Genomic DNA, 129,978 nt, shown 5'->3' on the forward strand with positions numbered 1-129,978 from the left:
TTTATATAAAGTACAAGAATAATGGATTGGTGGGTCTTTATTGTTATTTTAATTTTTGACCTTTACTGCATAATCAAAAAGTAAATTGCCCAAGTTGGATAATAATAATAATAATATTAATAATATTAATATAACATCTATATGAAAGGAACCCCTCGTCAACTATTCACATTATCTTAAGCAGAAAGGGTCTAAAGAAAACAAGTAAAGGGTAAAATACATTATAGGTCGTTAAATTATTCTTAAATGATTGTTTTGGTCACTAAACGTTGAAAGATTACAAAATGATTATTAAATTTGGTCATTTTGATATTATAATCAATATAAAAATTGATAAATTTAATTAATATTTTATAAAAAGTGATAAATTTAATAATAATTTAATTTTTTTAAAAAAAATTTAACAATTAAAATGAACATTAGAACATAATTCAATGACACTATACTATATTTCATCTTAAAATAAAATTTTATTTTGAGTGTAAAATCATCTGACTTTACACGTGATCTAAAATAGTAACATTTCTATCAAGTATTTTCTTAATCCATTTTTTTTGTTGTTTAATTTCAAGGTTTCGTCTTAATTAATTCAGATCGATTCGCGTCCTACACCTGATTTTTATCGAACATTTTAATGAATAATTTTAAATTAAATAAATGTATGAAAATAATTTTCTTTTCTTTTTTAGTGCACTATGATTATAGTCTTGTACATTGGTGACATGTGGTCCGTCCTTCTTTGGACCCTTTCCATCTTTAATTATTTCTTTCCCTTTCATCATATTGAATATTACATACATACATACATACATACATGCATGCATGCATGCATACATACATGCATACATACATACATACATACATACATACATACATACATACATACATACATACATACATACATACATATGTCTATATATATATATATACATACATATGTCTATATATATATATATATATATATATATAGAGAGAGAGAGAGAAATGAATCTAACTCCTTAATGGATCGTACATCAATTATTTGAGTGGCACTCCTTTTCTTTTTCTTTATCTACATACATATGTCTATATATATATATACATACATATGTATATATATATATATATATATATATATATATATATATATATATATATATATATATATATATATATATATATATATATATATTATATATATAGACATATATATATATATATATATATATATATATATATATATATATATATATATATATATATAGAGAGAGAGAGAATGAATCTAACTCCTTAATGGATCGTACATCAATTATTTGAGTGGCAATCCTTTTCTTTTTCTTTATCTTTTTTTCATCTTTGTCTTGTGAGGAAACTTTAGGGAAAAGAACGATAAACTTTCAAGTGATGGAAAAATTTTCTTACTTTTTGAGAGAGTTATTTTGTTGAGTTACTAGATTATTAAAATTTATAAAGTGATCATCCAGTTATTTGTATGTTTCAAATTTGTCTCTTTTCGATTAAAAAAATAAAATCATATGAGTTTGACGTTAACCTACTAATTGTGGTATAATAAAATTTGATCAAAAAATTGTTTGGATTGTATAATCAGTTAATATTTTGAGATCAAATTTTATCATATCACAATTAAGAGGTTAAGGTTCAACTCAGATGATCGTCAATTTTTAATAAAAAAAGAGCGAGTTTGAAAATATAAATACTTGAGTGATCATTTTATATCTTTTAATAGTTTGGTGTCTTAACAAAGTATTGTCTTATAGTCAAGAGATCATTTTTGCAACTTTTAATAATCCAATGACTCAACAAAGCATCACCTATAGTTGATGAATCATTTATGTACTTTACCCATTTTTAATAATTTTCATATACTTACAAATTTTTAATTTTCATATATTTTATTACTATTTTTGGATGAAAAATCAAAATGAGAGCACAAATCAAGCGATCTCAATAATTAAGAGATTTATTATTCTCCCTAGAGTTTTCGGATTCGAACACCGACATAAATATGTGCAAGTTTTATTCCTTTTTAATGTAAATATTAAGAAATAAAAGGGCTTACTTTGAAAATATATAAATGTATATCAGTCACTTTTATTATATGTATTTTAATTTAGTATTAGTTGAGGAAAAAATAATGATCCGTGATAAATAATATTATAATGATCTTTTAATTGTTCGAGTTCACATTAAGTATTATAACGAAAACATATGGATTTTCTTTGTTTTGATTCTAAAATAACTTAAATGAAGTTAGTTGGCTTTCTCCACCAATACCCAACAAGAAAACATATGGATGCAACTGTTACATATATATTTGAATTTCTTATTTAAGTATTTTTTTTAAACTTTTTATGATATAATTGTAGGTGTAATACCCTAATCCGATACGACACAAAGTCGATCAATTAGAATGTCACACGGAACCACCGGAGTGACTAACCCAATAATTTTCTTTAAAAACATTTTAGATCATAAATTTAAAAGTCATTTAAAAATAAAGTAAATTAACATAAATAATTAAAGTTTACATCGGGGCTCCCAAAACAAGTATATCAAGATAATACAACTGAGTATTTAAAATAAAGTTACGACTCAAGTACAAGAAGGTCTTGAATAATACATACTCTCTGAGAAATAAGACTCAAGACGTACTTCGCTGCTCGGACTATCTAAAACGTCTACTGCACGATAGGCTCCTCAAATGCTCCTCCTAAATACCTATGCACGGAAACAAATTTCGAATGCTGAACTCATTATCCCAATGTCACACTAACAACTAAACCATACTAAAAGTGTTCATTAAATGCTCAAATTATCGAGTGCAATAAGGAAAGTGACTATACTCGTATACTTCACGCAACTCTCGGGTATACATCATGGTATGGCCGGAGGGTTACACATCTCGAGACACACAACCTTCTAGTTTACCTAGGGTTAGGTCCAAAATCTCTACATCATACACTACACTCGACTAACCCACCTCTCGCGAGTGTTTGAGCCTCGCCTTAGTTAGTCTCAAAGTGTCTCACGCACTTGCTTAAGGATAACCAGACATTTTATACCTCGAAACTATCATCATCTACTAGAGTGACTCAAGAGTCCTGATCATTTCCCGAGCATCAACCAAGGCTAGTTTTATGTCGTCCTAATTGATATTGTTTCTAGTTGTAATTGCATATTCTCAATGGTTCTCACTTGTAGTTTTATTCGATGGTGTATTAGTGTTCTTGGGTCCCTCAATATTACTTTTGAATCCCTAAGACTTCTTGCCCAAAAATGTACAATGATATCGATACTCGCCCTTGGGTATAGATACTATAGAGTTATATCAAGCTGAGAAGGGTTGGCAGTATCGATATTGTTGGACAAATATCAATACTCCTGAGCTAAGGTATCGATATTCTACCCTTGGTACTGATACTACCATAAGTACTGATACCAAAATGGCCTACTGGAATTGGTTAAGTGCACTCGGTATCGATATTATCCTATTAGTATCGAAACCCGACCATCAGTATCGATACTTATCGATACCCTTTGGAGAAGTATCGATACTTTCCTTCCCAAACCTTTTGGTTTCTTAAACTAGCTGACGAACAATATCGATACTATTCTTCCGGTATCAATACTTGAACCTAGAAATGACCTATTTGGGCATGAAAATGATTCTTTGAACTACTCCAAGTGCTCTACTGAGGTTCCTAAGTGTTCTTAAAGTCTTATATATGAAATAAGGGATCATAATAAATCTTTAACATACTAAAAACACCAATTACTTGAATCTACCATGAATGTTCATTTATGCTTCATAAACTCAAGACTCTTTAGGTAGACACATTCTAATGACTCACAAATGGTATGAAAGAGTTGTGAATATGTTACCTTAGTTTCCTAGTTGTTGGAAACTCCATCAAATCAACTAAGGGCCGAAATATCATTTCCTTTAGCCTTGGAGCTTTCTCCCACCTCTTTCACTAATCAAAGACAAGGTAAATGAGTTACTAACTCATCTAGGAGCTTGAATGGAAGTTAAGGATTCTTCATAACCCTTAAATACACTAAAAACGAGCTGAAAATGTTTAGTTTATTAAACCTCCACTAAAACCCACATTTAGTTTCTATGGCCAAACCTTGATCTTAATAGTTTGAATGAAAGCTTAGAAGATGGAGATTTCATTTCTTACCCTGGAATTTATGAACCAGGCTTGTAAAACTAAAAGTTTCAACCTTTTTCTAGCTTTTGGAGATGAAGGAAAGGATGAAGAAGAAAAAAGAGAGAATGATGAAAAAGAGAAGAATCAGGCGTGAGATCTTCTCCCAATCAAGAGATTTTAGTTTTTTTAAACGTTGGTCTGATTGATCTTTTAGTCCGTTCCCTTTTCTCTCAATATTAAAAATACCCCTTTTATTTTAATATCAATTGGGCCTCAAACCAAGTCCAAACCATGCTCAAATCGATCTAATACTCTTACAAGATACATGGGATCATCCAAACTATCTTAGGTTAACTCAAAACTTCTAGCCCGAGATTTAAGGTATTACAATGTGTTTATGAAATTTATAATTTCACACTTCCTAAGTCATTAATATATTTCTAAAAGTTTTCATTGGATATAAAATCATATGTCCATTTGTCTCTCCATGTATGTATACTTTCAATGAACGTTAAAAAATTTCACGAATAGAATTGAATAAATGACGTGTGGTATTAAAAGTTAGGGTTCATAATTTAAAATTTATGGATTAAATTTTATGATCTATAATCAGTGTTTAGGGTTTTAAAATCTCGGACATGCGACAATATTTAAATACTATTTATGAAATTAAAATATTTTATTAACGACATATCAAATACTAACACATATACGTATCAGTTTATATTTGTGTGTATATATATTAATACTGGAGTTAATTAATATGTTTATATGTATGTAATGTTTATGTTGTATGATTTTTGGTTACGAACATGATCTAATTTCTCGTATATTTGCTTAATTCCTGAATTATATTATAATTATAATTACTTGTCAAATGCTCTCTCTCTCTAGATCTATCTTTTGATGAAGAATTGATGCGGGGATCCGAGACATATGATGTTGAGCTGTCAGATTGCACTTTGATGGCGCTGAGATACCATGAATTGGCAGATCAGCGCAAATGCGGGAATTGATTGTGACATGTTCCTCATTGGGGTCGTTTTGAGTATGTTTTAGTCTTTTGGCCATAACTTTGGCTACAGGTGTCAGAATCGCGCATAAGACCCCAATCCGGAAAGCTCTTTTCGACACGCACGCTCTCCACATCGAGCTATGCTCCATGTGGCCATTTTTTCAACATCAAATTCTGCCGTTTTCCCCTCCGAATCACTAGATTTAGATATTTTTTACTATTTATGATAATATTTTGATTGTCAATTAGGAAGTCAATTTAAATCCGATTTAGGCCGGATTTTTTGGAGATTGCTTATTTTATTTTGAATTTCAATTTAGAGTGATTTTCGGGATTTTGCTATTTTTGGCAAAATTCGAATAAAGACGATTTTTGGCTATAACAGTCCGGTTTGTGGATTGATTTTAGGGATGGTTTTGATTTTATAATATTTTATTAAATACTAGAGACTTTTTTCTCTGGTTTTTTTGGGCGAATTTTCTCATGTGAATCATCTGTTGGAGCGCTTGCAGGATAATCATTATTCTGTCCGGCGTCAAGAATTAATTGTTTTTATGTGAGGAAGAAGAAGCACTTGCCACCTTAGGAACATAAACAGGGAATTCATCAATCTCATCAATCCATGGACTCTTCTCCTTGCTGGATTAATGGTCCTCAAAGCTTTCCAAACAGCGCTGTTGCATTTAAACCCTGACCCGAATGCGATCTGCCATGTCCGGTCGCCTTTTCGGATCCTCCCTTTCGCTTCCGAGTAAGCCAGCTCATACCACAGGGAACTACTCGACGTGTTACCGAACCTATAAGTGTCATCCTCGACGGCTCCATGTGCCAATCGGTGAGCTCGAGGTTTTTCTCGAGCTCATCTAGCACGGCTCTCCCTCCGGCGTGGATGCAGAAGTGCTGGAAAGCTAATTGAAATCCGGGATGTATGTCCTGATCTTCATTTTGAAGACTTTCCTAGCAACTAGAGTGACGAAAAACAATAATTGTTCGGACATGGAAGGACCAATGGTCCCAAGGTGGTGATGTTGGTCTTTAGGGCTTCGCCAGCAACCGCCATGAGGTCTTTCGAGAGCGAAACGCCGATCCTTTTGGTGTCGTCCTCGCGTTGGAAGACGCAGTTGTAGCACTTGTCGTCAGCTCCTTTATGTGTGCGTACGGTGTGGATGAGTTGATATTTCGAGCGACGACGATCGGACAACTTGTTCGAGAGAAGGATCGCGGCGCCACCCATACGGAACAAACAGTTCGAGACCAGCATAGATCGATCGTTACCGAAGTACCAGTTCAGAGTAATGTTCTCCATGCTCACTACTAAGGCATATGAGTTAGGGTGGACCTGTAACAAAAACAACATAACATATAAGCCACCAGTACTTTATTAGCATTAATTCGAGTTCCAATTTAATTATTCAAATCGATATAGTTAGTGTCATAACCATTTTTTTTGTAAAACAAATTAAATATTATTTTAAAAAACGATTATGACTTTTATTTTGAAAAATTGAGTATTTTGGATTAATTTGGATTAAATTGAATAGAGTCGCCATCGACCTTTGGGTTAGGTAGGTCGAATACCTAAAAAAGTCTTTTTAAAAGAAATTTAAGAAAAATCATTTTTTAAGACTAAAATGGTCTACATTTACCAGAAATCAAATTTAACAGGTTCGGGAGTCGGTTACGTGTGGGGAAGGGTAAGCACCCCCACAACGCCCAAAAATGGTACTGTGTCGCTTACATGTTGTCGTAAAATAGTGGAAATTACAAATCGAATATAAAGTTAAAATATGATCTATTTATCGAACGTTGATTAATTTGCTTCGAATCAATTAATTAGAGAAAATTCTTTAATTCGAAAAGAAATCTCGAAATTAGCAATCCTCCATCGAGAAAGCTAACTCGACTATTTCTTATCAATAAAAGAATATTCCCTCGTTAATAAATATATGAATCGACTAAAAATGAAAATCGACTATTTGCACTCGCATTCAATGAAATAAATTGATAAAAAAAGGATCGAATATACATCGTAGAATGAAAATTAATAATTTACATGAAATGAAATAAATTATTATTTAGAGACATTCATTGCAATGTTCGATTTAAAATGAAATGGATTAACAAAATAAAATCAAATTAATTTCAAGTTCACATTTGTTCGAATGTCATATCGGATTGTACCACTTCGATCAAGCGATACTTTCCATGCACGTTCTACAAATTTGTGTTCTCAAAATTATTTGAATTAGTTATGAAATGTTTAACCAAATACGAGAGATACATAAAGTGCTGACACAAAATAAATTAATATGAATATAAATCATGGAAGAAAAGCAAATATATGTATATATAAGGCACAAAGGTGGGCTCCACACGAAATACACATAAATACACTTAACAACACTTATATACATAAAAAATAAATAAATCCCGAATATCATTCAATTTGCAAATTAGAAATTTAATAGGAAAAATAAAGTAAATAAATCACCTTGCACATACAATTTATATACATATGGAAAACATAAATAAATAAATAAATAATCGATGTAAACATGATCTATGCGCTAATATAAATATATTTACACCAAGCAAGCATACACATTATAATTTAATATTAAGGCCTAAATGAACAAACATCAAACCTGGCAAATCAAAGTATGAAAAAGTAAAACTAACGGCAAGGAATAAAATAACACATCACAAATTAATAAGTGAAATCAAACATTTAACTAAAAACAATTAACAGTGTAAAATGACTAAAATATAAGAATGATGAAAGTTAAAGTTCGAAGTAAAATACCCAACATTTCAATTAAGGACTGAAATATAAGAAAATAAAATACTATGATACTAGCAGGAACTTACCCAAAGATAAAATAACAAAAAAAGACTTAAATGAAATAAACACAAACATGAAGGCCGAATCATAAATAAACCAAATGTAAAACAGTGACCATAATAATAACTTTACAAATACCATGACTAGATTCAAATGTCAACAAAAATACACAACACAAGCTACCAGTGACTAAAATGATTGATTTACAAATATTGCTGTCAAATTCGAACATAAAAAAAACAACACATGATCAGTGACTAAAATGTAAGATACATAAATATCATATCCAAATTCGAACGTTCACAAGAAATAAGCAACACACAAAAACCCGTGACTAAATTGAAATGATTATAAATATTGAGACCAAAGTCACATATAACCAGAATAGCATAACAAGTAATAGCAGGACTAAAATGTAAGGAAGGAAAAATAAAGGCTCGAAATCAAATAATATATAACTTCATTATATGGCTTAATAATTATATTACAAAGCGCGGGGGACTAAACGTGTAGTTACCCCACAAGATAAAAACACGCTGAAGGTCCCTTGCTGAAACGGCGCCGTTTTGATTGAATAATATGAGCCCAAGATCGGGCTTGCTTACCCATTCATCCCCATTTCTCATCTCTTATCCAAATAGAGAGGAGAGAGAGATTCAAAAATCTCTTAAACTCCTCTCATCGGAGAGAGGGACCCGGCTGAGCTTGCGGTAGCAAGCAGCGACGCACGGCTGCTGGCGCGGCGGCCGGAGGGACCAGGTGATCCCAAAAGCATCCCCTCACCTCCTTTACCAGAAACCTAAACCATTTCCTCTCAAAACCACCTAGCAACCCTAGATCCAAGATTATACCTCTCGAAAGCTTTGAACTCCGGCGACCACTTGGCTTTCCGGCACTCCTCCGATGAAGGTATTATCCTCTCCTACTCCTCTTTTTTCTTTCTTTTTTTTTTGTTGTGGTTCGAATCCCCCCTCCTTTTTTCTTCGGTTTTTTTTTATTGATGCATGTGTTGATATCTTCTAACTGATGGATGGTTGAGTTCGTAGGGAATGATATCCCTATACTCATGCTGTCATCTCTTGGATTTGAATAGATTTGCTTGGATTTTTCCAATTTTTAATTGATTTCTCTGCTATCTCACTGTTGAGGGTCACTGTGGATGACGGATGAACTGGAGAGATTGGCGGTGGCTCGAGAACTCACCAGCGGCGGCTCACTCGGCTCGGGAGTGACCGGTGAAGACCACGCAAGGCTGGGGAAGCTAAATAGCCAGAGGCGGCTGGCTGGCTTGCTGATGAGTTAGGTCGGCGGCTGTCATTAGGGGATTAGGGTTAAAACCCTAATTTGTTTTAGGGTTTGAAACCCTAATCTGTTTTAGGGTTTGAAACCCTAATCTGATGGGTTGGTGAGATAGGGTGAAACCCTAGCAATGTTGGGTCCTGTTTGGGCCGGTTGTAATGGGCTTTGGCTTGCCAAAATATTGTAATATGTAATTAATATAATAATAATAATAATAATATAATAATAATATAATAAATTAAAATTAAATTAGATAGGAAAGACCCGGACAAAAACGGGTGTCCACAGCTGCCCCTCTTTGCACATTCTTGTGTTAACCAGAATAGGGCAAAGACGACAAGACATCACGTTTTTGTCTGGTTCTCTCCCTTTTAAACTTAGAAATTGGATAATGTTGGTTGTTGGGGACGACACTGCTCATACATGATGAAGAGTTCTGGTCGTCTAAAAGTGACAAGGTTCCTACATGATGAGGACTATGGTCGGGGAATGACACGGCTCATACGTGATGAAGAGTTCTGGCCATCTAAAGGTGAAACACGGTTCCTACGTGATGAGGACGGCTGGTTATCTATGGTTGACACGGCTCCTACGTGATAAGGAGATCTGGTCTGGGAATGACACGGCTCATACGTGATGAAGAGTTCTGGCCATCTTAAGGTGATAACACGGTTCCTACGTGATGAGGACGGCTGGTTATCTATGGTTGACACGGCTCCTACGTGATAAGGAGATGGTCTGGGGATGACACGGTTCCTACATGATGAGGACGGCTGGCCATCTTTAGAAGCTATGGTTTCAAGAGAAACCAACTCAAAGATGTGCTTCAATAGAAACAAACTCAAAGATTGAATTTTGATAAAAATTGTCTCAAGGGAGACAAAATTCGTTTCAAGAGAAACGATCTCAAAGATATTTGCTTTGTTTCAAGTGAAATAAACTCAAAGATAAGTTTTTCCAAAGCAACTGTCTCAAAAGAGACAAGATTCGTTTCAAAGGAAACAACCCAAAGATGGCATTTAAAGGGAATTGTCTCAAGCGAGACAAAATTTGTTTTTAAGGGAAACGTTCTCAAGATCGGTATTTCATGGGAAATTGTCTCAAATGAGACGAAATTCATTTCAAGGTAAATCTCAAAGATGTTTATTTTGTTTCAAGGGAAACAGATTCAAATATGGTAAATTTGTTTCCAAAGAAACAAACTCCAAGATTTTTCTCAAATAAACTGTCTCGAGAGAAACAAAATTTGTTTCCAAAGAAAGAGATTCAATGATTTTTTTTTAAACATTGTCATAAGAGACAAAACTTTGTTTTTCAGAAAATTGTATCTTAGTGAGACAAAATTTGTTTCCAAAGAAACAGACTCAGATTTTTCTTCAAAAGAAACTGTTTTAAGGGATAAAACCTTGTTTCCAGAGAAACAAACTCAAAGATGATCTTATTTAAGAGAAAATGTTTCAAGAGACAAAATTCGTTTGAAGGGAAACGACTCAAAGATGTCATTGAAAGGAAACTGTTCATGCGAGACAAAATTGGTTTTAATAGAAACAATCTCAAAGGTGGGTATTTTCAAAAGAAGTTGTCTCGAGAGACAAAATTTTGTTTCAAAGGAACAAACTCAAAGATTTTTTTCAAAAGAAATTGTCTTTAAGAGATAAAATTTTGTTTCAAAAGAAACTAACTCAAAGATGGATCTCATCTTAAGTGAGACCAAATTTGTTTCAAATGAAACACTCTCAAAAGTTAGTTTTTCATTAGAAACCGTCTCAAGAGAGACAACATTTGTTTTTAAAGAAATTGACTCAAAGATGATTTTGTTAAGAGAAACAAACTCAAAGATTTTCAAAATGAACATATTCAAAGATTTACTTCAAAGAAACGGTCTCAAGAGATACAAAATTCATTTTAAGAGAAACAGATTCAAAGATTTTTGTTTCAAAGAAATTATCTTAAGAGAGACAAAAATTTGTTTCAAAAGAAACAAACTCAAAGATTTTTGTTTCAAAAGAAACTATCTTAAGAGAGAAAAAATTTTGTTTCCAAAGAAACAAACTCAAAGATTTTTTTCAAAAGAAACAATCTCAAAGATTTTTTTCACAAAATTGTCTCAAGAGAGACAAAACTTTGTTTCAGACTCAAAGATTTTTCACGAAATTGTCTCAAGAGAGACAAAACTTTGTTTCAAAAAAATAGACTCAAAGATTTTTCAAAAGAAACGACTCAAATATTTATTCAAAAGGAACAAACTCCAAGATTTTTATTCAAAAGGAACAAACTCAAAGATTTTTACAAGAGAAACTGTCTCAAGAGACAAAACTTTGTTTTAAAATAAATAGACTCAAAGATTTTTCAAAAGAAACACTCAAAGATATTTATTCAAAAGGAACAAACTCCAAGATTTTTATTCAAAAGGAACAAACTCAAAGATTTTTTCAAGAGAAACTGTCTCAAGAGACAAAAATCGTTTTAAAAGATTCAAATATTGTCGATTTTGTTTATATGGAAATAATCTCAAGGGTGTTTTCAAAAGTGTTTATTTTGTTTCAAATGAAACAATTTCAGGATTTGTTAAAAGGGAAAACTGTCTCGTGCGAGACCAATCAGCTTTGAAAATCTCAAGTGATATTAATTTGCTTTAAGTACAACAACCTTGAAATTTGTATTATGAGAGAAAATGATGTCTCAAGCGAGATGAAATTTGCTTAAGATATAGTCTCAAATGAGACAAAATTTGTTTTTAGAGAAATTGTCTCAAGCGAGACAAAGTTTGTTTTTGAGAAAACGATCTCAAGTGAGATCAACTTTGTTTAATGTGAAACAAATTCGAAATTTGGATCTCAAAGGGAAAAGGTCTCAAGCGAGACAAAATTTGTTTTGAAAGAAACAACAATCTAAGGTGAGATTAATTTTGTTTTAAGTGAATCAAATTCAAAATTTGTATCAAAGGAAAAATGTCTCAAGCGAGACGCAATTTGTTTTAAAATTCTCAAAATTTGTGGAAAATGTCTCAAGCGAGACGTAATTTGTTTTAAAGAGAATGTTGTCTCAAGCGAGACAAAATAAAATTTGTTTTTAAGAAAACTATCTCAAGTGAGACGACACTTATTTTTTTAAAGAAAATAATCTCAATAGCTCAAAGTTATCTATTGATTCCTGCATGTGAGGAAACATCTTCAGAAGATCTGATTGTTGACTTCAGGAAGCCAAATATGTGGATTGCATTGTTCTTTCAGGTTGAAAACACCTGGTTATTTCCGAGCTCTAATTTCCTGAAAAGATCAGAATGATGCAATTTGACTAACTATCTTGGAAGTTATGATAGATGTCAAGATGAAATTTATTGATCTTCTTTTATTGAATTTGTCCTCAAGTGAGGAGAAAAAGTCTTTAATACACATGATGATAAATGTTTGATGCAAATTTTATGTATCATGGATGTATGTATGTATGTATGTATGTGTGTGTATGTATGTATATACTTTTCTCGATCTAGAAGGAGAATGATCGCGAGAGCAGTCTATCATTGATTCAACTTGTCCGTATTTCCACCATGGTGTACTCTTGCAAACCTTGACCTGAGACCATTTGTTTGTCCCATCAAATTTGTCCAAAAATTAACTTTCTCTTGCCCCAGCTTCGATTCTGAGCTTCGGTGAGATATTTGTTGAATCTAAGATATGCCTCCAGAGATTATCTTGTTTGAAAATTTTTCTTCCTCTTTTATTTTCAAAAGTATGAAAATATCAATTAAATAATTTTGAAAAATGTTTAATCAAAAGATATGAAAATATTGCCCCTTTTAAGGTTTCACAATTGACAAATCATAAAACAAGAGTTCATTGGATATCAAAGAATTAATTACTCTTTTAATCCTTCAATAAATTATAGCTATTTGACAAGTGTCAAGATCAATGCTATCTTTGAGAGATGGTTAAGTAAGGAAGGATAAAAAAATCTCAAGTGGTTATTTTTGGTCAACAGTATAGTGTTCTCATTTATTTGATGTTCTCTGATCTGATGGAGTAGCTTCTGTACTCAGCTATTGGAAGTGTGCTCTGACTCCCAACTCTCATGTTCTCATTCATGTTGTGTGATGCCTCATCAAGGGATTTGAGCAATCGTCTCCTATGTAATAACCTTCATATTCGAGCCGCCCTTTCAGGTTTTCAACTCGAATCCTCCTTTGGTTTCAAGACGTTACTCAGAATTTTACGTCTTTAACCCCCCTTTGTTATTTTTCTCTATCATGCATTAAAGATTTTAGAAAACTTTTTTTTTGAAAATAAAAGATTAATCCTGACGGGCGGGATGAAATATGAAGATAGTCTCTTCCGCTTAGAAATCCATGTATGATTAGAAGGGACTTGTAAGGCACGTAATGTAGGTCATGGTTCAGGGTTATGAAAGAAAGGGATAAAAGGCCCAAACATGTGTTTTAAGGGTATTTGAACCAAGGATCAATTAACTCTGATGCCTTCGATCCTGTTTTGCTCAATTTGAATCTACTCGCATGCTCTTCTCTTGATGTTTTATGATCTTCGAGTCAAGTGATTCTAGAGTGATTGTTTTTGATTAATCTCACGGTTTGAAGCTTAATGCGCCATTTAAGTCAGGAGACTCTTTGTCTGTGTTCTTTGTCCTCTTTTGTTCTTTGCTTTTTCTTTGATTTTTGCTTTGATTTTTTTCTTTGGTTTGATCTTTGCACTCTACGTCTGGTTCACCTTTCGGTATCTCATTTGGATCAATTTTCTTCACTCAGATTTCCTTCACATTGTTCCCCAGTGTGGAGGGTGATCCTTGGTTAGGGTTAAATCAAAAGAAAATATCATTCAGGCTCAAGGGGACACAAGGGATATATTTTCTCCTTTGTGAAGGGATAAAGAAAGAAAGCGTTCATCATCTCATAGACAGAAGTCCTTGCAGAAGAGGTATCCCAGGGGGATAAATTTCAGGATTAATTTTTATTTAAATGAAAACAGTAATTAATGCATGATAGAATTATTTTGAATGAATTCCATTTTTTCTCTTCGCTTCTTGCTCTCAACATGTCTTCATTGCTCATGCTCGTCTTCATAAAATTGATGCGAGATGCCCCATACTGTGTCTTCTTTGTATGAAGGTTTATGTTCAAGTGAGCATCTCGTACTCAATGTCTGTAGGTTTTATTGGTAGAAAATGTTGGTTTTACGTCTAAGAAGACGATGGTGACTTTATTGGCTCAAAGAAAGGTATGGGTATGATTTTGTGTCTCAAAAATAAATGCAGTGTTTCAAGGTGGAAAGAATGTTTCAAGGCCTTAAAGAGAGGGAATGTTCAAGGTCGAAAAGAATATCTCAAGGTATCAAAGAGATAGAATGTCAAAAATTGGTTATTTGGTAGTGACCAGGAATTATCTCGGGTAAAAATCGAGATTTTATTTTGGGTTTTAGACGGGATAAGATAGGTCCAATCTTGGCATATGTCAAAGATCTATAATTCTTGAAGAATTAAGAGAATATGTAATTCATTTGATATTCAAAGAACTCAAGATTAAAATTTGTTCCATTATTCAACCTTAAAAGGTAGTATAAATTCAAGTATTAAGATTAAAAATATTTATGCAAATATAAAAGAGATAACAAACGAGTTCAAACAAACAATCTCTCAGTTCAAGTGTTAGAAGCAATGCCCCAATTTTCTTCAATTGTAGATGCCCTCAAGTTCTGGACCTTGATCTTCAGTGTCTTACAATTCTCAGCGGAATGACTGAAGTTTCCTATATTGTAGTCGTACCCGAGATCAACATCATGGACCTCCAGGAACGGGGACTCTTTTCTCGAACCATCCTGGAAGACTCAATCGAACAAGCTTCTATCGTGTTGATTTCAGCTTCTTGTTTATATTCTCAATATGGTCACGTGATCAGGATCACTTCCACAGACTTCTCCACAAATTGATCTCATGTTTTTATGAATGATGCATATGAAAATGCTTAAAAATAAAATATATATGCAAAATAAAAAGATGCAAATGCAGATGGAAAAATGTTGACCCCAACGATGAATATCATAGAATAGTCTTCACCAGAAATAAAAGTTTTCGCATTACAAGACAATCCAATTTACAAACATGTCTTCGCTTAGATGGTGAGCCTGGAATGGATCACTGCTTCCTTTCGGATCTTCGTCCTCAATAATGATGCCCTCTAGCGCTCTGTAATCTGACTCCGTTAATGCCTCTGTGGTAGTGAGGTCGGTGTGTCGCTCTTTGATAACTAGCGATGAAATGATTGTAGATAAGACTCCACTGCTAGATTACTCCTTGAATCAGTGGATCATCATCTCAGTATTGAATGATGCACGATCTTCGAGAAAATCTCATTCTTGTACTCTGGACTTCTTTTTAGCCCTCGATGCATGTCTGTGTATGCGATCGCTTGATTGAAAACTTTTATCTCTTCTTGCGAAGATTTTCTCATGGATATCCCCTTGCGGATCAATATTTTCGCATTATATTATGTCGATGCAATGCAATGCAAAGAAGGATGAAAAACGACACAAACAAAATAAATAAGTTAGTGTGCAAAAACAAAGAGAAAAACGAGTTAGTACATGTAAATAATTTATACGGATAAAATATTAGTCAGAGATGATATACCACCTACCCCGTCATGATATCTACCCAAACATGCTTTCAATTAAATAACAATCCTACCCGGACATGCTATCTACCCAAAAATGATTTAATTTCAAGAAAATAATCCTAACCGCATGGTATCTAGTTCGCATGCTTTTATTCTAAAAGAATAAATATTCTACAAACTTAAAACAAAAGGTAAGGGTTTAGAAATATTCCTCCTTTCTGTACACCTATTTTAGGTACCTGCTGACGGACAGAGATTCGATATAGCTATACCTAGGGTGACCATTTTACGGTTCACTATATGCATGGTTTCGGTTCTAACAGGAAAGGGACTCGAATTGTCCTTGATGTCGGTGCCCCCTTGGGCTACCAAACCCTCAATCCTCACCCATTACAGGTTTCAAACGGATCGAGTTCAATTCGAGGGGATTCACTGCCTTATACCCATACGAGGAATAAATTCCTACGAAGGTATAAGGTATGTATCCCATGGGTTGTTTGCTAAAACTCATACGAAGAATAAATTCTTACGAGAGTAAAGCAATCACCCTAACTAATTTGGATCGAAGCTCATGTCTAGAGCTCGTGTTATGCTAATGAAAGTGATGTGTGTGAGGAGAAACAAACAAACCTTTGACTCAAAAACAGGGAAAATAAAAAATAACACCCAACGAGAACTAAGAAATATCTGAAAAAATGAAAACAATTAAAATGTTAGTATATAAAAATAATAAATAAAAATTCAATAAATAGATCATAGTTTTACTAAAGATTCGAACTTATAATTTCCACCATAACGACCATATATAAGCGACCGACAGCCTGACTCTCTAGTTCCTTCCCCAGCGGAGTCGCCAAGCTGTCATAACCATTTTTTTGTAAAACAATTAAATATTATTTAAAAAACGATTATGACTTTTATTTGAAAAATTGAGTATTTTGGATTAATTTGGATTAAATTGAATAGAGTCGCCATCGACCTTTGGGTTAGGTAGGTCGAATACCTAAAAAAGTCTTTTTAAAAGAAATTTAAGAAAAATCATTTTTTAAGACTAAAATGGTCTACATTTACCAGAAATCAAATTTAACAGGTTCGGGAGTCGGTTACGTGTGGGGAAGGGTAAGCACCCCACAACGCCCAAAAATGGTACTGTGTCGCTTACATGTTGTCGTAAAATAGTGGAAATTACAAATCGAATATAAAGTTAAAATATGATCTATTTATCGAACGTTGATTAATTTGCTTCGAATCAATTAATTAGAGAAAATTCTTTAATTCGAAAAGAAATCTCGAAATTAGCAATCCTCCATCGAGAAAGCTAACTCGACTATTTCTTATCAATAAAAGAATATTCCCTCGTTAATAAATATATGAATCGACTAAAAATGAAAATCGACTATTTGCACTCGCATTCAATGAAATAAATTGATAAAAAAGGATCGAATATACATCGTAGAATGAAAATTAATAATTTACATGAAATGAAATAAATTATTATTTAGAGACATTCATTGCAATGTTCGATTTAAAATGAAATGGATTAACAAAATAAAATCAATTAATTTCAAGTTCAATTTGTTCGAATGTCATATCGGATTGTACCACTTCGATCAAGCGATACTTTCCATGCACGTTCTACAAATTTGTGTTCTCAAAATTATTTGAATTAGTTATGAAATGTTTAACCAAATACGAGAGATACATAAAGTGCTGACACAAAATAAATTAATATGAATATAAATCATGGAAGAAAAGCAAATATATGTATATATAAGGCACAAAGGTGGGCTCCACACGAAATACACATAAATACACTTAACAACACTTATATACATAAAAAATAAATAAATCCCGAATATCATTCAATTTGCAAATTAGAAATTAATAGGAAAAATAAAGTAAATAAATCACCTTGCACATACAATTTATATACATATGGAAAACATAAATAAATAAATAAATAATCGATGTAAACATGATCTATGCGCTAATATAAATATATTTACACCAAGCAAGCATACACATTATAATTTAATATTAAGGCCTAAATGAACAAACATCGAACCTGGCAAATCAAAGTATGAAAAAGTAAAACTAACGGCAAGGAATAAAATAAACACATCACAAATTAATAAGTGAAATCAAACATTTAACTAAAAACAATTAACAGTGTAAAATGACTAAAATATAAGAATGATGAAAGTTAAAGTTCGAAGTAAAATACCCAACATTTCAATTAAGGACTGAAATATAAGAAAATAAAATACTATGATACTAGCAGGAACTTACCCAAAGATAAAATAACAAAAAAAGACTTAAATGAAAAAACACAAACATGAAGGCCGAATCATAAATAAACCAAATGTAAACAGTGACCATAATAATAACTTTACAAATACCATGACTAGATTCAAATGTCAACAAAAATACACAACACAAGCTACCAGTGACTAAAATGATTGATTTACAAATATTGCTGTCAAATTCGAACATAAAAAAAACAACACATGATCAGTGACTAAAATGTAAGATACATAAATATCATATCCAAATTCGAACGTTCACAAGAAATAAGCAACACACAAAAACCCGTGACTAAATTGAAATGATTATAAATATTGAGACCAAAGTCACATATAACCAGAATAGCATAACAAGTAATAGCAGGACTAAAATGTAAGGAAGGAAAAATAAAGGCTCGAAATCAAATAATATATAACTTCATTATATGGCTTAATAATTATATTACAAAGCGCGGGGGACTAAACGTGTAGTTACCCCACAAGATAAAAAACACGCTGAAGGTCCCTTGCTGAAACGGCGCCGTTTTGATTGAATAATATGAGCCCAAGATCGGGCTTGCTTACACATTCATCCCCATTTCTCATCTCTTATCCAAATAGAGAGGAGAGAGAGATTCAAAAATCTCTTAAACTCCTCTCATCGGAGAGAGGGACCGGCTGAGCTTGCGGTAGCAAGCAGCGACGCACGGCTGCTGGCGCGGCGGCCGGAGGGACCAGGTGATCCCAAAAGCCCCTCACCCTCCTTTACCAGAAACCTAAACCATTTTCCTCTCAAAACCACCTAGCAACCCTAGATCCAAGATTATACCTCTCGAAAGCTTTGAACTCCGGCGACCACTTGGCTTTCCGGCACTCCTCCGATGAAGGTATTATCCTCTCCTACTCCTCTTTTTTTTTTTTTTTTTTTTTGTTGTGGTTCGAATCCCCCCTCCTTTTTTCTTCGGTTTTTTTATTGATGCATGTGTTGATATCTTCTAACTGATGGATGGTTGAGTTCGTAGGGAATGATATCCCTATACTCATGCTGTCATCTCTTGGATTTGAATAGATTTGCTTGGATTTTTCCAATTTTTAATTGATTTCTCTGCTATCTCACTGTTGAGGGTCACTGTGGATGACGGATGAACTGGAGAGATTGGCGGTGGCTCGAGAACTCACCAGCGGCGGCTCACTCGGCTCGGGAGTGACCGGTGAAGACCACGCAAGGCTGGGGAAGCTAAATAGCCAGAGGCGGCTGGCTGGCTTGCTGATGAGTTAGGTCGGCGGCTGTCATTAGGGGATTAGGGTTAAAACCCTAATTTGTTTTAGGGTTTGAAACCCTAATCTGTTTTAGGGTTTGAAACCCTAATCTGATGGGTTGGTGAGATAGGGTGAAACCCTAGCAATGTTGGGTCCTGTTTGGGCCGGTTGTAATGGGCTTTGGCTTGCCAAAATATTGTAATATGTAATTAATATAATAATAATAATAAATAATAATAATAATAATAATAATAAAATTAAAATTAAATTAGATAGGAAAGACCCGGACAAAAACGGGTGTCCACAGTTAGTATCGAAACCTTTTCGTATTTGATCCAATTATCGGTCTAAAGCACATGTTATGATACATTAAATTTTGTGCATGAACATGTTTCATTTTTCGAGTTTTCGCTTTAGAATAGATCGATAATATAATCGAGACTCATGTGATTATGGATTTATTTAAAACGAAATTCATCGTGTACCTGTAGGAGTTGTTTAGCAAGGTCAATAGAAATGAGTCCAGCACTGCAACCCATTCCACCAAGATTATAGCTCAAAATGTTGCCTCTAAGCTTGTATCTATTGACAACTATGGCGGAAAGAGACGGCGTCGGATTAAACAAGCTGCAATTCACCACGAGGATACCGATATCCTTGGCCTTAACACCAGTTTTCTCCAGCAGTTCATCAATGGCACCGAACATCACGGCCTCGGCTTCTTTCCTCGCCTCCGCCATGCACGGGTTCGGCGGCACGCGAATCACCGCCTCCGGCAAGTACGTCTTCTGTCCTAAACCGGACCGCTCGAGTATCTTCTTTTGAAAAGCCAAGTTCTCGCCGGTGAAACTGCCGGCAAAAGCAGATCTCTCCATGAAGATTTCCCTGGTGCAAATACGCTCGGGTTCGGGCTCGTAACAAGCGAAATCCACCAAGAAAACTTTCCTGGGACAGCTGGTGAAGTAAAGCGTGGCTAAGAAAATTAAAAGTCCCAAACAAAGGGTTACCGAGGCAAGATTGAACTTGAGCTGCTGCCATAGTTGAACGAAATCGAGCAACTTGAGCGTCGAGAGATGAGCCGAAGCGATGCATAATATAGGCACCAGCATTAAATACATGGCGTTGGAGATTAAATAATGGTAGCCGAGCTTCACGTATTTTAATCTCACTGAAAGAAGAAAATTTGGGAGATTATCTTCTTTCATTTGATGAATCTGTAGTTTGAACATTAACTGGCTCAGGATTCGAGCCTTTTCTACTCTCTTCTGCCATCTTTTTTTTGGCAACGAGACAAAGTTCAAGCAAAACCCAGATCGAAAAGTTTATCCGAATCAAGAAAAATGAAAACTTTGATCTGTTTTCGACTTGGGATTTTCCGAGAAAATGAAGGAAAGCGTGGGAAAAAAGATTAATGAGTAGTAGTTTGTGGGAAGAGGTTTAGGGGAGAATTTAAAGATCTTAGAGGGAGAGAACTACCCCCAACCGTGTTTTCTTTAGGGAATTAAGAAACCATATTTTTGCATTCATATAAAATATAATTAATTTTGGGAAAATTATATTTGTTGGTGAACTTCTTTAATTCATCATATTAAAAAATAGGGTAAAGTATGAGTTTAGCACCTAAATTAATTTTCAATTTTTTCAAAATCATACATAAAGTTTAGTTTTTATTTCATTTTAGTACCTCTGTAACGTCTTAATCCACTACAATCCGAAGACCGAAGGATTAGTACTCCCATTGAAGTGGTTAACCCAAAATTTTTAGTTTTAAAACAATTATTAAGCCCAACTTTAAACATTCATCATAAACATAAAATGAAATAATAGTGTTTAAGTTTACAAATCAGGAGCCCCAAAATACATCCAAACTGATTTAAAGAAATATTTCAAAATACAAGTACGACTCGAATACAAAAGGTCCATATATAGTACATGCCCTCTACAATATACTCAAGATGCACTCAAAGATGTTGCCGGTCTAGAAAGTGGACTGTGTAATAAGCTCCACGAAAAGCTCCTCCTAAGAACTTGTGCATGAAAATAAATTTTGAACGTGAACTCACAAGCTCAGTGCCACACTAATAACCAAACTATATTACTTGCGTTCATTTACATGAACATGTTAGTAAACGCAAATCATAGTATAAGAAGATGCTAAGCTGAGCATACATACAAAGGTAGGCAACATGGTACAATCGGAGGGTTTTGCTACATCTCATAGACACATACCCCTCTAACCTACCTAGGGCTAGATCCGTTTAGCCTAAAAGGTCGGTTAACCGTTATAATGGTTATGATATTTTTCTAACCATAACCTATTACTTAGGGCATCTACGCTAGGGTTGTTCATGGATAGTTAAACATACCGCTTAGCCTAAACGGTCGGTTAATTGTTATAACGGCTATGAGATTTTTCTAACCGTAACCTAACCATTAAGAAACGGTTAACCGCTAACGGTTAACGATTATTAACGTTTCTGTTACAGGTTAACCTACGGTTAACCTATTACAATTATTTGTCAATTTTTTTCATAATTCATACTACATATTTAACTTAAGACATAATTACACCGATATAAGTGAATAAAAAAAGTATAACACTTAACACATATTTACATCGGTGTAATTATGTACATCTCCAAATATCTTAGTACCTAACAATAAACATATAATTATATTGGTGTAAGAATATTTCTATATTTTCAAAGAAATAAAAAAAATCATAAATATATATATATATATATATATATATTAAATTATTTGTATACAAATTTTATTAAATATATATAAATTATAAATAATAGAAAACTATATTAAGTTATTTATGTAAAAAATATAATAAATTATAAATATAATTATAAATGTAATTTCTTAACAGTTAACCATTTATCAAAACTTGTAACCGTAACATTAACCGTTAACCATCATTTTAGCGGTTCGATTAACTGAAACCTTTTAATATTAACAGTTCGGTTAATTAACCTATTAAATGTAACAGTTACAGTTAACTATTCTGGGTTTTTTGAACACCCCTAATCTACACCTGGTCATCATTTAAGTGCCTTGCGCACTAATTGGAACATGTCCATACATTCTAACATACAAACGATCATCTTATAACTAGAGTGACTCGAGTGTCCTGGTTGTTTCCTAAGCATCATATAAGGCTAGTTTTATGAGTTCCTAATTGAATTACATTTCTAGAAGTAATTATAGTCTTAATATTGTTCTCACTTGGAGTCTTATTTATGGAGTTTGAATGACATTGAATTCCCGAACTATCATACTTGAGATGAGAATGATTTTTTACCCTACTCAAGACGAGGGTATCAGTACTGGCCTTACAGTATCGATACTGATCTCTAGGGTATCCATACCAATTTATGGGTTTTGATACCAAAAATAGCTTCAATTTTTGAAAAAAATTAGTTGAGTACTGATACCCTTATTTAAGGTATCAGTACCCTCACCATAGTATTGATACTCCATTGAATATCAAAATAGGCTATTGGAATCCTAAATCTAAAACGGTATCAATACTACCCTATGAGTATCGAAACACGACTTGTAATATCAATACTCTGTAGATGAGTATCAATACTTACCCTTCCAAAATTCCTTTATATCAAGCTAGTTGATGAACAATATGGGTACTGAAAGAACAGTACCGATACTCGAACCCAAAAATGTCATGTTTTGGGCACGAGAATGCAACCTAACATTACTCATTTGTCCCCTTAAGGACATTAGTTGATGTTTAAATCTTAGGTAAGTATATAAAGGTTATGAGGAGTTATTTTTCATGCTTAAAAACACTTTCAACTAGAATCTACCATGAACATGATCAACATTTCATAAACTTGTGCTTAGAGGTGGGTATACGGGCTACCCGCCCGTTTAGCCTGCGGGTTTTAACGGTGCGGGCTTAAACGGAGCGGGCTAAAAAGCCCGCATTCATAAACGGTTTTGAATTTTAAGGCCCGCGGCCTGTCCATTTAACCCGAGGGCTAAACGGGCTTACCCGCGGCCCGTTTAATAAAAATAATTTTAAATGCTTTAAATGCAATAAAAAATAATGTTTTAACTTACTACACCTTTAAAAATGATCGAGCAACTTGAAAAGGAAGGTAGCACCGTCAAAATAATAAATAATATTTAATTTTTATTTTAAATAGCCAGAAATGATTATAAAATAATATTTTTTTAAATTTTTTAATCATTAATATATATATATATATATATATATATAATGATATAATTACTTAAACTCAAATTAAAAAACAATATTCACTTATATCACCAAATTGAAAAACAAATAAAACAATAATCACATTACACTTTTATAAAACACGATTATTCAAGGATATAATATGAAGACACAGAAGTGTCTGAATTCTGAAAGCAGAAATTCAAACATAAAAATTCAACAAAGTCAAACATTATACAAATCTAACAAGAAAGTTGTCAAGTTGTCATAATAATTGTATTTTATGGATACTTTAGAGAAAGACTAAAACATAATATGAAAATATAAATAAAATACTTACAGTATAGAGTAAATTTGAAAGATACAGTTATACTAAAATTGATAAAATATAAGTCATTAATTTGTTAAAATATATTTATTTTGTAAAAGTCTTTAAAAGTTGAAAAGTATGTTTTCAATTTTTTCTTTTACTTTTCTTTCTTATTTTTAATCCAAATATTACGTGTCATGTGATATATTATTAGAATATCACGTGACTTTTTATAATTAAAGAATAAAATGGATAACATACTTCATGAAAAAAATAAAGGTCAAAATTAAATAAAAAAAAATCTTTAAATACCAAAATGATAATGATGTATATTTAAATGAAAAAAATATTAAATAGCGGTAAAATTATGACAAACGCCCTAATAAATTTAAGAACTACAATAGTTATAAGTAACATCATATTATAGGTAATTTATTTCTTTTTCTATAAAATTCTTTAAGTTTATTTATCTAAAATTTTATGAATTTTAAATTAAGCGGGCTTTAACGGGTTTCGCGGGTAGCCCGCGGTTATACCCATTAAACCCGCAGGTTTAACGGTCCGGGCTAAAAAGCCCGCGATTTAAACGATCTTTAATTTTTGAGGCCCGAAGCCCGCACAGGTCGCGAGTTAAACGGGTAGCCCGCGGGCCTTAGCCCATATACCCAGCTCTACTTGTGCTAGCTAAGAAAATACACTTAATGACCCACAAATGGTATAGGGAGGTTATAAATGTGTTACCTTGGTTCTCTGTTGTGGAAAAACGTTTCCAAATCAACCAAAGGCTAACTTCTATTTTCCTTTGGTTTCGGATCCTTCTCCAACTTCTCTCACTAATATAACATGAAAAATGAGTTACTAACTTATTTATGAGACTAAAATGAAGCTATGAACACTTTCTTAAACTCAAATCCACTAAAAACGAGTTAGAAATCCCTAGTTTCTTAAATCCCATTAAACTCCCATTTATGGCTATTGTTACCAAGCTTTGAGATTGAGGGCTTAAACGAAAGCTTGAGGTGAGGAGATCATTATTCTTGCCTTGGAAATTTCATACTAAACTTGAAAGGCTATCAAGTTTTCATCTTTGTACTTACTTGGAGAAGAAAAGTTACGAAATGGAGAGGAAGAAGGTAGGGGACAAGGGATGATAAAAATAAGGAAAAAAGGGGGAGTGGGTAAGCATAATACATCATCCATTTAAAACCAAATCAGCTTGAATCATAAGAGGTGTAATTGCCCTTTTAATCCTTCCAGCTTATCCCAATTAATAAAATACCCCATTTTTTCTATTAATTGGGCCTAACCCAAGCCCCAAACCAACTTAAATTGGTCCAAGCTTTCTATAAGTCTAGTAAGCTTGCCTAAATAAATCTTGGGTTGGCCTGAAATTATTAACCTGAGATTTGGGGCGTTATAACTCTCTCCTCCTAATAAGAAATTTTGTGCTCGAAATTTACCTGGATAGAAAAGATGCGGATACTGAAGTTGCATATCTTTCTTGGTTTCCCAAGTTGATTCATCAACTCTGTGGTTTCTCCATAAAACTTTTACTAAGGGAAAAAGAGGGAGTGGGTAAGCATAATACACCATCCCATTTAAAACCAAATAAGCCTTTGAATCATAAGAGGGTGTGATTGCCCTTTTAATCCTTCCAACTTATCCCAATTAATAAAATGCCCCATTTTTACAACTAATTGGCCTAACCCAAGCCCCAAAACCAACTTAAATTGGTCCAAGCTTTCTATAAGTCTACTGGGATTGCCTAAATAAATCTTAGGTTGGCCAAAAACTATTAACTCGAGATTTGGGGTGTTACAACCCGCTGTTAAAAACTTTAGTTTTTGTTTTATTTTAGAACCCCTTCAAAAGTTAACGTAAAGTTTTTAAAAAATTGATAGTTTAGGTAATAAAACGAACCAAAACTGATAGTTTAGATAGTAAACATGTTAATAAGATTAGGGGTTCGAACCATGGTATTGTGAAAGTAGCAAACTGGGTTGGAAGGATCGCTCCCATAATGGACCTCTACAGTACTCGACTCGAGTTAATAAATCAATAAATTAAACATTAGTGATTATAAAAAAATAATTTTAATGAAAATTTTTAAAATTATGTATTCTAATTCAAGTTTAATTCAGGAGTTATACTAGGTTTATTTGCTATGTATAAGTTGTGGATTTAGTTTATTTTTTGAATAGTGTGGATTAAAGTTTTGTACTTTAATTTTGATCAATTCTAGTTTTTATATATTTTTTTAAAATTTTCAATCTTAATCCTAACTAAATTATCATAGACTTAAAATGATCAAATAAGATAATATAAATCAATTCTACAGCTTACGCAATGTACAACGATTAATGGAAATTTATCAAATTTCCATTAATAGTTGTATATAAAATAAAAAAACTAGGTAACTTATGTGTCATTATTCTATTAATTAAATAAAATTAACTAAAAATGTTATTTAATTATTGGCGTGAAAATTTAAAAAATATTAAATATCACATCGTACTATGCAATATCATCGTGAAGTTTTTAACAACAGAGTATCAAATTGAAACTTAAAACTAAACATTAAATATGAATGTAATAAATTGGGTTGAAATGATTACGCTCGCCTCTACAATATCCGGTTCCAATTAACCAGTCAATAGATCATATACCTATATATATATATAGTTAGGGTTTTAATTTGAGAGTTGAAACCCTCATTATTGATATTAAATCAAATAGGGATAGTAATCTATACGCTAAGTTAGAGTGACACTCTATACATTTACATATGTCATGCCACATTAATTTGTAACCAAATCAATGAAGGTAAACTCATTGCATGTAACTCTACTATTATCAAATTTATAAATGATTCATTATATTTTAAGAACTCACAATCGAGTCATTCGATTAATCGGATTTAATTAACTAAAAAGGCGTAATATAGGGGTGTCATAAAATTTGACCCATATTTTATCTTTTTTTATTAATCCGGGATAAGTACAAGGCAATATATGTTTAAAGATAAACTCTCAACCTTTCGACATTGAACGCTGTCGCCTCTAACATCTATAGTGCTCGAACTCAGATCTTTAAGGAACAACAACAATTCATTTACCACGGAGGCCACTTGTTTCGTGACCCATATTTCACTGACTGTGTTCATCCTAAGATTCTATTTGTACCCATTCATTTTGTTTTTGTTAATATACGTATTTACACCCTTCGAAATATTTATGGACACTTTTTTTAGTGGAAACGGAAGTCAACAGACTACAGTTTTACACGATCATAGGGGAGCCGTGACAGTCTCGAAATACAACGACCTGAATGGAAGGTGGCAAAGGATCAACAGTATGAAGAACAAAAGTGGTATCTGAAGTCATCTTAGCTAAGAGATCAGCAGCTACATTTGCTTCGCGAGGGATATGCGAGAATCAACGAACCAAGCTTGAGAACAGACTCGAACAATAGCACGTATCGTAGCAAAGGGACTGACTGCAGATGGTGGAGCAAGGAGCTGAATGGCATCACTGCTGTGAGTTTAAACCGAAACTTTTCAAAACCCAAGGACCATGCAAGATTTAAACCTTCATGGATTGCTTTGGACACTCTATATCTACTTGCTTTAAAAGAAAAACTTATTTTAATTTATTATATATATATATATATATATATATATATATAGAGAGAGAGAGAGAGAGAGAGAGAGAGAGACCTAATTTCTGGTCATAATTTTCGTTCACCCTAATGGAACAAAGATTATGATATTTTTATAATGGGTGTTGGCGGTAAAGGTGCCGTGGGGGGTAAAGACTTTTGGGTCACTTAAATTGAGGAAGAAATGGTTTGCAAGAAATAACTCTAAACACGAAATCAACTAATGGCAAACCTTGGTGGCATTGCCATGTCCATACACGACTTGTCTTGTTTGGGATCAATGGGTTGCCCTATAGGAATCATGGGAATAAATATTGATTTTCTCTTCATGTTTTAGGGTCCAAATCACAATATTTTGATGCTTTGGATTAATTTGCAAGAAAGAAATATGTTTGTCGTAAAATATTACTTCATCATTGTAGGGGGTTCACTAAATTTGTTTGACCTGATAATGATACGAGTTAAATTTGTACAAATAATTTAAAAATCTTAAGTTTACTTATCAAACATTTAATTTAAATTATAAATGGAAGGGTGATATGATAATTTTATGTACTGATATGGAATTGACACGAAATTCATGTGTCATTCACGTCATTTTTTTCTTTTATCTTTTCCTCTGAATATGAATGTTGTATAGTTTCGTTCTTTTGTCATAACAACGCTGCAATTATCATTCTTCAGTGTTTTATCTGACCACATAAGATATCGACAAACTCATATCATTATCTCTAACTACTTTATAAGTTTAGATTTACATAAATCACTCATAAAACTCAACCCTAAACTCGAAACTCCAAATCACTCTAATTTATAGTCTCCAACATCCGATCAGCATAGAATCAACTGGATAACATTTGGATAAAAGTGGATAACATGGGGAAGATGATGAATGAAAAAGATAAAGAAAAGAGAGAGAGAAAAGAAAAGCGAATAATATGTGGCTTACACATCAACGAAAAATAGTCCATATTAAGAAAGATCTATGTCAACACACCTTATGTAATTTAATGACATAGTGACTAAAATGGGAATAATGTCAAAGTTAAGTGATCAAATTGAGTTTTTTTTTAAAATTTAATGATCAAAACAAGAATGAGATTAAAATTGATTGATGAAATTTGTACTTTACCCCTAAAAAAAGACTGTTCCCTTGTGTCATGAACTAAAGGTTGCATCACAAAGCATATATGTATCTATGTACACCAAGAACATTAATTAGATTCAAGAGAATCACTGAGTTTTTTGTTCAGTGATCATAAATTTTCATCCAAATAGTCCCGGAATAATAGATGTCGACGATTTCGAATATCGTTCAAGAAGTGATAAGACTTTCGCAACTTTTCTCCCTAGATGGCCGCCGTCGTGAACATTCCCCCCAGTTAGACCAACGAGAAGGTATCTAGCTTTCGTTCCGTAGTTTTCCACCATTTCTTTCGACCCAAAAACCTTCTCCAGGAGACCGAGTGCCGCTTCCTTTAGCGAATCCGTTCCCCATGTCAAGATATCTAACACGGGCTCTATCGCTTTAGCCTCGTGCAAGACGACGGCTCCTCTCTGGAGACAGCCATCCTGAACCAATGTGGAAAGTGTCTGGATTGCTTCATAAGCAGTTGCCTCGACTTTGTCATGCAAGAGGCTTACTATGTAAGGCAGCGAGTTTGCTTCCAAAAGACAAAACGAAGTGGTTACCGTGCAAATACCACCGTGTGCAGGGCATACGGGAAGACGAGATGTCCGAAAACACCAGCAGCTGGTTCTTTCGGACACGACGGTGAGCTTAGGACTGCTCATCGATAGATAGCCAATGAGAGCTGCTGCTCTTGCCTTTGCTATTACTGAACCAGCTTTGAGGAAGTTTACGAGCAACGGGTAAGCTCCATGTTTGACCACCATCCGTTGTGACTCGACATTTGCAGGATCTGTAAACCTAAAGAGAGCACTTAAAGCCTGTTCTCTAGCTTCCATCCTCCCGGATCTCAAAAGATTTATAATTGCCGGAAGTCCATCCAACTCGATCAATTTTGTAGTTAGTGATACTTCAGATTTCGGAAGGTTGGCTAGTAGACCGGCAGCAGCCATTTTGACATCAATGTTACAGTCATTTTCGAGGAAGCCCACGAGACCCTCCAACCGTTTCGGCTTAAGAAGGTAATCTACAACTCCTTGCGACTCTTGTTGAGAAAACAAGAAGAGAAGGCTTACAGCAATTTCTCTTACTTCAGAGTCCGGATCATCGAGAAGAGGAAGGACTAAAGATACGCCATTGGCAGTAAGAACAGCTGCCTTAACCAATCGAGCTTCGGACCTGCATATTCCTAACAGCGCATGCAATGCAGGCTTTCGGAAATTGTTCGATGAATTGGTACTCTGTTGCAAAGCCAACAATTGAGTGATGATTGGCTCCAATTCAAGTTGGGCCCCGTCTTCGTCAACAAAATATTTGACTCCGTCGCCTTCAGAAGAAAGTTTCTCAACAATTTCGGAGCATTTGACTATAAGAATTGTACACACGTGAAGAGAACATTAGCTTCAGAAAAATAGGAACTCCACCTCCAGCAGCAATAAGCTCTTTATTAGCACGACAACCGGATAGTTTAACAAGAACTGATAACGACAACTCCTTCAGTTCAATATTGCCGGATGCCACCATCGAAAGCAACGGAGGTATAATGCCTTCCTCACCAAGGACTTTTAAGTTTGAATCATACAAATCCATGATAACCAATGCTCTCAATAGTGACATCCTTGAAGACTCCGGCCCTGAAATACAATCAGAGGTATCAACATACACTGCAGTCATAAAATTATTCCGAATAGAATCATTCAATAAAAAGACAAGCTGTTCAAAAAAGTATACGTAAAAGGGTTTCCCAACCTTGAACGATTCAATCAATCAGTGGTTTATAATACCACCCTGACTTGGCAGCTCGAGGAATGTTCTCCTCATCAACATCAAAAAGTTTATTTAATATTTTTTCGGCATAGTCTGCCGACTCCCTGACCGGACCCTTTAGAAGGGTAACAAGAAAAAGAATTGCACTGCTTTGCAGAGAGAGTTGGCGGCAAAAACAAACATTCCATTTGGATCTGTCTTGCAATAACTCATATAGCAGTTCAACTGCAGCCATTGAGATGGTCGGATCACGGCCTAAACATGGAACAATGTAATCGAAACCCTGCTGCTCGATCACTTTTTCCTATAATTTTTTGTTTAAAAGAACATAGTCAGTTGAAAGGATTCAACTCTTTCCTTTACATAGTAATCTAAAGATTATCAACAGAGAAAATCATGAATCTAATTTACTAAAAAGCAAGCCGATGAGTTCTAATCAGAATGGTTATTTGTAGATAAACCGGCATACAGTGAATCAAATCTAATTCAGGGTAGGTTTGGAAACCAGAAACATTTCTAGTCAGCTAATCCCTCCAATGGACATCCAATAGCACATTCCATCAAAATTTCAGGTGTGCAAACTGTAAATATGTTGGTATCTGCAATTGTATGCGAGTATGCAAGTTTGTCTGCGGGTGTTAATGAATCTATTTGTATGCATTTAGACGATTACAGAAAATGAGTGAAAAGTACATGGTGTCAGTATTCTTACCTTATTTCTTGCATGCCCTTCCACCATATCTTTCAATGTGATTAAAATCTTCTTCTTGACTTCTCGGTTGCGAGAGCTACCGAGGATAGAAATTATACTGTCAGTGAGCCCTCCTATGGATATCCAATCCTTGTTTATAGAATTTTCTCTGATAAGTTCTTGCATTTGGTTCAGGGCCACCACTACTTTTAAATCAACACCTGATGACAACTTTGCCTGAGAAGCTCTGATTTTAAGGCAATAGTTCAGTTCTCTCCACTCATCTATTGATTGTCTGAGTGGAAGGTTAGATCTCAAAGAAGTATCTTCGAGAACATCTCCGGTTTCGGGATCAGTTTTCATCCCACAGTCAAACCGAGCTTCAATAGCAGCTCTCTCACATGTAGTACCGGTGCAAAGGCTTACAGGATCATCCATTACTTCCCCACTTATACGACAAATGAAAGGCTTAAGTGGAGGGATGTATTCTTTCTGCGTATCATATCGTTCTATAACCTGAGCCCTTTGAAAGTAATGCTTCTTCATTTCTTCATAATCTCTAGCTGCATCCGCTTGAGAAAGTAGCTCGATAACTTGTTCCAAGAAGAAAACTTCGGCCCTTTCTTTCCTATTGCCAGCTTCTTCTATTTCCCTTCTGAAGCTTGCTAGCTCCTTGCTAATTTCAGAAGGCTCCACTGGTACCCCAACTGCCCTTGCTATCTCTTCCAGCATATCATTCGCGAAACATTGGTCACGTTTCTGATCCCTAAGACCCTGGTTTAACCTGTCAACGATTTGGAGTTGAGAATGTGAAGTCTCAAACTCTACTTTTTGCATCTCACTCTGTAGTCTATTGACTTGATCGGATATACCAGAAAGAATTTCGGTATTCGCTATAGAGAATGCAGCCAAAGACCGTCCGATATCCCTTGTGACTTCTTGCACCTCATTAACAATGTGCCGGCACTTGACGAGCAAGTAGAAACGGCCCCTATTTTTGTATTTCTCGACCAAGTTATTTGCCTTCTTGACATCTGCATCCAAAGCCTCCAGAGCTAGTCTTGCTGCTTGAGAATCATTTAACTGTCGAAGCTGCAATTCCTTCAACACAGGCTCTATGTCAAAGAGATGCTTCGAGAGGACTTTGAAACTCTCCTTCTCGATCACAATATCCTTCGCAGCCTGAGCTGTTTTAATCACCTGGTTTGTCACCACAGCCAAGATGGTCCCGATCGGTATAAGTTCCATTGCCATTGCAATCAATTCTCTTCTCTAAATCTTTAATAATGTTCGGTAAGACCGATTACCGCTCCCAAATAGAAATCGATTATTCGACTTTATAAAGCATCATTTGCCTTTGAGTAACCTATCAGCAAGCAATACATAACACAATCAACACAACAACATACCGAATTTACAGAAGAAAGGGAAGATGCCACTTCCTTGAACAATGATAAAACAAAGAAAACATGAAACCTGAAGTTCGTTTCCCAGCAATGTCCTACTATGATTAGCCAAATAATTCGAGCTGTTGTGTCTGGTGTTCATCGGTTATCGATGACTAAGAAATATTCTAAACATATACTCCCTAGTAATCGAGTTTAGCTCGGTCAGTTCATGCAATTATTCGAATCCTAGCATATCAATCTTCTCTATCTCCAAGAACAACTAAATTCCAACCACTAAAATCACAGAATACTGCAATTTAACACGGAAAAGGGCCCTGATTTTAGGTTAAATTGACACCCATGAAAGCAAAAGGAATTCAAACAAAAGCTTAAGTTGCCAAAAAGAAAGAAAGGAAGATAACCTTACCTTACATTTCACAATTTCCTTCATTTTCTTTCCATATCAGCTTGAACAAAGAAACTAAAAGCATAAAAAATGGAACACAAGAGCAGGAAGTTAAAGGTCCATATCTCTGAAGAAAGACTATTTGAAAATCACCAGAGAAACCCAAAGAGCCGAGAAGAAGCTTTAATTGTGACAGAATTAGTATCAGCTAAGAACAAGACGGGAATGTGAAATGAAACCAAAAACCTTTTTTTTACTGTTGATTGAAGAGAAGACGACTTGGATATCAAGCCAAGCTCTTTTACTATTATTATTAGTTGAGTGTGGACCATGTAGTTTCCTTTCAATTTCATTTTCTCTAATGACAAAGCGTGTTAACGGTGGAAAAATGGGAATTTTCCCGGAAATTTCAGCTCGACAAGAAAAGGTCAAATTGTTCAAAATCAAAAACTAATAAATGTTCCTCTTTCCTTTTCTATGACTAAGTCACAAATTAGACTCTCTTATTAAAATGCACGTGTGTTAAACCACAAAATTAAAAATAACCGATAAATCACTAATGAGAGTTAAACGACGTGAGAAAATTATTCGCGAACGTAAATCGCATATCTAAAATCAATCAGAATGACCAAAGCAGAAAAGATTATTATGATAACAAATAAACGTCATCTTAATCAGTCGTAGTGATGTCAAATTCAACCCTAATAAAAAGAATAAACGAAAAAATGTCAAACAATCGAAAATATACCAAAAGGTAAAGAAAAATATGTCATAAATCAAAATTATTAAAAATTCAAAAAGAAAAAAGAAAAGAAAAATCATACATGTAATATAAGAAAATAAATGTGATATAAGAAAACAAAATAAAAATATTAATTGATTGATTACATGCATAATAAAATATTGAAAATAATTTATATTTGTGATGATAATGATATTCATATTCGGTATTTTCTTAAAGAGGTCTAACAAGGTTAAGGTGGTGTTTGTTTTTACTGTGTAAGGTCTGCAAAGCTCTTATGTTTGCGCCGCAGACCACGCGCAGACATTGGGCTGCGCAGACATTGGGCTTCGCAGACCGTTTGTTTTTTAGAAGACAGAAGCTCTTCTAACGTCTGCGCGAGGTCTTCTTGGTTCAGACATGATTTTATATATTCAAAAGTCTTTAAACCTCTTCAAATAAATTAAAATTATTTAAATCTATTTTAAAATTTATTTTAAAATATAGATTGATTTATTTTAAAATATGGATTGATTTATTTTAAAATATGGATTGATTTATTTTTTATTTATTTTAAAATATGGAAATTTTTATTTTAAAATATGGATTGATTTATTTTAAAATATGGAAAAATTTATTTTAAAATATAGATTGATTTATTTTAAAATATGGATTGATTTATTTTAAAATATGGATTGGTTTATTTTAAAATATGAAAAATTATATTTTAAAATATGGATTGATTTATTTTAAAATATTGATTGATTTATTTTAAAAAATTTATTATTGTAGTTATATGGATTATTTAAATTTCATTATTATAAAACTAAAATTATTTAAATTTCAGTATTACAAAACTCTTTTAAGTTTAAAAAATCAGTTTATTTATATTTCAATTTATTTTAGCAGTCTACCGACGTTAAAAAACAAACAGTCTTCTTCTTGCAGACTGTAGACTTTTGGTCCACATCTTCTGCTGCAAATGCCTGCAGATGTAATTCGCAGACTGCAGATTTTTTACCTCTGTAAAAACAAATACTACCTAATTGTCATCTAACCATGTCCCTTCATTGTTCTTCATGACAATTAACAGTGACAAAATATGTGATTTAATCACTATTATTGTAATTATAATAATTAATTATTCTACCTATAAAATCACCTAACTCTTTTCTTTTCGGACAAAATGATTTTATTTAAGACTTTGTTCTTAAAATAAGACAACGCAAATCTTTTATAATCCTACTGATAAATTTAGGGGTGAGTATTCGACTGACTCGAGTTGAGTCGAGTCAAAAAAATTTAAGTTATTAGAGTTGACGAGTCATTTTTTGCAACTCAAACTTAACTTGAAATATTTTCGAGTCGAGTTTAAGAAATTCGAATCGAGTTATTCGAATTTCTATATTAATTTTATTATAATTATTTATAGTATTATGACAAGGATTTATTCTAATTTTTGTTGACTTTCTCTAACCATATAAGATTGATGAGAGTTTAATAATATATATTTTTATTATTATTTACCTCTCATTTATCGCTTAGATATTATTGATTTATCTTTATTTTGAGTTTATTTTGGACATGAACTTCATTTGATTAATTAGTCTAAAAACTAGTAGATTTCGACGGTCTATTCAACATCTTATAAAAGACAAGCAGAACTTCCTTGAATATTTAATTTAGAATTTACCTGAGACAAGGTTATCTAGAAGATGAAGAAGAATTCAACCAGAAGACTTAGATATTTATCTGTTGTGATAAACCTTTTTAATTTAGGATTTTTAGTTTGATTATTCTATTATTATTTTATTAGTTATTTTATTAGAACTATTATTAGGGTTTTTAGTTTGATTATTTTAGGAATGAGTTATTTTATTTACTTAGAACTCTCGAGTTATAAATACCTCTTAGGTTCAACAATTAAAATTCATATTTGAATTTATTTTCTTTAGTTATTTATTGAAGTTTATTTCTTCATCTCCATATTTTTTATTTTCTTTCATTATTTTCTTTTCACAATGCTAAGCATGATCCAATCCATGCTTGACTAAACTTCTACTTAGCCAAAGTTTTTTGCGAAACTAAATTTCATTCATGAGAATTGAATCTTGATCTTCATACATTTAGATCGTTTTCTTGATTCTTTGGAAACTGAGAGTGACAATCCGTCATTCTCTTAAAAGTTATTACATATTCAACTCAAAATGTGCACGTTGATTTGAAGAATGTTTTGCTTAAAGTTTGGAAGTCGGACCGGTTGGTCGTAATTCGGCTTCCTCTGAACAAACTTAGTGATGGTCCGTTAAGGGGAATCAAGATCGAGATTGATTCACTAGAATTTAAAGTTATTTCGGGTCTAACGCCGATAGACGTGGCTAGATCAACAAAGATCGAATTTTGGTGATAGACTTGGAAATTTCGATTAATCGGAGAGAAGAGTTAGCTGCAAGGGTTGAGCCTTGTCGACTATAACCGACATATATCACGAAGGGAAAATTTTATTCCGATGTTCGATCGAAATTGAGGCTAAGCAAAACCTGAGGCTATATCATCTTTATTGAATTCTTCTACTTTATTTATTTTCTCATTATTATTTTTTATTCAATATTTATTTATTTATTTATTTAATTCATTTATTTTCATTAATTTTAAATCCCCTTTTTATTTTCTTGCAGTTGATTCAATCCGAGGAACAACATTATCAAACTTTCTTAGTCCATGTGGATCGACCATATTTCTCTATTTTATTTATTTATTTAATATGGATTGATTTATTTTAAAATATTGATTGATTTATTTTAAAAAATTTATTATTGTAGTTATATGGATTATTTAAATTTCATTATTATAAAACTAAAATTATTTAAATTTCAGTATTACAAAACTCTTTTAAGTTTAAAAAATCAGTTTATTTATATTTTAATTTATTTTAGCAGTCTACAAACGTTAAAAAACAAACAGTCTTCTTCTTGCAGACTGCAGACTTTTGGTCCACATCTTCTGCTGCAAATGCCTGCAGATGTGATCCGCAGACTGCAGACTTTTTACCTCTGCAAAAACAAACACTACCTAATTGTCATCTAACCATGTCCCTTCATTGTTCTTCATGACAATTAACAGTGACAAAATATGTGATTTAATCACTATTATTGTAATTATAATAATTAATTATTCTACCTATAAAATCACCTAACTCTTTTCTTTTCGGACAAAATGATTTTATTTAAGACTTTGTTCTTAAAATAAGACAACGCAAATCTTTTATAATCCTACTGATAAATTTAGGGGTGAGTATTCGACTTACTCGAGTCGAGTCGAGTCAAAAAATTTTAAGTTATTAGAGTTGACGAGTCATTTTTTACAACTAAAACTTAACTTGAAATATTTTCGAGTCGAGTTTAAGAAATTCGAATCGAGTTATTCGAATTTCTATATTAATTTTATTATAATTATTTATAGTATTATGACAAGGATTTATTCTAATTTTTTGACTTTCTCTAACCATATAAGATTGATGAGAGTTTAATATATATATTTTATTATTATTTACCTCTCATTTATCGCTTATATTATTGATTTATCTTTATTTTGAGTTTATTTTGGACATGAACTTCATTTGATTAATTAGTCTAAAAACTAGTAGATTTCGACGGTCTATTCAACATCTTATAAAAGACAAGCAGAACTTCCTTGAATATTTAATTTAGAATTTACCTGGGACAATGTTATCTAGAAGATGAAGAAGAATTCAACCAGAAGACTTAGATATTTTATCTATTGTGATAAACCTTTTTAATTTAGGATTTAGTTGATTATTATTATTATTTTATTAGTTATTTATTAGAACTCTTATTAGATTTTAGTTTGATTATTTTAGGAATGAGTTATTCTATTTGCTTAGAACTCTCGAGTTATAAATATCTCTTAGGTCCAACAGTTAAAATTCATATTTGAATTTAATTTCTTTGGTTATTTATTGAAGTTTTATTTTTCTTTCATATCCATCTTTCTTTATTTTCTTTCATTATTTTCTTTTCACAATGCTAAGCATGATTCAATCCATGCTTGACTAAACTTCTACTTAGCCAAAGTTTTTTTGCAAAACTAAATTCCATTCATAAGAATTGAATCTTGATCTTCATACATTCAAATCGTTTTCTTGATTCTTTGGAAACTGGGAGTGACAATCGGTCATTCTCTTAAAAGTTATTACATATTCAACTCAAAATGTGCACGTTGATTTGAAGAATATTTTGCTTAAAGTTTGGAAGTCGGACCGGTTGGTCGTAATTCGGCTTCCTCTGAACAAACTTAGTGATGGTTCGTTAAGGGGAATCAAGATCGATATTGATTCACTGTGAGACGCTATAAGTCGAGTCAAACTTTTCCAGAATTTAAAGTTATTTCGGGTCTAACGCCGATAGACGTGGCTAGACTAACAAAGATTGAATTTTGGTGATATACTTGGAAATTTCGATTAATCGGAGAGAAGAGTTAGCTGCAAGGGTTGTGCCTTGTCAACTGTAACCGACATACATCACGAAGGGAAAATTTTATTCCGATGTTCGATCGAAATTGATGCTAAGCAAAACCTGAGGCTATATCATCTTTATTGGATTCTTCTACTTTATTTATTTTCTCATTATTATTTTTTATTCAATATTTATTTATTTATTTATTTCATTTATTTTCATTAATTTTAAATTCCCTTTTTATTTTCTGACAGTTGATTCAATCCGAGGAATAGCATTATCAAACTTTCTTAGTCCATGTGGATCGACCATATTTCTCTATTTTATTTATTTATTTATTTGAGAATTAGGATTTTTTTTATTTGGCAAATTTGTCGCTTGTCAAAGATATAGATATTTTATATCTTTTCACATTAAAATGTTTTAATATATCAACATAATTTAAAATTATGAAATATATTCATAATATTATATTTTAAAGAAAGTATTTTGAGGGTAAAATATTGATGAGAGTATGAAGGAGTCAAGAAATTGTTGGGAAGAAAGAATTTGCAAACAATTGTAGTTAAAAGACCAACTTGAGCATAATGCAAAGTTAAGGGACTAAACAAAAGAGATATTACAATTTTAGTAAAAAATTAAGAATTGAAGTTAGATAGGTATTCTATTGTGGTAAATGAGCATGTAGTTCAAATTTAGAAGAAAAAAAACAGACTCAAAATAAGGACGAATTGAAGAAATGAGAAAAATACAAAAAATTAAGGGATTAAATTAAAAAATAGAAAATGTGTTAACGAAAAGAGTAATTGAAAACACATATGTATTATATATATGATGTTTTAGGAGCATACAGTTCAAAGTTGGTAAAAACACACTTAAAATAAATAATGAATTGAAGAAATAAGGAAATTATAAAAAAAAATGATGGATTAAATTGAAAAAATAAAAAAATTTGTTATCAAAAAGAGAAATTGAAAGTACATATGAATTCTATGATGGTTCTGGAACATGCAGTTCAAATTTGATAAAAATTGATTTAAAATAAAGGATGAATTAAATGAATAATGACATCAGGGACTAAATCGTAAAGTTGTCAAAAAATACTTGGTCAATTTTTTTGATTTTTCGAGTAGCTCAAATTTTCAAAATTTCAACTCGGCTATAACTAAAAAACCGAATTGATAATTCGAGTCGACTCGAACAACTCGAAATAAAAAAAAAGTGATTTTTCGAGTCGAATCGAGTTTTGTTCACCTGTACTGATAATCGATTAATAAAATATTTAATTTGTAATTAATATATAGTGTATATATTTTGTTAAAACAAATGAGAATTCTCAAGCTCTTTAACACAAATTTTCACGCACGAACAAACTAAAAGGAATATATTCCTTCATATTATGAAGTGAGGTTTTTTAAATGATTATTTTTACAAACTTCCACAGTCATAGCTAAAATAGTATTATACCCAAATTGTAATAATTTCCAATTCTTAATTCTATAAATCATTGTATTCTTAATTAGAAAGCTTTGAATCTTATGTAATATAATTATATTTTACACTTTTATAATATATTTATATTTTATTCTTTTGTTTTCTTTGACTTTTTTTTAGGAATGGAAATTGTCACAATCGGCCATTAGGGGGAAATACCGACTAGTTGTAACGTTAGGGTTTTTGAAATGATTTTGAAATGACTTTAATGAAATATTGGGAGTCGTCACCAATCATTTTAAGGTACAATTGAGATACCATAAAAATCGGATAATTTAATAAATAATCACACCCCAATTAAATGCTAGGATTTATTAATTATATATCGAATTAAAGTCGTAACAAAGGAAAAGTTGAAGACCGAATTCTAAAATGATCCTTATCAATTTTTAAAAACAATTTACTACTTTTAAGATTATTATACGAGTAACAATAGTTTATCGATTATAGAGGTGACAAATAAGTATGCCTACATTGACGAGAATGAGAGGCTAAAATTGATTGTAGATATATTTGGTAAATATCGATGTTTAGGTAAGCAGAATCAATAGTGACGATGAAAATGGGTGGATTGCACGTCTTTTATTGCTAAATATTTTTTTTTCTTCCTGTGTGTAAAATGTGCAATTTTTTAGTATTTATGATGATTGTTCAATATAATTGAATATTTATATTATAATATTTTATTGAGTTTTCAGTCGGGAATGATAATTAAATTATTTTCCGTTAATATTTGTAAGGATGGGTATAAATTTTATGTAGGAGTAACGAACTTATAAATTTTAAGGAGAAAGAAGCTTATAAAAAATTTAGGGGAGCGAAAACAGGTTTTTAATAAAAAAAATAAAAATCTAAAATATAAAGATTTGAAATTTTTAGAGGGGACAACCTATTCCGCTTGGGTCCTCCATACTCTTAATCTGTTGATAACAAACACTCAATCACCTTTGCTACAGTTATTAATGCTCAAGCTCATAACTTTTAGAAATAACAACGATTTTTTTAATCATTATTACATGATACATATCATTCGTACTGAATGATGATACATCACCATTTTAGACATGTCACGTGTCAAATTAGTACTTATATGCACATAACATATATCAATCATTACTTTGTATATATATGTAACTGACATGTTAGTGAGAAACATTAATTATTAGTCAACTATCGATATCCCTCAAATCAAGAGTCATTTTACTTAAAAATTAAACGTTAAGACTAAAGTATTTAAAAAAAAAGTATTAACTAAAATAATATTCAAATAAAAATTAAAATGAATTATGTTATTAGGTAGAAATATTATTTATATTAGTGATTGAATTCATATCTAATATTTTCTTTATAGAGATCCAACGAGGCTAATTCCCATCTAACTATACACCACTTCATTGGCCCACGTGGGTGTAATGCCATCGTTGACAATATAGACTAATTGTCATCTATGTGTATGTCACTCCGTTCGTCCACGTGGGTATAATGCCGTCATTGACAATTTAGAGTGAAAACGGTATTGGTCATACGATTCATTAATTTTCGTAACAAATATGAATAATAAAGTAAACAAATAATAAATTTAATTCAACTCGTAAATTTTAAATAATATAAATTTAATTTTCAAGAGCGATGTCTCACTGTCACTCGTATACAGTAACAGATTTATAAAATTTTTTAGGGTGGAGAAACACATTAATTATTGAATTTTTTTATATGAGATAAGCACAAATAAAATTTTAAAGTGACATCTAGTAAAATAAACAACTAATATAAAAAATTTTGAATTTCAAGGTAAACACATACTCACCCTAAATATGCTTTGCATACGTCGCCGTCGATCTATCTCTGCTTCTTGAGGAGGAGAAACATACATCTTGGTATAGTGACGATCCAACATCAAATGAGATATATTGAAGAGAAAGAGGTTGATATGCAAATCTTATTTTAGAAAGTTTTTTTGTGTGCATATTCTGACAAAAAGACACTAACTAAATTTAATTATCAAAATATAACGAATCGATAATATAAGTGATTAAATATTTTTGTAAAGATATAATTGATTAAAATAGGAGAAAAACTAAACAAAAGTGACATGTATTGTAATTTACCCTATTAGCAATAAACCCACCTACTGTTTTATTTTTCAAAACTTGTTTTATTAAGTTATTTTCATGGTTGAAAGATAGCCATTGACGAGAAGTCTGATTAATTAATATCATCTAACGTCAACGGTTAGTGATGTATGGTTTTTAATGATTAGTTTTTTTTAATTAATTACTGATATCAAATCTATTAACCGATTAATCTAAATTGAATACTGTAGGATTCGAACCTCTGACATTTTTTAAAGAATCTAATGTCTCATCTTACTATACCAACTGGTTGTTGGTGTTTTTAATGATTTAGTTAATCATGTGGCTAACTATAGTATTGTACTAAAATGTTTTAGGTAAACCAACATTGTACATATAGGTGCATATAACTATTCTCTTGTTTTCATTTCTTAATTTTTTTCATGTATTTCTTTTAACCCTGTCGGTTCGAGGGTTTCGTTTTGACTAATCTAGATTGATTCGTGTCGCATATCTGATTTTGATGGGTGAGTCTCTTGAAGAATTTTTTTTACATGCATAAGAACTCAAACTCGATACTTGTTTAAGCGATATCAAGATACTTACCACATGAACCAACCCGTTAATATTTTTTTCATGTCTTTCATCATGTTTAACGTCGGAAACCTGAATTGGTATATTGATACCTGAAATTTAACTTTCATAGCCCTCAATGAGACCTGAATTTTTTGGGGTGATGTTTGAGTTCTATAATTCGTAAATTATATGTATTAAAGTATTTTGACCTAAATTACGTTTAATTTGTGCTTTATAATGATTAATTATAATATTTGGTATCTTAATTATTAATAGTATGATATATTTCGTCTTGATAATTTAATTTAAATAGACATTGTCGCTCAAGGTTAATACAGGTCGGAACTAGGATTAAATTATGGGAGGAGCCAAGTTGTTTATATTTGAAGCTAACAGGGTTCTAAAAGGTAATTAAATCATAAAAATAGAGGATTGAGGCTTAATTTCATGAATTTCAAAACTATTATGTCCTAAAAACTAATTAGACCAAAAAAGAAATGACTTAATTTTATTAAACTTTAAAACTGATAAGGTCTTAACAAATAGTTAAACCATAAAATTCGGAAGAGGCCGAGACTTAATTTCGATGGTTTCAAAATTTTTAAGAGCTTAAAATACAATTAAAATATAAAACGTTAGAGTGGGCCATATCCCCCTTCCGCCCCCGATTAATACGACATTTTCATGAATGAAAAAATTGAGTTGTTCGAGTTCGATAAGGTTGGGTCGGATCATTTTATCTGAACTCGATGTTCCAATCCAATTTTATAAGTTTATTTTGTTTAATTTAAATTTGAATCGAATCAAATTAGATTTTATGAATGATAAGGTTGAGTCGTTCAAATTCGATGATTATAACCTATCACATATATTCTAAAAAAAATAAAGTAATATAATTCGATGATTATGTAAATGAAAACGATTTGCTATTGCTGTGAGCTGGGGATGCTGGCGTAAGCCATCATGCGTGTTAAATATTTTACCACATTAATATTAAAAAATAATTAATCAATATTAAGTAATTAGAAATACAAATCTTAAACAACAATTAGTTAATCCAATAGGACGAGACACTAAATTTCTTAAGCAAATGAAATAAACTGTATTAAGAGGATCGACATTACCTCTGTAATACCCTAACTAAATTAATCGATTGATACATCAGATATCGGGCTTTATACCATAAATATAAGAGAAAATAATCTCAGTGACCGAAAATGCCTTATAATATACGATTTTGACCAACTTTTTTTCGATTTGCCAAAATGACCAATAAAATCGCAATGCGATCTCTAAATCGCAACGCGATCTCCAGTATCGCAAATCAGTTTCCAGATTCGCAACACGATTTTTACTATCGCATTGCGAATATGTAAATCGCAACGCGATTCTGACTATCGCAATGCGATAATACAAAATCGCAACGCGATCTCCATTATCGCAATGCGATAGTCGAAGTTCGCGTTGCGATTTTCCAAATTCGTTGCGATAGTCGAAGTTCACGTTGCGATTTTCCTATTGCATTTGTTTCTTCTCTAAAAAGATAGTATCCGCGCGGACGTGTCGAAGACACGTATTACCACGACCACGACCACGATAGTATCCGCGTTGCAATTTACATATTCGCGTTGCGATTTTGTATTATCATGTTGCGATTTTGTATTATCGCATTACGATAGTCAGAATCGCGTTGCGATTTACATATTCGCATTCGATTTACATATTCGCGTTACGATTACATATTCGCATTGCGATTTTGAAAAAATCGCAATGTGATAGTCAAAATCGTGTTGCGAATCTGGAAACTGATTTGCAATACTGGAGATCGCGTTGTGATTTAGAGATCATACTGCGATTTTGTTGATCATTTTGACAAATCAAAAAAAAAGTCGATATTATAAGACATTTTCGGTCACTACGATTATTTTCTCCAAATATAAATCTTATCATTTAGGAAAAACAATCAATATCAAATCTTTGCATCAAATAAAACAAAACTTCAGTTTTCAATTAAATCAATCAGATTATATGGCAATTTCAAAGCCGTTCAATTTATATGTCCAATTGCCTTGTCCCTCGCACACCCCAACGGACCAACCTTTAGCACATAAGTAGATAAAAAAAAACTAATTATTAAGCTATTAGTTTTTTATTTGTATCTAAAATTTCATTATTTAAATTAAACTTAATATTTTTTTTCATTTTAATACATGCATTACAAAAATAAACACCACCTCATTTTTTATTAATAAATTATATCATTCATACTTAACTATATTTTTACTTTAACGGACCAACCTTCTAGCACATAAGTAGATAAAAAAAAAACTAATTATTTAAGCTATTAGTTTTTTTATTTTAGTATCTAAAATTTAAAATTTCTAATTTGATTACTCAACTTTCAAATTACTCTTATTTTAATCACTCTAATTTATTTTATTAATATTTTTATTATATGACCTTTTAATTATTTTATTAATATATAATTAAAATAAAAAATTAAATTAGAAAGAGTGATTAAATTTACCAATAAAAAGGTGTCGCATACAATAATTCCATTAAATTTTAATGACAAGGTCTGGAAACGAAATAAAAAACAAGCGTTAGATATGATTTTGAAATAAATGAAAATTTAGGTATTAAAACAAAATAAACTAACAATTTAGATAATAAATGTAATTTACCCATAAAAAAGTGAAAATGACAGCCGATGTTTCTGATTCGAACTTGTAAGAACAAAAACATAAATGCTGGGAAAAGAGTTGATTCAAACACGCCTCGTCACTTTTGACTGCGCCTCTCCCCTCTTGGAAGGCTGGAAATGAGACGAGATATATCGTGAGTTATTCGAGATTTATTCGATCAAAATTTGATAAATACTTAGATCGAATGAACTCGATTCGAACTCGATCTTAACTCGAATTCTTAACGAGCTGAAACGAGTTACTTAATACTCGACTCGAAAAGCTCGTGAGTAGCTCGAAAATATATATATTAAGATTTTATTTTTTTAAAAATAAATTATTAATAATATTAACATTTATGTGTTGCTTTTTTTAAAAAAATACAATAAGGCTTTCATGTATTTAAGGCTCAGGTTTGAGTTTGAAGATTCAATATTGTTAAGTTTAAGATTTTTTTTTTCATTTCGAGCTGTTCACGAGCTTCAGTTCAGGATTTCGAGTTCGAGTCGAGCTTAAAAATTTTAAGCTCGCGAGTTTTCGAGTCGAGTCGAGCTCCATTTCAGAGTTTTCGAGTCGAGTCGAGCTCAACAATACTCGAGCTCGACTCGGCTCGTTTACACCCCTACTTGGAAGCAATGAAAATCAAACTCTATCTTATCCTTATCAACTCTGAATTATAACTTTAAATTAGATCCTAATTTTCTGTTGATATTGTTGTTGAGATTGTGATGAATGCTTGCCGATTCACTTAGGTGGTGTTTGTTTTCACTGTTTAAGATCTTCAAGCTCTTATGTCTGCGTCACGCAGACCACACGCAGACATTGGACTTCACAGACCGTTTGTTTTTAGAAGACAGAAACTCTTCTAATGTCTGCGCGTGGTCTGCGCGGCGCACGAGGCTTTATGTTTTTGACGTCTTCTAACCTCTTCAAAGAATCATTTTTGCTATTAATTTTTTAAAAAATTATAAAATGTCATTAAATTTAATGAATTATTACAAAATAGTCACTATAATGTTGTAATAAATTATAAAAGTTCGATAATATAATAATAATTTTATAGTATTTAGATAAATTTATTAATAATTTTATAATCTTTTAATAAATTTAATAAGTATTTTAAATTTTTAAATTTTATTGACGAAAATGATCATTTGTATATAAACTCAACGATATTTAATCTACTTTATTGAAAAAAATATATTAAACTTAGTAAAAAATATTATACAATTAAATTTAGTAAACTTTTTTTATTTAAAAACTTAGAAAATCACGGAGACATACAATTATTAGCATTAAAAGATAAAATAAATCTTTTAATAAAAAATATTCACACTATTGAAAAATATGATTCTTATCATTTAATTCTGGTAAAGTACAAAAATACCTTTATACATAATAAATAAATAAATAACAAATAATATTTTTTTAAATAGAAAAATACTATTGATATTATATGGAATATATATTATATATTTTTTGATGTTACTAGAATCGAATTGTACCACTCGAATAATTAAGATTTAAATGATATTATAAAATCGAGTATTAATATATTTGTGAATAGATAATAATTGAGAATTAAAATCAAATTGATTTCATTATCGATTGATTTAATAATAATTTTTAAAATGATATATAATATTAAAACCAAAATCTAATAATCCGTAAATGTAATAATTTATAATAATAAAATTCGTATAATATTATTAATATATTTTTCAAATAAAGTATATAGATATCGTTGAGTTATATACAAATGATCATTTTCGTCAATAAAATTTTAAAAATTATAAAATACTTATTAAATTTATTAAAAGATCAGTTTATTTATATTTCAGTTTATTTTAGCAGTCTGTAAACGTTAAAAAATAAACAGTCTTATTCTTGCAGACTTCAGACTTTTAGTCTACCTCTTCTACTGCAGATGCCTGCAGATATGATCCACATACTGTAGACATTTTACCTCTACAAAAACAAACACCACCTTAATCGATTTAAAGATGGAATTATTACCTGTGAAGTACCTGTTTTTAGTTGGTGTTGAAGTACTGTGTCTACATAAGAAGATAAATCAGAGAAGAAAAAGGTCACAGTGTCACACCCCTTCTCTCAGGGTTAGTTGAGAAATTTTATAATAAATTTTGAGTTGTGCTAAATATAAGGATATGTAATATTTGATTCTTATAGATCATATGCGTCTGTCAAAAATTATATCCACATTTCTCGAAAGATATTAGATATTTTTGATAACCTTATTTTGGAGGCAATTCTCTTTATATCTTTTAAAAAGTTGATATTTAACTTTAATTAAAAATACTTTAGTTACTTGGATAAAAAAATGAATACTTTAAGTATCTATTTTAATAAAAAAATACTTTACGTACTTAAATGAAAAATGATATATTTTAAGTACTTATTTGTTATATAAACCTTTTATTTTAAATTCTTAATAAGTGAAATAGATTTAACTAAATGAAACTTATAACTAATTAATTTAGAATAAAAATAAAAGAGAAATCCAGACGAATTATGCAACAAATAAAGGGTAGTTGAGGAAAACCGAAATAAGAAAAAAGAGGAAGTCCCACATCGCTATTATATATAAGCCAACAAACCCCGCTCCCTTTGGACTCAAACTCTCTCTTTATTCGCATCACCACAAGTAACTATGCCGTCGGGGGCTCCTCCGACCCTGCGACCGCCACCATCACCAATGTCACAACAAGATCCGCCACCGACCCTTCCATCGCCACCACTGATAAGAATTACCCGAACCAAAACACCGACCGGAGGCATACTCTTGGGGAAGTATCAATTGGGTCGTTTGTTGGGTCATGGAAGCTTTGCAAAGGTTCACGAGGCAACATCCATCGACGACAGCAACAACGTTGTGGCTATCAAGATTATAGACAAGACGAAAACGGTGGAAGCCGCCCTGGAACCGAGGATCATCAGTGAAGTTTTAGCTATGCGCCGCCTACACACCACCCCAACATCCTTAAAATCCACGAAGTTATGGCCACAAAGACAAAGATCTACCTTGTGATGGAGTTCGCCTCCGGTGGTGAACTTTTCACCAAAGTTTTACGCCGTGGAAAGTTAACTGAAACCACCGCCCGTAGGTACTTTATCCAACTCGTCTCCGCCCTCCATTTCTGCCACCAAAACGGTGTCGCTCATCGTGACGTGAAGCCGCAAAACCTTTTGTTGGATCAAAACGGAAACCTAAAAGTTTCAGACTTGGTCTCTCTGCGCTCCCCGAGCAGCTAAACAACGGGCTTTTACATACAGCTTGTGGAACCGGCTTTTACGGCTCCGGAGGTTGTTCGGAGGAAAGGGTACGACGGTTCCAAGGCCGATGCTTGGTCTTGTGGGGTGATTTTATTCGTCTTGTTGGCCGGTAAATTACCCTTTGATGACACTAACTTGTGGTATGTATAAAAAAGATATATCGTAGGAATTTCAGTTTCCACCATGGATATCAAAGCAAGTAAAAGCTATCATATGGCAGCTTCTCGATCCGAATCCCGACACGAGAATGAGCTTGGTGAAGTTAATGGAAACATCATGGCTCAAGAGGAGTTTAAGTGCGTATACATCTTTGAACAAGGAAGGCGACAGCTTGTTGCACGGTAGGAAGTTGAAGCATGAGATGGTTTGTAATGGGGTTAATGCTTTTGACATAATATCTCTGTCATCAGGGTTGGATTTGTCTGGTCTTTTTGAAGGTGGGAATAGGAAAGAAGAGGTATACAATCAATGGAGTTCGAAGGGGTGATGGAGAGGGTAAAGGAGGTTGGGGAGAGATTGGGGTATAGGGTTGAGAAAGGGAAAAGAGGTGTCATCGGGTTGGGGAAAGGGAAGGTGGTGCTGACGGTGGAGGTGGTGGAAATCGCGGAGTTGTTTGTTTTGGTGGAGGTGAAGGTGGTGGAAGGTACGGTGGAGTTCGAGGAAGGGCGGTGGTTGGATTTAGAAGCCGGCCTTGGAAACATTTTTGTTTCTTGGGATAATCATGTTGTGGGGTGATTGTAATGTATGGAACTTCTTTGTTTCTTTCCCTTTTAATTTTTTGGTCAATTACTCAGTATTGTTAATGTAAATAGAAACTGAGTTTGCTCTACCATCTTCAACCTAATATGCAAAACACAACAGCTAAATAAAATTTGCCATGGACTTTGAATTTAGCTCAGCCTACCTGCTATACATATGCGAGACCTTTGATCCAAGTTATCTACGAGTTCATCTCTAGGCCCTACACTGATTCAGCCTGTGAACTCGAACCGAAAATTTTGGTTATGAAGAGACGATCTAAGCATAATCATCATGATTGCCATCTTCATCCTCATCCTCATACATTTCGACCACCGAGGAGAGGGTGGCCAACCATATTTGCAAACTGATCTGAACATCCTTCTTCCGTGTGACTTGCAGTCTGTTAACAGCGCGTTTTGGAACTCCACATTTCACGAGAACAGATCCCAGTGATTTGAATGTACTGTCATCGGGTTGAACACATGAACTTACCATTTCTCTAAAAATGCTAACTGCCTCCCTGAATCTTCCATCCATGGCGTACAATCCGAGCACATTATTGTAACTCAACACATCGGTTAGAAGTCCCAGTTCTCTCATCCGTCTTGTGATATTAGTGGCTTCCTCGAACCTCCCATTCCTTTTATACATACATAGCATCATAGCGTTGTAAATTCATTGGCATCTCCGCGTTGCTTTAAGTTGTCGAAAATCGCTTCGGCTTGAGTAACCATAGAGCACTCGCTGTACAGATCGATCATACAATTTGAAGAATACAAGTCCGGTCGGAAGCCTGATGACTGAAGTAGTCCGTAAACTTCATGTGCATTTTTCAGATAACCAACTTTTGTATAAAGCTTAATCAATGAGTTATATATAACAGCATTTCCAGGAAATCCAGCATTCTTCGTTTCATTTACATACCTGGCAGCTTCTTTAACACTTCCAACATCAGCAAAAGCATTTATCAATACACCATGGATGACAACATCCGGCTCTACCTTCGACTGAATCATCTCGTTGTATAGTCCTTCAGCCATTCCCAATTCTCCTAATTTCACAAAGCCTGAGATCACAGCACATTATGGAATGCAATCACTCACAAGTCCGGCTTCCTGCATCTTCTTCAGGTAGCATTTCGCTACGTGTGGTAAATCTGCGCTAGCTAAAATCTGTATAAGAGAACTATAACCGCATTTATCCGGAACTACACCGTGACACTGCATGCTATCAAATAGCCAACATGCTTTATCATAGCTCTTCGCTATCCCGTCAGCTTTGATCATTACATTAAACTCAAGGACAGTAAGACTTTTCCTTTCTTGGCAACAGAGAAAATATTTTCAGCTTCGGAAATGTTCCCTCTCCCCAAAGGCATCAATGTTGGCAGAGTAGCCCTCTGAACTCATATTCCCTGCAAGGTGGAACCTCCTGAACCATAACCACGATTTCTCCAGCATCCCAGCTTCTATGTACATTCTGGTCAGAGCAGATTGTGTATATTGATCGATTTCGAGATGTCTTTCATCCATATCGTGTATGAGGTCTTCCGCTTCACTAACCATTTGCCTTATCGAGTATGCATACAAGAGGGTGTGGTAACTCACAGGATCCGGTTCAAGGCAGGCCTCCTTCATCTTTGCAAAGTAGTCTGCTGCCATCTTTATATCATCGTACTTAGTATGAAGGGATATGAGAATATTATAAGTCCTCGGTCGGGAAGGCACTTTAACTCCTCCATCTTCTTCATCAGTGAAGCTACTTCATTCAACCGTCCATGGTTACCGCAAATGTGAATCATGGTATTAAAAGTAACAGTAGTCGGAACAATCCCTTCTCAAAGCATGAGTTCAAATGTGTCTGAAGCCTCTCGAACCTGCCCTGCCTTACCATATGTATCTATCAAAGTATTATAGGTATATGAGCTCAAATGCGAATCACTTCCCACAGCACCGGATGTTTCACTTCCATCATGCCTCAAAGATCCATTCAATGACCATTTCTTGAAAAATTCCTCGGCTTTTCGAAACTCGCCGGCTTTCTTATACAACTGCACGATGATCCCCATAGTTACCTCATCGGGCTCCACCCCTTGCTTGTTCAGCTTGCCAAGCCAACAAAGAGCTTGTTGCTTCATCCCACCTTTACCATAAACATCAATCAGAGTACCATAAGTAGAATTAATCGGCTCAATCCCTCTAAAGCTCATCTCATTCCATAGCCTCTCAACATATCCCCATTTATGAGCTTTACCGAGAATTCTAAACATAATGTTATAATGAATTACATTCAACTCATAACATTGTTTCCTCTTGAACCACTCAAAAATCTCTAAAGCCCTTTCCCAACTTGATTGCTCCTTCAAAATTATACTCCTTTCTTTATTACTTAACTTGTCAGCCCATGGCTTTAATGCCTCGTCCAAATCCTTAACACTATCCAAAGCTCCCAAAATCGCTGGAATACAACCTCCGTAAGAAGTCCATTTCATCGAACAGATGGCGTGCATTTTATCCACCGGAAGTTTCCCATTAACAACATCAAATTTAACTCTTTTATCCACAAATTTGAAACTTCCCCTCGTTGTATCTCTCCTTTCTCTGTCTGGGTTTTCCTCCAAAGACTGGTTGCTTGACTCGGGTTGATTATCAAGTCCCTGTTTTCGAACTCCATTGAATTTCTTGGTCCCTGCTCCATTGGGAGCCTCGAGAAGTCATTGCTGCTTGCTTTTGGTGATGGATTGTAGCTTTTCTAAAGGAGAAACTGATACTGAAACTGAAACCAAAGCTCCATTGATGTTGGGTGGTGAGATTTTCGTGGAGCATAAAACGTTGAGGCAACTGGTATCTAACTGGAGCTTTACAAACAATTTTCTGTTCGTCTTTTATGATAAAACGGAGAATTCGAGAAAATTTAAGTGAAGAATCGATAATTTAAGTACCAGAAACTAAGTAACATGTTCGTCTGGGGAATGGGTTTTGGATTTGGAGACGACAATTGCGGCAGTCTCTTCGGCTATGAACCATTTGAATGGGCTTACGTCTGTTTTATATTTTTTCCTCTGTTTTTTTTAGATAAGCTACACGTTTAGTAACTAATTATTATTTTATTTTAGTCACTTAACTATTTTTTATTTTAAAATCATATATAATATTACGTTTTAGTTTCATTTTAATCTCTCCCTTAAAAAGTTAAAAAAATTGACGACCTGACATTTTTAGAAAACTTTCAATGATAATATGCCATTACCCTATGATGACAAGCACCATCATTAATTTATGGATAAACTATGCATTTAGTATCTAAACTATCAATTTTGATCCATTTTAGTACTTAAAATTTCATTTTTTAAAATTATACCTAACATTTAGTTTTCATTTCATTTTAGTACCCCGCGTTAAAAACTTAATGCGTTTAGTACCTAAACTATCAGTTTTGGTCCGTTTGAGTACCTAAACTTTCAATTTTTCAAAACTTAATGTTAAATTTTGAATGGAGTACTAAAATGAAACAAAAACTAAAGTTTTTAACCGCCATGGTACTAAAATGAAATAAAAACAAAACTTTAGGTGTGGTTTTAAAAAGATTGAAAGTCCAGGTACTAAAATGGACCAAAATTGATAGTTTAGGTACTAAATACATAATTTACCCTTATGTTTTTTAATGGTGGGTGACCAAAATGTAACATTAGTTATGATTCTGGACAAAAAATAGTTGGGTGACCAAAATGAAACAAAAGTGATAATTGGGGACTAAATGTATAGTTTACCCTTTCTTTAAATGTGAAAAACATACTTTATATATATTAAAGTTTTTAAATTCACCAAAAGGTTATGCTTAATTCATAAATTATCTCTCTAAGTATAAACATTTTTCTACTTTGGACCCTAAACAATTTTCTCCCATTTTGGTCCTAAATGTATGCTTTGTTATATTTTTGGTCTTTGAGCCCTAGACATAAAAGATGTTTAATGTTTTTAGATACATTACAAATTAGACCAAGAACAACATGTCACTTGATAAAAGACAAGAACAAAACAAATTTCATTTTCTAATTATTGTATTTCACTGTGTTCTAAAATAAACCTTTCAGAAATTATAAGATTAAGATTTAAGTTTGAAATATACACGTTTCGATCACTAAATTTAGCCGCCAAATCAATTTGAAATTTTGATTACGACTTACTTAAATGTATTTGGTCGTTCAAATTAGTCGAAACATGTCTCAGAATCCTTCGATTGTTAGAAATTTTCCGACCAGATCCTACCACCACGAAAGAAGAAGGTTGTCGTGCGGCATGAATTAATTGACCCTTTTTTTAACGTTTGTTACTTTCATAGGTCAACATATATAATAGAATCATACTTTGGGGGGCAATGTGGAGAAAAAATCATAGTTGGAGGGCCAAAATGGACAGAAAATAATTAGGTGCAAAATGGGAAAGCATACATAGTTGGAAAGCTAAACTATGAATTAACCCAAAAAGATGAATAATTTTAAATGAAATTGATAATAAAAATGTATTGTTGTTGAGAGTGGGATTTGAACCCACGCCCTTTCGGACCAGAACCTTAATCTGGCGCCTTAGACCAACTCGGCCATCTCAACTTTTGATCTATGATTAAAAAATATGTTATATATTGTTTAAATATCATATTTCTAGCCATACTTGTACCATTGAACAAAATTAGGCGAAAAGTTTTACTATAATTTTAAAATTTATATTAAAATTTATTATTTTTACTGTCACTTCTTAAATTAATTTACCTAAATACTCTTAATTATATTTGTTATAATATTTTCTTTAACTTTGTATTGAGCTTAAGAGTGAGAGACGACGTTGAGAAGAGAAAGATAAAAGAGGGAATTGAGGAGAAGCTGCTAAAATTGAAAAGGATGCTACTGCTAAGGTACTACTCATTTCCAGATTTCTCAGACTATCATATCTAAGTTAATATGTTAACGTCCAACTCAGACGACCGTTAAAATTTTAACGAAAAAAAATAAATTTAGAGAATAATGAATAATCGAGTGACCATTCTATAATTTTTAATAGTTAAAGGACTCAACAAAGCAACTCCCAATAATCAAGGGATCACTTTTTAACTTATAATAGCGTGACTCTATAAAATATTATTCTATAATCACGAGACCATTTCTGTACTTAAACCATAAAAGTAAAAGCTAATGGAGGACTCACTTTTCTTATTTAAATGGTATCTTAAAACACAATTTCTCAACTTGACCTTCATTAATTATTAAAAAAAATATTCTTTTATTAATAAAATGTGTCACGTGTATTTATATGAGTATTTTTTAAAGAATTCAATTATAATATTTTAACATATTTATAAATGATTGAAGATAAAATTTATCATCGTGCATTGTAGTTTATCGTCATTGTTTGGTTCGTTCGTGTTTGTATTTGTGCTCATACATATATGTCTTTGACACATAACGCGTATTATTTTATTTTAAATAAAATCCTTATAATTTTTTATAAATTATTTTCATTTCTTTCATTCTAATTATGGATGATACCAAATTTATAAATTTAAGAAATAACCATAAACTCATTTAAACAAAATAACAATAAATAATATTTTAAAAATTATTTTAATACTCGTTTTACACTATCTTTGAAATCCAAAGTCAAATTCTAAAATAAAAAAATCATTTTAAAGCACTCCACTAATTTTAATAATAAAAGAATATTGTTTTAATATTTTAAGAAAGGGTTCACATTAACCCTTAACTGGAATTATGAACAGTTTAAATAGCAAAACCAAATAATGCAAAAGTATGGAGACTACATCCTAAATTTTATGATAATAGATGTATCAAAATTATAATTTAACCTTTACAAAACACTATCCACAAAACCAGTGTCCCAAAAGAACATAAAATAGCTTCAAAGCAACAAAAAAATGTCTACTGTACAGCAACAAAATTTCAATAATTTTAAGCCATAACATCGTATCTTATTGCTGCAACATAGCCCCCTTGATCTTCACTCCGATAAGTTTCCGATCCAGTATATGTATCCGACACAAATATATTCGATTTTACTAATAAAATCTTTTTTTTCAATATGTTTGAGATCATACCTTTGTCTAGGTACCATTGGTCTACATTGCCGGATGACTAAGTTTGAGAAGGTGCAGTTTCACCGGTTTCATCGGCAACCGGCGGTGGAGTAGCGGATGGAACGGCCACAGCCGGTTTTATTGCAGTCGGCATGTACCTCATAAACACCCTATCTTTATTTTTCTTCCACCATTCTCCTGCCTGTTGTTCAATGAACTTCCTTTTGCTGCAAGAAATGTTGGGGGTCACTATGAGGCAGTGTGATTATTTGTTGCTTTTCATGTATATCGAAACGGGACTCGAGTTCGAGTAACATAGTTCTTGTTCACTTGACACAACAGATTTAGTCAAATACCTGAATCTTACTCGTTTGAAGATCTTTACACCATTACCGTGATAACTGTAAGTGATATAGACTCCGGGTTCGAATTGCTCGGTGATTTCTTTTCCACCAACACTAACTGCTGAAGCCTCTGGTGATCTCGATGCATCGATTTTACCTTCCATAGGAGAAGACTCTGAGCTAGCAGGCAGAGAAGAAGCTTCAGACGTTTCAAGTCGGTTCACGAGGGCCTCGGCTCGAGTTTGCATAGCTTTAAAGGTTTCGCTTTCAGAAACTTCAGGGGGCAACTTCTCTTTTATTGCCACCAACTGTTGAACCATTTTGAATTGTATAATCAGTGATTTATATAACCAAATGGAAAAATTAAATGTTAAGTGAACTAAATTGTACCTGATCTGTGATGAATTTCACAAGTGCCTCGGCTTCTTTAGACTTGGATGATTCTTTTGCAGCATATGAAGTGGATTGTTGAGTAAATTTTTGTAGTTTCAGAATCTCCCCGTCTTGTGAATCGGATCTCTGCTTCATACTTTTGATCTGAAATCGATCGAAAATATCGAAAAAGGAGTTATTTTTCATGATCGGCTGAAAATGAACATAATGGAATAGCAAAAGGGTATATCATAAGTACTTGGTCTTGCAATTTAGACACTTCTTGGTTCAGAAGTTCATTTGATTTCCTGAGGCTTTCGATGACATTCTTTGAAAAGGGAGTCGTGGAAGGGCACGGAGGGGTCGATCTACTCGAATACGGAGAAGAAGATCTCGAGTTGATGGGGGAAAGATTTGGTGGTGAAGGTGGAGGAGAAGGTTTGAAAACGCTCTGAATAGCAGTGAGTGAACTTGGAAACGCAATATCTTTAAGCAGTAAAAGTGATGGAACTTGTGATGCTCGGACGAGAGACGTAGAGTGGAATTTGACCCCGGGTTTTCCTGACCTGATCTCGCAGTACTTGACCGGTTCCGTTTTGGGATATAGCAAGAGCCTAGAAGGCCTTACGTCGATCCTACATGATCTTTCCCTACCATCTATGGAGGAGCGGGGGCCGACCAATTTTCGACTCACACTTGAAGTATTTCCAGCTTCTGCAGCTTTAAGTTTTGCATAGCAAGAATCGCAAACACGGTGCGGTTTTCCCGGTGTCGGAGCCAATGCTGCTTTTAATGCTTTCTTGGAACTACAAGCATGGCAATGCACCATCCCACAGTTTATAGCAATTGTGTCTCTTTCTAGTAAAGCCAAATGCTTGCCGGCAGCCGGAGCAAACCGACTGGTCAATACCGGAGATCCATTTATGGATGCATATACTGGAAGTGAAATTCGAGCCACATGATATATTCTTGACATGCTTATCCCTCAATGCTTCAACCAATGTTGGGGTTTTTCTATCTTCTATGTCACCATGTCCCAGTCTTCCATTGGCACCTCTTCCCCAAGTGAATACTTCGCTTCTCGATGTCAAGACGGCGACATGATACGCCCCACAAGAAATTTCTTCAACAAATTCACCTACCAGTTTTTCTTGCACCAGACATGGTAGCTTTCCATCAGATTTTGGGTTGCCTAGTTGACCATATGCGGTACCACCCATGGTAAAGACGTGACCTGATGTAGTAAGTGCGACAGTAATGGTATGCCCGCAAGCTAGCTGTTGGAAATTGTAATCGATTAGCGATGAGACGCATGTCGGAAGTAGATAAGTTTCCTTACTTCCATGGCCTAGCCGGTGTTTGTCGCCATCACCCCAAGTGAACAACTTTCTTGATGATATGTTAGCACCGGTCTGGCCCGTGACCTCTACAATGGCCGCCGTATGCCATACGCCACAAGCAACTTTAACAGTCTTTAGTCCACACAGCATTTCAACTTGCTTCGGATATGTAACGCTCTCTCGATCTCCATGTCCCAAAACACCGAATTTTCCATCACCAAATGTAAATAACTTCCCGTCAGAAGTTGCAAGAGCTGAATGCCATGCGCCGCATGCAATCGATAAGACTTGTAGACCGTCTATCATACCCAAAACTCTTTTCGGAATCCAGTGGCTCACGTCGGTTCCATGACCGAGGATTCCGGCATTATGAGTACCATCACCCCAGGTGAATAAATCACCACAGGCGGATACTGCACATGTATGACTCTCTCCAGATGCAACAAATTCCACATTAGTTAACGCCAGGAATTCGACTAACTGGGGACGGCTCAAGTCTTTTTCGGTTCCATGACCGAGCCTCCCACCATGTTCCTCACCCAAAGTGAAAACTTCACCTTGCTTTGTTAAAAGAGCCACGTGCCTTGCCCCGCAAGCTATCTGAAGAACATCAAGCACTACATTCGATTCCAAGGCTTCGGGGTTAGCACATCGATTTTACAGGGACGGAGCTTGCGGACCCATCCGGCATATGTCCATCGGACCAAACTGCTCCCCATACATAAAGATCACCTAATGATTCTATATCATCCGGACCTGCAGATCCACTGCTCGCACAGCTAGGTGCGCTTGAAACACTAAGTCGGACACCGTCTCCACCATTAGATCTCAGCTGCATATTTGCCCGTTCTGCCCCCGCATCTGAGCCTCTGTGATCGATAGAAGCCTTGCTGGAAGAAATACTACTGGTGGAATCTAGAGCTGGGTAGCCATTCCGAAAGAAATATCCTTCTTGGAGCTGTCATAAAGATGCTGAAGTTAGCAAGTGAATATCCTTGAGCAATGTGTATGCATAAAGGTGCACTCACATCGCTTAGATCACTAGCGGTTCGTCGATTACGGCTCTGTCCGATCAATGCCTTGAGTCCCGCTAACCACACTTCTGCCTCAGCTTTATCCTTGCAGATCTATGGATGTAAGCAAATGCATCATCAAACTGGTATAATAAAAAGCATAATAATCTAAGTTACTCTGACCTTGGAGGTTCACTTCCATCATATATATACGTTGAGCACACGAGTTCTTTAAAAAATGAAGAATCGAGACAACATAGATAAATAACCGAAACGAACCAGGTCAAGAGATCTATCACCGTTATTGTATATAAGTGAAAATGACAAGTATTCCTTTTCTGGGCGCAAATATCTTTTAAAAACAGCCTGTAGAAGTTAGCCATGGAAATCATAATGAAAGGCTGATTAAACTGAAACATATGAGATTAACCAACAAAATAAACGGCTGAAATGGAACTCACAGTTCGTTGTCCGGGAACGATACGAGACACCAAGCTTAATTTCAGAGTCTTCTCTTCTCCACGTGATAACCATATCAGTGTTGTTTCATCCTGTTCAATGAAGCTAAAATTGAAAATCATATGTGCATTTGAGATTACTCAAAAGGAAAAAGAACATAATGTTACAGTCGTTATTTTATAGTTTCGAGACCGAAATTTAAACCGATGATCATCGGAAAATGCCGAGGGAGGAACATAGGCGATATTCGATTCGGTTTGAGCAAAAGAATACACAGAGATGTAATAGACTTTGAAGTTTGAAGACACAGAGCATGAGAGACTGAAAGTAACTCACCGGAGAGAGTCTAAATGCACGAAACTTGGGTTTTGCTTTACGGCTATACTTGATAAGTTGAGTGCCCTTTTTCAAAGAAACAATTGCCTTCCAAACAAAGGGTAAGAAATGAAAAGAGCAAAGACCAACAGTAAATCAAAATCTGGGACATCAATGAAACAATCAAACAAAGAAAATGACAATGCTGAAACCTGAACTAATACTAGGTTTTCTTATTCGTTTTGCTGGTTTCATGACCCTCCCATGGTCCTCCCATGGTTTAATCTATGAGCTCCTTGAATAAATAATATCAAAGAAAATCATATAAATGTGCATATATGAACCCCGGTTCTGAGCTTCCTCTCTCAATGTGTCAATACTAACAGACTTTTATCATCTCATTATAGCATATACATATAAGTATTGGTATCTCAATCTTAAAAGATTACAATAATAAAGAGAAGAAGAAGAAGAAGAAGAGGAGGAATTACTTGCTCAATGCACAAACCATAACGAGCAAGAGCCATTCCATTTAAGAAAAATGCCATCAAACATCAGGCGTTGAAAACTCGAATCCCTTAATGATCTCCTAATCTCCATAGATTCATATGCTTTCTGCTTCGTCCTCTCATGAACAGATCAATCAAGTCTTCTTTCCCTGATTATCCATTCATCAAATCCACTACTCTTTGATGATTCACAAAAGCAATTAAAAACAAGAAACAAAGAAACCCAAATTTGTGGTTTTTAGATCAAATAAAAGGAAACCCAGAGTTCCAAATTGAAAAAAAAAGAAAGGGATTATGGTGGGAGAGAGAGAGAGAGAGAGAGAGAAGAGGCGAAATGAGAGGAATTTCTACGTTCAACTTTCAACCAATTTAACTTCCTTTCAAAATTTCTATTTCATCGACAAATGGCTAAATGATATTTTCTCATGCTTACACATTTTTTTTTAAATATATGTGATGATCAACTCAGAGTTAAAGCTTTCGACTCGTTGCTCTCAGATGATCATCGGTCAATTTACATATAGTACCGAAGGCCGTTGCCGTTGCCTAAAAAAAAAAACCATCGAGGTGTTCGTTAATGGACGACCCCATGCATGCACGTCAACATGCAAGGTGAAGGTGCCGGTGTTGAGTCCAACCCTAGGGATGGATCGATTAGGTGGTATGAGCCAACTTCTAAAATTTTTAATGGGAATAAACTTAAAAAAAATTATAGGGACGAAAATAAATATTAAATTAAATATACAAAAAAATATCCAAAGTATTTAAAATTTAAATCTCATACTTCGGACATGTATAAACTTTTATTTTGAATATTATGATTCGAGTAGTTATTTTTATAGGGTTTAGTTATTTAAAAAAATATTAAACTATAATTAAGACATACAATAACATTGAAATCAAATTTATTAAATGATTTCTATGATTGAAAATAATGTTATTCTATTTAAAGATCTTAGAATTGAATAATCATATCTGTAAAATATATGTATGTTTTACGTTATCAATTGATTTAAAGAAATTTAGATAGATTAATTACCTATACTAATAAAAAAATTCGAATCTCATATGTATAGTATTATTTTTCCGCTACTGATATATACAATGGTTTTCTGATAATAATGGAGACGGCCTCCAAAACATAAGGGTTCATTTGATTTTAGAAAATATAGATTATTTCATTTTCATTTTCTTAGAAAATAAAAAACGTTGAAGGAAACGTGTTTACTGTAAAATCAGAAAATGATTTCTAGAAAATGAAAAGAATTTTCAGTATTTTCATTAAAAATGTTTTGGAAATTTGAAAATTAGGAAACAAAATATCTAGATTTTTAACTTAACTTACATAGATTCAAGTCCTTCTAACAATATTTTTTTTTTACTTAATGGTATCAAAACCCTCAAACTTTTACAACAAAAAAATCTATGTGGTCCCTAAATGTTTTATACTCAATATGGTCCTTAAACTGATTTTTTTAATAATTTAATTTTTTAGTATTTTTATATTTATTGTATTGAATATCTTAATAATGATTTCTTTAAAATTAAATAAGTCCTAAAACTTTCTAAAATATCAATTAGACTCTTGCATTTAGCCAAAAAAAAAAAACAATTAAGTCAATCTATCACATCATCATCTATCGTGTATTGTCACAACAACATCATGAACTGTCATATCAATATTATAGATTATCATATAAGCTTTGTGAATTAATGTTATGTAAGCTTCATGACGATTAACGTGTGATTCCGTTAGTAAAAATGTTAGATTGATTTTTCTCAGATTAACAGTCACATTTAGTGCCAAAAAAAATCAAAGATTACATTAATTTTTCTTCAAAAGTTTTAGAGCCTTAAATACTATTGAATAAATATTTTTTTATTTTAATGACACTTTTATGTGTCTTGTTGATAATAATATTTTTGTGTATTTTTAATTTAATTAATGTCCAATATGCATTAACATTATATTCTTATTATAAACTAAAATATTTTTTATTTTATTCAAAAATTTATCACTTTTATATTTGTATAACTCACATGTTCAATTTATGATCAATCTTTACAAGTAGGAAAAGGATATCCAAATTCGTCTTTCCATTACCAGACATGAATTACATAACACATCTAAGGACAATGAAGTCCCAATAAACAAAGAAATTTAGGACATCACACATGGGTTGGACTTGGCATGAAAGGTTCTTTTTCCATTACAACTTTTATGGGGTCCATCCTCATCTAACAAGTGTTCCAATTTGGTATTAGATAAACTATGCAGATAATCTCCTATATTTTCGGTCTAACTGACTTTAGTCGTCGATTTAAAAATTAAAGGGGAATAATCCCTAATGTTATCAATTCATTCGGTTTTAATCACTAACATTATCGATCCGTTCGGTTTTAGTCCCTCGGTCGTTAATTCTCGTTCGATTTTAGTCCCTCCATCATGTCAGTGACTTGAATAAAAGGGGTTAATGAAAATTAATGGTTGAGAGACTAAAATCGAATGGGTCAATAATGTTAGGGACCATTTCCCCTTAAATTTTAAATTGATGACCAAAGTCGGTTATACCCTAAACATAAGGGACTATACACATAGTTTACCCTAATTTTATTTGTACTAGTATGGTATTTAAGTTATTTATCGATTAATCTAGATTAAATGCTCCTACTTTGGAACGTTATTTGAACTAATAGTTTCCATCTATAGATGGTGCTTTTTGCCCCAAAGTGCAATGTCGGGATCAAAATGGTTCAAAAAAGAGTAGGGACCAAAATGACCATTTTAGTCAACGTTGAGGGCTTTTCTGGTATTACACTGAAATGTTATTGCTTGATTAGAACCTAACAACTACCGGTTGTGAATTATTTTTTATAATTAAAAGTAAATAAACTTACTAATCAAAGTTTGTAGTGGTCATCCAACAAAAAGTATATCTAATGCGATGTTAATAGTTCGAATTTTAATATTGTGAATAGAGTAAATATGGTTAAAAAGATCACTCCATCTTTATCGTACCTAATTTAAATTAATGGGTAAATTATACATGTGGTATCTAAATTACTAGTTTGGTCTATTTTAGTACCTAAACTTTTAACTTTTTTTAAAAAAAATTATATCTAAAGTTTAATTTTTGTTTCATTTTAGTATATCGTCGTTAAAAATTGTAGTGGTCAAATCTCCAGTTTATAGTCAATTTTTATCTCCTTTTATCTATATAAAAAGAGTTATTGAAAAAGATGGGGTGAGTTTATCTAATCCACCAAAAATGGTCCTAGAAAACTACACGTAAAACGCGGATTATGTTATCCATTTCCTTATCTAATTGCTAATTAGGGGCCTTAAGTGCTGTAATTAAACAATTGTTAACAATATGGGCGGTTGGGGATTAAATTAATGGCTTACGGCAGCACTAGATTGTGGAGATCTTTTGTACATTCTTATGGTCAAATTCCACCTTTACTCCTTGTACTATGTACAAGTTATGAGTTTAATCTTTATACTCTGGTTTGGTCTATAATAATATTTTCCTTTCAAGTTTTGAAATTTCAGTCCTAACTCAAATAATATAAGTATAATCTGATTAAAGTTCAAGTTAGGTTTGTAAACAAACTGAACGTTCAACGAACCGTTAAGTGGAAAATTCATTTATGTTTGTTTATTTATTAAACGAACGAACGTTAACAAGATTTTATGTTCATCTAATTAATTGAATGAACACGAACAAAATGCTCGTTCGTTCATTTATGTTTGTGAACTTTTGATAACCCATTCGTTTATGTTCGTTCATTTATTTTTGTTCGTTTATGATCATTTATGTTTGTTTATGTTCTCCAGACCCGTTTGAAATATAAAGACTTAATAAATTTTAACCTTGAATCCATTCATATTTTTAAACTCAATTAATTTTAAACCCAAATAAAAAGTAATTGAATCAATTATAGAAAATATAAATCTTAAAATTGTTTGAGAAGAAAAAAATCTCTTCTCAAATATAAACTCAATTAATTTTATGTTCATTCGTTTACGTTTGTTCATTTGTATTCGTTTATCATTTAAACGAACAAATACAAACAAGAAATTTTGTTCGTTTAGTTGTTTGTGTTTGTTCGTTTGTTCGGTTAAAGTCAAACGAACGAAAATGAACATACCCTCGTTCGTGTTCGTTAGATTCGTTTGCAGGCCTAGTTCACGTGCTTAAATTGATCAATTTATAGACAAACAATTAGGCAGAAACTTAGGCATAATGTAAGGACTAATAACATAATTGGATTTGAACAAATTTTATTGGTACTGTTTGGATTAGGACTGAAATTTTAAAATTTGAGAAATTCATAGATTAAACATGATCAAATTAGAGTGGATTGAATGAATCCGTAAATAATATAAAGGACAAGGACTAATGAAAGAAATTGTCCAATAAAGGCCATGATTTAATAGAAGGCTTAATACCAAAATAATTGACCAAAGTATTTTTTGACTCATCCAATTGTCTAACGTTACAAACGTCATCTATTTAGGTATTCGGTCAGTCAACGTCGTTAATTTATCTCGTTAAGTGACACGTGTTATAATCTGGTGATTTTGAAATTTATTTTTAAAAAATATTAAAAAATATTATTATATTTATAAAAATAACTTTCAATTTTTTAAAATGAATACATAATGTTTTGTTTTGTTTCATTTTAGTGCACCGCCCGTTAAAAACTTAACAGATGGGTTGATGGGGCATAGCTCTGTGGTCGGAAGACCAATCTGAATGGTCGACCACGAAAGAATGACGAGTCGACTATCATAGTCCAACTTCAGGCCTATCGGATGGTAGACAACGGAAATCGGAGGATGAAGAAGTTGAGGAGTCATTCATCAAGATGGGAGAGATTAAGGTATTTTTTGGTGAAACGGATGTAGGAATTACGTTCAGGGGGTCAAAAGGGTGCGTATTGGAAAGTTTGGGCTTGATCGGTCGACGAATACGACGGCTTACGAATGTAGTAGACGCTACGATTGGCGAACTTGTCTATTAAGTTTTTAAAAGCGGGATACTAAAATGAAACAAAAATTAAACATTATGTATTAATTAGAAAATATTGAAAATTCAAATAGTGAAACGGACTAAAACTAATACTTTAGATACTAAACGTGTAATTTACCCTTTCATTTGATCTCTGAAAATTCCTAAGGAATAAAAGAAACGTCTCCCTCAACTCATTCTCGTTGTCTCCCACGCTTCTCAAAAGTGGTGTTCCAGCAAAATGGAAAGCAAAAAAGGTTCATTTCAAGCACACCCAAAGATGAACAACCAACCCTTATTTTTCTTCCATTAAAACACTGTCAAATTATCATCTCCTTCTTCGTCTTCTTCTTCATCAAACAAAACCCATCATTGCTGGTTCTAGTTCACAGAGCAATCTAAATTCTAAATGCCTCCTTTGAACTTGGCAAAGAAGCTTAAACCAGCCAGAAAGGCCTGGAGGAGCTTCACCATCAAAGTGAAGTCGAAGCTCGAAACCTTGGACGTCCTAAATTCGATATACATAGACCAGCTTTTGCAATCAAAGCACAAGGAACCACCGCAGGAGGCTGAGACGAGCAGAAGAATCGGCGAAGAAGTGGAGGAGAGTAGCGGTGTGTATAGTATTGAAGATGCACGGAAAGCTGTGATTGCGAAATCACCTCATTTGAGGGGAGTGGATGAACGAGCCGATGAGTTCATATACAAGTTTCGAGAAGAGAGGAAGCTGGAGAAGGAACGAAGTGATCTCGATTTCCAGGAGATGTTGGCTCGAAGTGCATGATCTTGTTGTCGCTTTTTATGAAAATGCAAGGCATGGTGAGGGTTTTGGTCTGATCATATGATTCTATCTATTGTTACTATGACATAGTAAAAATGGGGTTTTGATATTTGTATAGATTGGATTAAGATTTGTGTTTCTTACATATAACAAGGGATGTCTGGTTTATACGATGAATGTTGGATTGTGTTGTTTGCATGGTAGTTACGTATACTGATGTAATTTTTATTGACATGAAATTCATGTCATTCACGTCATTTCTCCTTTATTTCTTTATTTTCATTGATTTTATTTTTTTAGATGAAAGTTTTGCAATTTCACTACTATCTTGTGTCGACGTTGCGATTATTATTCTTCGATTTTTTTCTCTTACTAATTAAGACATTAATGAATTCGTCTTATCGTCTCCTACGACACTCTATTATTTTACATTTTATCTAAATCACTTAAAAACTCATAAAAAATAACCTCAAACCCAAACCTTATGAAACCCTAATCCACTATCTCATCAACGTAAAATCAAGATAACAAATTTATTCTTCTTTCTTTGCCTTCTAACCATTACAATTTGAAAAAAAAATATTTTACCACCGGGAAATAAAAAAAATCAAAAAAAAATTATTAAAAAATAAAGAAAATATGATATCATTTTACAAATTTTAAAAGAGAATTAACTAATCATGATATTATTAGTTATTTAACAACATGACCTAAATAGAAATAAATTAAAAGTTTAATAAGATGGACCTAATTAATATGGACCGACTTGAGTCGTACATCTAATACTAATGTGTGAATCTCTCAGCAGAAATTTTCTGCATACGTTAGGTCGTCTCGAACAGACATATTTAAAACTATATAAATTATTTATTACTTAAACCGACCTAATCTACCCTTGTTTAGGGCTAGCCTGTCTTGTTCTAGCCTTTTGGTTGTAGATTTGGACTAATGTTTGGGCCTTATCATTATATGGGGCTTTGCCTTATCTAAATCATAATGGTCTCATCTGTCAAATCAGGTTTAGTAGTACGTGGTCCTCAACAATATGTGACTATCAGAAATGAATCACAGATCTCGAGGGACTCAAAATTCATTAGACATTTGATAGAATATACTTCTTAATGTATTAAAAGTTTATTAAAAATTTTAAAGATTATATCAAAATTAAATAAAGCGAAAAGGTTAATAATATGAAAAGCAATATCAATTTTATTAAAAAAATAAACGTATTATATGTGTCTTTATGAGCCGAACAATAATAATATGTTTGTATTAAGTTGGTCTTCAATAATTCAATAAGTATACGTTTAAACCAACAATTGGTTAATTAAGTAGGACGAGACACTAAATTTTTTAAGTAAGGACAGAGGTTCGAATTTTGATGATTGTGAATGGAGCAAACTATGTTGGGAGGGTCATCCTCGTCTCTGCAGTTAGGCTGAGCAACGATACCGAGAAAATTAAAAATAGATCCGAACCGAATTAAAAAAATAAAAGAAAAAATATCCAAAATAAATTCATTTTGAATTTATTACAAGACAAATTTAAACAAATAAAATCTTAAAACTAATAACAATTTTGTATAAATTTAAATTTATAAATTTGCACTCGATTTAAGCTTTAGATTTGCCTCTTTTGGAGGTCGAGTTTAAAAAATAGCGAACAATCAAAAACCGTTAAATCGAATTGAACCGAAAACTGTAGTTTTTATGTCATTTGGTTTCAGTTTTAATTTTTCAAAACACGCAATGCGTGGTTCGGTTTATATTTTAGTTAAAAACCGAACCGAACCGAAAATCGTGTTTTATGTCATTCAGTTTCAGTTTCAATTTTTCAAAACCCACAATGCGCGGTTTAATTTAGATTTTAGTGAAAATCGAACCAAATACACCCCTATTTGTAATACCCGATTCGAGTTAGTTGATCAATAGATCGAAAACTAATGGTTATACAAAAAAGTAAGTATATGTTTAAGAGCATCATCAATGTAACAATAGTTCATATATGGTAAATAAATTATCTCCTATCGAAAGCCGAGAAAAAAAGAAGAGATCGAGCGTTTAAGAGATTCAATTTGTTGAAATCTGATCTTATCTCCTCTGAATTATCTGGTAGATCCCTTTTAGATTCGGATTTGAAGAAAAGGTGGGCTGCTGTTTATGTTGAAACGGAGGAGACACTGCCATCAAGTAAGATTTTTGGTAGAAAGTTGGCTGATGTTCTCCAGTCACAAATTGAGTTTGGTGCATGACTATCAGGGGTTGCGTGAGGTCTAAGGTTTTGTTCTATGAGGTTGCGCTGTAGTTTTTAAGAGAAGTTGGAGTTGTTTACGTTATAGTATCGTAGTGTTAGGTTATTAGTAGGTGGTTTTAATTGTTAATCTGAATTGCTGTGGGCTCTAGTCTTGTTGGGTGGAAAGGTGGATTACTCCAATTGTACAGTATTCACCGAAAATTAGGTTCATTATTTCTTAAGGAAGGCTGAATGTGGATGTACTAGTTTTTGCTAATTCATATAGTTCCCAAGAATTCATTGTCTGTAGGGTGAGTTCGTTGTAGTTTTGCAGGAGGTTTTGGGGTGGCAAAACACGGTCATTTTGGCATGTCTAAGAGGAATCCATCGTTGCTATGTTTTATGGTTTATGTGCAAAGTGATGTTTGTTTAAAGGGCTGGAGTTAGTTGTCTTGTAGTTTTTGTTTTCAAGAATCAATAGTGTAGGAGCGCTAAGGTTGGTAGGGCCAGTCTCTTTGGAGCATTTAAAGGAAGCGTTTCTTGTTATGCTCGTCCTTTGAAGTTTTGTTGTTCTGCTTTGGATATGTCTGTTACTCTGCCTTAGTCGTGGTAGCGAGATTTTCCAGCAATTGTTTCAAGAATTAGAAATGAGTGGATTCTGTTTTAGTGGTATGTTGAAGTGTTTTATCCTTGTTAAGGAATGTTTATGCTGCATTTTGCGTGCTGGGTTGAAGATCGATGAAGTAATGGTGTTATGGAATGTTTAGCAGGTTTGGTGAACATGGTTCCTCCTGCTGTTCGGTCATTCCCTATTGATGTGGTGTTCGCTTAAGTTCAGTTTTTGTTGTCCATTTTGTTCTCTTTTCTTTCCGATGCATGGAATGTATGGGTGTTTGTGTGAGTTTTGTTGTGGTTTGGGATATGCATTGTTTGATGTAAGAGCTATCATTGTATTTGATCTCTTCTACCTCTTGGTTCACTCTTTTTTCTCCATTTAGAATTGGGGAGGTTTTTTTAATGAGGTTATTGAGGTGATGTACTTTGCATTTATTTACAATACAAAGTACCCTCTTTCAAAAAAAAAATTATCATTAATCAATAAAGTGACCGAATCATAATAATTAAAAATTGAGTAGCTAAAATCAGAAAGAATGAACAAAAGTGACCTCTATTGTACTTTTCCCTAACCATAAAAGGAAAATTATTCCTATTAAATTTCGAAAGAGTTCTTCCTGATGGCTGCTTACTTTTACATGTAAAATTTTGTCCTCCAGTCGTCCCCATTTTTTTACTTCATTTTCAAAGCGGCCATGTCTTTCAGAGGAGTAAGTTCTGTTTTCTTATGAATCCTTTAGATCTGATCTTGTTTGGGTTCTTTTAATTCTCTTTGTTTTAGCTTTAAAATGAGGTGATTTCGTATTTTCATGCTGAAACTTAAAGAAAGTTAAGGTTTGTACTATATGGGTATAATTTGTTTGGGGAGGTTGGATTTTCCATGACTAGATATAACTTATATCTTAGCTTTTAGTATAGTTGTTGAATGTACCTTTTTTTATGATTTCAGTTTGGGTTAATGAAATATTAGAATATTATATTATATTTGTTTTCATTTTCAGTAATTAGATTTGATTTTGTACTTTTTTTTGGCATCTTTATCCCAATTGCAATGGTAGCAGGATTAGGGTTTTGAAGTACTTTTTCTATTGGTTTGTTCACCTATGAACTTGAAATTGTTGTATTTGCATTGCATTAACCTCATCTCTTATATTGGCATCTATAGTACTTGTGAAAAGTGATAAGAGTTAGAAATTAAGGATTGTGTTGGAAAATATCGTTTTGGGTCCTTGCACATTGTGAGACTTTCTCTCGAAGCACTCGCTTTTGCATCCTGGACATGTTCTTATAGTGTTCATTGAACAGAGTTTTCTATTGCCGAAAATTAATGTTCCTTTTTATATTAAAAGTGGAGTTGAATTGAACAAGTAGCGATTGGTTCTGGTTTTTAGGCAAATGCATCATCTGGCATGGGAGTGGCTGAAAACAGCAAAAACACGTACCTGGAGCTGCAGAGGAAGAAGGTGTTCCGATATGTGATCTTTAAGATTGATGAGAAGAAAAAGGAGGTTGTTGTTGAAAAGACTGGAGATCCATCCGAGAGCTACAATGATTTCACTGCCTCATTGCCCGAGGCTGATTGCCGCTATGCAGTTTATGACTTTGATTTTGTGACTTCTGAGAACTGCCAGAAGAGCAAGATCTTTTTTATTGCATGGTCAGTTTCCCTTTTCCTTTGAAGAATAATCCGATTCTGTGGAAAATCATGTGCTGCATTTGCATTATAACTCTGTCTGATTTGATTGTAAGTTTGTACCCATGTTGTGTGTGATTAGTGATTACATGGTGTTTTATCACCGGTCCTGTGTTCTGGTGCATGATTAGCTTATCTAATAGAATATCGAGTCAAGTATATCTGCTTCAGTGTTCTCTTTAAGGTTCATTAAATCAAGTTGTTTGACTCTGAAAATCACGAAATGACCTTTCCTTTTGTGCCGTGGACGGATGTTTTTGTTGAATTGTAAGAGAAAGCCAAGAGAGTGAATGCTAACCGTGCCTGTTTTTCTATTTGTCGTCTGTGGTTTTCGGTATACAAGGCTGACTCAATGTTCTCTTGTAGGTCTCCTTCTGTTTCAAGGATCCGTTCCAAGATGCTCTACTCAACATCCAAGGACCGGTTCAGAAGGGAATTGCAAGGCATTCATTATGAAATCCAGGCAACCGACCCAACCGAGATGGATCTCGAGGTGATCAGGGAGCGTGCACGTTAGGTGTTGAATCCCGTCATTGGTTTTGCATGCTTAGGGATCTCCCTTGCTTAAATTAGTTATTAAGTGAAGCTATCTACCATATGTTTTTGTTGTTAAAATAACACCTAAGAAGGCTGATTTCGAGCTCCGGTGTTTGGAACTTGGACTCCTCATTGCCATTATGCTTCTCAGGTGAAAATGAGGTGTTGTAATGAATATTTTGACTCTTAATGAAATTTAATTTCAATCACTTACAATCCTTCATCATTTTGACACCCACTAGTTTTGTTTCTTTTGAAGAGTTCTGGTGGTTGAAAAGAACCACTACCAAAACAAATTAGAGGGTATTCACTATTTATGATGCTTCGATTCTTCATTTTATCTATTTCTAACACATACACATCTTCGAATATACGAGAATAAATTCGAGAAAAAGAGGTGGCTACCATCCTGAAAATGATGGATGATGCCATGGAAGTCCACAATGATGGCTTAAAAGTCGCAGAGTTTTACGTGGAAACTTAACCTCTTGCTAGCTCTTGCTAGCCTAGGGCGATAAGTTTGATCACACCTTAACTTGTCAACAGTACTACCTTAGGTCAAATCTTGTTATCAGTCTGTGTTTAATGTAAATCATGCATTTAGTCCTTAAATTTTAATTAGTTTTCGTTCGCTAATTTGGTCGTTTTTGTTTTATGTAATTTAGTCATATTATCCATGTATTGTTGAGCTAAAATCGAAGAGTGCAGGGAGAAATCGAGTAATTTAGAGTATAATGGCTAAATCTATAACTTACACACAATACAGGGTCTAATGATGAAATTTCAACTAGTGTTTATCACAAGCAGACAACAATTGCAATTGTGATTGTGAGACAGACATGCATGAAAATAAGCAAACTTTGATTCAGAACATGACAAAAGGGATTAGGATTTGGGTTGAATTTAAGATTCTCAACTGTTCTAGTTTCTTGTATGATGATCAGAAAAAATGGCAGCTAGGGAGAAACGTTTAGATTCATTCACTAAAAATATCACTCATAAAACTTGGGATTTAGGCAGCTGGCTAGTTTCTTCTTCCTAGATGATCTCAGTGCAATTATTCTTCAGTCAAAAAGTAAAAAAAAAAAAATTATTACATGACCAAAGTGTGAATTGAATGAGACAGAGAGAGAAAGACGGGAGAAAAAAGGAAAACCTTATCTTGAGGGTAAGTTCTACAGTGGATCCACAAAGCAGACACGATATGCCTTCCACCATTAAAAGTCCCCACGTGATCTTGGGCTATTTGACCAATTTTCTCTAATATCCTCTTTCTGACACCGTTTGACCAATATTTCCCAAAGTAGCATCATTTCTGTTGAGCTGACGAAAGGCGCGTCCCCGGGGACGCGTTTTACCCGTGTTTCGCTGAGTTGGATGCCACGTGTGGAAGGCGCATCCCTGGGGACACGCCTTCACTGACTCGACTGCCACGTGTGGAAAACGCATCACCGGGGACGCGCCTTCCATTAAATGCAATAAATGTCCCCATCCGTTTTCCCTAACTACCCCTCTCCTCCCCTATATAAACCCCCTCAACCCTCCCTCATTCTTCACACCAAAATCATATTCTCATCTCTTACATAACTCAAATTCTCCAACTATTTGAGTTTTAAATTTGTTATTAGTGGTAAGAAATTTATTTTTATGTTAGTATTTTTTAAATAGTTATTATATTTTATATTAATATATTTATGTAAATATTATTTTTTATTAAATAATATTTATAATTATTATTTATTTAGAATTATTAATTTTTTTTTGCTAATTATTGTTTTGTCTACAGTTATAATGGAAAACGAAATGCTGTTGCGATTGGATATTGATCATATCTCCAGACATTTTAGCGATATGGTAATATTTTTTTATAATTAATGTTAATATTTAATTTATTTTTATTTTAAAGTTATTATGAATTTATATTATTTTTTTTTTTATAATGTATATTATTTAGGATACTGATCGTATTTTAGAGACTTTTATTAAAAATCCACGTATACCGACACCAGAACGTATTTTGCCATATTTGGCTTCTGCTAGGTTCGGGTATATTGCAACAATTATAGGCGGTTATAAACTCGAACATGTCCTAATTTCTGCACTGATTGAGAGGTGGAGGCCCGAGACACACACTTTTCACCTTCCATGTGGAGAGGCCACAATTATATTGGAGGATGTATCTATGCATCTGGGGCTTCCCGTCGACGAAAATATGATGTGTGGTATGGCGGATGGTGATTGGCAATCAATGTGCATTGATTATCTTGGAGCTGCTCCGCCAGAGTTTAATGGAGGTAGAATAATTTTATCTTGGTTGAAAGCTAATTTTGAGGTTTTAAATGAAAATGCTTCAGAGGATCAAGCAAAGATATGTGCTCGGACATATATTCTACGAATAATTTGAGGAATATTGATGCCCGACAAATCTTGCAACCAGGTGCATTGTATGTGGTTGCGGCATCTGATCGATTTTGATGAAGCTGGAAGATATAGTTGGGGCGCTGCAGTTTTGGCATTTCTCTTTAGAGAAATGTGTCGGGCGACGAATTATAAGAAAACTGCTATCGGTGGATGTCTTCTGCTTCTACAATCATGGGTGTGGTTCCGCATGTCTTTCTTATGCCCGATCGTGAATGAACCATACGTATTCCCCTTATTGTTGAGGTAATTTTCGAAATAAATTTTGATTTAAATATTTTCAATTAAATAGGGTTATATTTAGTTTATATTATAATTCATAGGTGGTCGATGAAAAGAAAGGACCATAAAAGTATACCTACTGGGTTAGAGGAAATTCGTTTACTTATTGATACGAAAGCTGGGTCTGAGGTATGTTTTTAAATTTGTTTAATTATTAATATTTTAATTTAAAATGCTAGATATTATTAGAATATTTTATTTATTTGAATTGTATATTTATATTTCAGTTTCAGTGGATACCTTATGCGAGCGATGAAGTGAAAGCTTGCATCCCACCCCACCTTAGTGGGTCATTAGAGGTATGGATATCGGTTATACCTCTTATATGTTATGCTATTATTGAGTGGCATCCAGTTGATCGCGCGCTCCGTCAGTATGGTTGTACGCAATATATTCCTGGAGCACCTAGGAATTTAGACGACGTGCATAACATAGATAGACGAGGAAAGAAAGATGTTAACTGGGTGGTGAGACACAGAGATTGGATTGCGCTTTGGGAGAACCGATATACACTGTTGGCCCCTCGACAATATTACGCTGAAACTGGTCATATGGTTACGGATAACTATATGGACTGGTTTAATGAAAATGGGAAGCCGTTTCTACTTTCGGCGGAAGCACGAGGGGTTAACATTCCTAGGCGCCGAGAAAGACGTCAACCGTCTCAATATCATCGTCCCCCGACGCGTGGACGGAGAGAAGGCGTTACCGGTTCTGCATCAGTCCCACCACAACATCCTTATTCGTCGATGCCGCAGGGGTACATGCCCAGCCCTCCACTTCATATGCCAAGCCCACCAGTTTATATGCCATCTCCGCAGGGTTACATTCCGAGCCCGCCAGGTTACATGCCTAGCCCGCAGGGTTTTATACCATATGGAGGTGCATATACGACTATGTTTAATGATTCATCATATGGTTCATATGCATCTTATTTGGCTGGTGGTGCTTCTCCGCAGACACCTCAATCTCCATATGGATCACAGACATCGATGCCAATGTTTCCACAGTTTTCACAGTTCCCGGGGAGCGGTGGGATTGTTACTAGCACTCCTCCAGGGTCGTTATTTTATACAGGCCCTTCAGCCCCTTCAGCGTCATCTACACCAAATGAAGAAAATGTTGCTGATGATGATAGAGAAGATGATGAGACTGAAGAACAAGTTCCACGAAGAAATCCTCCATGAAATAGACAACCACCGCCATGTGGAACTCATTCGAGAAGACGACATCGGTGATCCAGTTGTATTTAATGTTATTTAAATAATTATATTTCAGAATTTTATGTAATTTGGTTATGTTATTTAAATGTTTCATGGTTGTTACATACATAATTTTAATGTTATTTTTTATTCACATTTAACATTAAATGTTTGATAAATGTTTTTAAAATACAAATTATATTATTCGAAATTTAAAATAAAAATAAAAATAATATTATTCGAAATTTAAATTTAAAATATAAATTATAGTATTCGAAATTTAACATTAAATTTCAACTTAATATTCCAATTGTATTTGAAATTAAAAGTTATATTCCAATTATAGTTCACAATACTTAAATTGAAATTAAATTTATCCATACATATGATTTTATCATTAACATATATATTAAAACATATACATTAAAATCAACTTATATTGAGTTAATCGATCGACGAAATCGGCCAAGAGGGGGGTGAATTGGCAATTTATTCAATGTCACATTTCAATGCTCATTCCATACAATTTCAATGGCACAATCAACTTATCACTTCACATTTATTCAATTTATCCATAATATTTTATCTAATTTATTCAAACTTCACATAACGTTTTAATTTAAGTTATTCTTAACTTGCTGAACTTTCAAAAGAAGTTAAATTTTGGTTATAATTTACCTGATTTACTGATATATAGTGTCCCCGAGGGACATGAGTGACATAATAGGGCAATGATAACATTCTCTGACAAAATAATGGAAGGCGCACCCCGGGAACGCGCCTTCATGTGAATAGTGAAATAATAGGTACTGATATATCTAGTGTCCCCGAGGGACATGAGTGACATAATAGGGCAATGATAACATATTCTCTGACAAAATAATGGAAGGCGCGCCCCCGGGAACTCGCCTTCATGTGAATAGTGAAATAATAGGTACTGATATATCTAGTGTCCCCGAGGGACATGAGTGACATAATAGGGCAATGATAACATATTCTCTGACAAAATAATGGAAGGCGCGCCCCCGGGAACGCGCCTTCATGTGAATAGTGAAATAATAGGTATTGATATATCTAGTGTCCCCGAGGGACATGAGTGATATAATAGGGCAATGATAACATATTCTCTGACAAAATAATGGAAGGCGCGCCCCCGAGAACGCGCCTTCATGTGAATAGTGAAATAATAGGTACTGATATATCTAGTGTCCCCGAGGGACATGAGTGACATAATAGGGCAATGATAACATATTCTCTGACAAAATAATGGAAGGCGCGCCCCCGAGAACGCGCCTTCATGTGAATAGTAAAATAATAGGTACTGATATATCTAGTGTTCCCGAGGGACATGAGTGACATAATAGGGTAATTGTAACATATTCTTGACAAAATAATAGAAGGCGCGCCCCCGGGAACGCGCCTTCATATGAATAGTACTCCGATTATAGACACTATTATATGCAACATATTATAAACTTTCAAAACAAACTTCAGTTCACAAGCTTTCAAATTCTCAAATTCCCAAACTCTAAATTCTCAAATTCTCTGAAAATGAGTCATCTTTCTGCTGTTGTTTTGTATGATGGAGAAATTAAGGAAGCTGAAGAGGGGTTTTTTTTTAGTCAGATCATTATATCCCCTTAACCTTGAAGAGAAACATCACAATTGAGGAGTTAATCACAAAAATTTCGTTAAAGATTCGTGTAGCAGGCCAGAGAAGACTATCTTCACTTCAGTACATATTTCCTACTGAACTTTTTCCGCTCACGTATATATCATTTCAGCTTTCAAACGATGATGATGTTTCTATGATGGTTGATGCTCATATGGGGAGTTCACAGTCTCTTATTGAAATGTATGCCACTTTTATTGAGGTTCGTGCAACTCGTGGTATCTCATATTCCTCTCACTTTGGCATTGCATATCAAACTGATCAAGTTGATAGCCAGACACAACTGATCTGTAATGATTTCACATCATTAATGGCGGATCCAACGCCATCAAGTTCAATAGGAAGGCATTCATCTGCAACTGCTTATGATCTCAACCCACGTGGCTTCACCAATAATCCATATGGCAACATCTCTTCTACTTCAAGGGGCAGACATTCATTTGCCAATGTTTTCGACTTATATATGGAAATGCCAACGAGACGACAGTCTATTCACATCCCACATGATACAATGGCCTCAAGTTCAAGGGGAGGACACGCAAACGGGAACTTATTTGACCTCAACATTGGATTATCGGAGGAACCCTCATCTCCACCAGAAGAACCTCTTCGGAAGCCAGGTGTAGATGGTGCTGAAACGGGATTATTCGTTGAATCTGACCCACCACAGTTTAACGTACATTCTGATGATGACGAGGATGACGTTCCGATAAATACAACACCAGCCGAACTTCCTGCACATATGTATGAGACTGATTATGATGCAATGTATGAGCCTGAATTTCCAGATCTTCCTGATGTTGGCAACTATGGACTTCAATCATTAGTCAATGACGGTAATTTACATATTGGAATGGAGTTCGCATCGAATGAGGAAGCAATGATGGCAATAAAGAGTTACAATATTCGTAACTTAGTTAAGTCCCGAGTTGATCGATCTAACACGGAGAAATATGTCTGCTACTGCGTCCAACGTGACAACGGATGTCAATGGATGGTCTGTGTATCAAAGAGGAAGAACAACTTATGGGAACTAACCAGATACAACGGTCCTCATACATGTTGTGCAACAGGTATAAACCAGGATCATCCCAACTTGGACTCCAACATTATTTGTCAAGCAATCATGCCCATTGTGAAGCAAAGCTCTCATATAGCTGTTGCAGTGTTGATTTCTGCTATACAGTCACAATATGGGTACACTGTCTCATATAAAAAAGCGTGGTTGGCAAAACAGAATGCCATTTGCAAACTTCATGGCGAATGAGATTCCTCTTACAACGAGCTGCCCAGTTGGTTTCATGTTGTGCAAAGACTTAATCCTGGGACAATTGTTGAGTTCGAAACTCAACATCATTACGTGAATGATCGAATGGTTCGCGATCGCTGCCAATTTTCCGTGTCTTTTGGACTTACCCTCAGTGTATTAATGCAGTCAAGTACTGTAAACCAGTTGTCCAAATTGATGGTACTTTCTTGTATGGAAAATACAAGCAAGTTTTATTATTGGCTGTGGTCCAAGATGGAAACCGCAATATTCTTCCTGTTGCGTTTGCCCTCGTTCAAGGAGAAGACACTGAGTCTTGGGCTTTTTTCCTTAAAAATTTACGTTTACATGTTGTCACCAGGGAACGAGTATGCATTATTTCAGACCGAGGAGCCGAGATAAAAGCAGAAATGGACTCTTTAGGTACAATGTATAGACCTCCACATGTTCAACATCGTTATTGTGTCCGTCATATTGCTGCAAACTATTACGGAAAATACAAGAAGAACGATAAACGTCAGTTAGTCGTGCGGATGGGTATGTTACTTTTTCCCAATTTTTCTATCAATTTCTTATTACTTATTTATACTTCATATTAACTATTACATATTCCTAATGGCTTAGGTTACGAACTCTTACCTCAAAGGTTTGAGTCGATGCTACAAGAGCTGTTTGGCAAAAATAAGAAGGGGTGCGAGTACATTATGGACATCAGCAAAGAAATGTGGACAAATGCATATGACGGGGGGTATCGCTATGGTCATATGACAACAAACTTGGCTGAAGCAATAAATTCAACCTTAAAGGGGGTGCGTCATTTACCAGTCACGGCGTTGGTTAAAACGACTTATTTTCGTTTGGGTCAACTCTTTGCAAAGCTCGGTGGACAAGCTCTTACTTGGATGCAAAACGGACATATATACCACCCAAGACTAGTAGTTGATTTACATAAAAAAGTGGCTGCATCAAATGGGATGTTAGTTACAAATTTTTCTCGCACCCGTGAATTGTTTCGTGTAACCGAAAAGCCACGTCCGCTGCAAGGGATTGAAGCTAACTCTTTCAGAGTTAATCTGCAAGAGAGGTGGTGCGATTGTGGTTTCTTTCAAGCACTCAAATATCCATGCTCTCATGTCATTGCTGCTTGCTCACATTCGCATTTGGACTACAAAAATTATGTTGATCCCGTATACCAACTTTCACAAGTATTCAAGGTATATGAATTTGAGTTTCCGCCCATAGGAAACGAAAGAGACCCAAATGAGATTCAAACTTGGCTTACAATTGTACCAGATCCATTGCTATTGAGGGACTCAGGTCGTCCAAAATCTACTAGAATACATTGTGATATGGATATTCGGGAGAAGTCAACAGAACAAAAACGATGTGGGCATTGTAGAAACATCGGGCACAATAGAAAAAAAATGTCCAGCTCTGTTATCATCATATAACCGTTAACTCTTATGTAATTAATATTGTATTTAAATGAATGATTTTGTTTCTAATAATTTAATGTTATTGCATTTATATAATTTGTCAATGTATGTACACCTAAATAATTTTTTTTTTAACTTTTAAATACATAAATATTTTTAATATATTTATTTAATATAATAATTAATATTATTAGTTATAATTTTTTTTAAATATAATAATAATTCCACCTTCTAAGTAGAGAAAAATATTAAATTAAACAAATTAAAAGTTATTAAAAAATTTATGTATACGATGACACATTTCATGTTCTGATTGGAGGATTAAATTTATTAAATTAAATTTTTAATAAGACTAATTTCATAAAATATGTAAGTCTTGAAGATTAAATATGTAATTATACTAATTTATTAACTTATGCATCAATATTTTCGTTAAATATTAATATGAGATGACTAGATTGATAATATTTAAATAATTAACTGATAAAATTAATAGATCGATAATCAAAATCAAAAATAATAATATAACCATATGTGTAATATTACAATTTCATACATTTTTCCTATAACTACAATAAAGTCAAAACTGTTTTTCATATATTGTTATATCATATTAATGTAGATAATTCACTCTACCTTTAACACACATTAACAAAATACATTTGATAATTCTTACATTATAATCGAAACATTTTACATAATATATTATTAATTTATAATAATAATAAAAATAAAATATTTATTATTAAACAAAATATGTGGCAGTCGAGCTGACGAAAGACGCGTCCCCGGAGATGCGCCTTCCACACGTGGCATCCAACTCAACGAAAACACGGGTAAAACGCGTCTCCGGGAACGCGCCTTTCGTCAGCTCAGCAGAAAGGGTGCTACTTCAAAAAATATTGATCAAACGGTGTCAGAAAAGAGATATTAGAGAAAATTGGTGTCAAATAGCCTGATCTTGACATATAAAGCACAGCTTCCCTGGCGTAAAGCCATTGGTAATTCCCTTGAAAACATTATTTTGTCTGTTTTTGCTTTGTTTCAAGCTTTCTCCTTTCATGGGGGGGTAAAAACTGGGTCTTGTCAAGTTTTATTTCTTGGTTTTGTTGTCTTAAAAGATAAACAAACACAACCTCGTATGTTTTAGTTGTCTATGTCTGTGGATAACATTCTTTAATAAGAATTAGCAAGAGAATCACTTATTTTCCTCTTTTTGGGATCTCAGATCTGTATATTTTACTCCCACAAAATCTCATATTCCTCTGTATATATATGTAGAGAATATTGTAAAGTTGCGGAGATTTTGCCTGTCTATTCAACTAGCTTCTTTAATGGATGTCTTCATCAAAGATCTTAGCTTTGGAGATATTTTGTAAGCTTTTGATGTTTTTGAGTGGCAGAATTGGGGGATCATTGAGACAAGTAGGGCAAAGCTTGATTGAAGTTTGATTTGGTTGGATATCTTGGATACATAACAAAAGGTAATTTTGAGGGTTTCGTTTCAAGTTTTTTTAGTTGCTTTTGTAGCATTTCATGTTCATGAATTTGAACACATCGGTCGTCGTCTCATCGGAAAGATCTTGTTAGTTTCAACATGAGTAGTAGTAGTAGTAGCAGCTGTAAGACTATAGTCTGGTTTAGGAGGGATCTTAGGATTGATGACAATCCTGCTTTGGCCGCCGCTGCGAAGGACAACGGTGTTTTTCCGGTCTATATATGGTGCCCCAAAGAGGAAGACCAATTCTATCCCGGTAGAGTATCGCGGTGGTGGCTGAAGCAATCTCTTGCTCATTTGGAGCAGTCTTTGAAGTCTCTTGGTTCTGAACTTGTGTTGATCAAGACACATAGTACTCTTTCAGCTCTTTTGGACTGCATCAATGCTACAGGCGCTACTAAAGTTGTATTTAACCATCTTTATGGTATGTTCTGATTCATCTGATGATGTTATTTCAATCACTAGCAGATGCTTATGCGTTTCGTTTTGCTGTTCTTTCGCAGATCCGGTTTCGTTAGTTCGGGATCATAACATCAAGGAGAAACTGGCAGAGGCCGGCATTTCCGTGCAAAGCTACAATGGAGATTTGTTATACGAACCATGGGAGATATATGATGAGAAGGGGCAAGCTTTTACGACCTTCGACGCATATTGGGACAAGTGCTTGAACGTGCAAATGGAACCTGTTTCACTTCTTCCCCCATGGAGATTGCTGCCAGTTGAAGGTAAATTTGAACAAAATAACATGTAATCTGGTTCGGTTCATTCTTGATAGTACGAAATCGAAGCTAACTCGAAGATGACTTGTGTACTAAGCATGATGCACACATGAATATTGCAGAAAATGTGTAATCAGTTTTCTATTCTTTATCCTTATTAGTGACAGGAACAATAGAAAAGTGCTCGATCGAAGATTTGGGCCTCGAAAATGAAACAGAAAAAGCTAGCAATGCATTGTTAGGAAGAGCATGGTCTCCAGGTTGGGGCAACGCCGATAAGGCTCTAACCGAGTTTATTGAACAGAACCTGTTCGACCATTCGACAAGCAGACTTAAGGTCGGGGGCAACTCCACATCGCTTTTGTCTCCGTATCTTCATTTCGGGGAGCTAAGTGTGAGGAAAGTTTTCCAGAGCGCACGGATGAAACAGTTAATATGGACAAGAGAACATAATGCTCAAGGGAAAGAGAGTGTAACACTTTTTCTAAAGGCCATTGGGCTTCGAGAGTACTCCCGGTACCTTACCTTCAACTTTCCGTTCACTCACGAGAGACCGTTGTTGAGCAACTTAAAGTATTTTCCTTGGAATGCCGATACGAATCGTTTTAAAGCTTGGAGACAAGGTCGGACGGGATATCCGTTGGTGGATGCTGGAATGAGGGAGCTTTGGGCAACTGGTTGGATACACAATAGAATAAGAGTCATCGTTTCGAGTTTCGCGGTGAAGTTTCTCCTTCTTCCATGGAGATGGGGAATGAAGTATTTCTGGGACACACTTTTGGATGCGGATTTAGAATGCGATATTCTCGGTTGGCAGTACATTTCCGGCAGCTTACCCGATGGTCACGAGCTAGAACGATTAGACAGCCCACAGGTACATTTTTGTGTTATTGGGGGTACTATCTTCATGGTAACAAGCATTTTTCCTTATCTTTGAACCTCATTTTAAGTTGATTTTTTGAGTCAGATTCAAGGAGCCAAGTTTGACCCTGAAGGTGAATATGTAAGGCAATGGCTGCCGGAGCTAGCGAGGATGCCAACCGAGTGGATCCATCATCCTTGGGATGCACCTCTTACCGTGCTTAAAGTCGCCGGAGTGGAGTTGGGGTTAAACTATCCAAAACCTGTAATAGATATCGATACAGCTAGAGAACATCTGAGAGAAGCTATATTTAAAATGTGGGAAACGGAAGCAGCTGCAAAGGCTGCAACTTCGGATGGGATGAGCGAAGAAGTTTTCGACAATTCCGATGGTATTGAAACGTCTCCGATCCCTAAAGTTATTCTAAAAGAAAAGTCTTCTTGTCCGACATATTCATCTAATGATCAAAGGGTTCCATCATTTCAAAATGGCAATAACGGTTCATTGCATAGGAAGAGAGCAAAACTTGTGGAAGAAAAAAGGTTGCCTGCTAATAAACCGAATAACCACGATAAACAAGCAGGGACCTCTAGAGGAGAAGAATTATGCTCGACAGCCGAATCTTCAACATCCAAGAGGCAAAGTATTAGCAGAATGTCATTTTCCGTCCCCCAATCTTGTTCTTCGTCCGATGGCAGGCTGTTGCAGGAGTACGATTCTTCTGATACGAAGCAATCAATGCAAGAAAAGATCAACATGGAACAGACTTCAAGTAAGAATGGTAAGTAAAGCTATTTAGTTATCTCACTAGTACATTGGCTTATGCCAACCTGCAAGCCTGAGCCCTTGAAGAGCTCGGGGTGCTGCGAATTGTGCTCATGAAATATATATAAGTCGAATTAGTGTGTTTTTATGTACAATAGCTACTGATTTGTATGAACTTCAGTCATATATACCATAAAACTTTAACATCAAATCATGCTTTATTGATTATACATTATATGGGTAAAATCTTGTGATTTACTCAAAATTTGAACCACTAATCCCCACCACCATTTCTACATTTTCCCAAACCAATGAACAAAAATGATAAACAGCTCCAGGTCCAAAGATCCCTAACAACATCAAAGATAACCCCAGAAAAACGACGTATACTTTAACACACACACCCCTTCGGATTGTTGCAGTTGTTATTTTCATCGATCCATTTAAGAAGTACCATTCTTGTTCTGGTATTATTTTCTCTTCTTTCTTGGCTTTTCTAGTTATCACCCTGGTTGTGTTGTTTTCACGTACTGTCTTGGCTCCAAAAGAAGCAACAAATTCCAGTTCTAAAGAGTTAAAAATCTTACATCAAACGGCACCCCTCTTCCTGCACCGGCTCCTGTTCCGGTTCCTGCAGACATAAACAGGACAAATTACTATGCTTTGCTTCTAAGTATCATGTTACCCGGACTTCGTTTTCGTTGAAGTGCCTATTTCCAACTTATATTCGTATATGGTACGTATTTCAATATACCTTGATTATACTGGGAGTAATAGATGACTTAGTTGGAGCTAGGGTTCCGAATCCTGATGACTTCAGTTTCTTATCCGCCGCCTTTATTATCTGGAAAGAACATGTTAAATTCCTGTCCACGCTCATCATGGCAGCAGCATTGTTGAACTCTCCGCAGTAATTCGGGGCCGAAAATATGGTTACAAGTTTCCTATTAGCAAAGAATTCATATCCATCTTCAACGACCTACAAGCACGGACATCAGAGATTGAGACAGAGGAACCCAAAGACAAAATCCAACAGATGTTTCGTGTCAAAGGTATTTAAACCTGGTGTGCTCGACATATTATGTCGATATCAAGCCTCTTGAGACAATCAGTCACCCTATCAGCACCGAACATGTAGGAAACTCCCCGATCATTAGGACCCCATCCCAGGATGTCTTTACTAGGATCAGACCATAGGAGATCACAAAGCAGGCCAGATTCTGGTACGTCGGTAGGCCTCTTTATGTTTCTAATCTGATCCATACAGCGTAGCTCCGGTGAAAGTCCGCCATGCATGCAGAATATCCTTTCTTCAACCAGAGCTGCCACGGGCAGGCAGTTGAAACAATCTGTGAATACTTTCCAGAGCCGCACATTGAATCTTCGTTTACACTCGTCGTAAAATCCGTAGACACGGTTTACTGAAGCACATTCGTGGTTGCCCCTCAGAAGGGAAACGTTCTGAGGATACTTGATCTTGTACGCCAGAAGAAGGCATATCGTTTCGAGGCTTTGTTTTCCGCGATCTACGTAATCCCCCAAGAACAAGTAATTGGAACGAGGAGGGAAACCGCCATTCTCAAATAGCCTCAGGAGATCAGAATACTGGCCATGAATGTCTCCTGCATCACAAAAATGATGTACATGAATCACAATGCCATGTTACTCAAACTCGAGTGTAGATATCGAATACCAGTTCGAAAAAATTCAAAAGTGGCATGTACAATACATAGCACCGAAGTTATAAGCATAAACTTTCACAAATGTTACACATATGATCTCAAGGTCATTTGATCTGTAGTACTAAATTGCAGTCTCAAGGTCATTAAGACACCTCAACCGCATTTTTGCTGTTAAAAACGTAGTTATTTTTTAGAAATAAATCATGTCGTAACGTCTGTGACCGCAATTTAATACTGTGATAGGATCTCATATGGCAAAACCAGAAACAATCAACGTAAAGCACCGAGAGAATAACTGGAAAACTCTTATGCAGAAGATCTAATTTCAGTGAAAATGCCCAAAATCCCATACATCAAAATAACTTCAAGCCTATCTTGAAGCAAAACAACCCATTTACGAACAAATTATAGCATGAAACAACAAGTAAACACATAAACCGGTAGAATCCAATTTCAAAAGAATCAAATTCATGCACAACTATGAACAGAGAGATGAATTTAGATTGAAGAAAAGAAGATAGATACCACAAATCTTAACAGGTGCTTCAAGCTCCAAAAGAATGGGTTGCCTGGAGAAGATATCTTTAGAGACAAGACAAAGCTGCCTTATTTCAGATTCAGAAAGCTGGACAAGTTTCCCTGGTTTGCCTCTAACTTCAAGCAACCTATTGATTATGCTATCAAGAACTCGAGCTTCCATAGTCCAAAACAACAACACCCCTCCTAAAGATCAAACCTTTGTGGACCAAATGACAACAAGAAGAGAAAGGCAAGAAGATAAAGGCAGGCAAAAGAGAAAGAATCAAAGAATAAAGAAAGGGTCTTTCCACCACTTGCATGTTTTGTTTTTCTGGGGAAAGTGAAAGAGAATGTTTTTTTTTCTTTAAAGAAGTATGATTTTCATCTTGGTGTTGTTCAAGCATGCACGACTGGTCGTTCATGGTGCGCGGGGAATTTTTTACTTATTTAAAAATATTTTATTTATCTCAAATTCGTTATAAATATATAGAGGTATATTAAGTGATCTAAAGTTGATTTAGTACGAGTTGACTTTGTAAATATTATTCTTGTGATGTCCCTTGGAAACCAAAGGCAGCCACAAGAATATATCCTAAGTTTTCTTTTTACATAAAATAACAAAGTATTAAAGGGAAAAAAATAAGGTGACTAAAATGGAAACAAAAGAGACGAGCTCACACTTTGTAGGGCCATTCATTTCTTCTAGTTTAGATGGAGAGTCGTAATTGATGATTAATTGTAGGTTTATATACGATCAATGTCATATGATTTGAAAAATTCAAGATAAAGAAGACAATGAAAAATAAAATCAAGTATTTGTCTCTTTATTGTTAGTGTTGGTCATAAGGTCATGATTGGTACTCGTAGATTGGTAAGTTGAATAAATGACTGTTTGACAGTAGATTTGGCTCTGACGTCTATTTCATAGCCTCCAGTTATTTACTCGTACACTAACGGAACACGAACAAAAGGTTGACCCACCCCGAGCGTTGACATTGTTTTAGTCATTCGCCAAATTAAGGAGAGATGTTTCTTTAAAACCCAGACATCGTAGATTACGTGGATCTGTCAAAGATAATGTCAAGATAAGATGATCATGTGGGTATTTGACAATACCGAGGAATAGACTTTGAATGATATGGTCGATGAAGGTGATTCTTCGAAGACTTCTTATTCTGAAGGTTTTGATAGTCGAAGAGGTTGTTTACGGAGGAGATTCGAAGGAGGTATAACATTTTTTTTTCTTGAACGAGAGAATACTATAAAGTGGTTTGACTCAAGACTCTATATGACCGACACTTCTTGTATTTAATGAGTTGTTTTGAGGGAACGCAATAATGATTGCTTATGTATGACTGGAGACTCTTATGCCCTACAAATCTCAATTTATGGTATAGGCGTGTCCTACGGAATATAAAGAAAAGAAAGGTCCAAAATAGAATGCATACAAGTGTGATAAAGACATGGCTTCAAGGCCTTTCATCCCCTTATAAAAGGGAATCAACTCCATCAATTTTGTTGCCAAGCAAGAAGAAAGAAAACAACTATGATCTTAAAGATGTCTAAAGCTTTCTTGCATTTGTTCTTCCTTGGAATGGTGTTTGTTTTCACCTCCGTTCCATCTTTAGCCAAAGAATCCCGCAGCGATTATGAATCGCCCTACGTGATCCTGTTTTTCGGTGAGAAACCATTGCAACAACACATAATCCAGCTGCGTGATTGGAGACACCTTCTACAAGCCGTTGAAGAAGAGGGTCCGTTCGTTGGTGAAAAATCAGTTGATGAATTAGGAGAGTCGAAAGGACCACTGGGAGAAGAGGTTTAAGCAGCGAGTCCGTTCGCCGGTGAAAAATCACCTGGTGATGAGGTAGGAGAGCCGGAAATATCGATGGAAGAAGACGTTCAACAAGATAGTCCGTTCGCTGGTGAAATATCAACTAGTGATGAGGCAGGGGAGCCGGAAATATCAATGGGAGATGACGTCCAACAAGATGGTCCGTTCGCTGGTAAAAAAATCACCTAGTGACGAGGTAGGGGAGCCGGAAATATCGATGGGAGATGACATTCAACGCGATAGTTCGTTTGCTGGTGAAATACCACCCGATGACGAGGGAAAGGAGCCGGTAGAATCACAAGAGGAGGAGCTCGAAATAAGTCCATCAGCAATGCCAATAATTCTTATTGCAAATCCACCATCAATAAGTCCATTCGCCCGTATGAGAAAACCATCCGAAGGCAAGGTATTCCACCCATCAGAATTACGAAGGGACAGAGATGGACCGAACGAGTCATTACATGTCGATAAATCATTCTACGTCGAGAAACCACGGGAGCGATTACCCCTAATCATCCGTCACCGCAAAATTCGTCCCCGAAGCATCCTAGAAGATCATATGGGGGAGTCATATTTCCCAAATGTTATTAAACCAAGCTATGAGCACACCCATAATCACCCACGATAACAATAGTTTACTGTGCTAACAAGAGCTGATTCTAAGTTTTCATACAGGCCTAATCACCTGTCGTTCCCCAGGCGAGGAGGGCGACCGCCTAGGGCCCAAGCGAGGAGGAGGGCACTTAAATTATGGAACGACAGGATATGGCTTCCATCACAATGGGTTAGTCCATGTTATTAAATACAAGTGCTCGATGTGGCCCAACTAAAAAGTTGATGCTTTCAATTGCCTAGTGATCAAAACCTATGTTATTTGGTAAAAGTTTGATGTATTGCCTCAATTCTTTCAAAATATAAGATTTAATTTATTAATTTTTTACTTTTATCAGAATTTGAAGGGTGAGACACCTGCTGGTTATCATTATGATAAGAGATTTTATGTATCCACTCACTTGCTCTCTTTTTGATGTTTTTATTTTGGTATTCATGTTATAACTATTAATATTTATGTCAACAGTGTCAATTATCAAATTGGGAATTTGGGATTTTATCTTACTCCAAAGGACTACAAATCTAATTGAAGAATCCAGGTGCAATTGTTCTTTTCTTATACTTATTTATTAGAATTGGTTTGTGTGACTCTTTGATGAGATGTTGTCTAAAAAACATTTGTCTGGAAGTGAAAAAAGAAAAAAAAAAGGAAGCTAGAGGAGGAGTTAAAGAAGTCACAAAAAGGTGCTCTTGATAAATTTGTGTTTAAAAAGGTTGATTCTCATGAAACTTTGAATAAATCAACTGAAAATTTGCATACTGAAAATCTTGGAAATTCTGAAAATGTGATTGATGAAGTGAATGATTCAATTGACTTTAATGATGTGCCAATTGATGAAAATGTTGAAAATTTAGGCATTGGTGAAGAACCACTTCCTCATTTGAATATATATGATCCTATAAATTGGGGGAATCTTGACAATAATGCGAGGGATATATTAGTTACAAAAGGGCCCATAAGAGAAATGAATCTTGAATTTACTGTTGATAAATATTATAGACATTTCTCATATGCATGTTATTCTAGAAAGTTGAGCAATGGTGAGATTAGTGATAGAAAATGGTTAGTTTATTCCAAAAATGTTGACAAAATATATTGTTTTTGTTGCAAGTTGTTCAAATCGATTAGTAATGTAAGTTTGTTAGCAAATGATGGCTTAAGTGATTGGAAACATATTAGCCGAAGGCTTAAACAACATGAAAATAGTGTTGAACATATGAGTAATATGAATATTTGGAATGAATTAAGAGTAAGATTGGATAAAAATCAAACAATCGATAAAAATTTGCAAGAAGAGATTATGAAAGAGAAAGAGCGTTGGAGACAAGTGTTACAAAGAATATTCTCAGTTGTGAAATGTCTTGCTAAACATAATCTTGCATTTCGAGGATCCAATGAAAAACTATATCAAGATAACAATGGTAATTTTCTGGGATTGATTGAAATGATTGCAGAGTTTGATGTGATTATGCAAGATCATGTTAGACGCATTGAGGATCGTGAAATTCATTATCATTATCTTGGACATAAAATTCAAAATGAGTTCATTTCCCTTTTGTCTCAAAGTGTGAGAAATTCTATCATTAAGATCATTAAAGAGGCTAAATATTTTTCCATAATTCTTGATTGTACGCCTGATGTGAGCCATCAAGAACAAATGACCCTCATAGTTCGATGTGTTAATATATTAAATAACAAAGTTAAAATTGAGGAGTTCTTTTTGGAGTTTCTAAAAGTGGACGATACAACTGGATTAGGACTCTTTAATGAACTACAAAATGTTTTGAAGTCTCTTGATCTTAATGTTGATTATGTGAGGGGACAAGGTTATGATAATGGTTCTAATGTGAAAGGAAAGCACCAATGTGTTCAAAAAAGATTTCTTGAAATTAATCCAAAAGCATTATACATGCCTTGTGCTTGTCATAGTCTAAATCTCACTCTTGGTGATATGTCACATTCTTGTGTTAAAGCTATTTCTTTTTTTGGAGTTATTCAACGCATATATGCATTGTTTTCGGGTTCTACAAAGAGATGGAAAATTTTACTTGATAATGTTCCTGGATTAACTGTGAAATATTTATCAAATACTCGATGGGAGAGTCGAATTAAAAGTGTCAAAGGTATTAGATTTCAATGTCCCCAAATAAGATTGGCTTTGTATAAATTATATGAATCTTGTGAAAATGATGCAAAGTCAAAAAGTGAAGCTGAAAGTTTGGTGAATGCATCTCAAGTTTTGAGTTTTTGCTTGGTGTTGTGATTTGGTATGACATTTTATTTGCTGTTAATATGGTAAGCAAGAAATTACAATCTAAGTCTATGTGCATTGATACTACCATAAGGCAATTAGAAGGTGTGATGTCCTACTTTGAAAAATATAGAGATGAAGGCTTTACAACTAGTATGAATGTAGCTAAAAGTCTTGCACTTGAAATGGATGTGGAGCCTATCTTTCCCACAAAACATTTTGTGATTAGGAAGAAATTTTTTGGAGAGAATAATGAGATAACGAAGTTGAATTGCCCGAAGAGTCAATTATTTTTTGGTTGTGGTAGATATGGCAATTGCTTCTTTGAAGAATAGATTTGAGCAATTGAAGACATTTGAAAGTATTTTTGGATTTTTATATGATTCAAATAAGTTAAAGTCATTAGATGATAATGAGTTGAAAGAATGTTGTGCTCATTTTCATTATACATTTTCTCATGGTAATTCATCGGATGCTGACTTAGATGATCTTTTCTCTGAATTGAAAGTCTTACAAATGACTTTGCCGACAGAATTGTTATCCGCCACTGAAATTCTTAAGTTTTTCAAATCTGCATATTGTTATCCGAATACTTCAACTGCTTATAGGATTTTATAAACTTTGCCTGTGACCGTAGCTTCAGCCGAAAGAAGTTTCTCAAAGCTTAAATTAATAAAAACGTACTTGAGGTCATCAATGTCACAAGAAAGGTTGAATGGTTTAGCAACATTAGCTATTGAGAAGGAGATGATAGGAAACATTCATGTTGATGTTATTATTAATGACTTTGCATCTCAAAATGCTAGAAAAAACTGTTTCTTATGAAAATGTGTATGTTGTTTTGTAGGTGAGAAACGTCAATTTTCGATTGAGAGAAACGATTCTACGAGATGATTGAAGACATAATAGGAGTAAATTGAGTGAAAAATTATGATGTCTCTTTATATATTTGGTAAAATAATGTTGGTTAATATAATAAAATATACTCGTATAATTTTTAATGAAAAAATTTATTTGGCGTCTATCGAAATTTATTCTTGAATTTTAATTTAATTTTTTAAGGGCCCTTATCTCTTATTTTGCCTAGGGCCCTTAAAATATCAGGACCGGCCCTGGTAACAACAACAACAACCGTAGTCGTTCTGTGCATCAAACGTTGCTTGGTGCTCAAGAAAGATTGAACAAGGACGAGTTACCGGCTCGTTCGATTAGTCCTTCGCCATGGAAGTCGGACCAAAGACATTCTAAGGTGACAAGCATGGGAGATGAATGCATTGACATTAGATACAAAGATGAACAGTTTACAATTCAGCCGATAAGAAGGTCTATTTCAATGGGTTCATCGTCGGATCGTCGGCTACGTACTTTTAGCCATTCAAGAAGCCATAAGATCGAACTGGGACCGGCAGCAAGACGGAGGTTAGCTCCATTGAAGGTTGCAGCAGCAGCAGAGTAAAGAGACATTTTTTCTCTTTTGGTCACGGCAGAGGGTCCAAAAATGCACCTTTACCCGAATTTAATCAATGTCTTTGGTCAAAGGGTTTACTACTAATTTTCCATAACAGGGAAAATTCTAAACTTCAGCAGCTCAATGTTTCAACATTTCTAGATTGGAAAACAAATGTAAATAGATTCATATCTATTTAAATATTTTCGAAGACAGTGATAAATCGAGGGGCGGGAATAATCGTACTCTCTAGAAAATTTAATTTTTTTATATAATTTAAATATTTATTTTATATTTATATCGATAATCTAAGTTTATATTCTTCGACAGTTTATAATTTCTTACCTCGTAATCTTTTTTAATATAAAATTTTACATACATCTTTATTTATAGAGATAAATTACATCGTCCATGTGGTTGACATTTAAGAATTTGAGTTTGTCAGACTAAATTTGAAGTCTACCACTGTCACTCTTGGTGGGTAATCCATAGATTCTTATATAAATATCAATTGAGTCTTAGGTATGCCTTGGCTCTGAACCGGAGGAGCCACAGCTGACCAAATGAATTTTATAGTGAAATTTAAAGTTCATCATCCACTTCATATAATGACGGACGATAATCGATTGTTACAATTTAATTAATTGTGTGACTCAATTGTAACTCTCTAAAATCTAATACTTTTCATAAATAAAAATATTCAAAGTCAAAAGACCATCTAAATTTTAACAATTCAATAATTTTTTTTTATGATAATCGATTAATTAAGTGTTTCATTTGTAATTTTGAAATCAAACGATTCAATTGTAATCTTGTTTTTTTAAAGGTGGTAATTTAAATTTATAAGAATGGTAATTCAACAGAGGGAAACAAAAAACCTGAGACTCGTTAAAATACCTAACTAACCCTATTCGGAGGAAAAAGAGTGCTTAAGTCAAATGCAACATCTCTCAAAGCCACTGTCTGTATGGATGCCGGACCCCATTGTGAGTTCGGGTTCAGGGCATGCCAGGGAGTAATGACCCATTACGTAGAGTCCCTCGGCGCAACCGATGCTCTTGAGGTGGTTTGGGTCTAGTCCAAGTTATTCGGATAACAATTCAAATAGGGTATGCCCCAAGTCCATTACATCGTTTGTGTAGTGTAGCAATATGTCCCTGCAGGCTTCAGGGATTTCTTCGAGTGCAGGGGGATTAGGGGCCATGACACAAGTAAGGGTGTCCCTCCAATAGGCAGCCAAAGCTTGGGACATGTCGATTTTAGTGTTGAATGTGATCTTCTTCGATTCTTCTCGAGAGTAAAGCTTTTCTTTGGCTTCGGTATCCTGCTCGTTGAACCGACGGATCCCATCGATCATCTCTTCCAGGGTGGTAACAGGGATTCCGTGGTTAACAAGTTGAAAGAGTCCCCATTTTTCACAAGCACTTCAGATTTCGTCGATTATCACCTCACGTCGAGTGGAGTCAGTGTTGACATCTGCGAAATCAATCACCGGGATCTTCACGTGCAGGGGGAGGCCCTGATTTAATCTGAAGATTCAAGTGGTCGTGAACGAAAACTCGAGGGAGCTTAGCTAAGACGGCATCAACGAGTCCTTTAATATCGGATTTCGATCCGTCAATAGCCATTAACTCGTTTTTTTTTTGTCATAGTTGAACTCAGCTGGTGCTGTATTTGCTGTGACAACAATTTTTTTTTTTGCCTTAAAACTCTATCTAAGGCAATGAGAAAATGAACGTCACTCTCCTATGTAGAAAAGGCTTTGAGACTTTGATTTTGGAAGTGAATGATGCTTAGACTGAAATTTGTTCCCTTTTTATAGAGGTTTTTGATGTTCGGATAAATCGTATCTTAATAACGGAAGTTAACGTCATCGTGACCACATCTTAATTAAAACGAAACGAAAGTTACCACATATTAATTAAAACGAAACAAAAGTGATTACGAATTAAGTTTTTTGAATCGAGTGACCATACATTTATAAAAATGAAATAAGAGCTGTAGCTAATGTCCTCCTTAAAAGATTTTAATTAAAAAGTTCGTTTTGACTATAAAACTAATGGTAAATGGGTGAAAAAAAAAGATTACGAGGAAAACAACGATTTGAAACCAATTGCAAAAGTTAAGATTTTTAGATTTTTTTTTCATTTTCAACTTTACGTTTCAAAACAAATTATAATTGTACTCTTACTAGTGTATAGGATCCACTCAATTATATATTAAAGTTTTATTTTAATAATTTAATACTAATATCTTAAAAATAATTTATTTAGAAATAAATTTTTTATTTTATTTTAACCTTACTAATGCATAGATGGAAATTATTAATACTTCACGTAGGTTAGTGTTTATTAATAATATTACATTTCTTGTCATCTTCGAATTCATTTGGAAATAATTAATTAAATTCCCAAAAAAAGAACTGATAAATTAAAGGCTTTATACTGTGAGCCACCGTAGGATTAATAATTTTATCAAAGGATCGAAAAGTAAAACGTGAAAAGGAAATGTGGTGTTAATTATTTAGAATGCCCCTAAACACTTTCAAATTCACAAAGTGGTCCCAAACACTTTACTTGCAACCACAAATTAGTATATTTGATATTTGTTCACTAATTAAGTTTGTTTTAATGTTTTATTTTTTACATGTAAATACGAACTTACTAAAAAAACAAAAAGTTATATTATCAAACTAATTGATTCCCTAAATAGGCATCGGATAATGAAAAATCAGACCACACTTTATGAATAAACATAACAAATCCAATCCTTCACTTCATCACTTATACAATGACTTACAAGTGAGACGTGACTTATTATCTTCAAACACTTCTTACACACCACACTTTATTATTTTTTCAGACAATGAAAGAAAAAACACAATAAAACCAGCAATCAAACAGAAGTAATGCAACTCCATGTTCAGACATGTTGAAACCAAGCTTTCTCATCCATATATGCAGTTGAACCTGCTACTTGGATCCATCCCCATTGAACCTTACAGAAAATGGAACCAAGAAGAAAAAAGAATTAAGATCATTGATGAGCTATGATTGAATCTGCAAAGTTAGATCAAAGTAGAAAATATTTACAGAGGAGGAATTAGCAAATGAACGTACCTTGTTTTTTATAATCATGTTTTCCTTCAATTTTAGCAATCTGCTTGAGTTTTGTAAAGCGCAACTGGTTTGTCATCATCGAAGTCAACGGGCTTTACACATCCCCAGTGGACAGTGTAATTGCATGTAGAGTCTGCACATTGGAGAGCCAAATCTTGACAGAGATTACTGCATTTGTTACATCGAAGATAATAATGAGGCTTGCGTACAAAAGTAAGAGGATGCGGGTGGTGGCCTTCTGCTTTGTACGTGCTTCCGGGTTTGATCAACAGACGGCTTTGAGGAACACATTGGGGATGAGCAGAAAAATCACAAGTTGCACAATGATAAAACCAGTGATTTTGATCTCTTCTTTTCTCACATATGTCACAGTGAAGATATTCTGAATAATCATTGTCCTCCTGATATGTGAGTGCGAGCGGATGTTCATCACACCTATCTCGAATTCTAAGCGGCAACGATAGACAAAAACCGTCCACATTGAAATCACAACGCTTGCATCTATTTAGGTTTATCAATGATTTACCGCAACCTTTGCAAAACCCTTTGAACCCTTCTAAATAGAAGAGAGTGTGTTCATGTGCTGGATGTTTGATTCTATAACCTCTATTAACCACACATGGAAGGCAAAAATGCTCATTACATACTTCACATTATAGGCAAAGCCGCTACTCTCACAATAGCATAATCGGCATTTGAAAATGTAGCCGACAACAAGGATGAGTCCTCGTATATGTCGATGAGACCATTGCAACTTCTTCCTGGGTGATCTAGCACAAGTTTTGTGGAGATAAAAGTCACAGTATGAGGAACAATAGTAAAATGAAGCCGAGATGAGTAGCATGCAACCATCACAAGTCTTATCATTATCCATGAAATTGTCACTTAATATCAGATTATGCGCATGACTGAAATGTTTTATTCTAGTCATTTCCCCAGCCTCATTTAGATCAATGACACGAGTGATGGGATTAATGGATGCCAAATCATCATCAAGTTCCTCATCTAAATCTTTTGCCTCAATTACAACGTAGAAGCCTTCTTTCATTGCACACTTCACATGGGCAATAAAATTGCAATCTGAGCAAAAGTAACTCCCATGATCTATATTAACCTCGGTATCACAAAACTCGCAAACCCGATTCTTGAACTCATTTCCTGAGAGGAAATAGTTGTGAAAAACGGGGTGATGATGTCGTCGGACTTTGATGATAGGCGGTATTGAAGCACATTTTGGATGGATTACAAAGTTGCATGCAGAACATATATAGGAAACAGAATTCCCTTCGAGGCCACATGCATCACAAATGAACGAGACTTTCCAGAACAGGGTGAATGGATGCTCATGGTATTTTCCTTTAATGAAAGGTGGTGGTGTTGCGCACTCGGTATGAAGAGCAAACTTACAGGGCGAACAAGAATAAACAAATTTTGGATTTTGGGTTTCTGGACATGCCTTGCAAGGTATATTTTCATGGTTGGACTGTAAAACAAGAGCGTGTCTACGATGTGAGGGGTTACTGATTTTGGAAGGTAACTCCGCACATTTAATGTGAACCTCAAACTTACACGGTGAACAACAATAAAGAAATCCCCTATATCGTGTCCGTTGGCATATGTTACAGGAGGAAAGTTGAACACTAAACTGTAGAACAAGGGGGTGTTGTTTGTGAAAGGGATGGTTGATTTCATGGGGTAGTTGGGCACATTTCTTGTGTAGGTTGAACCCACAATCAATAGAAAAGTATGTGGACTCTCCTAATGGTTCCCAACACCCAAAACAGACACAGTTTTCAGGTAATTTGTTACCCTCTCCCGGTTCCACTGGTGGATCAATGGTGGCTATGTGTTTAAGCTCCTCAGGTTTCTTTTCGGCTATGCTTAGGGTAAATAAAGCACATTTGATATGCAAGTCTATTTGACAAGAGCAATGATAAACAAACGACTCACTTTTTTCGCCGCAAAAATTGCAAATACATCTTCCACTCTTGTATGGTGATTTTGGCAGAAGAACAAGAGGGTGATTGCGATGGAAAGGGTGATGGATCGGCGAAGGTGCCTTGGCACATTTGCTGTGGAGTGAAAATCCACATTCGGCACAGCTGAACCATGGACCGGACACCATCTCTCCACATCTGCCGCAATGAGCTTCTTTGGTTTCATTGCCCCTCTCCTCGTTGAACACCATTGGATGCATGTGCCCAAAGTTCTGAGACTCCATCTCTAACTCTCTCTTTTTCTTTATTTCTGTTTCAACTCTCAATGAAATTATGTGTATAAGATTTCCATGGTTTTCAGAAACCACATTATATAGAGTTGCAAGTTTAGGATATGTGACATTTGTAATCGTTTGTGTTTCTTTGAAGTATTGATTGGGAACCTTTTGACAATTTTATTTATATTAATAAAATTACATTTACTGTGTAAAAAGACATGACAAGAAAAGAAGATAAGGGCATAGATTATTTCCTTCAAATGTTGGAGTTCCCTTCACCTATTTTGAAAGATATGCAGACCTTTTACTTTTAGGGTCTTGTACTTGGGGCTTCCCATCCCTTCTTTAAGAGGCAGGGTTTAAGTTTGGAATCAGATGTTGTAGAAAGATACAGTTTGTGTGTGTCCCAAGGGAAAGAAATACTTTACCAGAGCAAATTAGTATATTAAGATGCAAGTTTAGAATCAAAACTTTACCTTACATTAAGATGCAAGTTTGGAATCAATTCCTGCACTCAATTATATGTGTCTTATGAATAAACACAACTTTTTAACTTAATAAACATAACAAATCCAATCCTTCACTTCATCACTTATAAAATGACTTACAAGTGAGATGTGACTTATTATCACAGTACAATTTTTATTTTTTCGGACAATAAAAATAAAAAACACTCTAGACACCTTTTTTTTTCCAGGTCTACCAAAAATATTTTATTAATATTATTATTATTATTATATTTACTAATTTTATCTTATTTGTCAGTTTACAAATTTGGCCCAAAGGAGATACAAACTCAGCAGCCAACCAACAATGATCCCACCCAGCAAACTCGGATCGAGACTCAAGCACAGACCTGAACCGACTCGATCTGGCCCGTTTGGTAAACCCTAAACACATTAGGGTTTTTAACCCTAATGTATCAAGCAGTTGCCGCCGCCGATTGACCCTTCAGCTCCCACTGGCGCGTGGTCTTCACTGCCTCTCTCCCCGCGCATTAGCAGGCCGTCAAGCCACCGAGACGCCGCCGAATGTCCCACTGTTCAATGTTATCATCAACAGTGACTGATTGTTGCACCTAATCATATGAACAGCGAATAAATTGACAACAAATTAAAAATAATAATTAGCATATCCAACAAAATCCCGATGAAATTGGGTTGTGGCAGAGGCCATCAAATCCATCAGCAACAAGCATAAATCAAAGGCTAGTAAATAAAAAGAGAGGAGACATCCTTTAGATGGGAGAGAGATCAAGAGTTTAAAAAAAAACTAGAGAGGGATTTAGGGTTGGAGAGGAAAAAATAGAGAAAAAGAATTAGAGAGAGATTCGGGAAACCAAGAGAAAAAAAAAAATACCAAACCACATTCGAATAAAAATAACTGTTAGGTATGGCTCATAAATATACCAGTAAAGAGGATAGGAGATGGAGCGGAGTGAGCGAAGCGAACATCAACTGTCCTTACAAAGAAAGTCTCGTTGTGGGGTTACAAATTATGTGGGTTGGGGGTGCGGGGCGTAGCCCCCGCGGTACGGTACAGGGTTGATTTTGTAATTATGTACCAGGGTTTTCTATTATAAATAGAGATGTAACCTAGACCTAAAATATCATTGAATAAAATTCTAGCGCCGCCTAGGCACCGAGGACGTAAGCACATTGCCGAACCTCGTAAAATTCTCGTGTTCTTTCGTTTTCTTTACCCGTTTTCGTCAACAATAACAAATCTAATCCTTCACTTCATCACTTATAAAATGACTTACAAGTGAGATGTGACTTATTATCTTGTAACAGCTCTTACACAGTACACTCTTTATTTTTTTTTCAAGACAGTAAAAATAAAAAGAAAACTCAATAAAACCAACAATCAAACAGAAGTAATTCCATGTTCAGACATGTTGAACCAACAATCAAACAGAAGTAATGCAACTCCATATTCAGACATGTTGAAACCAACAATCAAACAGAAGTAATGCAACTCTCACAATCGCAAAATCGGCATTTGAAAATGTAGCCGACAACGAGGATGGGTGGTTGTTGATGTCGATGAGACCAACGGAACTTCTTCATAAGTGATTCAGCACAAGTTTTGTGAAGATAGAAGTCACAGTAGCAGGAACAATAGTAAAAAAAGTTGAAATGAGTAGCATGCAACCATCACAAGTCTTAACATTATCAATGAAATTGTCACTTAATATTAGATCATGTGCAAGACTGAAATGTTTATTCTAGTCATTTCTCCAGCCTCATTTTGCTCAATGACACGAGTGATGGGATCAATAGATGACAAATCATCATCAAGTTTCTCATCTAAATCTTTTGCCTCAATTACAACGTGCCAAGCTTCCATTGCACATTTCACATGTGCAATAAAATTGCAATACGAGCAGTAGTAACTCCCATAGTCTATATAACTGGGGTGTCACAATACTCACAATCCTGATTCTTGAACTCATTTCCTGAGAGGAAATAGTTGTGGAAACGGGGTGATGATGCCGTCCGACTATGATGATAGGTGGTATCGAAGCGCATTTTGGATGGATTACAAGGTTTCATGCAGAGCATGTATAGGAAACAGAATTTCCTTCGAGACCACATCATCGCAAATGAACGAAAAAGCTTGTTTACAGAACAATGTAAGTGTGTTGATATCGAGAGCAAGTGGAAAGAGTCATCAAAGGTTTCAAAGCTGCTAGAGTGCTTAGAACGCATTCGCCGGTCAGGCTCCATCGAAAAGCATCGTGTTCAGCCAATGGACATCGCTTCTAAACCTCTTGGAGATCCCATTAAGAGAAGATGGATTGGATCCTTAAGATTCGACGGGAAACTGGTTCAAAAATTCTGAGAGTGTTCTATGACACGAGAGAAAACGGTAAAGCCCCCAACACAAGAATTCTGATTAAATCATTGAATCAATTCTTTTCGTAACTCATTTTTCCTGTTTGTAGGTTTTGCTGATGTCTTCAAGAGCTGGTGGGGTAGGCCTGAATCTAACTGCAGCATCAAATGAGTTCTTAATTGTAATATTACAAAACATATAGAAAACAAGAGAATCAAATTCTTATGCTTTTGTCTAAATTTATGATCATCCCTTCGTAGGATCCCTGGTGGAATCCTGCAGTTGAGGAACAAGCAATCATGCGAATCCATCGAATCGGACAAAAGAAAACAGTCACTGTTAGAAGGTTCATTGTTAAGGTGAGTTTCAGTCTCTCAAATATGTTATTTTCTGGGTTTCTTCCATTAATGAACACAAACTGAGATGAACAAATGATATGATCCCAGGAAACAGTTGAAGAAAGGATGCAACAAGTTCAGGCAAGGAAGGAGAAGATGATTGCAGGTGCTTTCATTGATGAAGAAGCCAGATCAGCAAGGATTGAAGAGCTCAAAATGCTCTTCTGATGATTATATATAACCCTCTAATTTTGTAAATGATGAATGTACTTAAGAGAGGGACTAAAATGCAAACATTGCTTTTACGGGGGGCTTCTTAGTATATAGTCCATTTTAACCTCATTTTTGTAAATTCTGGTTATTATGAATGGCAACTATTTATTTATTTATTTTTGTTAAAAAGAAAGATTGACCATTCAACAGTATCTTTTGACTGAATTAAAGTAGTCATAAAATCAAACTAATTTTCTTAATGCAAAAAAGGAAAATAATAAATAATAAATAAAGTATTTTTAATTTAAAAGGAAAATAGAAACACTTGAGGCCAATAAAAGGAATGTTCCAGAAAAAATCAGACAAAGTCAAAGAAAAAAAGTTGAACCAGCTAAGCTTATCCTTTTCACGTGGGATCCACTCGCCCCTCTTCTTCCTATAAAAACCCTCCAAAAGCGATGCATCGATTGAAACTCTCATTCAACAAAGAAAAAGAAATTATTAACTCTCGTCGGAAATCCTAGAATCTCATCCATGTCAACCTCGCCGAACAAATTCACTGCCGCCAACGGTGGCTCCATGCGGCGGTCCGGCCGACTTCAACTTCGTGCTCCTGCTTCCTTAAAGATCAATCCTGTTTCCAGCTGGAAAATTGCGATCCCTCTCTTATCTCCGCTGGCATCTTCGCCTCCCTCGATTGATCGGAAGCAAGAGCCACCTCGTGAAGAACACCAGCCGCGACAGATCCAGAGAACGGAGCCCGAGAAGCTTGTGTTCAAGATGTGGCAGCATCCAGCAGCACCGTTTTGTTGCGAGCCGGCACCGTTCGTGCCGTCGTTCGTGCCGGTTTAGTTTCATACACGAAGACGAAAAGTAGTAGTTAGATCTAACGGCGTGTGTTCGTGTTTTGTTCCATTTTTGTATAATCTGTTCATATTATTATACTTTTTTTTAAAAAAATGTACACAGTTGTGCATTTTCTCCATTTCACTTTGCTTTACATAATTATTTTTTATTCTGTTTGGGAAGTGAGAAAATGACGGAAAATGAAAGGTAACAAACGAAATTGATATTTCAATTCAAAGAGAATAATAAAAGGGAATGGATTAGGTGCCGGCTTGATTTGTTTTCTGGGTTTAATATTACTATGACCAGATCTTGTTTGAATGGTCAAGAAAGAAATGGGCAGCATACAACAACAAAATACTATTCTCATATGCAATGAGACATACAACAACAAAATACTATTCTCATATGCAATGAGGTAAGGGAAGGTAGGGTAGTAGGCTGTCATCAATACCAGGTTGAGAGTAACATCCGTGGAAGACCTCCGACAGTTAGAAAAATTAAAAGTAAAGATAGAAATGACATGCATGTATAAATAAATAAATAGTTGAACAATCTTCATATGTGCGTCTGAATTGTGAAATAATTTCTGCATAAAAATCTCTGCATATAGACAGAAACGTAAGACCCGACTAATATTTAAAAAGAGCAAAACTTAAAGTGAAGGAAACACAAAATTCAACGATAGCAAGCAACGAGAAGGAATAAAGTCAAATGTGTTAAAACCTAAACTAAAGCAACACTACTCCGCTACCCTAGTTCTAAGCCTTCATAAATTCCAATGACATAAACGTATAAAAAGAATAAGTCATGGAAATTACTACAAATGCATAAAAAAGAAGACAGAGATGTTATACCCTATGGATGTGATCTGTACTACTCGGTTACCCTGATCTTAAGTCTTCATACTTTCCTATCAGAGGTCATGTCCTCAGTAAGGGTTAAATCCTTTAAATCAAATCTCAAGCAGTCTTCCCACTTCTGCTTTGGTCGTCCTCTCCTTCTGGCACCGTCGACTGTAATCGACTCCACCCTTCCTGACTGCATCCGATGGATGTCGCCTAAGGACATGTCCAAACCACTGTAGTCTTCCTTCCCTCAATTTTTCGGGTATAGGCACCACCCCCAAGGACATCCTAATAGCAGAGTTCGGTGTCATGTCCCACAGAGTCCTACCACATGCCCATCGAAGCATTCTCATTTCTGCGGCCTCCATCCTCCTTACGTGGTCCTTCTTGATTGCCCAATATTCTGATTCATACAGCAACGCTGGTCTTATTGCCATTCTATAAAATTTTCCCTTAAGTTTTAGAGGCACCTTCTTGTCACACAAAACTCCGGTAGCAGCCCTCCACTTTAGCCATCTCACCTTTATACGGTGTGTAACGTCATCATCCACACATCCATCTTTATGTATCATAGATCCTAGGTACTTGAAACAATCCTTTGAGAGGAGAACGTGTCCTTCTATGCATACTTCTACATCTTCATCGTTTTGGCTCCCACTAAAGTTTGAACATAAATACTCAGTCTTTTCAATATTGATCACTAGACCTTTTTTCTTCCAAAGCAGTCTTCCAGGTAGCCAGTCTACTATAAAGCTCAGTCCTTGTTTCAGCAACTAGGACAATGTCGTCAGCGAAAAGCATACACCATGGGACAACATCTGGTGTCGCACAGTAGATGTCGTCCATAATCAAGGCGAAGATGTAAGGGCTAAGAGCCGACCCCTGGTGGAGTCCGATTTCCACCGGGAATGGCGCGGTGTCGCCAACTGTAGTCCTAACGTATGAAGTAGTTCTACAGTACATATCACGAATCGCCCGGATATAAGCAGTTGGGATCCGTCTCGTTTCCAAGGTCTTCCAGATCGTATCGCGGGGAAGGTTATCATACGTCTTCTCAAGGTCAATGAATGCCATGTGAAGATCTCTATTTTTTCTCTATATTTCTCAATAAGCCGTCGAAGAAGATGAATCGCCTCCGTAGAAGACCTACCTGGCATAAAGCCAAATTGGTTTTCCGAAACCCTAGTAACCTGTCTCAACCTTGCTTCTATCACCCTTTCCCATATCTTCATGGTATGGCTAAGTAGTTTAATACCTCTGTAGTTGCCACAACGTTGGGGATCTCCTTTATTATTATAGATTGGTATCACCGTAGATTGTCTCCACTCATCTGGCATCTTGGTAGTCTCTAAATAATATTAATGACATATGTCACATTCTGATAATTTTGATAATTTTTTAAATTATATATTTAAAAATAACTCTAATTTCTTAACTACAAAAAATTAAATTCCTAAAAATTTCAAATACTAACCTTAACCCGCCGTCGTACGACCACCATTGTCAACGTCGTTGTTTTCATCTTTCTAGTCAGACATCATTCTTGTTGTGAATTAAGCATTGAGATCGCAAGAGGACATAATTTGTAGCGTCAGGATTCATCGGGGTACACATGTCAATTGGCTCATGTTTTGGTGGCTTTTTATGGGGTTATCGATAGTCATGTGCAAGTTCATCGACGATAAAGATCGGCACTCGGTATGAGTTTAAGGGTTGGTATTAGGATTTTCAAGTTTTTGGATTTTTTTAAAGTTTTTGAAAATTTGGGTTTTTTTAATATAATAATATTTAAAATTAAAATTTAAAATAAAATTTTAAAATTACCAGAATGTGACATGTATCATTTAAATGGTAGAATTTAATATTCATTATGGCTGAGGCACCTAAAGTGATAACATTTGTCGTTCGACACCTGGACGAATAAAAAAGTTGAGCACCTATTTAGAAAAAGCGGTAAAAATTTAAAACTCATAAATAAATATTTCTTTAACTAGCATTAAGATACTATTTTTTTTCTTTTTAGGGTTATAGTTTAAGCTTTAAGATTTGGGGTTTAGAGTTTAAGATTTGAAATTGGGGTAAAATATATATTGTTTTACTATGATTTAAAAGATATTTATTAATGGGTTATATATTTTAATTAATATAAGTCTTTATTTATTTAAATGTAATGGCTATAAATTAGTTAAGTTTACATAGTGTAAGTGGATCCTATGCTTAGGGCTGACCAACGAAATCGAGAAAATCAAAAAATCAATCCGAACCAGACTACTTGGTTCAGTTTTGATTCGTTTTATAAAAATAAATATGCAATTCAGTTCAGTTTCGATTTTTCCATATAAAACCATTTTGAACATAATTAAATTAATTAAAAAGAAAAAAAAAAAATATCATTTTGAATTTATTATAATATAAATTTAAATAAATAAATTATTAAAAATAATAATTTTATTATAATTTTTTATATATTTGCACTTGATTTAAGCTTTAAATTTATTATAAATTTAACATATCAAATAGAATCTAAAATTATAAAATATATTTACAATATTATATTTTAAATAAAGTATTTTGAGGGTAAAATAATGATGACAGTATAAAGAGTTAAGGAATTGATGGAAAAAAAAGAATTTGCAAATAATTGCAGTCAAAAGACCAAATCGAGTAAAATGTAAAATTGAGGGAATTAAAAAGAGTATATTTTTAGTAAAAATAAGAATTGAAGTTAAATAGGTAGACTAAATCGTCAATGTTTAGTCAAATTTTTTTATTGTTCGAATGACTTAAATTTTTTCAAATCAATTGGAACTCAAATTCAATCGATAATTTGAATTAACTTGAAACTCAAATTAAAAGAATAATTGATTTTTCGAGTCGTGTCGAAATTTATTCACCTTATCTATAGTAACCCATAAATTTTAAATATATCAATAGAAAAATATTTAATATACATATCGTGTAAATTTAAACTTCATTAAATAATATATTTTGAATGACTCTAAATCTATTTTTTAAAATTTGTAAATCCTAAATTCTAAACTTTAATCTCTGACATCTTCAATTAAAATATTTCAACAATAATGATACTAATTAAGATTAAAGGGTCATGGAATTAAACTGTATAAGTTATATTTATAATTTTATGAGGGACATAATTATAAATACTTAATAGATTGACTTAATATCAATTCTATATAAAGAGGTAGTGGTTGTAATTAAATAAGTTAACTTGCATTGCTCTTATCCCGTTAGAAAATTTTTATAAGAGACAACCTATCTTCTTGGAAGACCACAACTAAAGAAAGATTCAAAGATTTTAATTCATCAATTACGTTCTTATATTTATTATGGTTCGATTACATACATATCAACCATAAAAATAAGTGAATAATGCGCGATAAAACAAATGAAACGTGTTACAAAAGCATAGTAAAACGTGTCATAAAACAAAATTAAAACGTGCCAAAAAGATAAACAAACGTAATTAAAACAGAGCCCATCAGTGAGAAACTTCATGGCCCGCCTTGAACTAGGATGCTAACACCCCTCCTTTGGTCCAATTAAGCAATTTAAAGAAATTAAAAGATCCACATATTTTGGGCCACAAATTATTGTGGATTATATGTTCATTTATAGGATGATGCTTTGTTAAGTTTTTCGATTATTAAAAGTTGCAAAATGGTCATTTGATTATAGAGTGTTGTTTTATTGAGTCTTTCAACTATTAAAGTTACAAAATGGTAACCTGACTATTCATTATATTTCAAACTTGTCCCTTTCGGTTAAAAAACTGACAACAATCTGAGTTGAACGTTAACATGTTGATTGTGATATGTTAAAATATGATCCTAGAATCTTAAACGACTATCATATCTCAGTCATCATGTTAACGTCCAGCTCAGACGACAGTTAATTTTTTAGCATAAAAGGACAATTTTAGATCATAATGAAGTCGAATGACCATTTTGTAACTTAGTCAATGGACTCAATAAAGTAACACTCTATAGTTAGAGGACTATTTTATAACTTTTAATAGTTGAGGGACTTAATAAAATAGTAACCTATAGTCAATAGATTATTTATGTACTATTCTCTAGTTTTTAATGATGCTCTTTTACCTTAAGATCGAGTTTGGTTTAAGAACAAATAAAATTTTCCTAAACTCAAGTCTAATGGACCGAAAAATCAATTCAGCCACATACTATTGAGGGTAAATTACACATATCATCACTAAAGTTTACTTTCTGTACTATTTCACTTACTTTACTTTAAATATGTTCAATTTTCCCATTGAATTTAACGCAATTAACATTTTTTGTCACTCAGCCGTTTTCTCACAAAATGGCATTGTAAATAAGTTGTTATATAGATGTAAAACGATGTCGTTTATTTTTCCAAAACGACATCATTTTAACGCCGTTAAATATTTAACGACTGAATGATCAAAAAAGTTAATTGTATTAAACTTAGTGATTAAATTAAACATATTTAGAATACAATGAGTAAAATAGGAAAGAGAATAAAGTTCAATGATGACTAGTGTAATTTACCCTGTTAATCAAACCCCAAAAAAAGAAAACTATGGGCAAATCCATGTTATTATTTTTCACGTTTTAACTAAAAAGTAATAATTTAAAAGTTAAAAACTAATAATTTTTTATTACAAACATATCCCCTAGATCCTAGCCATGATGTTTGGTAATAAATAATAAGATTATGCCCATAGATCGCTCCCTCTGTATTCAAAGCTAAATCCCATTGGAGCAAGATGATTTATGGGATCATTTTTTATTTATCGACACAATAGATCCACGTTCAACTCAGAATACCATCAATTTTTTTTAACGAAAAAGATGAGTTTGAAATATAATGAATAGTGGTGTGATCATTTTGTAATTTTTAATAGTCGATAAACTTAATAAAGTTTTACCTTATAATCAGGGGATTATTTGCGTACTTCACTCGTAAATAAATACAAGTGCACGCATAAGATCTAAAAAATTCCCAACTAGAAAATGGTGCCACCAAAATCTGAGAGTTGATTATTTAATTTATTGTACAGCTTTACCCCCATCATGAAGAGGAATACCATTTCTCTAGATTCATTGCTTCTATTCCATGAAAAAGAACAAAAAAAAAAAAGTAAACATTTTATGAACTTATAAAAACAAGGGGTCCTAATTATAAATATAAAAAAATGGTTAAATTTAATTCAAAATTGAATGAATTAATAAGAGAAATGGAAAAAGATGGTCAAGATAAAATTTTCCGAAATTATAAAAATTAGGGTACTAATTATAATATAAAAAATCAGGGCCCTAATTATAAACACAAAAAAATTGGGGGCCCTGGGGGCGCTCAGTGTGCTCCCCCTTAGAGCCAACCCTGGAGGGACGGATGGGGATATTTACCTCCTCTGAAAATTTAAAATTATTATATATTTTAAAAAAAATCTATGTATTTTTTTGTTCCCTAAGTTTAAGTTCATCCCCTCTAACATAATCTTGTGTCCGTTCCTATATATATAGACGAGGAGATTGATGTGAGCGATCTTCGCTTGAAAATTTTATAAGTTCATTATGATATAAAATCTTGTGTTTGTTTCCTAATAAAATTCTATTTTATATTTATGAAATGTTAGAATTGAACAAACCCGGAAATGATAAATTGTTTTATATTAATAGAAATTATTTTTTATTTATAAAATAAAAAATTGTAAAATAGATGGGCATAGGTAAAAATCAAGTTGATGTTGGAAATTATGCAACCCAACATTTGTCTTGTACCTAACAATGAAGGCAATTCCTAGGACTTGATGGGAGCAAAAGCCACCGCCACCAAATGCGACAAATCCTTGTCTTCGTCGGTAAAAGTGGTCAAAATCATTCCCAGGGTCAACTTGTTTCAGAATAAAATAATGATATTCTTGTTCGAATATAAATTTATAAATATCATTATGATAAGATTGATGTACGATTCGACTGATATATTAGTCGAATCGTACATCAATCGGTATTAATATTAAATTCGATTCCCGATTCGGAAAAAAAAAAAAGGGAGTCCATGTCATACGTAGCGCAAGTGTAAGGGATCATGCATGAATTTGCAAACGAAAACAACACCAAAAACTATAGCCATAAATGGCCTCATTTCTCCCACTTTCTCAAAGCACCACGAATGGAAATGTACACTTACGTATCAAATATATTTATATCCGATCCGATTCAAGTTCGAATAATCATAAAATGTCCGAAATTTGTATAAAACTAAAAATAGTTACAATGTATAAGTAGATCCTAACCTTATATATATATATATATATTCAGACATGGATACAAGACATGAAAGCCGAATGCCGTAAGTAAGATAAACTGTTTTAAGATCTGCAATAACTTTAATCTTTAATCTGGTTTTTGCACTGTGCATGTAATTTATTTTTATTAGGAGTGTTGTGTTGTAGAGAATTCTAACAAAAACTATCGATTCGATCATGAAATCGAGCACATTAAGCCGGGAAGAAGAGGTAAAAAGGGAGCTTTGTATACCATTTCGATCGTGAATGATGTGTCTCGTAACATGTCGATGAAGTAGCATGTCAAGGTTGTACTGTCCCGTGACTTGAACTTGGTGGTCTGCATCAGGATGTTTCGGAGTTCGATGGCAATTTCTTGTAACAGAGCTGGTTTTGAATGACTCCGTTGATTCCTATCTGTGAACATTTTTCCATCTATCTTCTTCGGCGCTGGCAGTCATGGCGACAATCAAGGCCAATTACGACTTCGGAATTTCCGGATTCTCATTGCAACTTCGTATCCATCTAACTCGGGCATCTGAAGCTCCAAAAAAGACGATTGGAATGGAGATGAGGCTGGCCCAATAGAACTGAGGCAATCAAATCCGGATGACACGGCTGAAACACTGCATCCCAACTTCTCAAGAAGTTTTCGAGTCACAGCGCGGTTCAAATCGTCGGCGTCAGCAAGTAAGACTTGCAAGCCCTTGAAAAGAGAGTTAGAGCACGGCTGGTCTGAAGATTCTCCAGACTCGTTTATTGTTATATGATGGGATGGTCGGACTTGAAAAGAATAACAAGCACCATGCTTGAGCGAACCTCGAGGATTTTGTACCACCGATATGTTCCCGTGCATGAGCTACACGTTTGTTCGAAATCACGAAAATAAATTAATCAACAATTAACATAAACAACTTTTCGTTTATTCACCGAGTAAATTTTTCGTTGCACTAATCGGATAAGAAACAATTAACACCTCTAGCCTAGCAACTTCTATAGAGACGGTCAACCTCGGTTAAGCATCAAAAGCTTAGCATTCCCATAGAAGAACAAGTATAAACAAAAACATACAATAATCTAATGATAGACGGATGCATATTCGGGAAACAATTAGCATTCTTACCTGCACTAGCTTTGGCAATGCTGAAGCTCAACCGTTCCTTGGCTCTATGGCTGTTATACTTTCCCATGAACTGTACTCTGAATCGAGCTGCCCTCCGACTGAGAGTTGCAATTGTCAATCCTAATCTCGAACCTGATATGTACATCGCCATCCAAAGAGCTGCTCCTCCATGCAGCCTGTCTCTTGATCATTCCGTTCCTGACTACCATTCTCGGAGAACACCTGAAGCACTACAGTTCCACCTTCACCATTGTCATCTAATAGACTCCCACCATATGCAGTATCACCTGAAAAACTCCCTATCATCACCATAAACAGATCGGGCAACGATTTGTCAACCTCAATTGAAAAAACACCCTATAAACAGACAAGCACTTGGCAAGACAAGCGGTTCTTTTATCATGGAATGTATCGAAGAGATCTCTTCACCAATGGGGATCTTCCACTATCCATTGTTGAAAATCCATCATCGTTTATCAAGGTCGATAGTACACTACGGTCTTCATCATTGAATCAACGATAATTCGTTGATCATTATTCAGATTTCCATCCTGCATCATCGAAAGCAAGCCCTAAATCGAGTGCATTGGCCTCCTCGTTCATCATCATTACCTTCTGAATGCATTCCTAACTTGGCTTGCCCTCGTAGCATTCTGCCGTGCCTGTTTTAATGCTCGATTTTGCTCAACCAATTGGTCCCTCGTGTGTGAGACTCTTCAAGAACAGCAGCATGAGAGAGCGCACGGCCACTTGATCTGTAACGACCTTAACTATCTCTAGTTCCTGGTTGCTCCATGATCTATTTTGTTCACTCGGAAGGACACAAACCAATATCGCATCATGTCTGAAACTAGTTCGGGAGTTCCCCCTTTAAAATTGGATACTCGAAGCATGGCATCCGAATAGCAGCCACAGTCCTGGCTCCCCAGACTCTCCATTGCTTGCAGTGGCAAGAGCCAAGTCGGAATCAAGAATGTTACTCCATCACTTCCTTTAATCCTCACAACATCCTGATCAGAAATCGGAATGGTGAAATTATTCGAATAGTCCCTCCCTTTGAGTTCATGAGTCAATTCACACGGTCTTGATCTCATTAGGCATCCATACAGCACAATTTTGCAAACCTAATGTCTTGGACAACCCACCATTGTCGTGTACAAAAGGTATGCCTGTCCAACGATTTACGGATTTCTTGAGTAAGCATGCGGACGTGGGCACCGGTCTCCTTCTGCTTCATTATAACCGACTTCTCGCCCGAGATTCCAAGCCTTTTTCTTCAGCATTAGCTCCCTCACCTTGACCTTGAGAAGCACGGAATGAGCGTAATAAGCGTAATAGCGGTTGCACACGAGACCAACCGCGGTGAGAATCTTGAACACGGTTAGAGCCAACATGAGTTGAAACGGATGGGGACCATAGGTCCAGCCATTGAGCAAATGAGTCAATCCACAGAGCACGATGAAAGCAATGAACTCAAGAGGACCCATTTGAACGGCACATTCGAACCAGCTAACAAGTAAAGCAGTTCGATCGGGATCGAGAAATACGCCACGGCAATCAAGAAGTCACTCACTCTTGAGTCTCTAAGATCTCGATGCTCCAAAAACTCCCCTCATCGTCGCAACTACACCTCGGAAAGCCGTTCATCGGCGGCGGACACCGATATCAGAAGCGAAGAAATCAACAACCCGGGAGCTAATGCCTTTAACATTGCATCACCAAATGAACTGCTTCTACTCGTCATTCAAACCGTTTATTGATACAAATCACCAGATATTTCCAAACATTGTTCGCTACACAGCTCCCTCGAGCTACAACATTATAATCCCGAACTTCAATCCTCATTGTCTGTAATGGAGAAACAACTTAGTATTGTCGAAAACTAATAAAAAAACCAAAATATGAAATTCCCACCCAGAACCCAATAAAACAACAAGAAGAAAAACAAAAGCAACCCATTTGGTCTGATATTCCCATAAATGCAGGCTGAAATCAAGCCCAAAAACGAACCAAAAAGAAAGAAGAACAGAAACTTACCAGAAACAAGATGAAGGGAAGTAAAAGAAAACCACCTTCAGATCTTTTGATTTTCTATGTCATGCAAAGCCAAAAACACACACACTTTGATAACTCTCCAACGCTTTAGTATCATTAAACGTTGCAAATTCAATCATTTGAACAGGTTTCAAAGAACCCAAACACACACAAAAAGAAAAAGAAATGTATATATAAATTCGAAAGCTTTTCCCGTTACAGTACATCACCACCAAAGACAAGAAGGATAAAGAAAAACACTGGTCTAGAGTTTTGTCTGTGTCTGGTACTGGTTTGATTCCTTTTTCAAAGGATTTTCCTAAACAAGCAGCCCCTTGATTTTATTAAGGAAAAAAAGAATAAGAGAGAGAAAGTAGCAGGAGGAGGAGAAGAAGAGGAAGAAGAAGGGAGAAGAGAGAGAAACAGAGGGGACCCACTTTCTTACATGAATAGAACTTAGACGCCCTTTTGAACCGAAACGTCCTTCTCATACCCAAAAAGATTTGTTTTATTTTCCTTCACTTTTATTTATTATTTTTAAAACGGTTAAACTATTCATTTAATTATGATTTGATTAAAATATTACTATATATATATCACTTTATTATTAAATAGAGAAAATAACCTCAGTGATCAAAAATATCAGATAATATACGATTTTGACTAATTTTTTTTGGATTTACAAAAATGACCAACAAAATTGCAAAGCGATCTTTAATTCGCATTGCGATCTCCACTATCGCAAATTCGCGTTGCATTTCGCGTTGCGATAGTTGAAAATCACGTTGCGATAGTTAAAAATCGTATTGCGATAGTTGAAAATCGCGTTGCGATAGTCTACAATGTCATTGCGATTTTTCAAATTCGTTGCGGTAGTCTACAGTTGTCGTTGCGATTTTCCAAATTCGTTGCGATTTTCCAAATTCGTTGCGATAGTTAAAAAAAATTGTTTCTTAAGAATTTTCTCTAAAAAGATAGTATCCGCGCGGACATGTCGAAGACACGTATTACCACGACCACGACCACGACCACGACCACGATCACGACCCGAGACGAGACGGCGACGGCGGCGGCGGCACGCGAGAGTCCCCTTATTCTCTATCACTCAACAAGGAAGTTGGAAAGCCAAGCCTTAAATACCATTCCCAATAGTGTTTCCAATACTATGTGGGATTTGAATATTACCAACACTTGTTCCCAATACTATGTGGGATTGAGCCTTAAATAGTGATATTATTTTTGAATGTTTTGTTTAAAATTGCAATAATCGCGATTGATTGTAGATTGACTTTTAATTATGACATATTTAATCGTATAATACTAATGCAATTGGTTGCTGATTCAGTTGTTTTAAGGTGCATGATTGTTAATTGTTTCCTGAATAATCACATTGTATTGGAAACAAGTGTTGGTATGTTCATCCCATAGTATTGGAAACACTATTGAGATGGTATTTAAGGCTTGGCTTTCCCACTTCCTTGTTGAGTGATAGAGAACAAGAGGGACTCTCGCGCGCCGCCGCCGCCGTCTCGGGTCAGGTCGTGGTCGTGGTCGTGGTCGTGGTAATACGTGTCTTCGACATGTCCGCGCAGATACTATCTTTTTAGAGAAAATTCTTAAGAAACAAAATCTTTTTTTTTAACTATCGCAACGACAACTGTACACTATCGCAACGAATTTGGAAAATCGCAACGACATTGTAGACTATCGTAACGCGAAATGGAAAATCGCAACGCGATTTTCAACTATCGCAACGCGAAATGGAAACGCAACGCGACTGGAAATCGCAACGCGATTTTCAACTATCGCAACGCGAAATGGAAATCGCAACGCGATTTTCAACTATCGCAACGCGATTTTCATTATCGCAACGTGAATTGCGATAGTGGAGATCGCAATGCGATTAGAGATCGCATTGCGATTTGTGGTCATTTTCGCAAATCCAAAAAAAATTGGTCAAAATCGTATATTATCTGGGATTTTTGGTCACTGAAGTTATTTTCTCTATTAAATATTCGTAATGTAATAATAATTTTAATCTTTAAAATTTATATAAATTATTAATTTAATTTTAATCTAAAATAAAAGTTTTACCATTTTAATTTTTGTTCTCCTAAATCACTTCTTTTTCTCTCATAAATGTTATATTAATTTTTTTAGTATAATAATAATTTAACAACAACTTGTTGTTTTATGAAAAATATAGTTATTTAACCACTATTTTACTTAGAGGATCTCATTTGGTTGGATATATCACAAAAATATTAAATTGATGAAATTTTTAAATATAAATGATTAAATTTATTTAATTATTTTGAATCGAAAAAAAATTAATAGGATACATAAATTTTAGGATTATAAATATTATTTTATCATAGTATATTAGACGTTCGTTTTAATTTTAACTATGAGTGGTCTATTTATAATAATATTTCAATTTGGTGACCTATTCGTAATTTTATAAAAACAATAGTATGATTGTTATCAAACCTATAGTTAAGTGACCTCGGAGTGTAGTTTACCCTTCAAAAAAATGTTCTCTTTTATTATTTTGCCGAAATCCAATCTAATCTATGCAGTCTTTTTTTTTATATAAAAAAGTATATTGTATTTCTACTTTTATTTTTTAATTAAATTGGGCGTTTCTTGCCACGATAGCCTGCGTTTCATTTTTCACTATCAGACGCGTGCGGTAACAGTAATCTTTTTGGGTAAATTATATGTTTAGTACTTAAATTATCAGATTTGTTCCGTTTCAATACTTTAACTTTCATTTTTTTAAAATCATACTTAGTGTTTAGTTTTTGTTTCATTTTAGTATCTCATCGTTAAAAACTTAATGGACGGACTTGTCGGTCGCCACGTCTACAGTTTTCTTTCGTCGTATCCGTCGGTCAATGAAATCCAAACTTTCTAGCTTGCACCTTTTTGACCCATTGGACATGATTTCGATCCCCGTTTCACCGTAAAATGCTTTCATTTCAATACTTTAACTTTCATTTTTTCCAAATCATACTTAGTGTTTATTTTTTGTTTCATTTTAGTATCTCATCGTTAAAAACTTAACGGACGGACTTGTCGGTCGCCATGTCTACAATTATCTTTCGTCGTATCTGTCGGTCAATGAAATCCAAACTTTCTAGCTTGCACCTTTTTGACCCATTGAACGTGATTTCGATCTCCGTTTCACCGTAAAATTCCCCGATCTCCCCAAATCGATGATGGACCTAAAACTAGGACTATGTTAGTAAACTCGTCATTCTCTTATTGTCCACCGTTCAGATTGGTCATCCATCCATCGAAGCATAGCTCCGTCAGCCCATTCGTTAAGTTTACCCTTTTTTATTAATCAAAGGTGATCATAAGTGTTAATACCTATTCTAGAAACCATCCAACTATTCAATAAACACTCAAATATTTTACAATTAGTTGATATTCAAACTCAAAATATCTAAAATTAACAACTCTCTATGACTACTAACATTCGTTAAGTTTACCCTTTTTTATTAATCAAAGGTGATCATAAGTGTTAATACCTATTCTAGAAACCATCAACTATTTGTCAATAAACACTCAAATATTTTACAATTAGTGTTGATATTCAAACTCAAAATATCTAAAATTAACAACTCTCTATGACTACTAAGACCTCTTGATTTATGCCAGTCATCTCTTTTTCTAAATTGCTAACATGCTTTAAATACATAATTACTAATTACCATATAGCATATTTTCTTACATATTAATTTTATTTTATTGTCCTTCCGTTTTAAAGCTTTATCTTAACTAATCTTAATCAAGCCGGGTCGCATATTTGGTTTTGGTGGGTGAGTTTCCCAACGAAGATTTTTTGCATACACAAGAATTCGAATTTAAAACTTTACTTAAGTAATATCAAACTGCTTAACACTTGAATCAACTTGTTGGTTATAAAATGCCGCTTGGAAACTCACATTATAAATGACATGTTCAGTATCTAAACTATTTAGAAATTTTGGTATTAAAACATATTATAATTGATAATTTATGTACTAAATACGTAATTTATCCTAGACAAAGTTAAGGAGTTTAACTATTTAAGATTTAAATGACATGTGTATAAGAAATTATACATAAAAAATCTATATAAACGTATAAATGTGACACAAATAAATTATTGTAAAAGTTGTGCCATTACGATAAAGTACATAAATATGCAACACATATATAGAAATATCAAAATGGATTATTGATATATAAAAAGGTATATAAATGAGATGTATTTGCTCGAGTGTATATACAATTAAGAGAATGTGTTTATTGACTTACTAATAGTAAAGTTTTGATCTTCAAGTATGTATTTATTTTTCCTCTAAAAGAAAGTATATGGGATGATTTCTCGTATGAATATTTGAGTCATTCATTGCGCGTATAAACAAAATTAGCAATTCATGGGCATATTCGTTGCACACATTAGGTGTTGACAATATGTACTACATAAATGTGGAACAAATTATGTCACTAGTTCGTTGTGTCGATGTTATAGTAAAATATTATAGTTATGTGTTTAATTTTTTTCTTTTTTTTTTTGACTTGGCATATGATAATTAAAAATATAATAAAAAATCCACGTCATAACACCGTTAGTGGAGAAAACGCTTGTCGTAACTATCTTTCGGGTGGGTCCGGAATCGAGCTTTGACTTAAATTAGGGTGATGGAGCTGCCACCGATCATTTAAAATTAGGGTGATGGAGCTGCCACCGATCATTTAAAATTAAGGTGATTGGATACTTAATTCACCATTTTACCTGATTTGTATTTTTACCAGAAATTTGTCGGATTCGAGAGTCTATTACAGTCAATGAAGGATTAACACCCTTGTACTGCCCTTTCGGTACCAATTTAATTTCCTGGTTGTCTTAATTACGAAAATTAAAAGTTAAATTAAAATTTGAAATTTGATTTGAATTACTTACTTTTGATAAAGTTAAAATTGACCTAAAAATATAAATCAAATCCGTGTTAAATATTAAAGCAAAACAAAATTAAATTAAGAAATAAAAAATAAATAAAAACTTTAAAATTAAAAGGATTTAATTGCAAAAAAATTACAATTAAGGATCAAATTGATACTATTTGAGAGCTGCAAGAAAAAAAAGTTAGGAGGGGTCAATTTACAAAATATAAGAAATTTAAACAGGGATTAAATTAAATAAATTCAAAATTCAAGGGTAAATTTACAACAGGTGACCAAAATGAATTACACATCAAAACTACAGGGATTGTAGAAATAATTTAAGAAGTTCATAATTACACTAAGGTCCTCCCTATAAATTGCCCTTAAAACACAAAAAAAAATCATTTTTAACCCATTCTAAAAAATAACTCTCCCGCAACCTCTTAAAACTCTCTCAACCAAACCAATCAACCTAATGGCCGGCCACCCTCCGGTGGAGCCTCACCGCCACCATCCGCCGCATCGACCACCACCTCCTGTGGCTGGAAACTTAAAGACTTACATCTTTCGAAAGCCCTCAACCCCGTGAACCCAAAACCAAGGTCCAAACGCCCTAAAAACAAATCCACCGACGTAGATCTAAAATACAAAGTATCGGGTTTACCTTTTCTGATGAGTCTCTTCAACTTCCGACGATCGCTCCTCTCCTAAGCCACGACTGAAACTGCTCCTTTATTTTTTGTGATTTTCTGAGACGTTTTTGCTCGGTTTTTGTTATATCTTGATGTTTGTTTTTGTTTGGTTGCTTTCCTCTTTTTGTTACGAATGCCTCATTTTTTGTCGTATATTTTTGTTGTTTATTGGTTATTTTTGTTGTTGGATCAGGTTTTTCTTTTTTGTACCTTGCTTCGATGGTTTTTAGGGTTTATATAACCCGTCGGTGGTGGTTGTTGCTAGGTTTTTTGGGATGGTACAGTCCCGTTCGGCAAGACTTTTGTTTGTTCCATAATGTGCTCAGATTTTCCGCGACTTTCCCAGTTTCTGCTAGCTTAGCCAAGTGAAAAACTAAGGAGTTGTAAAGGTTACTCTTGATCTTTGAAAAAGAAAGAACAAATTAGTGGATTTGTTGGAAAATCCTAAGTGATGAGCTTATGTAATGGATGTAGACTTGGTTGATAAGTCGAATCACTATAAATCATTGTGTAAATTTTCCTATCATTCTTCTCCTAACTCCCTAAATTTTAAAAATCCAATTCACCCCCTTTTAGCTCATTTTCGGTTGATCGAACGAGCTTCATCGAACCCAACATAAAATATTGACAAGAGGACTTAATTGATACATTGATGATACTTGAGAGACTTAGTTAAAACATCTTGTAATTTAAGGGTCGATTAAAACATCATCTAATGTATTCAGATGCATATTCCCGTATATAATTATTATAGGGGCAACTATCATGAACCAATTTACTTTGTTTATAATGTCATGATTTGAATATCTGACATTACTTAAGGAAACTAGTATCTCGTCCCACTAAACCAGCTAATCTTTGGTAATTTTTAATTGGGTAAAGTACATAAATCATCCCCCAACTATAGGATGTTGCTCTATTAAGTCCCCTGACTAGTGAAAGTGTAACATCTCAAACTATGAGTTAGTGACTTAATTGTAAAGTTTCAAAATTTGATGATTAAAGTAGAAGAATGAATTAGTTCAATGATTTATCTGAAAATAAATTCTAAAAGTTGTTAGTAATTATTAAAGGATTTTAAGGGCAAAGTGGTCATTTGACTTGGAAAGGATAAGATAATGATATATGGGATAAGATTGAGAGATTTTCAAGAAACTCTCTTTTCTTCTTCTTCTTCCTCTCTTCCCGTATCTCCAAGCTCAAAGGTGAGTCTTCTACTTAGTTAATTATTTGTTAAGTTTAAGATTGGGTTTTGATCATTAGATGATAACTAAGCTTATGGAAAGCTTAGGTTGTCCTAAAATCAAAAGATAAAGGAGATAGAGAAGATTAAAGATTAGTGGTTCTTGAATGAAATCTTGAAATAGAGTTTATAATAAGAATTGAAAGTTGGATTTGACTTGTCATCAATCTAAGTAAGAGATATGAAGTAATATAATTGGATTTGAAACATGTTTCAAAATTTTTACATATGGAATATAGGATTTTGAGGTTTAAGATGAAATAAATGAGTATAGATTGGTTTAAGTATGTGTACTAGAGTTAAGAATGAAAAAGGAGATGAAACATGAAGGATTTAAGCCAAAATGAATGGATTTTCGGGTTCAAAAAGAGGATTCTGGGCAGAGTGCATCGATGCATATTCATTGTGCATCGATGCATCAAGGTTAAAACCCAGAAATTTGTTTGAAGGTGTATCGATGCACAGGTAGTGCATCGATGCACTCTTTTAAAATAGAAACATTGAATGCAATTAGTGCATCGATGCATAAGGCATGCATCGATGCATCCCAATAATAATACAACATCAAATGTATTTTATGCACCGATGCATCAGTAGTGCATCAATGCATACCCTTATTGAAAGAAGAAATTGGCATTTATCTTAATCTAAAGAGTGAACCATTAGAGTATATTAGTTATAATACTAATATAGATCTATGTATGATTATGTAGATATAGAACGTGATCCCGTTCTGAATCAATTGAAGGATTAGAATCGAATCAAAGCAAAGCTAAGGTGAGTGCACATTATTTAGTATACGATGTTAAATGGAAAATAAGACTTATGATAAGTCTATTTCCAATAGTAAAATGCATGAATTCATAGAGGTATGTGTTTGTTATGATTAATATGTGTGCATGAGTATATGTGTTATTGATATGATTCTATGTTCATAGGATATAAACTATGTGATAAGTGAAAAGTGACATATATGTGATAAATGAATGATATGAAAAGTGAGAAACAAAGTACGGTTGATAGGGTAATATAAGAATAGCTCATAGGTTATATGATAAAGATGGAACCATATAGAAACATTAATTGAGTACTTGATAATAAGTCATAAGGTTATATGCATAGGTAATATAAGTTATAAGATGAGAATATATATTAATATCAAATAAGTTATGCGATAAGTTATATGACATTGATATATAGGCTAAATGAAAGTATACACATGAATACATATATAAGTTTATATGTTATTTTATATGCTATGAGATATACCCATGAACATATGTGATGTGATATATGTTAGGAGAAATGACCCATGTGACTAAGCGTGAATTGATATAAGTATGTGATATGAAGTTATGGGTATATGCGTCATATGTTATTATAGGTGATATGATATATATGAGGTTATGCGATATAAAAGTGTATATGTGAAATAACATGATATGTGATAAAACCGTGAGCCTATATGATTATGTGTTATATGTTACATGATATGACATGTGAGTTACATGAACAAATGAGAAATGATATAAGTCATATGAAACGATCTACGTGAATACATGCACTTGTGATACATGTGATATGATATGAGATATATGGTTACACATACATGTGATAAGTGACAGAAGAGAAATAACAAGTGATATGAAATGTTATAAATGATAATGCCCATGTTATGTGATATGAGAGCTAGGGGTATAGTTGGCATGCCAAGAGTCGAGGGTATACCTATGTTCTACGGAACATATGGACAAATTTACCTATGTCTTTTGAGACATATGGACAATATACCTATGTTCTAAGGAACATATGGACAGTTTACCTAAGTTCTTCGGAACCTATGGACAGTTGCCGAGGATCTTTATGACCTCTGGATAGTTACCGAGGATCTTTGTGACATATGAATAAGTCCTTTGGGACATTTATATGAGCTGTGGTGACAACATATGTGTGCACAACCTCAATGTACTCACATACCTTAAGTTCTTACTAGTGTACATGGGCTAATAAAGAGATTAAACAAACATACTGAATGTGATATGTATACGATGGGTTTATAAATGGTTATAAAAAATAATTTGTTTGAAATGTGTTACATGAACCATATGATGTTATATGTGTTTCTTAATGATAATGATAGAGATTATGATAATGATGTTATATGTTTATGTATGCTTTATGTTATATGAAATATTATATGTTTTATATGCCTCACTAAGTCATCGACTTAGCGTGTGATTGTTTCACACGTAGGTTACAAAAGTGAGAAGAGTAAAGAACAACGTGGAGCAAGACATGTCAGTTCTTCTTACCAAAAGTCAGATCAGAAGAAAGATAAATAATATGTATTTGAATACATAAAGTTCTAGTTGGCATGTATTCAAGATAATATATTGTATAAGCTATGAATAGTTCGATAAAGGTTTTGAATAAGTTATATGTAATAATAAATTTTAAATTACTCACTATTTTATACAAGTAAAGGTTTTTGAAAAGTCCATGTGGCACTTCGGACTCGGATCCGGGTTGGATACGGGTTGGGGTGTTACATTTAATGGTATCAGAGCTACGGTTTAGCCGATTCTAGGCTAAAAACGAAATCAAAAGTGTTTTAAAAAGTGTACATGCCAACACAAAGTGAAAGAAAAAAAAATCTGATCTGATAGGGTAAGGAGTGTGTTGTCTTGTTAATAGAGTTAAATTGTTATGTTATATAAGATAAGTGAATACTGAGAATGATTTATGAGATATATATATATGTTTATATGATATGATAGGTGATATGTGAACATATGCAAATGACATGTTATGATATGAATTGGATGATCATATGCACACGTGATGTGATAGAAGAAATGATATGAGAGTTTCTAAAGTAAAATACAAGACGATAGACCTGAAGGTAATAGCATTCACCTGCCCTGGCCAGGCAGGGAGAAGAGCGAAAACCTCAGGGAATGTCTCTATAAGATTAGAGAATGATTCAGGATGTTGAATGATATTCCGATGTGTTTTCAATTGTATACTTCGTTAACTCATAGAATGAATGTATCGAAATAGTTAAAAGAGTTATGAGCACCCGAGCTCAAGGGTGAATTTGAGGAAGGCTCTGTTGTTACAGACCTTTGGATAAATGATATGAAGATAATGCCAGAAGATGTTCATTTCTCCATAGTGGAGAAATTAAATTGAGAAGTTTGTTATTTTGTGGATAAGATGGAATATGGTGAACGAGTGTCAACATAAGAACGTTAAAAGATTAAATGAATTAGTGAGAATTTGTAAAAGAGTTCAAGGATAAGTGCATCAGTGATAAGGGTATAAGGTATATGAAGCCAGAGCTTATGAGTTTGAAACGAATGGATAATATTGGGTATAAGAGTGTGGATATGATTAAGAGAATTGGTGCTTCATAGAGTTCAGTACATCAAAGAGAGTCAGACAGACTCAATTAGTATGGTCTGGTACTGAAAGATTAAACAATGATTTAATTGATAAACCAAGGTTAAAGACAACCTTTGTGAATTAGATTAAAAGTTCTGTTAGAGTTATGAAAATTGAAGCGGGAAATGTATTATAAAGGGGTGAGATGTATTGAGATTTGGTAATTGTTGAAATAATTCCAATTGCAAAAAATGTATGAATGGTTAGATGAAGGTTTTTGCTTTAGATTAGAAGAATCGATGTTGATTAACAGAGTTATGAAGTTGGAGTATATTAAGTTAAAGGATTAGAAGTTGATGAAGGAAAATACAATTATAAAAGATAGTAAAGAATGAGGTTATGTATAAGTGAAGTTGGTTATTAACGTTATAAAGAGGTGATAAAGATATGATATGTATATAAGAAGATTTTGATAATAAAAGGATAAATGGATAAGAAATGAAAAGATGGTGTTTAAATGATTAAATATGATAAAGGGTTATAAGGAAGTGCAGATTGTAAGTTTGATTAGAAGTAAGAAAAGTATGTAAGGTTATATGAAGAGATTATGTGTATCGTAATACATACAAGGATGAAAGAATGAGTAAAGTTTGGATTGTGGTGAATTAATTAGAAAATGAGGAAAGAAATCAATTGATTGATTTTTGATTTTGAGTGATAAGAATTGATGTTACTGTCTACAGGATAAGTAACATTATATGAATTTTAGAAAGGTCAAAGGAAAAATGCATAATCGAATGAGAGAAAAGACAACAATGGATTGATATTACTGGTTATTGTTTATATGACAAGAAACAAAAGATGAATGTATAACGAAAAAGATAGTTGGAAAACTAAAGGATTGAAAAGTAAGTGTCCGATGATGACAAGAAAGAATAAGTCAGGGAAGCAACATAAGAACATTAGAAGATATGTTCTTATCAAGATGTGCAGTGAAAATTTGAGGACAAATTTTCTTATAAGGAGGGGAGAGTTGTAACATCCCAAACTATGGGTTAGTGACTTAATTGTAAAGTTTCAGAATTTGATGATTAAAGTAGAAAAATGAATTAGTTCAATGATTTATCTGAAAATAAATCCTAAAAGTTGTTAGTAATTATTAAAGGATTTTAAGGGCAAAGTGGTTATTTGACTTGGAAAGGATAAGATAATGATATATATGGGATAAGATTGAGAGATTTCTCCAGAAACTCTCTTTTCTTCTTCTTCTTCCTCTCCTCCCGTATCTCCAAGCTCAAAGGTGAGTCTTCTACTTAGTTAATTATTTGTTAAGTTTAAGATTGGGTTTTGATCATTAGATGATAACTAAGCTTATGGAAAGCTTAGGCTGTCCTAAAATCAAAAGATAAAGGAGATAGAGAAGATTAAAGATTAATGGTTCTTGAATGAAATCTTGAAATAGAGTTTATAATAAGAATTGAAAGTTGGATTTGACTTGTCAATCTAAGTAAGAGATGTGAAGTAATATAATTGGATTTGAAACATGTTGCAAAATTTATGTAATTATTGAATTACATATGGAATATAGGATTTTGAGGTTTAAGATGAAATAAATGAGTATAGATTGGTTTAAGTATGTGTACTAGATTTAAGAATGAAAAAGGGGATAAACATGAAGGATTTAAGCCAAAAATGAATGGATTTTCGGGTTCAAAAAGAGGATTCTGGGCAAAGTGCATCGATGCATATTCATTGTGCATCGATGCATCAAGGTTAAAACCCCAAATTTGTTTGAAGGTATATCGATGCACAGGTAGTGCATCGATGCACTCTTTTAAAATAGAAACATCGAATGCAATTAGTGCATCGATGCATAAGGCATGCATCGATGCATCCCAATAATAATACAACATCGAATGTATTTTATGCACCGATGCATCAGTAGTGCATCGATGCATACCCTTTTGAAAGAAGAAATTGGCATTTATCTTAATCTAAAGAGTGAACCATTAGAGTATTAGTTATAATACTAATATAGATCTATGTATGATTATGTAGATAGAACGTGATCCCATTTTGAATCAATTGAAGGATTAGAATCGAATCAAAACAAAGCTAAGGTGAGTGCACATTATTTAGTATACGATGTTAAATGGAAAATAGACTTATGATAAGTCTATTCCAATAGTAAAATGCATGAATTCATAGAGGTATGTGTTTGTTATGTTTATATGTGTGCATGAGTATATGTGTTATTGATATGATTCTATGATCATAGGATATAAACTATGTGATAAGTGAAAAGTGACATATATGTGATAAATGAATGATATGAAAAGTGAGATAAACAAAGTACGGTTGATATAGGGTAATATAAGAATAGCTCATAGGTTATATGATAAAGATGGAACCATATAGGAACATTAATTGAGTACTTGATAATAAGTCATAAGGTTATATGCATAGGTAATATAAGTTATAAGATGAGAATATATGAATATCAAATAAGTTATGCGATAAGTTATATGACATTGATATATAGGCTAAATGAAAGTATACACATGAATACATATATAAGTTATATGTTTATTTTATATGCTATGAGATATACCCATGAACATATGTGTGATATATGTTAGGAGAAATGACCCATGTGACTAAGTATGAATTGATATAAGTATGTGATATGAAGTTATGGGTATATGAGTCATATATTATAGGTGACATGATATATATGGTTATGCGATAAAAGTGTATGTGAAATAACATGATAGGTGATAAAATCGTGAGCCTATATGATTATGTGTTATATGTTACATGATATGACATGTGAGTTACATGAACAAATGAGAAATGATATAAGTCATATGAAACGATCTACGTGAATACATGCACTTGTGATACATGTGATATGATATGAGATATATGGTTACACATACATGTGATATGTGACAGAAGAGAATAACAAGTGATATGAAATGTTATAAATGATGCCCATGTTATGTGATATGAGAGCTAGGGGTATAGTTGGCATGCCAAGAGTCAAGGGTATACCTATGTTCTACGGAACATATGGACATAATTACCTATGTCTTTCGAGACATATGAACAGTATACCTATGTTCTAAGGAACATATGGACAGTTTACCTAAGTTCTTCGGAACCTATGGACAGTTACCGAGGATCTTTATGACCTCTGGATAGTTACCGAGGATCTTTGTGACCTCTGGATAGGTCCTTCGGGACATTTATATGAGCTGTGGTGACAGCATATGTGTGCACAACCTCAATGTACTCACATACCTTAAGTTCTCACTAGTGTACATGGGCTAATAAAGAGATTAAACAAACATACTGAATGTGATATATATATACGATGGGTTTATAAATGGTTATAAAAAATAAGTGGTTTGAAATGTGTTATATGAACCATATGATGTTATATGTGTTTCTTAATTATAATGATAGAGATTATGATAATGATGTTATATGTTTATGTATGCTTTATGTTATATGAAATATTATATGTTTTATATGCCTCACTAAGTCATCGACTTAGCGTGTGATTGTTTCACACGTAGGTTACAAAAGTGAGAAGAGTAAAGAACAATGTGGAGCAAGACAAGTCAGTTCTTCTTACCAAAAGTCAGATCAGAAGAAAGATAAATAATATGTATTTAAATACATAAAGTTCTAGTTGGCATGTATTCAAGATAATATATTGTATAAGCTCTGAATAGTTCGATAAAGGTTTTGAATAAGTTATATGTAATAATAAATTTTAAATTACTCACTATTTTATATAAGTAAAGGTTTTTGAAAAGTCCATGTGGCACTTCGGACTCGGATCTGGGTTGGATACGGGTTGGGGGTATTACAGAAAGTTACAAAATGGTTCATCGACTATAGGACACTACTTTATTAAGTCCCTCGACTATTAAAAGTTACAAAATGATCAATTGACTATTCATATGTTCCAAACTCGTCTTTTTCGTTAAAGAACTAGCGTCTCTTTTAAAGTTGGACGTTAACCTACTGATTGAGATATGATAAAATCGTATTTTAATGATGTTTATTAAAATCGTATTTTAATGATGTTTATCAGTACCATCATTCTTTTCAAGCATTGGCTAGATGACATAATATTTCAAGCTCTTGCTCGACGACATAATATAAACAGAGACTCAATCCACAAAATAAAGATCAAATAGTTTTGAGAACAGATTTTATCATATCTCAATGAGTATGTTAACATCAAACTTAGATGACTATTTTTTATAAAAAAAAAAGACAAGTTTGGAACATATGAATAGTCATGTGTGACTATTTTGTAACTTTTAATAGTCAGGAAACTCAACAAAGCAATACCTAATAGTCAATGGATCATTTTGTAACTTTCAATAGTCAGACGACTCAACAAAGTAACACCCTATAATCATGGATCAATAGTGTACTTTATCTTTTTTAATTTTGATTATATTTTTTAATGAGTGGTTGTATAAACAGAGCTTGAATTAAATTTCATATTTAAATTATTATTATTATTATTATTATTATTATTATTATTATTATATGTCTTGATTGCTAATAATAACATTGCCTTTTCCCTTTATACATTAGAAAGAAAGTCAAAAAGGTTATTAAAACCTCTGGGGAACCCCAAAGATAAAATGCAATGAACTTGGAATACTATATGTCCAAATTATCACATAAACAACAACTTTACATAGAGAGAGAAGATTATTGCCAAACGTAAGGGATAAAAGTTAAGTGTTTGGTAAGAACATGGAATATTGTACACAAATTTAAAGCGTGATATCATCAATCTCATCGAATATTGTTGTGTCACTTTACAACTTAGTAAAATACACAAGGGATTTCATCGCTTTGGTATTCCCAAAAGTGGGAATTAAGTACATGTACATAAACAAAGCATAAAAGACAACTCATGCACCTAATCACAAATTTGTCTTAATCATTTCTTGTTTCTTTTCTTGGAAATTACTCTGACCAGCCAAACCTAATGTGTGTTCCCATTTAATCTATAATTGCTTAATTATTTCTTAATGGGTAGTTCTGTTGTACGGAAGCCTAATATAAAGTTAAGGAAAGACGATAACGAAAATGTTAATATTTTTTAATATTTCTGGTAGAACGCTATCTATTTTTTTATATCGAAAATGTTATTTTCCATTACCTAAAATAAATATTTTTGATATTAACATTTTCGGTAGAAAAAATAACATTTTAGGTAACACCCTATATTAATATTTTCGGTAAAAAAATAATATTTTAGGTAGTATTCTACCGAAAACATTAAAAAATATTAACATTTTTAGTAGCGTCTTTCCTTAACCTTATATTAGGTTATCTTTACTTAGTCTTATATTAGGTTGTCTTTCCTTACACATTCCGATTATTTAATATACTTTAACAATCCAAACATTCCTTTTTATCTAGCTAATAGAATTGATGAGGTATTTCATTCTTTTCTTGGTTTTAATTTCGGTTCAAGGCTTCGTCTTGATTAGTCCGTATTGACCTACTTCGCACTCGTGATTTTGGTGGGTGAGACTCCCAATAGGGATTTTTGGACTCGAACTCAAGATCTTATTTAAACGATATCAAGTTACTTACCATTTGAACCAATCCTATAGAAGATTGTATTTTTTTTAACTCCTACACGTGAGACTACAATATTTTGGAGAATAATAATAAAATAATAAGAAAAGAATGGAGATGATGGTCCAAGATCGAACATCTTGTCCCGGTCTACAAAAACAAGGGCAGGTCTACAAAAACTAGGGCAAACCACCCCTTGTTTTTGACTTTAAATGGGAAAATTGACTTCGATGCCAATAGACCTGTTGATGGCCGCCCGGCTCCATCGGTTCCATCTAGGCTTAAATGACATGATAATTTATTTAAATGGATCAAAATATCAACGTCTTAAACTTGAGTGAGTAATTAATAATTAGAATAGATAATATATGTTTAAATATTTTTAAATTGACAATTGATGTTTGTCTTTATATTTATATTGTTCGAATTTAAGACTTTAATAAATAACAACAAAACCAAAACAATTGTAATTATTTAATTCGTGATAGAAGTTTAACATTCGGATAAGTATAATAATAGATTTCTTATGCATAACTATTTGAATCTAAAATTTTAAATAAAATAATGTTTATTTTTAATTATTAAAATCACTAATATTTTATTATTAAATTTAAATCAAGAAGCTATTATTAAACGAGATAGTATAATCTCAAATTTGAAAATATGTCTTTGACCTGTCTTCAAAGTCATTCCACATTAGGCTATAGCAGCCTTGTAGTCACCACTTTGTCTGTCCATTTGTGCAAATCCCTTTTGCTCATAATCAATCTAACAACAAAATAATGGTTTAAAGATTATTTTAAAAATAAATATTTGTGGCTTTACCTTAATCCATTGTCCAATCAACTCATGTATATGGTTCATTGTTGGATTCTCTAATCAGCAATTTTGAATCAATAATCCATTGTTCTTGTTTGATTATATCATGAAGAATATTTATAAGTATAATGTTGAAATAAAACTTTTTATTTCCTTTTTGATTCTAAGGCTTTATTTTGATTAATCCGGACAAACCCGCGTCGCACACCTTAGTGGATTAATCTTCTAGCATGGAATTTCTGCATATACAATGACTCAAACTTGAGACCTTGCTTAAGCGATATCAAATTGGTTACCACTTGAAGCAACCACTATTGGTAAAATAAAATATATGTTTAAAAGGTTAATCAAAGAAGGTTTATGAACATACTAACGGGAGTTGGTTCAAGTGGTAAATAGTTTAATATCGCTTAAGTAAAGTCTCAGGTTCGAGCATTTGTGTATGCATAAAATCTTTACTGAAAAACTCATCCACTAAAATCATGTGTACGACTCGAGTCTATCCAAACTAATCAGGGTTTGAAAATTCATGAATTTCAAAATCCTCAAGAAAAAAAATGAAATTGATAAATATGTTGTCCCTCTTTTGGCAATCAAATCACAATTTGTTCAAAGCATATTTCCCCATTCCCATAATTTCACAAGTTTAAAGAGATTAGTTTTTATTTTATTTTTTTAAATATGACATACTTTAAAAAATATTTGCTGGGTTTTTTTATTTTACTAAAATTTACTCCAAATTTATCAAATAGTAATTATATTAAAAAATCAGTTTATTCAATATTAGATTTTATTCTTAATAAAATCATTTTTTTATTCAAATGAGTACAAAATATCTAAAAGCGTATTTAAACTAATAGTACATCAAAAATAAAAATTAATTCCTGTGGTATTGTCTGAGTCTGTCCTTATATAAATATAAAGTGTAAGTTTTTAGTAAAAATTTATTATGAATTAAGTTTTGTTATATGTGAATCTATTAATATATTTTGACTTTTAGTATTCTCTTATAATGATTTATTTAATCCTAATTTTATAAACGTATGGTTGTATTTATAATTTAGCAATTATTTATTGATTAATTTGATTATAATAATATGTATATATTGCTTGTAATATAATTCAAAATATTATTATTTAAAAAAAATTCGTTTAAACTCAAATTATTATTATTATTATTATTATTATTAGGGTTAATATGGCCGAACTGTAAAAAATTTCCCATTTAGATGACTAAACTATTTTTCGATCAATATATGTGTTTATCGTTTCTAACGTTATAATTTTAGGTGTCTAGACCGTGGCCGCCGTTAAATTTTACAGTTAAATTACATGGTCGCCTTTATAAAATTTTAAAAATTTATATTTTAAAAAAATAGAATTTTCAAATTACTTGAGTGCAACATGTATCACTTAACGAATGAATTTAAAAGAAAGGCCTAAAAGTGTAACGTTGCAAACGTTACCCACTTAGATTGACTGAATATTTTAGATAATTAGATAAAAATGAGACTTATTATTATTATTATAACTTTATGGAGGGATTGTTGAGTTTTAGTTCCTTACCCAACAATTGGTCCCCAAAAGAAAAAGGGTGGAAAAAAATACCCCTTTGATACATTGTATTAGTATAAAGGGCTCTCAAATTTCTATGGGCTATACATCGTTTCAAGCCAAACAAAATTCAAGCTTTTTTAGATTTTTTTTTGTTATCCTTCCGTTCTAAGATATCGTTCTGACTAATTCAGATTGACTCGGGTTGCACATCTAGTTTTAATGGGTGAGTTTTCCAGCATGAATTTTCTGCATGCATAAGAATTCGAACTCGAGATCTTACTTAAGCGATATCAAACTACTTATCACTTGAATCAACTCTGTTAGTAAGCTTCTATAGATATTAAATCATATGAATTATTAGATTTTGATAATTAGATTTGATTAATCTAAATAAATTTAAAATTGATTCAATTATTTATAATTAATCAAAGATTGAGCTGATAATGTATTGGTTCAATGTCAAGGTTAAGACCCTAGAATAGATGGTATCTTAGGTTTAAGTTTCATTATCATAGATTTATATACGTGTGAATTTCTGTCCTACCTATTTATCTGAATTATATTTTGATTAAGATTGAGTCCCGATTATATTGATTTTATCTTAAATATTTAAAAATGATTATATGAACTAATTAAATTTCGGGTTATATATATATATATAATAATAATAATGTTGTAACATTACACGTGATATTTTGAATGGTACATGTTATTGTTCAGCAAAAGTACTTGATGGTGGAGGGGTTCCATGCACAATAACATTTGCCTAAACATCTCCCACATGCTTGTATACACACCCCATGTGTCTTAGACAAAAGGGGTCAAATCCTTGCCCTCCACACCCCTTGCCATCAATAGATATGCCTACTTGCACCATTTCTTTTTGTGATGCTTTAAGTGTGATTTTTAGACTCAGCTCAGATGTTACGGTAGAATTTTATCAGTCGTAACTACTAATTGTCTTAGGTAATATATGCAATCGACGAGATCTG

General features: G+C 33.8%; 5 protein-coding genes, 1 long non-coding RNA gene, 1 other non-coding gene and 6 pseudogenes across 9 annotated transcripts; 5 read left to right on the forward strand and 8 right to left on the reverse strand.

The window, feature by feature from the left end:
* Nucleotides 1-5,674: 5,674 nt before the first annotated feature.
* Nucleotides 5,675-20,875, reverse strand: LOC120175029 (annotated as a pseudogene).
* Nucleotides 20,876-23,857: 2,982 nt separating this feature from the next.
* LOC120175257 lies at nucleotides 23,858-33,138 on the reverse strand (annotated as a pseudogene).
* Nucleotides 33,139-47,692: 14,554 nt separating this feature from the next.
* On the forward strand, nucleotides 47,693-49,172 carry LOC120175130 (annotated as a pseudogene).
* A 22-nt stretch (nucleotides 49,173-49,194) lies between these two features.
* LOC120175128 lies at nucleotides 49,195-52,084 on the reverse strand (annotated as a pseudogene).
* A 1,530-nt stretch (nucleotides 52,085-53,614) lies between these two features.
* On the reverse strand, nucleotides 53,615-53,695 carry TRNAL-AAG. Its single transcript has one exon. It is a non-coding gene; the product is annotated as a tRNA-Leu (tRNA).
* Nucleotides 53,696-55,195: 1,500 nt separating this feature from the next.
* LOC120175135 lies at nucleotides 55,196-59,172 on the reverse strand (annotated as a pseudogene).
* A 9,618-nt stretch (nucleotides 59,173-68,790) lies between these two features.
* On the forward strand, nucleotides 68,791-70,607 carry LOC120175133 (actin-depolymerizing factor-like). The gene is made up of 4 exons (XM_039181831.1): nucleotides 68,791-68,878; nucleotides 69,560-69,825; nucleotides 70,228-70,397; nucleotides 70,448-70,607. The coding sequence occupies exons 1-3, from the start codon at nucleotides 68,864-68,866 to the stop codon at nucleotides 70,376-70,378; spliced, it is 432 nt and encodes a 143-aa protein (XP_039037762.1). The 5' UTR covers nucleotides 68,791-68,863; the 3' UTR covers nucleotides 70,379-70,397; nucleotides 70,448-70,607.
* A 143-nt stretch (nucleotides 70,608-70,750) lies between these two features.
* Nucleotides 70,751-85,001, reverse strand: LOC120175131 (serine/threonine-protein phosphatase PP1 isozyme 7-like). Of its 2 annotated transcripts, none has more exons than XM_039181830.1 (5): nucleotides 84,959-85,001; nucleotides 84,727-84,916; nucleotides 83,582-84,141; nucleotides 83,260-83,498; nucleotides 70,751-70,760 (listed from the first exon to the last, which is right to left on the reverse strand). In XM_039181830.1, the coding sequence occupies exons 2-4, from the start codon at nucleotides 84,899-84,901 to the stop codon at nucleotides 83,265-83,267; spliced, it is 969 nt and encodes a 322-aa protein (XP_039037761.1). In that variant the 5' UTR covers nucleotides 84,902-84,916; nucleotides 84,959-85,001; the 3' UTR covers nucleotides 70,751-70,760; nucleotides 83,260-83,264. The 2 variants fall into 2 exon arrangements, with proteins under 2 accessions (XP_039037761.1, XP_039037760.1); XM_039181829.1 differs by lacking the exon at nucleotides 70,751-70,760 and adding an exon at nucleotides 82,708-83,155 and having other exon boundaries at nucleotides 83,273-83,498.
* LOC120175129 (cryptochrome-1-like) lies at nucleotides 80,166-82,554 on the forward strand. Of its 2 annotated transcripts, none has more exons than XM_039181827.1 (4): nucleotides 80,166-80,597; nucleotides 80,677-80,898; nucleotides 81,054-81,766; nucleotides 81,860-82,554. In XM_039181827.1, the coding sequence occupies exons 1-4, from the start codon at nucleotides 80,273-80,275 to the stop codon at nucleotides 82,541-82,543; spliced, it is 1,944 nt and encodes a 647-aa protein (XP_039037758.1). In that variant the 5' UTR covers nucleotides 80,166-80,272; the 3' UTR covers nucleotides 82,544-82,554. The 2 variants fall into 2 exon arrangements, with proteins under 2 accessions (XP_039037758.1, XP_039037759.1); XM_039181828.1 differs by having other exon boundaries at nucleotides 81,060-81,766.
* Nucleotides 85,002-94,016: 9,015 nt separating the features above from the next.
* On the reverse strand, nucleotides 94,017-96,205 carry LOC120175219. The gene is made up of 2 exons (XM_039181889.1): nucleotides 94,632-96,205; nucleotides 94,017-94,590 (listed from the first exon to the last, which is right to left on the reverse strand). Exons 1-2 carry the CDS (start codon nucleotides 96,203-96,205, stop codon nucleotides 94,017-94,019), a joined length of 2,148 nt encoding a protein of 715 aa, XP_039037820.1.
* Nucleotides 96,206-99,094: 2,889 nt separating this feature from the next.
* LOC120175136 lies at nucleotides 99,095-99,546 on the forward strand. The gene is made up of 3 exons (XR_005521237.1): nucleotides 99,095-99,218; nucleotides 99,298-99,396; nucleotides 99,484-99,546. It is a non-coding gene; the product is annotated as an uncharacterized LOC120175136 (long non-coding RNA).
* Nucleotides 99,547-100,072: 526 nt separating this feature from the next.
* On the forward strand, nucleotides 100,073-100,573 carry LOC120175134 (uncharacterized protein At4g14450, chloroplastic-like). Its single transcript, XM_039181832.1, has one exon. It carries the CDS (start codon nucleotides 100,123-100,125, stop codon nucleotides 100,438-100,440), a length of 318 nt encoding a protein of 105 aa, XP_039037763.1. The 5' UTR covers nucleotides 100,073-100,122; the 3' UTR covers nucleotides 100,441-100,573.
* A 7,121-nt stretch (nucleotides 100,574-107,694) lies between these two features.
* LOC120175076 lies at nucleotides 107,695-110,937 on the reverse strand (annotated as a pseudogene).
* Between the last annotated feature and the right edge of the window lie 19,041 nt (nucleotides 110,938-129,978).

This window comes from Hibiscus syriacus, unplaced genomic scaffold, assembly GCF_006381635.1.
Source record: "Hibiscus syriacus cultivar Baekdansim isolate YM2019G1 unplaced genomic scaffold, ASM638163v2 tig00112159_pilon, whole genome shotgun sequence".
In the NCBI taxonomy this organism is placed as follows: Eukaryota; Viridiplantae; Streptophyta; class Magnoliopsida; order Malvales; family Malvaceae; genus Hibiscus; species Hibiscus syriacus.

Excerpts from the sequence above, each read along its gene's own strand:
- LOC120175133 (XM_039181831.1), top strand. Across the intron at positions 69,826-70,227 it reads AAGATCTTTTTTATTGCATG|GTCTCCTTCTGTTTCAAGGA; the intron begins GTCAGTTTCCCT and ends GTTCTCTTGTAG.
- LOC120175129 (XM_039181827.1), top strand. The coding sequence starts at position 80,273 with ATGAGTAGTAGTAGTAGTAGCAGCTGTAAGACTATAGTCTGGTTTAGG. Across the intron at positions 80,899-81,053 it reads GAGATTGCTGCCAGTTGAAG|TGACAGGAACAATAGAAAAG; the intron begins GTAAATTTGAAC and ends TATCCTTATTAG. Across the intron at positions 81,767-81,859 it reads AACGATTAGACAGCCCACAG|ATTCAAGGAGCCAAGTTTGA; the intron begins GTACATTTTTGT and ends TTTTTGAGTCAG.
- LOC120175131 (XM_039181829.1), bottom strand. The coding sequence starts at position 84,901 with ATGGAAGCTCGAGTTCTTGATAGCATAATCAATAGGTTGCTTGAAGTT. Across the intron at positions 83,499-83,581 it reads TAATATGTCGAGCACACCAG|GTCGTTGAAGATGGATATGA; the intron begins GTTTAAATACCT and ends CCGTGCTTGTAG. Across the intron at positions 83,156-83,272 it reads TACTCCCAGTATAATCAAGG|TGCAGGAACCGGAACAGGAG; the intron begins TATATTGAAATA and ends CCTGTTTATGTC.
- LOC120175219 (XM_039181889.1), bottom strand. The coding sequence starts at position 96,205 with ATGGAGTCTCAGAACTTTGGGCACATGCATCCAATGGTGTTCAACGAG. Across the intron at positions 94,591-94,631 it reads GGCTTTGCCTATAATGTGAA|AGGTTATAGAATCAAACATC; the intron begins GTATGTAATGAG and ends TGTGGTTAATAG.
- LOC120175134 (XM_039181832.1), top strand. The coding sequence starts at position 100,123 with ATGTCAACCTCGCCGAACAAATTCACTGCCGCCAACGGTGGCTCCATG.